Source organism: Saccopteryx bilineata, chromosome 1 (genome assembly GCF_036850765.1).
Source record: "Saccopteryx bilineata isolate mSacBil1 chromosome 1, mSacBil1_pri_phased_curated, whole genome shotgun sequence".
NCBI lineage: Eukaryota > Metazoa > Chordata > Mammalia > Chiroptera > Emballonuridae > Saccopteryx > Saccopteryx bilineata.
Genome location: NC_089490.1, coordinates 132,736,776 through 132,880,954, shown reverse-complemented (window position 1 = coordinate 132,880,954; position 144,179 = coordinate 132,736,776). Strand labels below are relative to the sequence as shown.

The window sequence follows — 144,179 nt, the reverse complement described above, 5'->3', positions numbered from 1 at the left end:
GAAGCCCAAAGTTGCTTGTGTGAGCCCAAGGTTGCTGGCTTGAGCAAGGGATCACTGGCTTGGCTTGAGCCACCCTCCACATCCTCATCAAGGCACATATGAAAAAACAATCAATGAACTAAAGTGACACAACTACGAGTTGATGCTTCTCATTTCTCTCTCTCTTCTTATCTCTGTTTCTCTCAGTCTCTCTCTGTCTCTTTCTCTCTCCCTTTTGCTAAAAAAAAAAAGAAATATTACTATATTTCTTGTTAGAGTTTGATGTCAGGGGACTGAGGGCCAATCTTGTTTAGTTTATATGCTATTGTATCTATAGCTGAATTCCTATCCAGTGCATCAATAGCTACTTCCTAAGGTGTTCAGAATAAAATGACATATTATGTACCATCTCTGGATTAGCTCTCTCCCCTGTGTTCTGGAATCACATAGCCAACGCCAATTAGATGCCCCACAGGCACTTCCAGTTCACCATGTCCAGAATGAACCCAGCATTTCCCCCAGGCTAACTCCTCATTGTTTTTCATCTAAATGAATAGCCCCACCAGTCTCCCAAGGGCCCCAGGCAGTAACTGGGGTGAGATTTCTAACTTCCCCTCCCAACATCTAACACTCATCCAAATCTCAGCAGTGTCTACTCCTCTTTGTCTACTACAACCTTAGTTCAGGGCACTATAAGTCTCTCCCATAAATGTAGTCTCCTAACCAACCTCTCTCTTTTCAGCCTTGCCCTACCCCAACCAACCTCCATATTGATTCCAGAGAAAATGTTTCAAAGAACAAATCTAATAGTGGCATTTTTCTGCTTAAACTTGAATGACATCCTATTGCCTTTCAGACTTTTTAAAACAACTTTATTAGATATAATTTACATAAGATACCAAATACTCACTTAAAGTGTGTGGTTCTGTAGCATTAGCATGTACAACCATCACCAGAATCAGTTGTAAAACATCTTTATACCCAAAAAGAAATCCATACTCAGCAGTCGCTTCCCATTTCTCCTCAATCCCCTTCAGCTGCTGGCAATTGATAATCTACTCCAGGGGTCGGGAACCTATGACTCATGAGCCAGATGTGGCTCTTTTGATGGCTGCATCTGGCTCACAGACAAATCTTTAATAAAAAAATAATAATGTTAAAAATATAAAACATTCTCATGTATTACAATCTATTCATTTCCTACCGCTCATTTTCATGGTTGTGGGTGGCTGGAGCCAATCACAGCTATCCTCTGGGACAACACCAAATTTTTATTGGATAATGCTCAACGTACATGAGTCGTTGTGAGGTCACAAAGTAAACTTCCCTCCTTTTAATCAAGTAGTTAGTTAGCTAATTGCAGAAACCCTTTTGATGAAGATGGCTAAAAGAAAAAAAGAGGAGTATCGTACTTTTCAGCAGAAATGGACAGAGGAATTCGCCTTTGTGGAGAGAGCAGTTTCTGCAGTGTGTCTAATATGTAATGATAAAACTGCATCGATAAAACGGCCAAATATAAAGCAGCACTTCGACACACATACTACATTTGCATCGAAACATCCAGCAGGGGACAGCAGGGAAAAAGCATGTCAAGAGCTACTGTGCAGAGTGCAAGCTAGTCAGCAGCAACTTCGTGTTTGGACTCAACAAGGTGACTGGAATTCGGCTAGCTTTGCTGGTGCTTTAGCAACTGTGAGAAACGGAAACCAATTCACAGATGGGGAGTATGCCAAAACATTCATGCTTGATATTGCCAATGAACTTTTTGACGACTTTTCAGATAAAGACAAGATAATCAAATGAATTAAAGACATGCCTCTGTCAGCAAGAACTGTTCACAATCATACCATCATGATGGCAAATCAAATTGAGGCAACACAAGTGAAGGACATAAATGCAGCACCATTCTTTTCTCTCGCTTTGGATGAGTCAACAGATGTAAGCCAATTATCCCAGTTCAGCGTGATTACAAGATATGCTGTTGGTGACACACTACGTGAGGAAAGTCTTGCTGTTTTGCCTATGAAAGAGACAACAAGAGGGGAGGATTTATTCAAGTCTTTTGCTGACTTCGCTAAAGAAAAAAATCTACCCATGGATAAACTTATTTCAGTGTGTACTGATGGTGCTCTGTGCACTGTGGGAAAAACAGAGAATTCATAGCGCTTTTCATGAACATGAAAAGAGACCCATCCTAAGTTTTCACTGTATCCTACATCAGGAGGCACTTTGTGCTCAGATGTGTGGCAAGCAGCTTGGTGAGGTGATGTCGCTGGTCATTCAGGTGGTCAACTTTATTGTTGCTCAAGCTTTAAATGATTGCCAGTTTAAAACACTGCTGAATGAAGTTGGGAATAATTATCCTGGTCTGCTTCTGCACAGCAATGTGCATTGGTTGTCAAGAGGGAAGGTGCTCAGCTATTTCGCAGCTTGTCTGAGCAAAATCCAGACTTTTCTTGAAATAATAAACGTCGAGCATCCTGAGTTAGCTAACACTCAATGGCTCCTGAAGTTCTACTGTCTCATGGACATGACTGAACATCTGAACCAGCTCAATGTGAAAATGCAAGGCATTGGAAATATAGTCTTATCCCTTCAACAAGCAGTGTTTGAATTTGAAAACAAGCTAGAACTCTTCATCGCCGACATTAAAACAGGTCGTTTACCACACTTTGAAAAACTGGGAGAGGTTAAAGATGCATGCCCAGCCTGACGTGTGGTGGTGCAGTGGATAAAGCATCAACCTGGAACACTGAGGTCACTGGTTCAAAATCCCGGGCTTGCCTGGTCAAGGCACATATGGGAGTTGATGCTTCCTGCTCCTCCCTCCTTCTCTCTCTCCTCTCTCTCTAAAAATCAATAAATTAAAAAAAAAATAAAAATAAAAAAATGGTTAAGATGGTAACTTTTATATGTATTTCACCACAATTTTTTTAAGTAAACTAATTAAAAAAAAAACATGCATGCACAGCATGTGATCCTGCTCAACATCTTGATCTCCAGCAGCTAGTGGGCTTCACATCTAATCTCCTGCAGTCATTCAAAGCATGCTTTGGAGAATTTCGTGAGCGCACTTGTCTTTTTAAGTTCATCACCCATCCACACAAGTGTGCAGTGGACAGCGCCGACCTGAGTTACATCCCCGGTGTCTCCGTCAGAGATTTTGAGCTACAAGCTGCTGACCTGAAGGACTCAGACATGTGGGTGAATAAGTTCAAGTCACTGAATGAACAGTTGGAAAGACTTGCACAACAGCAAGCAGAGTTGGCGAGCAAACACAAGTGGGGAAAAATGAAAAAACTTCAACCCGTGGACCAGCTGATTGTCAAAACTTGGAATGCTCTTCCTGTCACATTACCACACACTGCAGTGTGTGAATATTGCTGTACTGACAATGTTTGGCTCTACGTATGCATGTGAGCAGTCTTTCTCACATCTAAAGAACATTAAGACCAACCTACGATCACGTTTAACAGATGGAAGTCTCAACGCCTGCATGAAGCTTAATCGCACCACGTATCAACCAGACTACAAAGCCATCAGCAAAACCATACAGCACCAGAAGTTGCATTAATGGTAAGAAATACTTTATTCATCATTGGTTAGCAACAGCATAACAACGTTATTAAAAAGAATTCAGAGACTTATTGTACTTTAAAAGTGTTGGTCTTGGCCCTGGCCGGTTGGCTCAGCGGTAGAGCGTCAGCCTGGTGTGCGGGAGACCCAGGTTCGATTCTCGGCCAGGGCACACAGGAGAAGCGCCCATTTGCTTCTCCACCTCCACCCCCTCCTTCCTCTCTGTCTCTCTCTTCCCCTCCCGCAGCCAAGGCTCCATTGGAGCAAAGATGGCCCGGGCGCTGGGGATGGCTCCTTGGCCTCTGCCCCAGGCGCTAGAGTGGCTCTGGTCTCGGCAGAGAGACCCCCAGGAGGGGCAGAGCATCACCCCCTGGTGGGCAGAGCATCGCCCCTGGTGGGCATGCCGGGTGGATCCCGGTCGGGCGCATGCGGGAGTCTGTCTGACTGTCTCTCCCCGTTTCCAGCTTCAGAAAAATACAAAAAAAAAAAAAAGTGTTGGTCTTACATAAAATGCACACATTTACTTGTATTTAGTGTTAAACATATTGTATGGCTCTCACAGAATTACATTTTCTTTTTTTTTCTTTCTCTCTCTTTTTTTTTTTTTTCAGGGACAGAGACAGAGTCAGAGAGAGGAATAGACAGGAACAGAGAGAGATGAGAAGCATCAATCATCGGTTTTTTGTTGCAACACCTCAGTTGTTCATCGATTGCTTTCTCATATGTGCCTTGACCGTGCAGCTACAGCAGACCGAGTAACCCCCTGCTTAAGCAAGTGACCTTGGGTTTAAGCTGGTGAGTTTTGCCCAAACCAGATGAGCCTGCACTCAAGCTGGCGACCTTGGGGTCTCGAACCTGGGCCCTCCGCATCCCAGTCCAATGCTGTATCCACTATGCCACCACCTGGTCAGGCCAAGTAATTATATTTTAAAATATATGGCGTTCAGCCCTGGCCGGTTGGCTCAGTGGTAGAGCATCGGCCTGGCGTGCAGGAGTCCCGGGTTTGATTTCCGGCTGGGCACACAGGAAAAGCGCCCATCTGCTTCTCCATCCTTCCCCCCTCCTTCCTCTCTGTCTCTCTCTTCCCCTCCTGCAGCCAAGGCTCCATTGGAACATAGTTGGCCTGGGCGCTGAGGATGGCTCCATGGCCCCTGCCTCAGTCGCTAGAATAGCTCTGGTTGCAGCAGAGCAATGCCCCAGATGGGCAGAGCATTGCCCCCTGGTGGGCATGCTGGGTGGATCCCGGTCGGGCGCATGCAGGAGTCTGTCTGACTGCCTCCCCGTTTCCAGCTTTGGAAAAATACAAAAAAATAAAATAATAAAATAAAAATGAAATATGTTGCATTCATGCCTGACCTGTGGTGGTGCAGTGGATAAAGCGTCGACTTGGAAATGCTGAGGTCGCCTGTTCGAAACCCTGGGCTTGCCTGCTCAAGGCACATATGGGAGTTGATGCTTCCAGCTCCTCCCCCCTTGTCTCTCTGTCTCTCCCTCTCCTCTCTAAAATGAATAAATAAAAAATTTAAAAAAAAGGAATATGTGGCGTTCATAGCTCTTTCAGCCAAAAAGGTACCTGATCCCTGATCTACTACTCTCTGTCTCTGCGAATTTGCCTATTCTGACATTTTATGTAAATGGAGAAATACAATATATGGTCATTTTTAAAAATTGTTTTTAATTTATTGTTTGATTTTAGAGAGAGAGGACGGGTAAGAGAGAGAGAGACAGAAACATCGATCTGTTCTTGTATGTGCCCTGGCTGGAGATTGAACCAGCAACCTCTGCATATCTGGATGATGCTCCAATACCGAACTATCCGGCCAGGGCAACATGGAGTCTCTTATGAATGATTTCTTCCACTGAGCATAATGTTTTCAAGATTCATCAATTCTGCAACATGTCTCAGCACTTCATTCCTTTTTTTATTATTATTATTGAGAGCAGGGAGAGGGGGACAGAGAGACAGATTCTTGTATGTGCCCTGACCAGGATCCACCCAGAAAGCTCCCTATGGGGTGATGCTCTCCCCATCTGGGACACTCCTCCATTGCTCAGCAACCGAGCTATTTGAAGTATCTGAGGCAAAGGCTCCACACAGCCACCCTCAGCACCCAAGTCCGACCGTTCCAACCAATTAAGCCATGGCTACGGGAAAAGAAAAGAGAGAGAGTGAAAAGGGGGAGGGGAGGGGGAAAAAAGCAGATGATTTCTTCTTTTGTGTGCCCTGATTGGGAATCGAATCCAGGACATCCACATGCTGGGCCGACACTCTACCACTGAACCAACTAGCCAGGGCTCGTATACTTTAATTACGCCCAACTTAGTCCAAAAAAAATTCTCTCATTTGTGCTTTTGTAAACACCGTTTCCCATGCTTAAACTGTTCTTCTCCAGGCTCACTGGTCCTCAGGCCTCAGCTCCTCTGAAATTTGTCCCCAGGACCCTCAACAAGAGTAGTATTGCTCAACTGCTCCTTTGTATGTACCCTGAATTAACTGCTCTAACAATACTTGTCACATATTGTCATTGCCTGTTTGCTGGTCTTGATCCTTTGCTAAACTACAAGCCCCCTAAGGGTAAGGATTATACATTTTTCCATGACTCAGAACAGTCCCTGATACCTTGGAGGTTCCCAGTAAATGTTTGCTAAATGTAGTAAGCTCCTGGCATATAGTGGGTGGTCATACCTCTTCCCTGTTAGATTAAAGCTATGGTACAATGGTCCAGAGCTCCTTTTCCCCAAAAAACAGCACTCACAAACCATCTTGGAAGTGCACAACCCGATTTTAAAAATAAAACATTTGTAGTTCCTTCCTAATTCTGTTTTGCTCAGGCTAATAATAACTGAGTTGGCATTTCTTGGGTATATATCAACTGACAGTAGAGGGAGCCAAGCCAAAACTGTGTTAGGTGGCAGATAGGAATCTGTATGTCATTAAAAATAAGCCATGTGTAATAATGAATTGAAAATTGCTCAAATGTCCAACAATTAAGAAATAGTTAAATACATCTTTGTATTAGATAGATAGACAGCAAGATAGAGGAATAATAAGGCTGTTTAAATTATAAATATAGAAAAGTCTGTTCAAAATAATTCTAAAATTAAATTAGAGTACCAACTAGAATATACACGTTGATTACAAGTATGTAACCCTGTAGATGTACAATGACAATGATTGGAAAAGGTCATGTCATAACACCATATTAATATTGGGTACTTCATGGTGAAATTTTAAATTTTGCTTTTTTAATATTTTCTAACTTTTGTTGTAAAAACCTCCAACAAATAATTGCCATGTACTGTTTGCAAAGTTTGAATTTTTGTGTGATTGAAACTACTGAGCTTTTTGTAAGTTACCTAAAGGCACTGTTTATAATTGGTTGGATATACAAATACTGATCAACTTACGACCTATGCAACTTACGACCATTTGACTTTACGACCACAATTACTAGCCACGACTGCTCCGCGTCTGGCAGTGCAAGCGTTGCCCAGCTGGGCATAGGACAGTGCGGACCAGCTTCCGGCAGCACTACCATCTCCGCGTGCACCATTTCAACTGTTATCCCAAACTCGGTACAGCAATTTGTGTTTTGTGTCTTGGATATTTTTCATCAAACCTTTCCCAAGATGTCTACCAAGAGGAAATTGTCTTTGCAAATACTAAACGAGTTGTACTGGTAATGTAGTGTTTTACTTAAACCTGATGAATGTAAAAATAAAAAACAAAATGGTGTAGAGATGACAAAAATGGCATAAAATGAACAAAGAAAATTATGATATATAACAATAATGAAAGAAAATTATGATAAAATATGACTTAAAGATTTTTATAACATCATTTCACAGTACTGTACATATAGCCTACTCAACTTACGACCAAATCGTGTTATAACCAGTCTGTCAGAACCAATCGTGGTCATAAGTCAAGCACTAGCTGTATATGTTGTATTACATTATTTAACTTAAATATATATGGAACTTGAGTCTTGTTTGGAGGTTCTAGCAGGGGAGCGCAGCTACTCATATACCCTTGACCGAAGAACGGTCCTCTCCTCTAGCGGGGAAGGTCGTCCTCTTCAACCGAGCGTGCAGCTTTGGGAGGGACGCACATGGAGCGGTGAGGGAGGAAGGGGACACCCATCTAGCCAGCCAGATCAGCCGAATCAAACCTGGCGATCAATGGGGTGACAAATGTTGCAGCCAGATCACCCTCACATCCAAATATATATGTACGTACACATATATGTGTGTATATACATGGTTGTATATATTTATATGTCTTTTATAGCACTTAGAGAAGGCAAACTGTTTCACATTGCTATTCTACCTTTCCAATAGTACTTGACATACAAGCACTATAGCATTATCCCTTCCTTATAAATTTAACTTTATACACAAGCTGAAAATGAGATTTATGAAGTGACTTGCTTAAGGTTATGTAGCTAGCAAGATTCAAAACCAAGATTAGCTTTTATTTATTGATTTTAGAGATGGGGGAGAGAGAGAGAGAGTAAAGGGTAAGGAGCAAGAAGCATCATTTCGTAGTAGTTGCTTCTCCTATGTGCCTTGACACATAGGAAGCCCAGGGTATCTAACTGTTGACCTCAGCCTTCCAGATCGACGCTTTATCCACTGCATCACCACAGATCAGACCAGAACCAAGATTAGAACCCAGGTTTCTTGACACAAACACGCTCATTAACTCTGCCCAGAAACTCGAGGCAGAACGAGAGAGCAAGGGCTCCCTTCGAGCATTCAGGATCTGCCAAGTGCTTTGCCAAAGCACCTTACACAGCATCGTGCACCAGAAGATGCTCAAGTCATATTTGTTCAAAGATTCGATTGATGGGTGGGACGTTAACAGGTCAACAATGATCAGCAAAACTTTGGGACACTCTATGGTGCTAGTCTTCACCAGGCCTTCGCTGCTACTTTAAATTTTTCCTCTACAAATATTTCATCCATTCGTCTATTCATTCAGCCATTAATGATTAGGCAACCACTGTGTGTACTGTGCTTTGTTAGTAGCTGAAGGAGTTATAGAAATAAAATATTATTCTTGCCTTTAATAAACATATCTGCTAGGAGAATGAGCTTTATATTAAAAAATCACAATAATTTCTGGCAGAATAAGAGATTAAGAGAAGATAAACATTTTCACAGAATTCAGAGGAGAGATAAATAATGTTTAGTTGAAAAAAACGGGGGCAGCTTTCATGGAAATGTGGCATTTCAGGGGGCCTTGAGTGACAGGTGTAATTTCACAAGAAGAGGTGTGGGAGGGTATTTCAGGAGAAACGAAGACTTTTCACAGAGGCATGAGGTGAACATTTGCTCAGAAATGGTGATCTAAGAAACACTCAGTTTCCTCAGAGAAACACATTTCTGCTAAAATGTGTTATCTTTTTCCACAGGCACTTTTTCCCATCTCTGTCTAAGTGAGACAGATGATGTTTCAGTGGTCTCACCTGACTCAGCCAGTGGTAGGACACCAGCCCAGCTATACAGGAATATACCATAAGAACTGGTCTGTTCATTTCATCTCTCTTATGAATGAAAATGTTACTAGCCCTGAATACAGCCAACTGTGAAACAAAGGTACAGAGAGACTGGAACATTCTCAAGGTCACAGGATGAGTCAGCTGGAAAAAAACCCTGGAACAATGAATGGTTGCACCTCTCCGAAGATGGCTGCATAGGCCTGTCTGCATGCGGGGACAGTGTGTTCCCACCTCTTCTGCATTCATGCAGTGCTTTTTTCCTGGGAGCTAGGCATGCCCTGAGACAGTATTTAATTAGTTCTCTCAGCACCGCTGCGGCCAAGGCAGGGTTAGGAAGTGTTTATGTTCTTTCCTCAAATAGACAAACTCAAGTCCACAGAGTATCCTAACCTAAGCAGTTCATCAGAGAGCAAGTGCATGTGTTACAGTTAAGCTGACTATTGATCGCAGAATAATGTTCTCTTTGGCTCTTGTGTTGGGACTGAAGGTTCGTGGGAGAGATAGTGGGTGAAACCTGGACAGCATATTGGGACACAAATTCTGATTCCAGCTCTATTCCTCACCTACAATTTAATCTTGGGCAATAGTTTAACCTCTCTGAACCTCAGTTTCCTCATCCATAAAACGGAAATAACACTATATATTTGTATCTGTCTTCAACACATGTTTTTCCATGGGAAGAAAAATATCTTGGGAATACCCACAAATCCATTAAACATGGTTACTTTTGGGGGAGAAGAATGGAAGTGATCAGCTTCTATGTCTATTCAATGTACTTCTGTTTCCTTTGGAACTGGTTTCAGTGACCTTGGCAAACAAAGAAAAGATAAAAATAATAGCAATATCAGGAAACCATGTAAAAAGTGCCTAGCACAGTGATTGCCAAATCCCACCTTTTCCATAAAAGGTAGTTTTATGTTTAAAAATGAAACATGAACCTGACCAGGAGTGGCGCAGTGGATAGAGCATCGGACTAGAATGCAGAGGACCCAGGTTTGAAACCCTGAGGTCACTGGTTTGAGCCCAAAGGTCACTAACTTGAAGCCTAAGGTCATTGGCTTGAGCAAGAGGTCACTGGCTCTACTGTAGCCCCTCTGGTGAAGGCACATATAAGAAAGCAATCAGTGAACAACTAAGAAGCTGCAACAAAGAGCCAGAACAAAGAATTGATGCTTCTCATCTTTCCCTTCCTGTTTGTCCTTATCTGTCCCTCTCTCTGTCTCTTTCTGTCTCTGTCACACACAAAAAAAATGAAACATGATGCCCTGTGGTGAAAAAAGAGGTGAACTGTAAAGCAGACCATCAAAGAATAATGAGAGAATAACACAAAATTTCTAATCAAGAGCTAAATTCCTTGGGAGATGATGAGTGGGAAAAAAAAAGAGTGTGGCGCTGGCTTTGAAAAGCAGCCCTTGGCTCTGGATGGTTGGCTCAGTGGTAGAGTGTTGGCCTGTTGTGTGGTTGTTCTGGGTTCAATTCCCAGTCAAGGCACACAGGAAAAGCGCCCATCTGCTTCTCCACCCCTCTCACCCTTCTCTTTCTCTCTCTTTCTCTCTCTCCCCCTCCCATAGCCATGGTTCGAATGGTTAGAGCAAGTTGGCCCCAGGCACTGAGGATGGCTCCATGGCCTGGCCTCAGGCACTGAAATAGCTCCATTGCTATTTCAGTAGCCCCAGATGGGCAGAGCATCGCCCCCTAGTGGGCTCGCTGGGTTGATCTTGGTTGGGATGCATGCGGAGTCTGTCTCTGCCTCCCCTCTTCTCACTGAATTTAAAAAAAAGAGAGAGAGAAAAGAAAAGCAGCCTTTGTTTTGAATCCTATTGCTGCCAAAGAAATATTCTGTGACACTGAAGAAGTCATAGCCTCTCTGCGCTTCACTTTATTCACCTGTAAATGGAGGTAAAACCTCCCACCTGCCAGGTATACCATAAGGATTATGTGAGACAAACGTGCAAAGTGCTCCAGAAGGCACTGACTCTTACACAGTGAGAGCCATAGAAATCAAACACTGTGCAGGCCTATGAAAGTCCTCTTTGCCTGTTTCTGGCAAAAGATTGTTCTAGAGGGTGTCTATGGGGCCATGTCAGTGGCACCTCCTAAACTGCTTAAGCCATAAATTGTTCTTTTAAAAATATTTTGTATTGCATACTTGAAACTTGCTATAAGTGTAGAGCTTTAATGTTCTCACCATAACAACAAAATGGTAATTATATCCAGTAAAGGATGTGTTACAGTTTACCTTATTGTGGTAAACATTTTGCAGTATGTTTGTACACTATGCTGTCACATAGTACACCTGAAACTTACACAGTGTTATATGTCAATTATATCTCAATAAAGCTGGGGAAATATATACACTTTACATATATACTTTTTTTTTGCAAGCGAGAGAGAGACAGGAAGAAAGAGAGATGAGAAGCATCAACTCATAGCTGCGTCACTTTAGTTGTTCATTAACCCATTAACCAGGAGCTCAAGCCAAGCCAGTGACCCTTTGCTCAAGCCAGTGATCTTGAGTTCAACCCAGTGACCTCTGGGCTCAAGCCAGTGACCATAGGATCATGTTAACGATCCCATGCTCAAGCTGATGACCTGCGCTCAAGCCAGATGATCCCATGCTCAAGCTGGTGACTTCAGGGTTTTGAACCTGGGACCTCAAAGTCCCAGGTTGACACTCTCTCTACTGCATTACCACCAGTCAGGCAAAGCTGGAAAAAAATATTTTAACAAAAATAAAGCCAAGAAAGCACATTGAAAACCAGCCAAAGTGTGTCAACTTTTCAATCTTTCTGATCAAGACAGGCTTTTCATGCCCACAGGTCCAGTGCTGGCTTCAGTGATCTGATGCTGCGTAGATAGACTATGTTTATTCTGCTGAAGCCTTTGATAGCAGATGTGTTTAAAGAGAAATGAACTTAGCAATGACAGATGGGAACATGCTTACTTTTCTCTGGCTTTCATTGTTCTGAAGCAAAGAAATTTTCCTGTACAGGAATTAAGCCTGTGTGCCCTGTTTGGTAACTATGGGACATTTCTACAGGAAGCTCTAAAATGGGATGATGTTTGTCCACTTCAAGTCAGAGAATTAGCTTTCTAAGTCTGTTTCCTCATCTGTGGAAAGAAGCAACCTCTTTGTCACAATGGCCTACAATCATGGCTTCTTGATTTAGATGAGACACTGTATGTGTCCGCACTTGCAAACTAGGAATAGTAAGCCATCTGGGGAAAAAAAAACACTCAAGAGGGGACCCGAGGTCCCAGACTCTAGAACTGCAGGATCGATTCTTTTGTCTAAGAAAAGACTCAATAAAAACTTTCCCAAACTCAAATGGAAAAGAGTATTCCGTTTTTGAACTTCATAGATCCCTTCATGTCTCCCACTCTTTGTGCCCTTAAATTCAACTTAATGCTTTCTATTTTGGCTCAGTGCCTCAGCCTGTGTTCCTGAGTTTTAATCATGTCCCCCACTTCTCCTCGTCTTCTCTTGGCCAAAGTGGGCATCTCCAGGCCACAGGTGAGCATTTCGCTTCTGCCCTGTGAGGGACAAGGGCTGTATTTCTCAGAGGAGGCAACGGAGGAAGCTAAGTGGCTGGTCGGTCCAGCTTCTCTTGCTAATTCTGTTTTTTAATGATGCCACAGAGGACACCACAATTTTCTAAGAGGTCTGGTCTTCCCTCATGTATTGAGTGTGCCAGAGTGCAAGACTCCATAAGGCAGAACTTAGGAGTTCTGCCTTCACTCTTGCTTGCAATCTTTACAACAGTCTATAAGAAAAGACTTTTTGCCTATTTCACAGATCATAAAACTAAAAGTCTAAGTAAGAACTTATGTGATTTGTTCAAAGTCACACAGCTAATTAATGACAGAGGTGGGATTCAAATTCAGGTGCATCTGACATCAAAACCTTTATGCCACTGGACTACTCGGCCTCTTCTCCTGTTTAAACTTTTTTTTTTAAGAGAAACATGAAGGGGGGGGGAGAGAGAGAGGAGACACATCAACTAGTAGTTGCTTCACTTTAGTTGTTTTTTTTATTGATTGCCTCTCATCATGCCTTAACCAGGGGGCTCAAGCCACTTCAGTGACCCCTTGCTCAAGCCAGAAACCTTCAGCTCAAGCCAGCAACCTTGGGCTTCAAACTAGTGACCTTAGGCGTTTAGCCAGCAACCTCTGGGCTGAAGCCAGCAAACTTGGGATAATGTCGATTGTCCCACAGTCATGCCTGTGACCCCGCGCTCAAGCTAGCAAGCCTGCAATCAAGCTGATGAGCCCTCAGTGTCCCAGGATGATGTTCACTCCATTGCACTGGTCAGGCTCCTGCTAAAACTTGCATATATTCTGGAGCAAATCAGACCCCTGCCACCCACCCCAGCTTCCCACTGTATGGAGAGCTGTCATCCATCTGCCTAAAACAGCCTTTTCTTTCATTTTTCTTTCTTTCTTTCTTTTCTTTTCTTTTTTTTTTTTTTTTTTGAGAGAGAGAGAGAGAGAGAGAGAGAGAGGGACAGACAGGAAGGGAGAGAGATGAGAAGCATCAGTTCTTTGTGGCAGCACCTTAGTTGTTCATATATTGTCATATATGCCTTGACTGGGGAGAGGGGCTACAGCTGAGCCAGTAACTCCTTGCTCAACCAGTGACCATGGGGGTCATGTCTATTATCCCACGCTCTAGCCAGTGACCTCATGCTCAAGCTTATGAGCCTGCACTCAAGCTGGCAACCTCGCAGTTTTAAACATGGGTCCTCTGTATCTCAGGCCAACACTCTATCCATTGTGCCACCGCCTTGTCAGGTTAAAACACCCTTTCCTATCTCAAAAAAAACCACCAAAACATATCCTTCAAGACTCAGTTCAGGAGATGTCTTTGTTGCAAAAGCCTCGTTGACATCCCCAGGCAACTTCAAGGCCCCTCTAAGTTCCCACAGCCCTGGCACTATATGTTTCTATAGTTCAATAGTTGGTGTAATTCTGAGTCTCTCTCACCACGTGGTGAGCAGCCTGAGGGCGGCAGCTAAGCTTTTTCGTGCATTCCCAGTGCTTAACCAGTGCCTTGCTCTGGAACACAGTTGATCCTCAGTATTTGTCTGTTGAATGAATAAACTATTTAATTTAATGAACACATGAACAGCAACAAAAGCTACAACAGAACCAACAACCCAACTCTGCTTCTTTCTTCTTGTACCATTATCCATATCAATGCTACCAATCAACTAGCGTTAAATCAATTCAGCAAAGATTTATTGCACTGTGAGTTGGGGTGGTAGAGCGTTGGCACTTTGCATCAGAATATTTGAGAAGTGAGCACACTGGGCACTGATTTCTTGTCTGTAAAAGTGGTATGATAATCATACCTTTATCACAAGATTGCATATCAAATCGCAGAATGGATATAAAAGAACTTTGGAGACTGCAAAGTGATATGCAAATGATGTTGGTCATTATTTTATTGTTATTATGACATACAAGTCTCCATGTCAGGCCCCCAAAAGAGACTTAATCATGAGTACGCTACTGCACACAGGACACCACAACCGAAAGAGGCGCTCTGAAAACTGTGAAGGCAGAAAATAATAAAGGTCTAACAGGGCTCAAAAGAGGGAGAAATCAGGAAAGGGGTTCAGACAGCCCATTCGCCTGAGGGAGGTTTAATGACAAGGTCTCCATCCCAAGCTGTTTATACAGTGTCATAAAATGTGTGGTGTTTGAACTCAATGTCATGAAATATGTGGTGTTCGAACATAGAGAGCTTTTCCAGTGTGTGGTCACTGAAGGCATAGGAGACCAGGGCTGGAGCTTAAAGGGTGGGCTGGATACAGGGTGGGGGAAAGGAGGATGCAAACAAAGGCATAATTGAGCTTCAATGGGAGAGTGTGGAGGAGAGCAGAGAGGGCCCTGTGTGCTCCCTCATCCTTATTTCATGACCCCGGGCAAGGCTTCAAAACCTAATAAAGCACCATGCTAGGCTGGATCAATAGCCCATTCAGTACTCTATAGCGGACAGCAACATCGGGATATTTTGGGAGAGCTCTGGTTGTAGTCTTTAGATGACTTTTTATAGCAATTAAGAAGATGAATTGTAATAATAGCTCATTATGGAACAATCATTTATGAATTTTTAACCCTGTCTGCATCTATAGGCAAAATCCCAAGAAAAGACTATTTTTAAAGGAATGTTCTATAATTGTTTCCATAGGCTCTTAGATGGCTGATAGGAAAAAAAATTTTTTTTTATATAAAAAGCAACCCTACAAAACTCCAAGCCTATAGAGACAGAAAGTAGATGGTTGCCTAGAGCTGGGAGTAGGAACGGGGAATGACTATAAATCAGCACACGGGAGACTTTTAGGGGATGAAAGGGTCGGAATTCACCTTTAAATGGGTGGCTTTTATAGTATACATATTACATCTCACTCAAAACCATTTAAACCTATATAAATGCTTCCTCCTGTCCTAACCCGTAAAATAGTATTCTTTATAAAGAAAGGTAGTACAAGAACAGAAATGAGAATGGGGACACCAAAAACTCATGTCACATGAGAAATGTTTCAAGGACCTGAGGATGTTCACCTGAAAAGGTGAGGGGAAAAGCAGAGAGAACCTGAGGATGGGGTGGGGGGTGCTGGCCATCTATGGGAAAGGGTGTAGAGGTGTTCTGTGCAACTTCCAGGAGGCTGAACTAACTAAACTGGATGAAGACTACAGTTTACTCTGAGAAGTAAGGAGCCAACCAACACTAGAGGGGTTCAAGCTTAGGCCAGGTTCCCATTATTAAATGTTGCAGGCTTTTAAACAATGGATGATGGCATAGCATGTAAGGAATCGAAGGCCCTTTCTCATCCTATGTGCTATGGTTATATGAACTTGCTACAATGTGGGTTTGCCCCATGCATTATGACAACTGAGGTAACACATCAGACTTTTGCCCCTTTCTTTCCCAAAGAGCCTGACTACAAAATTGTGCAAAAAGATCCAGCAACTAGGAGGGGAGCTGGATGTCATTAGTTAATGCCACCACCTTCCTTTCCCCAGTGTTTAATTTCTTTTTTTTCTTTTTTTACAGAGACAGAAAGAGAATTAGAGGGAGGGGTAGATAGAAACAGACAGGAATGGAGAGAGCTGAGAAGCACCAATCATTAGTTTTTCGTTGCGACACCTTAGTTGTTCTTTGATTGCTTTCTCATATGTGCCTTGACCATGGGGCTACAGCAGACTGAGTAACCCCTTGCTCGATCCAGTGACCTTGGGTCCAAGCTGATGAGCTTTGCTCAAACCAGATAAGCCCATGCTCAAGCTGGCAACCTCGGGGTCTTGAACCTGGCTCCTCCATGTCCCAGTCCGATGCTCTATCCACTGTGCCACCACCTGGTCAGGCCCCCAGTGTTTAATTTCTTAACAGTACCCAGAGATTGAGGCTCAGTTCTGTTGTATCTTTGAGTCTTAACGTCATGTGTCGTATCCTTAACCTGGCACTCAGAAGCACCGTCAGTAGAACTCTGAGCTTCCTTTCCGGCGTTACCTCAGTGTTCTCCATTGCAAACCATCTGTCCCAGACAAACCAGCCAACATGCAGCCCCCCAAACACCTTTCATGTTTTCCACTCTGCATCTGTCTTTCAATCATTACTTCTACGTGAATGCCCTGCTCTGATTCCCACATTGGCCTAAGTCCCAAGCTGCACACAGGCCTAGGTCCAGCTGCTTCCTGCTATTACTCCACTGTAAGATGGTTGTGGAGGTGTGTCCTCTGGGAGTGCCTCCCTGGGGGTGTCTACCAGCAAAGGCCAAAGTAGGTCATCAAGAGGCTGAGGCTGCAGCAGGCACCAGGGCAAACACAGAAGTGGAGACTGGGGATCCCAAACTGGTTAAGGCCAGGGATGCTGCCTTTGACACAGGGTTACAGAACGCAAACAGAACACTGATCCAGTTAGCTTTTTCTTCTTTCAAAGTTTTAATTTAGACCCTGGCCAGTTAGCTCAGTGGATAGAGTGTCAATCTGGTGAATGGACATCTTGGGTTCGATTCCCGGTCAGGGCACACAAGAGAAGCAAGCATCTGTTTCTCTTCCCATCCCTCTCCCCCTTGTCTCCCTCTTCCCCTCTGGCAGCCAGTAGCTTAATTAGTTCCAGCTTAGCCCCAGATGTTAAGGATAGTTTGGTTGGTCCTAGTGCCTCAGGAGCTAAAAATAGCTTGGTTGATTTGATCATTGGCCCCAAGATGGGGGTTGCTGAGTGGATTTCCAGCAAGGCGCATGTGGGAGTCTGTCTTACTATCTCCCTTCCTCTCACTTGAAAATAAAGTTTTAGTTTATATATACTTTATATATAATATTAAGAAAGTCCTGACCTGTGGTGGCGCAGTGTATAAAGCGTCGACCTGGAAATGCTGAGGTCGCCGGTTCGAAACCCTGGGCTTGCCTGATCAAGGCACATATGGGAGTTGATGCTTCCTGCTCCTCCCCCCTTCTCTCTCCCTGTCTCTCTCTCCTTCTCTCTCTCCCTCTCTCTCTCCTCTCTAAAATAAATAAAGAAAAAAAATAAATTAAAAAATTATTACGCCTGACCTGTGGTGGCACAGTGGATAAAGCGTTGACCTGGAAATGCTGAGGTCCCCGGTTCAAAACCCTGGGCTTGCCTGGTCAAGGCACATGTGGGAGTTGATGCTTCCAGCTCCTCCCCCCTGTCTCTCTCTCTCTCTCTCTCTCTCTCTCTCTTCTCTCTAAAATGAATAAATAAAATAAAAACTAAAAAAAAATTTTTTTAAATAAAATAAAAAAAAAGAAAGTCAATACTGAAACAATAAAAGTATATTATTACTGTTTAAGTAGTTTACTTAAATAATTGTTATTTTCTTTAAGTTCTAAGGTGTATTCAATTTTTACTCCTTATTAAAATGATGACCTTTTTGAAAAATGTAATGGTTATCAAAATGTCATTTTTTAATTTTGGCAAGCCAGAGCAGGAGCAGGGGTAATTATAATTTCTTAATCCAAGGATTTTAAGAACCAAATTATTAAGCATTCTGCAAAAGGTGTCCTCTTGGCCTTGGAAGGTTTCTCTTTTTAAAGTTAGCAGTATACATTGAAAATGAAGAGATTGATCCTAGAGGTTTTCAAAATTAAGAAATAGTATTAAAAATTCAGATTATATTTGTCATGATCATTAATCTATGATCTATATGTAAACTTTGCCTTCTTATTTTAAGATACCACTATAAAAAGGCATGGACACAAAGCCCACAAGCCATAGACATATAATAAGCTGAAGTAAGTTGATGAGTGCCATTTCTAACAGCCAAACTCATTGCTGCTTTCCAGCCTTTGGTGACATGATTGGATAACTTGTCATATTTAAGTTGATTACATTCTTAAAAGATAACAGTTGTATCCTTTAAAGTAGAAGACTGCATTCATTTCAGGAAATGTCTCTGTGAACAGAATGGAATAACAAGGTCCAGGAATTGTCTTCCCTCCTCTCACCTCCAATATTGTTTATCCTCAAAGAGGTAGGTTTTGTAGATGAGTAAATTAAGAACGGCATCAGCCTAACCAGGCGGTGGCTCAATAGATAAAGCATTAGACTGGGACACAGAGGACCCAGGTTCAAAACCCCGAGGTTACAACTTGAGTATAGGCTCATCCGGTTTGAGCAAGGCTCACCAGCTTGAGCACAGAGTTTCTGGCTTGAGTACAGAGGTCACTGGCTTGAAGCCCATGGTCTCTGGCTTGAGCCCAAAGGTCGCTGGCTTGAGCAAGGGGTCACTCGCTCTGCTGTAGGCTCCAGTCAAGGCACGTATGAGAAAGCAATCAATGAACAACTAAGGTGCCACAATGAAGAATTGATGCTTCTCATCTCTCTCCCTTCTTGCCTGACTGTTCCTATCTGTCCCTCTGTGTTTCTGTCTCTCTCGCTAAAATAACAAAACAAAAAAAACAACACAAAAAAAAACAAAACAGCATCAGCAATCTGTTCACAGAGTCAGTCCCAGGCAATGTGTGCTCTTGGGATAGTTTGGCTGTGGTTTTAAATCGCTGATTAAACAGTACTTGTCATCTTTAAAAAGAAAAAAAATGGACTCCTGGCTCCAATTATATAAATGGCTCGATAAGAAGCTCCCACTAGAACAACCCATCTTCAAATGACAAGATTTTCCTCCAATTGTAGTGACTGCATCAACAACTCAAATTGTAGCCATAAGTGGCTTGTCCCAGTGTAAGGATGTGACATAGGTTGGTGCTTTTATGAATCTCCCCAGAAATACTGAATGTCACCAACAAGGAGGCAACATTTGTAGGGGTCAAAATAACTGCCAAGGGGGAACTATAGAGGGTTTTTTTTTGGAATGGCCAAGCTCATGAACAGGAACAAGAAACAACTCTACGTCTTTGATCTGTTTAAACCAGATTTCAGCCTCATCAAAACACCTGTGTCTTCCAATACCAGCCAAAGGTCCATAAACATTAGCAATGGTTCCACCTCTGCCATCAAAAGGATCGGAGTCCCTGTGAACAACTTGTGTGACATGTATCATGTCAGCCACACCAGAATGAATGTGTCTGAGTCTGGAGGGGGGAAGGGGTGACATGACTCCACACACCCCATGTCAGGAGTGTTATTCTGAATTCTTGTGGTGACATGTTTTGTTCTGGCCTCCCAGCATTGTGCTGACCTGGTGAACATAAGGCACTCCACACCCAGGTATGCACATCATTGCCAGAAGACATGCAGCCCCTTGCCCCATCACATTTAGCCCCGAGAACTGCACATTTTCTGGGTGTTTCCCACCACAGAATCACTAATGACTCATTTTGAGCTCCAAAGTAAGTATTTCCATCTGGAGGCCATCATACCTTTGTGCCAATGTTAAGCCTAATCCAGAGGGACTCGCAACATTGAAGACACCAACAAAATCCGTCGATTCCACACCAAAGCTTTATTGTCTAGTTTGGCCAAGCGGCAGCAACTCCAACAGAAATCTGAGGGAGAGCGCACCGGCCCTTTGTTCTACTTAGTTTTTATAGTTTTGCAAGCAGGGGAAGTATAGAAGCAAAAATTGCAATTAGATGCCCTTTACCATTATTGGTTATAGTCATATGCCCTTTAACATGATAGGACCGTGTTCAATTTGCAAGCCATACATCATTTTGGAGAAAACAAAATTTACAAGTCAACACAATGATAGAAAGATGTCTCTTTACATATTAAGAGACATTCCTATATTTTCTAATGTTTATCCGCCATCTTTTTGTCCAGAGTCACACACATTAACTATATGCATTCATATGGGAGAGGTAGTTTCCGTGGGGACAAATGCCCACAAATGGCTCATTTCTATAAGAAAAGGTAAATAAACCTTCCCCACAGATGTGGTGGAATGTCAGGGAATCCATGTTTTCCTTCCCTTTGCATTTACAATACAATGCCAAGGGCCATTCTGGTTTTATGCCAATCACACAGTACAGAGATTATTCACAAAATTTCTCTGCACACCTTAACCCAAATTAATAAAATGTTCTTTAAGCCTCTTAAAATATTAATATTGATTCTGGCCTGACCTGTGGTGGTGCAGTGGATAAAGCATCGACCTGGAAATGCTAAGGTTGCTGGTTCGAAACCCTGGGCTTGCCTGGTCAAGGCACATATGGGAGTTGATGCTTCCAGCCCCATTCCCCTTCTCTCTCCCTCTCTCTCTCCTCTCTAAAAATGAATAAATAAAATAAAATATTGATTCTGTAGCTTTTGGTTCTTTACAACATCTGCGGGTGAGGTGGTGTATTGGCTCCTCAGGGCTCCTCACCAACACCACATCAGTTTCTTCCGGACTTGCACTAATAGGCAGAGGAACAGCTCCAGATGCAGCAGATTGAAGGACCAAAATTAAAAAAAGAAACTTCATTCTAAACTTCTCTTGAATAGTTCAACCCAATTTACTTTGTACCTTTTCAGTCTCCAGCTAGCTTTCTTCCTGCCTTATATATGCAGGTATTTCCACCCCCAGCATTCCTGCAAGTCTCTGACACCAGCTCTCAAGGAGTACGCCCACCTCTAAATTTCTTAATACCTGTATTTCCTATTTAATGATACTTTCTTTCGTTACTTAACTTTTCAGAAAAAATGAACTGACTTAACCAACTGTATTATTGCAAGACCCTTGTGAGCACACAGACCAACCTGAGTTTCTAGGTTTATTGTCATTATTGTTGTTTATTTGCTTTCTTTTTTTTTATAAGCTGACATCTCCCTTTTACCATCCACTCTCTCCTTTGATTCTGAATCTTTGAGACCAAAAAAATTTAAATAGGTGCATTCAGATGAAAATGAGGTGAGGAACATAGAGCTACCATTATTCAGCCAAAAGAGAAGGAAGACTCAGCATTTGGGATCAATGTCCACAAATGATAGCATCTCAGATAAGTATCTCAGATCAAAACTGACTTTTAAAATTTGCAAATTGTGTACCTACAAATGCATATCTAGAACTTTTAGGCTTTTCTGAGCTTTTGTTTTTGTGGTTAAAGCAAACAAATGAACTTGGCAGGGTCCAGCTTATGTATAAAAGGTTCCTTCATAACGAAAGCACTTACTTTAAAACACTTTACTGGAAGTCATTCCACACTCTTCAAGTACTGTAGCTGTTATTTGTCTTGCCCACTAAATGGGCAGCAGCCCAACTTTTCTCACACCCCTTTTATTAGTAGGAGGACCATAGACAAGTTAATAAGTAACCCCAGTACAAGTAGAAGTGGTTAATACCATCTAATATATATGCACCTGCTATAGAAATATTAAGGAGGAAAGACTGTTTTATGTTTCATTCGTTTTTTAAAATTTTTATTTATTGATTTTAGAGAAAGACGAAGGCAGAGAGAAAGAGGGAGAAACAACAGTATATTTCTATATGTGCCCTGACCAGGGATTGAACCGGTAACCTCTGAGTGTGGGGAGGATGCTTTAACCAGCTGAGCTATCCATCAAGGACTATCTTTTGTTTTTGTTTTGGGCATAGTACTGTGTTAAAAATGGTGTTAGAAGTTATTTAGCTCAAACTCCCAACAAATTTTGGGATTCTGTTTTATATGTGGACCCTGTCTACCACTCCCAGTATTGGTAGATCACTGCTCTGAGGCAGTCCCGCCCATGGCTGCACAGCTCTGGTGGTCAGACAACTTCCCATGGATCTTCTCAACATTTGTCAAAAAGTTTGTCCCCCCTTCCATCTGCTTATTTCATTGAGTGCAATGTCTTAAATCACTAAGACAGGTCCAACACAACAGGCACAAGACATATGTTGGGGTTTCACCATTGACTGTCAAAACTCAGTGAAGATCATGTTGGAATTCTCACTGTAGTATATCCTCTTTTTCATTTCTTTCTTCTATTATTTCAGATAAATTTATCTTAGAGAGTTACATAATTGTTAGACTGATAGAGGACTTCAACATTAATCTCGACCATTGTCAGGCAGAAAAGATATGTTTTGCTCACTTTGTTAAAGATGGCTCTGCCCATGTGGCTAGCCATTGCCTAGGTGATAACATTAATTACCTTCATGCTTGGGAAGGGGCTTGGTTGTGCTGATGTTTGTTGGGGGAGGGCTTTCACACCAAAAGGTTTTAAAAGGAGGAGCTAGGAGGCCATCTGGGGAAGAGTGATCATGTTCTTGTAGAGAGGATCAGCCCATGGTGTAGCAGGGCAGGAAAGCCACGTGGACGAGGCAGCCAAAATGGCGGAATGGGGGAAGGAGAAGCCAGGTTGTGGAGGAGAAAGAGAGGGGGAACAGAGGTGAATAAGACTGGTGAGGTGGAAGTCTTTGATTCTAGGAGAACTTGGATGAGTTAGTGGCTTTGGGAGCCATGAATGGAAAGGATAGTGTTTCCTGCGGTGTGTATTTCTCGCCCGCCCGGTATGAGCTAGGATTAAAGGAAAACGGACCACCAGTTTTTTGCTCTGTTGATTCCTTACCATCTGTCCGAATCAAATGTGAACCAGCCAGGCAGCTGTGATGGTGGCCGTGGCTACTGGCCGTATAACCATGAATTCTCCTCTTCTTTTTTTTTTAAAGTTTTTACTTTTCCTTTTCTCTTTAAGATTTTATTTATTGATATTTTTAGAGAGAGGAGAGAGGGGAGAAAAAGAGAGAGAGAGAAAGGGGAGAGAAGCAGGAAGCAACTCCCTTCTTGTATGTGCCTTGACCAAGCAAGCCCAAAGATGCAAACCAGTGACCTCAGCATTCCAGGTTGATGCTTTATCCACTGCGTCACCACAAGCCAGGCATGAATTCTCAATATAGGCAAAAATTAACTTACTTTTTAAATGTAAAATCACATTCAGTACATAAATCACAGACAGTATATTTGGTGGTATTAAAATTTTGTGGGAGAAAATATTAAAAATATTCTTTAAAATGGCTACATAGGAGATAAATAAAGAAAAAACAGTTGAAAAACTGATAATCTGGTGCAAAGGTCAGCAAACTGCATCTCGTGAGCCACATGCGGCTCTTTGGCCCCTTGAGTGTGGCTCCTCCACAAAATACCATGTGCGGGCACTACCTTAATAAGGAATGAACCTACTTATATAGTTTAATTTTTAAAAATTTGGCTCTCAAAAAAAATTTCAATCGCTGTACTGTTGATATTTGCCTCTGTTGACTAATGAGTTTGCCAACCACTGCTCTAGTGTCTTCAGATCAATTGAATTAAAAATCTATGAGGAGTAGGACCCAAGAAACATTTTTTATAAATAAATTTTTATTTTAATGGGGTGACATCAGTAAATCAGGGTACATATATTCAAAGAAAACATGTCCAGCTTATCTTGTCATTCAATTCTGTTGCATACCCATCACCCAGTCAGATTGTCCTCCATCACCTTCTATCTAGTTTTCTTTGTGCCCATCCCCCACCCCTCCCCCTCTCTCTCCTTCCCTCCCCCCGCCCCCCGTAACCGCCACACTCTTGTCCATGTCTCTTAGTCTCATTTTTATGTCCCACCAATGTATGGAATCCTGCAGTTCTTGTTTTTTTCTGATTTACTTATTTCACTCCGTATGTTATCAAGATCCCACCATTTTGTTGTAAGTGATCCGATGTCATCATTTCTTATGGCTGAATAGTATATACCATGTTATATATGTGCCACATCTTCTTTATCTAGTCTATTTTTTTTTACAGTGATTAAAGCCTTTAAGCAAACTCTTGGCCACTACAGCAAGAATCCATAAAAGAGTAGTGTCCTTAACATGTTCACCAAGACCAAGTTGGCTCCAATACCATGCCCCAAGAAACATTTTTTAAAAATTCCCTACCATATAGCCAGGATTGAGACCCACTGTCTCACACCAACCCATTACTCCACGGGGCAGATGAAGACCAAAAAGGAGCAATATCTGTGAAGGTGAGCAAACTAGACAGAAATAGAGGCCTTCATGACTGTTCTTTCAATACTGTGCTCACTGTGTCCTTTTCAACTTTTGTTCTATTCAGTTTTATTATGCTTTATTGTGCAATTCAGTCCATGTTTTTAAACCAATCTTCATCGTGATGGCTTGAGTAATTGTAGGGCCAGAGACCGCTGCCATGGTGGCCATTCATATGCAGGTTCTCACTGAATTCGGACAGATGATAAAGAAACAATGGAGCCAAAAAATGGCAGGCCATTCCTTTATTAAATTCTCGCACCAGCCCACAAGCAAACAGGCAAGGAAAACACTTCCCTTTCACTCAGGGTTCCCATAGCCCTGACACATTCTCTGGTTCCACAACCAGGAGAATCTTCTCCGGTTTCTCCTAGAATCAAAGGCCCCCACAAGCCTCAGTAGGGCTCCCAATGCCCCTCAGCTCTGGTTCCCCATCTGCATACCTTCTCTTTCCCTGCCAACATGGCTTCTTCTTCAGCACTCTGCATTCTCTCTGCTCTCACTCTGCAAACATGGCTTCTTTCTGCCTCTTCTCTTTTCCAAACTACCTGGGCCCATCAAAGACCCCTCCTCCACCAAATGTTAGCAAAACAATGGTCCTTCCCAAGCAGGAAGGGAATTTGCAATTTCACAGACCACATATACCTGGCACTGCCCAGTCCCCAATGCAAACTATAAGTAAGCAAACATAAAAATCATATTTTACAAACTTATTTGACCAACAGTAATGATTAATAGTTCTGTAAGGTATTTTTCCCTGCCGAGAAGGAAGAAAGGGGCCAGAGCCATGAAGTGTGGAATAGTAAAAGGCTTTATTGAGTACGGAGTGCACATCCCCCCTCCCTGCCCCCCCCCCCCCCGCCCGCGAGGTTCCTTGGCCCCGAGGAAAGATGGAGGCCAAGGAAGTTGCAAGGATTAAACCGTGTGGGAGATATTTAAAGGGTCCCTCTAAGGAAGTAGAGCTAATATGATGTAGTGAAATCTCACTGGCTGGCAGACGGTCGCTTTTTTCCAAAGGGTTCCTGTGAAGCCTCTTTTGGTGCACTTGGTTGTGGGCAGTCCTAGCCAAAGTTCGCAGGACTGGGTTCCCCACGTGACCATCCCCCATTATCCACCGACCTTACAAGTTATTTTTTTAAAAAAGTTAAATATGTATAACTTATTTGACCAACAATAATGATTAATAGCTCTTTGTAAAAAAAAAGTTAAAAAGTATAATCTATCACATGGTTTTGCAGAATTCAATATAAGAAGTATTATGAAAACTGTTTCTATTTCTTAACCCTGACTCCAATCTCCCAGTCACCAGCCCTCTTCCCAAGACACAGGCTCCATTCCAAATGCCTTGAATATCCATCCAGCAAAATTTTGTGCCTCTTTCTATGGCTTTTAAATAGTGAAGATGTTTGATAGTTAAGAGGATAGTACTCACATCGGGGTGCCTAAGTGTCTTTACTTCTAGCTCCACTGTATTTTCTTAGGGTTGATAACAAGTACACGCCCTTCTCCAGGAGTGAAAACAGCAACACTATGATTATACTTTCATTGTATACCCAACATGCTTCTACCTGAAATGCCCCAGCTATAAAATGGACCACAGCTGGCTGTTTCATTGCTTTGCTCTAAGGCAGCAATAGTGGTAAGTTACCTAGCACTTCCCAGAACAACCTGCTTATCAGGGAAGGAACACTTTGCTTATCACAGTTTCTCTTTGAAAAATTTTTCTTTATAAGCAAATTGTTTTAAGCACATATTGGACCTGTGGTGGCGCAGTGGATAAAGCGTCGACCTGGAACGCTGAGGTCGCCGATTCAAAACCCTGGGCTTGCCTGGTCAAGGCACATATGGGAGTTGATGCTTCCTGCTCCTCCCTCTCCCTTCTCTCTCTCTCTCTCTCTCTCTCTCTCTCTCTCTCTCATTCTCTCTCCTTTCTAAAAATTAATAAAAGAAAAATTAAAGCAAAAGAATTAAAAAAAAATCTTTAAAAAAAAAAAAGCACATATTGATCAAAAGCCTTTATAAATGATACATTCCATAAGCTATAAAAGGTGTGGTGGTCTTTTAAATGCACATACTATCCTTGTTAAATAATCTGGATATTTTGATTATTGATTCTTCTCTTTTGTAATGAGATTTTAAAATAGAAGAACCTTTCTGCCTTCCTTACCAAGATATCCCTGATATCCCAAAGGGACTCGAGGCAGGGACAGACAATCATTTATAGACTCTTATTCTTATTCTTAGCTGATGACTAATCTCCAAAGTTCTGCTCCTCTTCCCTGCCCAGCACCCCCTCCCACTCTGAAGGGTTGCCCCAAGGAGAAAAACAATTTTATTTCTTTGGGAAGATAAAGTTTTAAAGCTGTTCTCTTGGTATTTATTCCTACCCAGAACATGCTGAGATAGAAGTGATAACAGTTAAATTTAGAAACTTTTTTTTTCAAATTAAGGAATACTCCAGCTGAGAGGAGAAACAGAGCTCTGGCCTGTTATTCCATTTTCCAGAGAAGGATATTGAAGACTAGAGAGGCTAACTGGTTTGCCCAAGGTCACTTGGGAAAAGGCATTTGTTCTTAATCAGTAGGTGCTAGGTGTCTACTGTATGTCCAGCATGTGTCAAGCCTAGGGTATAGCAGTGAATGGGTTCTCATCAGGAACATGAGTGGCAGTGTCAGGGCTAGAACTCAAGTTCGACCCTCTCTCACAACCCTCTATCACAGTCCCCTTGGGGGGGACTGCTGACCTTGCCTCAGAGAATCAGCATTCAAAGAGATAAATATAAGACAATTTCCAGGAAGATGAAACTTCATTTTTTTTTTCAGTTCCTTCCGACAGGAATCGAAGGACATTTGGGAGAAAGCCAGGGACATGAATGTGTTCTTATTCATAGCAATGATACTACTGGCCCACCGCCCACAGGACATGGGCCTCACATGATTCTATAGATAGCCCTCCTATGGTCATGCATCCCCTTGTGAATGAAGAAAGGGGGACTAAAAATGAACATATTGCACATAGAACACACATGAGAAAGCCAAGCCACTCAGGATCATAACTGTGACTTTATCTGCCCTAGGGCAGCGTGGGAGCCAATTCAGCCACAAATCCAAAAGCCCAGCAATCTACCTTCAACCAACGACTAACTTGCTCCTGAAATGTCTATTTATTTTAGCTTCATGACTTAACAGGAATAGTATGAGGTAAAATTATGTGAAACACTTAAAGCTTTTCAGATGGTAAGTTTGACAGGAAAAAGACAAAAAACCATGTAGACAGGCACAAGGCATGAACACACACACATGTGTACACACACAGGCATACATGCACACACACACGCCAAAGCTGAAATAATCTGACAATGGCTCCATGGCCTCTGCCTCAGGCACTAGAATGGCTCCAGCAGCAATGGAGCCACAGATGGGCAGAGCATCACCCCCAGGTGGGCATGCCGGGTGGTTGATCCTGGTGGGGCGCATGCGGGAGTCTGACCACCTCCCTGCTTCTAACTTGGGGGGGGCAATCAATCAATCAATTAATTAATTTTTTAAAATCTTCCTATGAAATTTTGAAATTTCATCTCCATAGACTTCTTATGATAACAGTGATTGCTTCTGGAACAGAGGTCTGAGGGAGGGAAACTGTCACACCGTTGTGTCCTATATCCCTTTGTACAGCTTGAATTTTTTCTTGTAATGTGCCTAGTTGATCTTTACCACAGTAATGTAATCATGAACCTTTTCTAACTACCATGTCTCAACAGAATATTATAATTCACAAAGTACTTTCATTTACATAATTTCACAAATAGTTCAACCATCCTTACCAAGAAGTTATACATTCAGATATCCTTATATTACAGAAAATGTTGAAGTACAGAAATAAAGATTAAAAGCAAACATTGAAGATTAGAACCAAAAATAGGATTCAAGTGTTTAAAATATTTTTATTATGAAGAACTTCAAACATTTACAAAGTAAACACAATATTAGAAGGGACCCTCATGTACCCATCACTTCCCACCCCTTATTCCATTGTTTGATATATGTATGTATATATATTTCAAGATAAAATTTACATGCAATAAATGGACAAATCTTATCAGGATCCTTTTCCCCCCCTTAATTCCTTCTGATTTGGCAAGTCTGGGTTTCTTTCTCCCAAATGTAAATGTTATTGATGGATTTCCTTTTGTTTCTTACACCGAGTTGAATCATCCTTCCTTTGATTTAGGTTTGGCTAGAAGAGGAATGCCTTTGTTCTCAGTCAGAAAGCATCTGAAATATCAAATCTAGTTGTTGCATTGTGACCCACTCACAAGTGAAATCCAGGTATGCCCCCTTCAAACTGTCCTTCGGCCAAGAGTCAAGAGTCTCCTTCCAAAATAGAAATGCAGAGCCCTGGGGGTGCGCTGTCTCTAGCCAGACTTGCACCCCATCTGAACACTCACCTCTCTGTGTCAGCTATTGGGGCCATCATAAATACAGTGTTCATTGACTTAGTCCTACCTGGTGCCAAGCATTGCCTGTTCTTGATTTCACCCTAAAGGGATCCAAACTCCTCATGTTCCCATTTCCCTTTAAAAACTGGAAAAGAAAATCTAAACGTGTCTCTCATCTCATTGCAGGAGATGAGTCAGCAGAACAGGAAATTCTCCCTGCACAAGCCCTTCTAATGGCGTGGGCTGGGTGTGTGTGGTATCGAGCAAGGGCTGGGCAGGGAACCAGCTTCTCTCTTGGAACCACTCTGAAAGGTGAATGATGCAAGTTGGCCGGTGAGTTTAGAAGTGTTGACACACATTTTGCCAATTAGCATTGTCCCAGCATGTTTTGGGGAAAGCTCAGCTGCTTCCAAATAAGGAGCAGAGCAAATAAGGAAACCCATTGTTGCCAAAATCTGGGTGGCTTCAGAATGCAAGAGGTTATAAGAGTTACTTATTGCCTGTGAAACTCAAGATGCACCTGAATGACAAGCCCAACTTTTAGGGCTGTGTGAGAAAAGAAGTAATTTAAAGTGGGGTTCAAGGAAGGCCCTTCAATGCCACTATATCCCTAGTGGTGTAATTATGCACGTGGAGTGAATTGTAGAACAAAGAACTGTGAGCTTTGGATTCGTCTGTGTGAGGAAGCCACCTTCCACCCAATCTCTGAAACACTGCAAAGTCTACTGAGGGGATGCAAGCTCTTACCTGAGTTCTGCTCCTAAGCAGCTGGGAGACTTGTTATAAGTCTCTGTGGGTCCCAATTTCTCATCTGCAGAAAGATTTCTAAATACGGTAGCCCCATTCCAAACTCAAATTGGTTTAGCACATATCCCATTTTTTCTTTTTCTTCCATCGCTTTTCCAGTGAGACAATGAGGGGGAAACAGCTGAGTATGGTTGTGAGCAAAACCAGGACTCTGTAAAAAAAAAACAAACCTATTCTGTGGGAATCAGGCTCTGGGTGTGTGTGTGTATGTGTGTGCACATTTCTGTTGGGTGGGGCTATGTAGAGGGGGAGAAGCACTCAGCCAGCTCTTCGAGTCCCAACTTTGTCGAAAAATAGACGCAGCAAAGATTAAGGAGTAAAATTTTGCATATGAGAAAGGAGGTGGGGGAGGAGTGAATGTGCTGAGATCCCAGCACTGAATTAAAATAAGGATGAGGATGCAGTTAGAAGGGTAGCGTTGAGAATAAGCCAAGAAGTAAAAATACTACTGGGGCTTTTAAATAGGGCGTAGCCAGAGCCGGTTCAATCCCACTCGTCCACTCCGACTGGCTTCTCCCTCGCCCCGCCCGGACCCATTCTGAATTCTTTCAAGGCGCAGATCCCTTCCCCTCCTCCCACGCGGAGAAATGATATAGGAGCCGAGAGGAAGTTACACATTTTCCTGCCCAAATGGAGCAGGCCCCTACAGCAGCCTCTCGGCATTCAACAGCAGCCTTATCTCCGGCTGCCATCGCAGGGGTCTGGCTCCTCAAACAATGCTTTCCTCTGACTGAACCCTGGGTGATGACTTGAGTGCCCAGGAAAGCTCCACGAGCAGAAGTTCAGGGCAGCCATGCATTGTTCAAGTTCCTTTCGAATGCAGCCTCCAGTCCATTAAAAATAATACAGAGGTAGCGCGCAGGGCTTTGTTAGACCAGAAAAGAGGGCTGAGCCCAGCCTCTGCCTGGGAGGTGAAGGAGAAGAATCTCGAGATTGGCAGTCCTTGAGACCTAAATTTGCAGACCAGCTCTCTCACGCACTCGCTGTGCGAGCTTTGCAAGTTACCCAGCCTCTGAGAACCTCCTTATCTTCCTCAATAAAAAAGGAAAAGGGATTGTTAATAATAAAAGCCTTGATGGTCCCAATATGGATTTGATAAGGTAGTAGGTGTGAAGTGCCTGGGGTGCAGTAGATATGTAAAGAAGTCCCTCCCCATCTTGGATGACCCCCACCCCTAACCAGTCCAATTATTATTTGCCTATCCCTTGTTGGCACCTTTTATCAGCCCCTCACCAGCTTAAGCACCCAATTTTATGCAGTTGCATTGTAGTTTAACCCTATAGGCTTCATTCCCTTACACCGAAGATGTACATCAGCAGTACAGTCTAACACAGAGGTAGTCAACCTTTTTAAACCTACCACCCACTTTTGTATCTCTGTTAGTAGTAAAATTTTCTAACCGCCCCCCGTTCCACAGTAATGGTGATTTATAAAGTAGGGAAGTAACTTTACTTTATAAAATTTATAAAGCAGAGTTACAGCAAGTTAAAGCATATAATAATAATTACTTACCAAGTACTTTATGTCGGATTTTTGCTAGGTTTGGCAGAATAAATCTTTATAAAACAACTTACTATAGTTAAATCTATCTTTTTATTTATGCTTTGGTTGCTCCGCTACCACCCACCATGAAAGCTGGAATGCCCACTAGTGGGCGGTAAGAACCAGGTTGACTACCACTGGTCTAACATCTAGTTCTCAAGTAACTAAGTAACTAGCTACGAGCTGTACTAGCTATTATAAAAGTACCTATTAAAAGAATCATTGGTCAAGATGGCCTCTAGTCCTTTCTGTTACCATGACTATTTTCGTCCTGCCTGTGTATACTTCTACTATATAAGATTTATCTTATAGTATTGTAATTACCTTGTTTCCATACGATCTCTCACTCGACTAGAAGCTCTTCGAAGGCAGGGACAATGCCTCTTCTATTTTTATATTTCTAGAACTTAATACACAGCTAGTACATAATAGTTGTTTAATGAATTGCTTTGAACAAGCCATTGAGCCATTAGATTTTGGCCTATTCTGTTTGCTGACGTAGACTTTGCACATGGAATAGTGACTGGAATGGAGTAGGCACTCAGTGGACGTGTGTTCAATGAATACTTCCCGGCTGGCACATTCCTCATCTGTATGACATTGGTTCACTGGGATCAGTGGACTGAATTAATGGTTTTCAATCCCAGTTGTCCAGTGGTTCACAGCAGAATTGTGCTAGGATTTTAAAAGATACAAATTTCTGGACTCTGTTCCTGACTGATTTGGTAGGTCTGAACTAGTACCTATAAATGTGTACTTAAGAAAAAAAAGAGAAAACATTCCAGATGATTCTAGTATGAGACACAAGGTAAACCTCAGGGTAACAGGTGTTTCTAATAGTACTCAAGTGGCATGATTTGATATATCATTTTGACTGTTTTCTTAAAATGACAGGTCATCAGAATGGTTTACTAGGCTGATATAATGTGAATATATAAAATGTGATTTAAACAAACAGTGTCTCAGGCAGACTAGTAATCATGTACCCTTTAAACCAATGTATTTTTTTAAACCATGTATTTAGTGGTTTAGAGAGAAACAGTTTTTAAAGATATAAATACATATTGTGTACCTCTTTAAATTCAAGTAAGAGATTTATGACGTTTGTTTTTTTCTGAATTTCTTAAGTTGTAATCTTTTAATTCCATACAACTTCTTAAGAGGTAGATAGCATAGTTTCAAATTTAAATAAAAATAAATGGTACTGGTAAACAACATGGTGTCATCCATTATTCAAGTAACTGTGCACTAACTGCTTTAAGGTCGGGACAGGACCTGAGTAAAGTTGCACTTGGTTGGTCTTACATGAATGTGCCACAAAATGCTAAAGGTACCAGGAGTGTAAACAACAGGAAGGGTTTTGTATTTCTTCAAGGGCACTCCCTACTTTGACAGTAGCAAGACTGATTCATGTTCAACAGTTAGGTAATAAACCTGTATTAAGTGGCTGGGAACATTCAACTTCACTCCAATGGAGAATGAATACGACACTTTTCATATTGATGTCCCAGATAGCCAGTTGGCTAGTTGGCCCTTTAGTCCTCTTTGCATTTGAGGCACACTAATCAGATGACTAAATATCACTTCCAACACCCCACAAATATTTTTTCTCTCTTCCCAGATGATCATGGTAGAGGACAAGACACAGACCTCATTAAGGCCAGTGTTCTGTACTTCACCAGTTATATACCTGAATGAGGAGGTCGGAGGAGAGGAGGGAAGTGAGTCTCTTTTGAACTGGATTAAATGCCTTCCCACTGAGTAGTCAGAGTATCTATTAAGAGGCCAAGTAACTGAGGTAGGAGCCCAAGGGAGACCCTCAAGAGATTTGGCATCTCTTAGGAGGAAGGTCAAGAGGGAGAGTCAGAAACATGTGCATGAAGAACGACATAGCCTATGACAGGTACATAAACCAACACAGCAGTGACAGTCAAGTGGAGATGGGACCATGAGGGTGCCATGATCCTCCTTTGAGTTATGCGAGTGTGTATAGTTAGTCTTTGATTTCATTTTTATTTTGATGAAAATGTTATTGTTTTCAGACTGTTACTGAAAAACAAAAAAAGCCTGCACAACATAGAGGCCACATGCAGGTCAATTTTTGACAGTTCTATCATGTGTCTGACACCAAAACATTCAACTTCTCAGTGGTGAGGGTGTCCCTTTCCATTCCCCCTCCCCCAGCTTAGTTTATGTCATTATGTGACTTTTGGTGCCAACACAGGCAGGCAAGATCAGTAATATGATTACATAGTCCCCTAAGATGTTCTGTTTAGTGACAGAGGAGAGCATATCCTTCTACACTGCTGCCTACAGAGGCTCTAGAGAGAGGTCTCCTGGTGAGTTGCTGGCAAAGCAGGTGCATGACATTGAATGGCAGAAGGAAGTGCAGGGTTTAATGGTGATATTCTAAACTGCAAGCTTTAGCTAACCAAACAAAATGAAAGAGGCATGCACACATATGACAGCATCTTCCATCCATTTTTATAATGGAGGTCATAGATATTTTGGATTTGGCCATAGAGTCAATTTCTCTGGAAGGACCAAAAGCTCACCATGAAAGACATCCAAGTTCTTCTTCCTCTGAGTCCAAAACTGCAGAGCACATCTCTAAGCACGAGCTGGAGAGGATTGCTCCTATTGTAACCAGTAGGACTTGTATTTAGTGTGGAATCATTCATGGAGTATCAGCTGATGGGAGTGGTATAAAATGGCATGTGCTTCATGCCTGCATGTTTAGACTTTCTGCAGAGGGATTCCATCCAATGACAGAGAAGAGTAAGATGACTCTTCCATGTAAAATTAGCCTGTTTGCCATCTTCAAAGTGTAGAATAATAATCATTCTGCCTTTCTTCAAAAACTTGTTTCCCAGGAACACTTAGAAAAGAGGTCACAGTCTCAGCAGCAACTTGTGAGTAGAAACTGATAAATAACTAGAAATAGGATAGATTTCATTGCATCCTAGTCAACTTCTCATAACTGTAGTGTTATCACCTGAATACATCCAAATGTATTTTCATCACCCTAAATTTCTAGCCCAGGACTAACAATAAGGAGGATGAAAAGGAGTGCTTATTTTGCAGCAGTGAACGGTTTTCCAAACATTTATTACTAGTTGTCCAGGCAGTCTGCTCATTTCTGTGACACTTAAGAAAAGATGGACCCTAGAGTCCGACTATCTGGGTTTGAATCTCAATTCTGCCACTTACTAACTATGAGACTTGTCCAGTTATTTACATTCTCTGTGCTTTCATTTTCTTGCATGCAAAATGAAGATGATAGTACCTCCCTCCTAAGGTTGTTGTGAGGCACAAATGAGTTCATATATGTCAGGGGCTTAGGTCAGGGTTTGGAGCTGTTGGTAAGTTCAAAGTAAATATTTTGCTCCTTCTGATTGCTACTGTTGTTCCCTTCTGAAAGCACCCAGGTCACTTAGTACCAAGGGCAAATACTGGCCATACAGTACATATCATCTGTTGGATAGAACAGGTAGTATTAATTCCATTTCATCAGGACTAGGGCCTAAGAAAATTTCGATACTCCATTGTGAGTGTTGGTTTTTTAACCAGGAGCACTGATTCCCAGAACTGACCTTAAAGGGCCAGCATTCTACCAACATAAGAATATTTGTTATCCCAAATAAATCATCTCGTATGATCTTTTTCTTTCCAACAAATTAGTGGTTCTTAATATGTTGGGTCATGAACTCCTTTAAAAATCTGATGGAGCCTGACCAGGTGGTGGCGCAGTGGATAGAGCATTGGACTGGGATGCAGAAGGACCCAGGTTTGAGACCCCGAGGTCGCCAGCTTGAGCGCGGGCTCATCTGGCTTGAGCAAAGAGCTCACCAGCTTGGAACCAAGGTCGCTGGCTCCAGCAGGGGGTTACTTGGTCTGCTGAAGGCCCACGGTCAAGGCACATGTGAGAAAGCAATCAATGAACAACTAAGAAGTCGCAACGCGCAATGAGAAACTGATGATTGATGCTTCTCATCTTTCTCCGTTCCTCGTTCCTGTCTGTCTGTCCCTGTCTATCTCTGCCTCTGTAAAAAAACAAACAAACAAACAAAAAAAAAAACCTGATGGAAACTGAGCACCCTCTGCTAAGAACAGTGCACACTCACATATGCACAGAATAATCTGTCTGCAGTGTCAGGGGCTTCACTGAGGCTCCCCTGCTATGAACATGGGAGAACTAGAAAAAGAAAATTCTGAAACGAATCTTCTTTCCAAAATTCTCTGAATATTCCATGGCTCAATTTTCAAAATATTCCATGGCTACCAGTTTAAATGCCGAGTTCCAGGGCCACACCTTCACAAGACGAACCTCAGCAATCTAATTATTTTTGTCATTTTATTTTAACTCCTCCTCTTGCAATGGTTGTTAGCTTTGGCGTATGTTAGAATCATATGTGGGACCTTTACAAATTTAAATGTGTGCTCAAGCCATAACCCAGACCAATCAAATCCACATGTCTACAGGTGAGAGCCAGGCAGTGGTAGTGGTTCAAGCTCCTGGGTGATGTGGATGGTTAACGAAGTCTGAGGAACACGGCGGTACTGGCTCTCCATAAATAAGAACTAACTCAGGTAGTCTGGCCACTCCAGCCCCTTACAAAGCCTGTCTTTTCCTTTCTGTGTCTTTTCTGTGTGGGGAATAACATTTTCCTCTTTAAGTTAGTAATTGGTTTGTACCTCATGTCATTTAGTATGTCATGTCCACCAAAAAATGATTGTTCAACTACCACATAAGAATTCATTTTAATCAGGTGTTCTGATGGGGAGGAAAAGTAGCAGAAGTAAAAATAAAAGCTGCTCTGGTTTATTCAACGCCATCCACTCTCCCTAGTACACTGTCGCAACAGAACAGAAGACAAAGAGGAGGCGGCGGCCAAAAATTTTTTAAGGCTGATTTTAAAGAGGTAGATGACTCAGTTAAATCTGCATGCATGAAGGGGCCCAGAGATGAGACAGAGACAGGTCATGTTCCTTTTATTGTAAAAGATGAACGCTGAGTAGGTGGGATTAAGTAGGCAAAAAAAAAAGGGGGGGGGAGTTCCTATATAGTCATACTTTTAGAGCTAAAAGAGATCACTGAGAAACTCAAGTGCTTTTCTTTCATTTTATTTTTTTATTTATTTATTCATTTTTTTTAGAGAGGAGAGAGAGAGGGAGAGAGAGAGACAGAGAGGAAGAGAGAGGAGAGAGAAACAGAGAGAGAGAAGGAGGGAGGAGCTGGAAGCATCAACTCCCATATGTGCCTTGACCAGGCAAGCCCAGGGTTTCGAACCGGCGACCTCAGCATTTCCAGGTCGACGTTTTCTTTCATTTTATACATGAGAAAGCAACCCGGGTTTGTGATGGCCCAGACTGAGGTCTCAGCTGGTAGTGGAAAGGTCAGGCTGGGGCCTGGTCTCCTGGATTCAGAGTGTCCTCGCATTCTCCGTGATACCAGGCTGACAGGAGCTCCCATTACCAACGAGACCAGGTGAACAGAGGAAGCTAACATAACATATTAATAAGGTGGCCATATGCTTTATCATGTAAACTTAGACCTTTTGAAAGTAAAAGGGGACAATAGGCAAACATATTCAATAGACTTATTTCTCTTAAAAACCCATTTGACATCTTTCTTGTGTCACTTTGATAATTCTACTATCAATAATACTTCTGTGTAGACAGTGACTTTTATAAGTTTTTCAATGACCTTCAATTCATCTGCCAGCCCTTCCAGTTGAAAATGCCAAGTTATCAATCAGAAGAAAACTTGTGTGGTTCTAACTCCTGTTAGTTTTCTCCTTCTTGTCTGTCATCTGGATCCTGGCATTCCTGCAGGCTAGCATGGGGACTCTTTAGAGAATAGTTTCACAGACACACTTGTGGTGGTAGTAAGGTCTCAGATGTACATCTTATACCTTGCTATCCTTTCTTGTGTAGTTTCTTTGTATGAAACCTGCACTCTGAGTTAACTTCTCTCTCTCCCAGAGACACAGTGTTGCCTCCCAGATGAGCACACTATTTCTCCTTCCTTCATTAGCTTTCCTTTTTGAGAAGGCAATGCTTTGATTTCTGTAACTTTTTTGCTTGTTAAAAGACAGATCTGCCCTTTTTCCAGAATAGGGTGTGTTTAGTTAGGGCTGGATTTATTAGCCACTAAATTTTGTTTAGCAGCAATGGTGCCTCTAGTCATTTTTCCATAAGAAATACTCTGATCTTCCCGTGTTAGAGAGTTATTCTTTTGGGGCCCACCAAGAACAAAGTGCCACTTCTTTACAGGAGAGAAATGCTGTCTCCAAATGGGCAAATTATATCTCTCTCCTGCACCACCAGGATTTTTTTTCCCCAAGAGGTCAAAACCAGTTACCATATTCAAAGATATTTGGTAAGTCCATTTATTACCTCTCTGTACTGTTATGCAGTGAATACCTATTAAAAACTCTTGATATTGGTTTTTGGGACTCCTTTCTAATCAAGATTGGGATCAGTCAGGAGCAGGATTCAGCCAAGGTTCTAACTACATCCCTATAAAATCTATAGATTTCAGTTATCAATACTTGAACGTTCACCCAACTGTTGCTGCCTCATCTTCAGATTTCCTAACACAGCAGCTGGTTAATTAAATTATCTTATTTTAACAGATTCTTTTTTTTTTTTATTCATTTTTAGAGAGGAGAGAGAGAGGGAATGAGAGAGAGAAGGGGGGAGGAGCAGGCAGCATCAACTCCCATATGTGCCTTGACCAGGCAAGCCCAGGGTTTCGAACCGGCGACCTCAGCATTTCCAGGTCAACACTCTATCCACTGCGCCACCACAGGTCAGGCCAAATTATCTTAATTGAATAGCTTTCCAACCATTGACTCTTCAACTAGTTTGCTGTTACTGTAGACTTTTGCTATCTGGAAAAAACTGAAGACCATTTACTTTTGGACGTGTCAGGACTTTAGAGGCGGCACTGTCTCCCAACTTTGCTGGAGCTATTTCTACCTTATCATATCATATTATCTTGATTTGGATTAGTCTCCCTTTCTAGCACAAAGCAGTGTTTTCTCCTGGATGAGTTGCTTGGGGTTATGAAGCCCATAGTAATTAAAGTGGTTAAATTGTGGAAGTGGGTACCTATGCTGGATGGAAATCCTTAGATTGGAAAAGACTCTGACAGGGAACATAGGTGGGACATTAAATAGCATTTTCATGTGACCTTCAAATGAATCAAAGATTTTCCTTCTGCCACTTGGTGGGAATTGTGAACTTTGCTGAGGTGGAGGAGGTTATATTATGGAGGTGGGTGCTTCAAATAGCATTTGCAGAGTGATGTCTCATCTAATTTCCTTTGCTGAAAGCAATTTTGAAGTTCAACTTCTGTTGTAGCTCTATTGCCTTCCAAATTACGAAGTTATTAAACTTAAATTTTTATTGCAAAGCTACCAACATACCATGTCAGAGAGGTTTTTGCAGATTTATTAAGTGTATGCCGTATTTAATTCATTGAGTTTCCAATTTTCTCTAAAGCCATCTTTAAGAGTTTGTGGAAACATTCATAACTTTATTTGGGGAGGGCAGTAGTCTGTTCTAACGATGAGGGGTACAGTCATACAGGCCATATTTTGAGGCCTGATAGGAGATTTTACATGATTTACCCCCCAGGGAAATTTTGTGTTGTTATAGTTTGACTGTTTTTGAAACGTTTGTGTCAAAGGACATATCTCTGAAAGTGCTCTGAATAGTAGTACAGTACCAAGATAAACAGTAGAGAAATAATCAGCTTGGTGAGATGATGACCTTGCTGGGTGACCTCAAAATCTACCAGCATTTAATAACAAATGTCTTCACCTCTTAAAACCCTAATATTTTCATTTATCTTATGATATACATGATAAACAAAGCTAGTATATTGTCTCAGTGCAAAATATCTTTGTTGATTTTGTTGTCATGGATAATAATACATACTTTGCAATTTGAAATTTGAAACCTGAAATATGGTAAAAACTGAAGTGGGCAGGGCTTTGGCTCAGAAATTTGGAGGGTGAGCACAGGAAAACCTTCCTTGGCACCCTTTTTCCCATACATGTCAGGGTCTTTCAGTGCTTAAGGCAGACTGAGTATTGGACCAGGATTCAAGTTCAGAAGTACTATTGTTGAGATAGGACATTGTGAGGTGTGTGCCAGTACCAAAGGCTATCTATGTTTTGTATGGTTAAGTGACAAACTGTTGCTTTGAGGGGCTTAGAAGCAACATGGGTTGGACTTGGTTATAATAGGCTAGGATTCAAAAACTAGCCTATTAATGGACTCCTAGATTCTTTAATGTATCAGACCCAACAGTTTACCCAAATAGTGTGAAATTGATGAATAGGAGGACTGGTAGAGGCACATCAAAGGATCTAGGATTTAGGGTTGAAGGTTCCATGGCTTTAATGTGTGTAAGGAAGGAAATGTGCAAGTATTTTTTCATAAGAATTGTTAATGAATGCAGTGAGATAACCAGTGCAGAATCTCCAGCTACCATACGAGGCTTGAAAGAACCATTAGTGCTAAAGAGTTTCCCATGACTTGCTACAGAATGCCCTGAGCTAGATACAAATAGGAACAGGATAATGGCAAGATACAATAAGTCTAATGGAGTAGATGCCCCCCAAAAAGGTCAAAGCACACAAACAATGCTTAAGTAAGTCCTAAAATGCATTATCAAACATTGGGGCAGAGTTGTGGACTGACTTCTGGTGGGAGAAATATGGGAGCTATACAACTGGCAGTGTAGTTAGAAAGGAATGAGTGACAGCTTTTAGCATGTCCATCAATCCTTGTTGCGACTCAAAAATAACCTTTATCTGTAAGCATGGGTTTCTTTTGTGGTTGGTTGGTCGGTCTTCATTCATTCTAACATCACTATTTCGTGCCTCTCCCCAGAAGAAAAAGTTCATGTCCAAGGTATGGGCATATTTTAGTAAACATCCTAAAATTGAAATTTTAAAATGAAAAGCTCAGACTCATCATGAAGATGAGGGTCATCATTACTGGACCATATCAAAGGGGAAAATGCTTTGGGGTAAAAAAAATTAGCTGATTAGGAAGGAAAGCAGAGTATAGCCCTAAGGCAGATATTTACTTTTGTGGAAGTCAATATGTTCGCAACTGTTTAATAACCAGCTTTCTTGAAGGGGGGACCCTAATTTCCAGCATTTGCTGATTTCTGAGGTATAAGTATTCCCATCATGACCATTTTCTACCACATAGACACAATACATGTGAAGAACATAAAAAATAGTAAAATGTAGTGAAAACAGACAGTGTTGAGATTTGAGTAATTATTACCTTTTTATAATATAAATAATTTCATTTTAATTTTTAATAATGGCTCTTTTTTTAACAACCAGCTCACAAAATTTCTAAAAATTTAACACCATCTCTTGAGAGCCGTATGAACTGGCTCAGCACACCATTGCTGTGAGTGAAAGCAGCATCTTCAGGGAAAGATGAAAGGAGAAGGAATAGCAGTGAACTATGTTCTAGTTTTTGAAGAACAAATGGAGAAATGTGGGTTTCTACTCTTCAATCAAGTAAATACTTCAATACAGGTGGAATGGAAGTTTTACATCAAGGGCTGTGTGAACACTGCAAGGCATGTCGAATAGGGCAGGGGTCCCCAAACTACGGCCCGCGGGCCACATGTGGCCCCCTGAGGCCATTTATCCGGCCCCTGCCTTCTGGAAGGGGCACCTCTTTCATTGGTGGTCAGTGAGAGGAGCATAGGAGCATAGTTCTCATTGAAGTACTGGTCAGTTTGTTGATTGAAATTTACTTGTTTTTTATTTTAAATATTGTATTTGTTCCCTTTTTTTTTTTTTTTTTTTTTTTTTTTACTTTAAAATAAGATATGTGCAGTGTGCATAGGGATTTGTTCATAGGTTTTTTTTTATAGTCCGGCCCTCCAACAGTCTGAGGGACAGTGAACTGGCCCCTTGTGTAAAAAGTTTGGGGACCCCTGGAATAGGGAGTTTAAGTGTCCATTGTGAGAACAGGGCTCATTAGTGCAAATGCCAGCTAACATATCTACAGCATGAAAGTAGACTTATCCTTCAAACAAATAGGTTATGTGGATAATAGTTTATCTAAATTACAGACCATTTATGGTCACTTAGTAAGAACACTGAAAATAGGTTTCAGAGAGAATGTTTAATTTTATTAAGTTTGCATTTTATACCAAAGACATATTCAAGTTATATATTTATAGACTCTACCTCTCACGAAAGCATCAAACAATATTTTGGGTTGCAATTTATAAACAGAAGATAATGGCATGAATTTACTAATCTTACCTTCCTCTTTAAAAATGCACACTTTTAAAAGACTGAAACAAAATGTTTCCCTGTTTTATGGTCAAACCAAGGATTAAATCACATCTGTATATATAATTATAATGGACAACAGCTTTTATGTTAATGTGAAAAATCTATAACATAGAATTTATCATCATGCTCTAATACCAGCATTATAATTGACTTTAAAAATTAAGTGTATTCTGGCCCTGGCTGGTTGGCTCAGCAGTAGAGTGTCGGCCCAGTGTGTGGAACTCCCAGGCTCGATTCCCAGCCAGGGCACACAGGAGAAGCGCCCATCTGCTTCTCCACCCCTCCCCCTCTCCTTCCTCTCTATCTCTCTCTTCCCCTTCCGCAGCCATGGCTCCACTGGAGCAAAGTTGGCCCAGGCGCTGAGGATGGCTTCATGGCCTTTGCCTCAGGCGCTAGAATGGCTCCGGTTGCAACAGAGCAACGCCCTGGTCAGAGCATCGCCCCCTGGTGGGCGTGTGGGAGTCTGACTGCCTCCCCGCTTCTAATTCGGAAAAATACAAACAAAAAAAATTAAGTTTATTCTTTCCCATAATATTTGTTGATTATAGAATATTTGGAAAAAGACAAATGTCAAAGAAGAAAAAACTACCCATTGTGTCACTGCCCAGAGACATTTCTGGGAACACCTTGATACATTTCCTTCCTGTCTTTTTCAGCTCCATACACTTTGTTGTACATACTTGTGATCATATTGTATCTGCATTTTGTATTCTGCTCCTAAAGCAATTTTCTCTGCTTTTATAAAAGTCTGACCACATAATATCTCACCTGATGGATTCACTGTCATTTTTCTTAAACACCTGCCAGTATAGAATTTTTGATAATTTGATAGTGAGTTCTACGCCTTCAACATTGTGGTGTGAATTGTCATTATAGTCTAGATTTTGCACAGTTTGGGTAAACTGCCTTCCAGGCCTCATTTGTAGATATGAAGAAAGTACATTAAAACATTCTTATAATTTTCTTATAATTTTCCCCTGTAAAACTGTTGAACCTTCTCTATGTCAGAAAGCATGGCTGTGATGTGCCAGTATTTTAAACTCATCATTTTCTAATCAGGGACTTAGTCTGTGGTCATACCACCCTGAACGCATGAGATCTCATCTAATCAGGGACTCCTTTTACCCTTGAGTTCACGGTCTTTCCTAGCCCCCTGCCGCCTTGTTCTAACCGCTTACGGAAAAGAAGCATCTAAACAGTGTCATTCGTTATTCAGTGTACAGAAAGTTTTGCGTTCATCTTAACTTCAAGGAAAAAGAACAGCTTTCAAGTGTTTCTTTTCTCATATAATATACTTTAAAAAACAGTCTTGCAAAACCCACAGGTGAGTCCCGTTAGCTCTACTGTGCTAGCTAGATTGTGGATGTCCTTGGTGCTTCTCAGCTCGGATTGGAAGTAGAACACCTCCAGGACTTACAAGTTCTCTAGGACCTCACCAGGGAAACCCACAACAAGTTTTTCTCTTGGATGGCTAAGCTGAACTCAGTTCTGCAGGAAACCATTACTGTATTTCCCAATGTCTAAGATGCACCTTAATTTTGGCACCTGAAATTTGAAAAAAAAATTACATAAAGTTATTAAACTCAAGTTTTATTCATCATAAAATTCATACAACTCTTTATCACTGTTAAAACTCCTACCCATTAGCTTGTCCTCATCTGTGTCTGATGACGAACAACTGTCTTCAACAATGAACACAAAAATAAGTGTGAAAAAGTGGGAAATGCAAGTAAAAAAAAAAACTACAACCACTGTATAAGATGCACCCAGTTTTTAGATTCCAAATTTTTCAAAAAAAGGCATGTCTTATACATGGGAAAATGTATAAAATGCACAAACAATGCTTTGTGAATCCTACATGTGATCAGGTGTTAAAGTTCTGGCTAGGCGCTCACAGGAAAAAATGCTTTCATGACAGCAGGTAGATCATGTGAATGAGGGAACGGTGCCCTCTGAGATTCTATTGGATAGCATGCATTCAGGAATAAAGGACCAGTTGGAAGTAGCTGACATGAATCTATCCATAAGCACTGCCTGGCCAGTGCAGGTTCACATTAGATTTGGACCGTAATGAAACAACAGAGCCAAAAACTGGTGAGCCATCAGCTTTAATCCTAGCTTGCACCCAGCAGGCAAGTAAAAACACACACTGGGCTCCAAAACCCACTCATTCAGTGCTCACAAAGCTACTGACTTATCCGAGTTTCCTAGAATCAAAGGTTTCTAGCTCACCAGACTTATTCACCTCTGTTTCCCATCTTCTTCTCTCTGCACAAACTCTACACAAACTGGCTTCTCCTTCAGCATCCACCATCTTGGCTGCCTCTCCTCTCCTCCATGTGGCCTTTCTCTGCTCTCCTCTAATGCTAATCTCAGGAACCGAGAAAGTAAGCTCCAGGTCTGTCCCACTCTACAGTGTAGAAATCAAAACCTTTAATCCAATATACAAATAGGGAAGTCTCTAATACAAAGTCACTTATCTGAGGCATAATGGGATTCCTCATGAGAGTGCACCACCCCACATCATGTAACAGTTAAGGGTGTGGGGAAAAGCTTAGTCTTAAAACTAAGCCTCAGGCTATAATGACTTTGCCAGTTTACAGCCTGTCTCCCACACACAATGCAAACAAACTATAAGTGAGCAAACATATATATCATTTTTACAAACTTATTTGACCAACTGTTTGGCATGGTAAAATGAAAAATATTAATGTAGAAATGGAGGAATAATGTAAAAATGGAGCTGTTCCATTGTGGAGCAATTCTGAAACTTGTTTTAAATTCTCTGGAGACCAAGAATAAAGTAGAAAGTGGAAATGACGGACAGGACATGTAAATATTGTAAACTTTCCCTTGGGCTCCAAATGCTTTATTACTCATTTCAACCTTATGTCAAATTCTGGCTAATTTTTGCAGGTGTTTTACATGTGGAAAATGTGGATATTATCTCATAGGAATATCGTGGAGATTGAGATGAAAAGTGTATGGTATATTGTGACTGCATCATTAATGCATCATTCAGTGAAGTGCACATCTCTCTACTAATGACTGATTACTTATTTATTTTGTCCTTATACCTCTTAACTGTATTGAAGATGCTTTCAATACAAATCTAATCACAACCGCAGTTAACACTTACCATGTACTCAAATTAAGTCATTGAATCTTTGAAACAATCCTATAGGGTAGGATTGTAACCGTTATCTCATGTGGGTAAAGAAGCACTTGGCAGCCTGACTTCAGAGCCCAGCCCTTCGCTAATCACTGTTTCTACACTTTGAGCGGGACAGAACTGGGCCACTATCGCGGCCATATTCCGCCACTAACAACTCGGTTTTCTATTTAGAACCCATTCTTAACTGCTTTCAGTCACCAAGGGCTCTCGCCTCAGTTCCCGGGTTACCCAGATGGAATCTGCCTAGCGACGCCCTTCGCATCTCCGCTTTCACCTTGGCTATGCAGAGAGTTTGCACCACTATCTCTTGTTCACTGGCCTCAGGACTAACTCACAGGGTCACTATTTTAAGTAGCAATACGGGTATTCGCTAAAAAGACACAGGCCCGCACGAATCCCTGAGAGCGAGGAAGCGCTAGGAACTGCACAGCGGAGCCGGGCCCACAGTCTGGACCGCGGCGCGAGAGCTCAGGACACCGCTGTGCAGCAGGACGGCGTGCCGGAACAGAGGAGCGAGCGGCGGGGAGAAACTAGCAGGGACCAGACCCAGCCAGAGCGTGGCCCTACTTATCCGCGACCAGGCGGCCCGGACGCAGGGGCGGGGCGGGGCAGGAAGGGGCGGGGCCAGGGTGGGAAGGGGCGGATCCAGGAGCTCGCCGGACCCCCCGCCCCGCCCCTCCAGTCTAGCTCGGCGGCTCCGCCCTGGGTGACGTCACTAGCCAGGCCAGCCGGCGCCATTTTGAAAGTGGAGTCGCCTACCTCTGCCGGTGCAGCCGCCGCCGTGGCTGTCGTAGTTCCCGCCGCTGCTGCCGGAGGAAGCGAAAGCGTGGAAGCCCCGGAGTGAAATCCACCATCCTACTGGCTCGTCTGCCCGCCCCTTCTCCTCTGACCCCCGCCCCGAGCCCCCACAGGTGCCATCCGCCGCCATCCGCCCTCTCTGCCCCCCCCATCCCTAGGTGAGGGGGGTGAGTTCAGGAAGCGGAGACCCCGAGGAACCCAGCAGGGTCACCATTTGCAGCGCAACATGGCAGGTAAAGGAGAAATAACCCTCGGCCACTGACAAGGCACCGCTTCCTCCTTCCTTCCGTCATCACCCCCTAGCGACCGCCTGGGCCGCCTTTCGCAGAGCCACGGGGTGTCCCTGGGATTTCGGGGAATTGGTCCAGTGGGGCGGGTGGGGGTGGGGAAGGTTCCGGTGCAGCGAGTGGTCGCTGTGATGTCGACAGGGCTTTTGAGATGAGGGCTGAAACCTTGGCATGGATGGGGGTGGGGTGTGCGCCAGGAGCTGGGGGTAAGGCGTGGGTGGGGCGGGGTGGGGTGGGGGCGAGTGCAGATTTGTGCTTACTGCTTTGGAGCCTGTGTAACCTTCATCCTCCTCTCGCCGGGCTTTTTGGCGGATCTTCCTTCATTTAATTACTGTTTTTCCCCCGCTGCAAACATCCTTGGGTGTTTATACAAATATATTTTGCACTGAGAAGGAAGGGTGCTTTACAAGTTAAAATACAATATGTCGTTCACCCCCACAGACACACGTGGGCACGTACATTTTTGAGACTGTAAACCGAATTTCTTGTCTCGAATCATCTCCCTTTCGTTTCTTACCTTTCATGTCCGAATAATGCAAGGCCTTTGATAAGTTGCATGAGAAAAGTGATTTCAACTTTCCCGTTTTGCATGTTAGCTTTTGTGCAGATGTCGTTTTCCCAAAAGGGTTTCAATTGAGTTAGTTAAAATAGTTGTGGAGTTCAGTGATATAAATAGCTAAGAGAAGAGAGATTTAGGTAAAAGCACAGGGGGGAGGATGCAAAGTGAAGAGAGAAAAACAGGTTGGAATATTTAGCAAGGAATTGAAGTGAAGGTAGAGAAAGGTAATTGCTTTGTGGGTTACTTTCGTTCATTTTGGTGTGGCTGAATATCTTCATCTAGTAGAATCAATTCTAGATTCTCCGTAGATCCCCCGGACATTTCCTCCTCAGTGCTTAAAAGTGAAATATATAGAAACATTCAGGGACCAAACCAATTTTCTTGGCTTTTTACCAATATTTAGATAGATTATTAAACCTTTGAAAAGTTTACAGGTTGGATTGACTTACGGTTTGCTATAAAAAAAGAGTTGCTTTTTTGGCCTTGTTGAGTAATTATGTAAAATTTAAATTGCTTGGCACAAGATCAATGACATTAATAAAATTATTTGCAAGGTCCTTTGGAATCTTCGGGATGAGGTGAAGAGAGGCAAAACAGGCTTCCTTTGACAGTCTTTTTCACCCATATTCATTTTGGCTTTTCCTCTCTGGAGCCAGTGATTTTCTGGTAATGAAATGCAAGGAATGGGTGGTGACTGTTGTGTTTGCTGTTTGTGCGCTTTGGTGATAGGGTTCCTATGAATCATTACTCCTCACCCAGGCAGTGTGTTCCTGAATTTTTCTGCACAGGTCTTGTTTTATGGTAGTTTAACCTTGTTGACTCTTTTGCAGGCTTTTTGTAACCTTAAAGGAAAACTCTTAACTTTTGGTATTTGCTTTTTTTCTGGTAGGTCTTGTTTAAGTGTTAGGCCTTTATCCCGAGGAAAAGGGAAAATGGAAGGGAAATTTTGAACACATATACAGCATTAGTGACAGTACATGGCCTTTTAATATTTCATACCTGTAATCTCTTTCTTTCTAAAGCAAAACCAACTATTGGGGACTAAAGCTTTTTTTAAAATTCATGCTCTGGGGTGGTGGTTGGATATGTGGGCAGTACTAAGCTATGAGTATCATGCCAACCATGGATACCATCTCAGTGTTTACCAGAGTAAACATGGACAGAACTAAGTTTTAATTGGTATGTGTTCTTTTTCCAGGAGCTGGAGGAGGGAATGATATTCAGTGGTGTTTTTCTCAGGTGAAAGGAGCAGTAGATGATGATGTAGCAGAAGGTAAGAATACATTTACTTAAGGAATATTTCAAAATGACTGTGAAGCGATAAAATATCCCCTAATTTTTTAAGAACATTTTGTGTTGTCCAGGCTGTTGAACAGTTTTAAAAGTCACCTTTCTGGAAAACAGTCTTCAGTCTTTCATTTTTTTATGCTTCATTATTTTCCTGAAAGGAGCAGGAGATGATATATATTAAAAAACCAAAAGAAAAATCGAAGGTCTATATGATAACGGTTTCCTTGCTATATAAACTTCCAGGTACAAATAAAAGGTGGTGCTTTTCATGTTTGTACTTCATTTTTAGATAATTAAGTTGAAATAGGTGCCATCAGCATTTATCTCAGAAGCATCTTGACAGCCTCTTTTATTTTTAAGGGAGGCTTTTTAAACTTACCTACATTGAATTGAGAGGGAGATGTTGATTGGCATATTCTGTAAAGAAATGCTTGCTCAAAAGATGTGTTTTATTGTCTTGTAAGGATTAATTGAGGTGAATAAGAAAATAACAGTGCTGTGAATACAATGGCTGTCTTCTGGGGAGCTTATTCTTGTGATGTTACAAGCTGGACTTGATCAGTTGAAGTACTTAAGTCTTAAATTTTCCTCTATTTTTTTTTTTTTTTAAAGATGGTCAGATGTTTTGGTTGTTTTTTTTTTAATTTTTTATTTATTCATTTTAGAGAGAGGAGAGAGAGAGAGAGAGAGAGAGAGAGAGAGAGAGAGAAAGGGGGGAGGAGCAGGAAGCATCAACTCCCATATGTGCCTTGACCAGACAAGTGCAGGGTTTTGAACCAGCGACCTTGGTGTACAAGGTCGACGCTTTATCCACTGCACCACCATAGGTCAGGCCCTCTATATTTTTTTTAATTAGTCTATTTCAAAAGTTTAATGTTTTGAAACTTTAGAATTTTGCACTTGTTGGAGATGGTCTTAGGTTGAGGAGGCATTATTTCCCCAAAAGTAGTTGCATTATTTCATCATTCAGCAGTTTTAAAGTTTGAATTTTAATAGTATTCTGTGTCTTGAATTACAGTAGGAATTTTCCAACATAACTCAGATAAATGAAAACATGTACTTTTAATTTTAAAATGTTGTCTAGTGAAAGTTTATTAGTCATCTTTCTCAGATTATATTTTTCTAACATAGTAAGACCCTATTTCTGACTTAGTTTATAGAGTACTGTTGTTTTGCAGATTTTTCCAGTGATTGTAGGACGATGGCTTTGTGCTGAGCCGGTAGAAGGCTTGGGTTTGTTTATGTCATTGTCATTTTTAGTGAAGTGTCTGAGCAGAGTTTGGTGAGTCCTGTGGGGGGCCAACTGGCATACATTGTACCTGAGATACTTTAGAGGGCATGCTTACATTTCTTTTGAATCCTCATCTGTTTATCATGAAAAACCAGAGCCTTATAGAATTTAAGAGACTTATTGATGGTCACACAGATAGGGCAAATCAAGGTTTTCTGGTGAAACCTTTTGGTGTTGGACTTGTTTAGAGAAATAAATTCTAAGTTCAAGGGAGGAATCATATGTAACTTATTTTGTAACTCCTTTACCTGTTGAAGAGTAGGCACTCAGATTTGGATCACTAGCTCTGAGCTGTTGTGTAATACTCACCAAGATATGAGAGTGCTGTATACTAGAAAAATATTTTTTGGTTAATTTCCATTGATTCCTTTTATGAGAGATCTGTTGGGGGCCTCCTGAAATCTGAGCATTGGGGCTATGAGGTATCTAGAACAGTGGTTGGCAAACTCATTAGCCAACAGAGCCAAATATCAACAGTACAACGATTGAAATTTCTTTTGAGAGCCAAATTTTTAAAATTTAAACTATAAAGGTAAGTACATTGTTATTAACTTAATTAGGGTACTCCTAAGCTGGCCTTTGCTAAAAACATACTCAATCTGATTAAGATGCATGTGGCTCGCAAGCCGCGGTTTGCTGACCTCTGGTCTAGAACATAAACCCTGCCCTGAAGAAGCTCATAGTTTACTTGTTAAATGGTAGGTGGAAAGACCACGTGGATGTTTTTTGTTTGTTCATTTTTTTTTAATAGGGGAAAATGTCTGATATTTATTACAGAAGTACATGAGGGTGCCATAAGAAAATGAGACCCAAAGTCTCATTCCCTTAGCTTTGGGAAGCTAAGGTTTATATGTCACTGTGCACAAAGGAGAATGGATGTTTGGGGGTGTAGGATTTTACGGGGAAAGCAGGCAATTTATAGGTAGATAAGTGAGTGAACATGTACCCAAATTCTTGCTGGGCCACTTAAAAACAGAGTGAAGTTCAACAAACAGGCTTTGCTAGATTTCTCTGTCTGCTACATTTAGTTTATATTATGATGCTAAGGTCATGCTCCCTTCCTTTAAGTGGGTAGAGGGAGAGTCACAAGTTCTTTCTGAAAAAAAAATTTTTTTCTAACAACCAGCCCAAAATCAATATCCCTTATATTTGGGTGGCAAAACTTTGGTCCTCTTCAGCCCTGCCATTGAAACTTTGAATAAAAAGTTTCATGTTCCAGAAACTAATTTGGTAGGTTGTTCCTTTGTCATTGAACTAACCATTCTGTCCTGAGAATAAGTCAGTTCAGGTAAACCCTTATGTCTCATTTCAGAAAGCAGTGTTGCAGATGGGCTCCCAAATTAGGTACAAGGGTTTTATTTAATCTGAAGAAATTGATGATTCCAGACTTACCTAACTGAGCCAAAGGATTGTGATATAGATAGATAATGGATCAGTTCCCTTCTGCTGATGATACTTAGTAGCTTCATCTTGCTCTTAAATCATTAAATAATTTTCTTCTGAGGTTGTTAAATACCTGTATTGCTTGAACATACAGTGCATTCCTAGCATCTTAACATGCTGGGGCTTGGTTATAGATGGTAAATAAAAATATAAATTATTCTAATACCTATGTCTATAAAAATGTACAGAGTATAAAAAACACCCAATTTTCAAATTAAACTGCTTTAATTTGGGGTTTTTTGCATACTTTGCATATCATAGTCTATCATGTTTATTTTACTGAGGGAAGATTTGCTTTTCTGAATTAAAATCAGGTTAATACATTGCCTTCCCTTGGTTTATACTAATCTCTAAACAAGTTACATCTACCTCAACAGTTAGCTTAGTTTGTGTATTTTCGGTTAATGATACATCCCAGTTCTTTTCCCATCAGAGTCTCCTAATTGTCTGTCGTTCCCTTCCTACTTAGGATGGTTGTCTTGGCAAACCATTTTTACCTCAGTTCAGGGTCTCAGTATCTCATCAGGATTGCAATAACTTCTGGAATGATTCCCTGCTTCTTGTGCCGTGTTTTCTTGAGTTAACCTTCAACAGAGTCCCACTGTTTTTTTCCTTAGAAATCTTCAGCGGTCACGGTGTCCACAGAATTATGAATTACTTTCAGCTGTTTCAGCCTAGAGTATGAGACTCTTCACCACAGTGGCCTCTACTTTTCTAAGTTTATTTCCTGGTGTGGTTTATAGCAGTGGTCCCCAACCCCCAGGCCGCGGACCGGTACCGGTCCATGGGCCATTTGGTACCGGTCCGCAGAGAAAGAATAAATAAATAACTTACATTGTTTCCGTTTTATGTATATTTAAGTCTGAATGATGTTTTATTTTTTAAAAATGACCAGATTCCCTCTGTTACATCTGTCTAAGACTCACTCTTCACATTTGTCTCGGTCACGTGATACATTTATCCCTAAAGGCTGGTCCATGAAAATATTTTCTGACATTAAACTGGTCTGTGGCCCGAAAAAGGTTGGGGACCACTGGTTTATAGTACAGCTAAATGGATGTTGTTCAAACAAGCCTGTACACCTACTTTGGGTGTTTGTGTTCTGCTGGTCTCCCCTTAGAATGCCTGATACCCCTCCCACAGTTCTCTTATTAGAATCCTGTCCTTCAAGCCTAGAATCCTTGATCTCCCTTTTTATCTTCCTTAATAACATTTTGTATCTATAATATTTAGTACTCAAACCTCTGAGGTGACGCTGTAAGCTTAGAGCAGGACTAATGTATCTTTGTGCTCCATAGCAGACAGCCTGTACAAAAAAGAACTGCTGGGTTTCGAACAATGCCTACCACACAGTAGGTGTTCAGTATTTGTTGAGTGAAGGAATATAAATGGTATTATTATGAGGTTATGAAGGGGGAAGAAAGGAGGTGAAAGTTAAGCTGATCCTTCTGGCCGTCATGGATTTATTTACATGATAGGCTTTATAACTGGATTAGTGAGATACAGCTGTATAATAGAAAGACTGTTAGCCTAGTGACAGACTAGGATATATTTATATATCACTGTAGATAATCACTCCTCTGGCTTCCAGTATGTTTTACTTTAAGATGACAGGACTGGATCAGGTGATTTCAGTTGTTCTTTTTACTCAAATCTTGTTAATTCTCAAAGATGTGCTGGAAAGAAACAGCTCAACATCATTACTATTGGTAAGTTAAGTTGTTTGAGATGTTGGACTCCCACACCTTAATTAAAAAATAAGTCTTCACTAGACTTAAGTCACTCAAGGCTTAGAATTTTTGTTAATTTAATATAATATTCTTAAATATTAATATTTATGATTTTCATTATTTTAATGGGAGTGTAATTCTCCTTATCTTCATATTTGATTAACTTTTTTTAGAATATGATTTTATTACATGAAGCCTGTTTTTATGAACCTTGGATCCAAATGCATTGCATCTTTTCAGCACTTTGCTGCCTGTTTATTTTTGGTAGGATTTAGATGCTTATGGATGGTTGTGGGGAAAACACTGTCAGTGGTAGAGTGGAGGTACTCCCCAAATAAGGACATGCATAAATTTTTGGGAAACAAATCATCTTTGGGGTTTCACATAATATTGCATGTATAATGTTGCATGTTTCTTAGAGTAGTATGCATGTTAGATTTAGGTACTAGGCTTGATGAGTAGAAAAAATGGTAGAACCCTGTTGTTTACAGATTTCGAATATCATTAGCTGTATTCCAAAGCCTAATGACCTATAGCCATGGTCTTGTTCAGCATTTTATCTTGTGTCCTGTTTGGTGGTGCTCTGTTCTTTTCACATGGGCATCACTGCTGATGGAAGTCTATCATTTACCAGCAGTTCAGTCATTTGAAGTTGTGTAAATTTGCCCATCACATAGCATGAATGATCATATTTATCTAGTATTGGGCAGTATCCTTGCTTTTTTTTAAGATACTAATTTGTTTCATAGTCCTTTATTGATTAAAAAAAAGAGTTAATGGCTTTGGAAGAATATTAACTGGCATTTTGTCTTAGGTTACTAAAATAAGAAAAAAACCACAAATTAAATTTAGTTATTTCTTTATTCTCTCTTCTAGCGAACTAAATTTTAAAATCCTTGAAAATTGTGGAATAAGCAGAATGATGAAAGGTTGTTTGAAGCAAAGAATTTATTAGTAAAAAGTTTTCTATATATTGTGTACAGTATTTGTACACATAAATTGCCTGGTTTAGTTGAGTTGTAGGAAGAAAGATAAAGTATATTTTAAGTTTCTTATGCTGTTAAATAGGACAGTTGGAGGGTTGGAGATAGATGGTTTAGCTACTTTCGCAATAATCTGGTCCTTCTAGGTGTTAATGGAAATTAAAATTGAGTAATTATGTTTTGCAGTAAAGGCCTTGTAATATATGTACTATATGTTTTATAGATAATTGAATTTAATTATTCCCACTGTATAGTTAGTATAAGGAAGAGATAGCATGGCCATTGTAAGTAATTTCAGCAGCCAGCATTTATTGAGTGCCTAACTATGTGCCACATGCCAGATATTGTTTTAGATGTCTTATATGTAATCATTAATCTCTGCAGAAAAACTATTAAATATGTAAACCCTGTTGTTTTTCCATCGCAGATGAGAAACTAGGCTAGGAAGGTTAATTTATTGAGTGTCCTTGAGCAGGTAGTGGACTATGATTCTTATCTTAAAATTTTATTTTCTCTAATGAAATTTTATATATTTAAACATTGAGCTACTTTTTTAGTTCAAGTGAAGGTGTGTGAGGTGGTTTGAATGTGTCTTGCTTATAACAGTTTATAATGCCTAGTAGATGATTGTTGTTTTGAAGTAGTTGAATCCAATTTGGAGACCTCCTGAATTTTCTGCTAATGGAATTCTTAAGCTAGATAGAACGTGCTATATAAATGGGCTCCAAGGGTTTTGTGAACCTTCTGAAGTTGTACATAAGATTGTGTTATGTGTGCTTGTACATACGAGCATTGTTCTGGTCAGGAAGGGTCCATAACTGTTAAAACAACTATCATTTATTGTATTTCAAACCGTAGTCTGGAAGACCCTTCTATTCTTTTAAAAGGTTTACGTCAAAACTACATATTTTCATAATAACACAAAGATGAATTTGCACCAGTGGTACAATTTGCAATGCGGATAGATCTGCTAGCACCTTAACATTAATCAAGGCTGGCAACAAACAAGACTGGTAAGGAATCCTGGTCATCTTCCATCACCATGTACCAGCAGTTAAAAAATGCCAATTTTCTTTAAGAATGTCCTTGATGAAATAGTAAAACTTCATAATTTTATTAAGTCTTGACTCTCTGTTTTTGTTTTTGTTTTTTAGGGAGAGAGAGAGAGACAGGAAGGGAGAGAGATGAGAAGCATCAACTAACTCGTAGTTGCGGCACTTTAGTTATTCGTTGATTGCTTTTCTTATGTGCCTTGACTGGGGGTCTCCAGCTGAGCCAGGGACCTTGGGGTTTTGAACCTGGGACCTCAGTGTACCGGATTGATGCTCTATTCACTGCGCCATCACCAGTCAGGCATGTACATGTCTTTTTGTGTGCCAAAATGAGAAGCACACAGAAAGCACTTGTGCTGCAGACCAGAGTGCAGTGGTTCTCTGAAGGAAGGTATTGGTGTAAGTAATTACTGAGCTTCAAGCTGAACAAGCTTTTCTTTTCATTGAACATTATTTTTGCTAGTAGGCACTACTGACAAACTATGGTTATTAAGACTGTGATGTTTGGCAGACATCTTAAATGAGAAGGGAATCTGTTACCTCAGTGGACAGTATTTGTTTCCCGTTGTAAATTTTGAACTTTCAAGGAAAAAATAGAATTTTAGAAATCGGTATCTGCCACCCTGAGCTTGTTAAGTTACCAATACCTAAAGATTTTTCAGATGAGATTAGTAGTAATATTATTGACTGATTTTTGATATTATGTAATGAAATGTGTTAGCATTTGGAAGATCTGCATTAATTGAATCGTTATTTTACGAATGACCAATGCCTGTGATGTTAAAAAAAAATCATGCATAATATAAATATATTATCATGCACAATATAAATGCAAGATAGAACATTGGATTTTAATATAACAGACAACTAACAGGGTTTCAGATTCCACAAACCTTTAAGAAACTATGACATGTTGCGTTTTGGTGTAATATCTAAGAGATGTCCATAACTACCTGCAAAGCCTATTAAAATACTCCCTTTCCAACTATTTACCTGAGTGAGGCTGGGTTTTCTTCATATATTTAACCAACACAGCAAGGGTCATATGTTGAATACAGAAGCAGTTAAGAGAATCTAGGCATCTTCTTTTAAATTATACTAGACATTACAGAGACTTTTAAAATTTAAAGGTCTTTGGGGCCCTCGGATTTTAATAAGTTTAAAAGAAATCTGCCATGCAGAAATATCTGACGACTGTTGGTTTAGTTTCCTAATAGTTTTTATTGTACCCAGTGCATTAGAAGACTTGTGAACCACAGGATCAGTGAGTGATCACAATAGTGTGCTACTTTTGTGCATGAATGTCTTAAAGCAGGGGTCCCCAAACTTTTTACACAGGGGGCCAGTTCACTGTCCCTCAGACTGTTGGAGGGCTGGACTATAAAAAAAACTATGAACAAATCCCTATGCACACTGCACATATCTTATTTTAAAGTAAAAAAACAAAACGGGAACAAATACAATATTTAAAATAAAAAACAAGTAAATTTAAATCAACAAACTGACCAGTATTTCAATGGGAACTATGGGCCTGCTTTTGGCTAATGAGATGGTCAATGTGCTCCTTTCACTGACCACCAATGAAAGAGGTGCCCCTTCCGGAAGTGCAACGGGGGCCGGATGAATGGCCTCAGGGGACCGCAGTTTGGGGACCCCTTTCTTAAAGCTTTCCTGTGACTGGAAACTGTTCCAGCCTACTTTCTTGCTGTTCTTTAGATACTCTGTTAGCTCTGCCTTAAACTCTTTCATCTGGGGATCTTGGTAAAGAAAGAATACTCTCAGGACTTTAAATTTTGTTTTGAATTTTAACTGTTCCTTAGATTAAATACTGATATATATTTGCCAAAATAATTTAGCTGTCAAAGTACTGTAGAGCATTTTCCACTCTCTGCACAGGTCCACCTGTCATTAATAGTTAATGTAGGATTACTGAAATCAACCTAGTCTAGTGACATTTCTGGATTGGCTGCTTGGTCATTAGAAAAATGTTGGTGCCTTGACATTGTGTTTTGAGCCCAACATGTTGTAGTTTGATGTGTTGTTGTTGTTTTTTCTTGAAAAAAAAAATCATAACTTTCTATTTCCCAACTATTTTAACTATATACTAAGGGGAGGGAAAGGTGAAGGAACAGTATTTTTCTTTAAATTCTACTATAAAGTACAACAGTATTCTATTTTAAAATACACTGCTCACAAAAATTAGGGGATATTTCAAAATGAATGTGAAGCTGTAAAATATCCCCGAATTTTTGTGAGCAGTATAGTTGCTGAATTTTCCATTCTATGAATGCAGTATCAACTATATTTCTTAGTATTTTTTTTTTACTATTTTCTTCCCTTAAGAATGTTTTGTCATAGTATGTAGGACTTTTAAAATTTGCTGTACTAATTTTCTTTCCATATCCAAACATTGGGTTTATTAAAAAAGAAAGCTAATTTTTCATTAATATGAATTATTTTTACTTACTATTAGCAGTTGATTTAAATGTAATCTAGATCTTTGCGGCATATGTGGAATCCTTGGCAAATCATTGAATGCTTCTGTATACCACTATACCAAGGAAATTGTAGTTTCTATTGGTTGACTTTCTTGAATGTTTAAATGTCAACTGGATTTTTCTCTTCTGAAGTTTGAATGATCTTCTTTACCCAGTTCAGGGTCTTTGTGGACCAACCAAAGACTGTTTAAGAACCTCTGCTTTAACCTGAAATTTTGCCTATGGTTATATGCCTACTGAAATTTGGTGGAATCAAGGATATTTTTACATGGTGGTTATTTAGCTTATAAAGAAGGTGTTATTGCCAGACCAGGTGGTGGTGCAGTGAATAGAGTGTTGGACTGTGCCTCTGAGGACCCAGGTTCGAAACCCCAAGGTCGCTGGCTTGAGCGTGGGCTCATCCAGCTTGAGCATGAGCTCACCGGCTTGAGCGCAGGGTTGCTGGCTTCAGCATGGGATCATAGACATGACCCAGTGGTCCTTGGCTTGGAGCCCCCTGGTCAAGGCACATAGGAGAAAGCAATCAGTGAACAACTAAGGTGCCACAACGAAGAACTGATGCTTCTCATCTCTCTCCCTTCCCGTCTGTCTGTCTCTCTGTCTCTGTCACATACACATAAAATAAAGTCTTGTTTATTAGGAATCCTTTTGGTACTTCTTTTTTCTGATGTAATATCAGAGGGATGAATCTTCTCTAAGGTATTAAACTTGACAGTTTTAGTGTATTCCCCTTTGTAATTTTTTTAAATTAAAAGCTACTGTCACTTTAACCATAGGCAGAAATATTAGAGGAGTATATTGGATTTGAACCTATTGCTTGTTTTCTATTTCATTTAGAAGGAATCTACACTACTGAAGAATTTAGATTCCTTCTAAATGAAATAGAAAACAAGCAATAGGTTCAAAATCCAAAGTAGGTAATGGATTGGTGGGAAATATTTAAAATTTTTCTGAAGATGTGAAAGTTGCATTTGTCAAGTCTCAGGTCTACTCCACGTGAAGGTGGAAATAGAACCTTTTACTGTTACTCTTGTGCCTCTGTTTTTCCCAGCTTCCAACAGGTAACAGTTTTGTGGGCCTGGAGTTGCTGAGATAGTGTGAGAAGAATTTTAAATATTTTTTATTGGCTAATAGATTAGGAAGGCTCTATTTCAAGACATACAGGCTGTTGTAGGCAATAAATAAGTTCTTGTCAAATTTCTTACTTTGGGATGCAACATGCATAATGGTTATTATAGAAATTGGTAGTAGAGAGATGAGATTGAGCCTAGGATTTTATCCCCCTAGACATAAAAAGAGAATTACTTATTTTTCTAGCAACAGAACCATTTCTTCAAGTGAAATATTTTTTAGTTCTCTAATATTTTAACGCAGTATTTATTGTAAAAAACACTTGACGTAAAGTTTAATATCTTAACCATATTAAGTTACAGTTCAGTAGTGTTAACTATATTCACACTGTTGTAAAACAGATCCAGAACTTTCTCATCTTCTAAAACTGAAACTGGACCCATTAAACATTGCTCCATTCTGTCCTCCCCTGAACCCTTGGTATTCTTCATTCTGCTTTCTGTTTCTATGTATTTGATTGACTAAGTTAGATACTGCCTGCAAGTGATACTTTATATTATTTGTCTTTCTGTGATTGGATTTCATGTCCTCGAGTTTCATCTATATTATAGCATATGACAGTGTTTTGTTTAGCTGTTCATCTGTTGAGGGACAGTTAGTTTGCTTCCACCTCTTAGCTGTTATGCTGTCTTGTCTGTGAGAAGGAACAGCTCAAGCACTTCCTGTAAGTGATTGGAATTGGACAGAAAGAGTCCTAGGCAGAACATGAAAATATATTAGAGGATATTACACAGATTGGTGCTGCTGTGAGACAGATCTTTTATCCTAGATTAACTTTAAAAATTAGAACCGTGTTACTTTATTTTGTTAACCATTTCAGGATAAGATTAGGCAAAATCCAAAATTTTCCCAAGTTTCATCTCACTTGTTTTGCAGTTTCTGGTTTAAAAAGTAGAAATTTCCATAGATTTTTTTTTGGGGGGGGGGATAAAAATTCCAATTTTATTTATGTTGTCCCCCAAATCTTTTTAAAATTATTATTAATTTTAATGGGGTGACATTGATAAATCAGGGTACATATGTTCAGAGAAAACAGTTCCAGGTTATTTTTGTTTGTTTGTTTTTTTCTGAAGCTAGTAACGGGGAGAGACAGACTCCCCTATGCGCCCGACCGGGATCCACCCTCCACCCGGCACGCCCACCAGGGGGCGACACGCTCTGCCCACCAGGGGGCGATGCTCTACTTCTCCGAGGCGTCGCTCTGCCGGACCAGAGTCACTCCAGCGCCTGGGGCAGAGGCCAAGGAGCCATCCCCAGTGCCCGGGCCTCTTTGCTCCAATGGAGCCTCGGCTGTGGGAGGGGAAGAGAGAGACAGAGAGGAAGGAGAGGGGGAGGGGTGGAGAAGCAGATGGGCGCTTCTCCTGTGTGCCCTGGCCGGGAATCGAACCGGGGACTTCTGCACGCCAGGCTGACGCTCTACCACTGAGCAAACCGGCCAGGGCCAGTTCCAGGTTATTTTGACATTTGATTATGTTGCATTCCCATCACCCAAAGTCAAAATTGTCTTCCATCACCTCTATCTAGTTTTCTTTATGCCCCTCGCCTCCCCCCTACTCCATAGATTTTATAAGTCACTTTTCCTTACTGTAAAACTCTTTATGTTAACAGTAAAGACAGCCAGTATGTTGTTTCATGTGTGTTTGAATTAAGCAAAGTCACTTATTTGTAATGAAATTGTCAATAAGGAATGATCACGGTTGCATTTCTTCAGTAGCCTTTGAGGTTATTTAAGGAACATGACATTATTGTCATGTTGTAAATGAGGACACTAAAGCTCAAAGAAGTTGAGCAATGTTAACCTATGATTATAAGTTATTAGAACTATTCTGTCTGCTCTTCAGGCTCTCGAATTGCTTATATATGGTTCAAAATTTAAAAATACTATTTCATTAAACTTAAATCTCTGGTTTGCATAAGGAGGGGATGGAGCTAAGGCAAGGCCTAAGTTATTCATCCACAAGTGTATGTTGATAGTTCAGCACTATGGAGAATGTGAAGGAAATAGAAGACATAGTTCCTTCACTTTAGTTATATTAAGAAGGTCAATTTTATTAAAATAAGCATTTTTCCATAACACTTTGTGGCTTCTGGTATTAATCTGTTCATGTTACTAGGAGATCCTTGGCTAATCACATGCAAAAATTTCACAGGTGCTACTAGAATGTGAGTAGTAATGTTTTCTTTTTTTCCAAGTTGATGTTGAGATTGTGCTGTAGGGGGTTAAATGAAAGAATCACATATACCTCAAGTCTTGATAAAATTACAAAAGAGTTCTCCAGGTAAATGTTAGTGGTAGTTTACAAGCCCTTTTCTCTTTCTCTGTATGTTATGTTTCAAAACGTTTATTATAACACTATGGCAATTCCTTAAAAAGTTACACAGAAATTTACCATATAACCCATCAATTCTATTCATGAATATATAAGAGAATTGAAAACATGTATCCACAAAAACTTGTACGCAAAAGTTTATAGCAACATTATTCGTTAAAGGCCAAAAAGTGGAAACAAATCAAATGTCTGACAGCTAATGATGTATGTAAGAAAAGGTGGTGTATCCATATAACGGACTGTTACGCAGTCACAGAAAGGGGTGAGGTACTGATCCACGCTTCAGCATGGGTGGACTTTGAAAATATTGTGCAAACTGAAGAAGCCTGCCACAAAAGACCACGCATTACATGATTCCATTTATATGAAATGTCCAGAATAGACAAACCTATTCAGATAGAAAGTAGATTAGTGGTTGCTAGGCCTAGTGGGAAGCCAGGAGTAAAGGGAAGATCCAGTGGATAGCATTTCTCGTAAAAGTGTTTTTAGGTAGTGATAGTGGTCACACAATTCTGGGACCATAAGTAAAAACCTTTGAAGTATACACTGAATTTTTAAAAAAGATAATAGTAAGTAAACTAAAAGATAAAATAAACTAAAAAATAGACAAGGTAGGATTCTGTTAAGTTTCTAGAGCCAATAAAAAACTTGGCACTTACCAGAGAAAAGGCTTTTGTGCACTCTCATTTCATACAGAGACCATGTCTCCCTCTGACTTTCTCCTTGGTGATAACCAAAATCGAGTCTGCACATCCTTTTTACAAACCAAGTATAAGGCAGTTATTTTATATTTTACTACTGGGATTATATACACACAGAGACACAGTGGTAAATGGGAACAATACAAGAGGTATACAGTAAAAGTAATGTCTCCTAACCTGGATTCCCAGAGGTACTGTCACAAATTTCTTATTCCAGAAAGGTTTCATACTTGCATGTTTTACTTAACCAGAACATGTTCATCGTTTCAGATAGGCAGGATCTATAGGCTCTGTCACAGGAGGGTCTGGTGAATTGCTCAAATATAGTAGCTACCATTTTCTTTTAACTGACCTGTGATTTTTACAGCTTCAGACTAATTGCTGAGAAGGTTGTACATGTTGGGGATGCACATCTAGATATGCGATTAGTGGAGTCTACAGTGAGGTAAAATGTATAATAATTGATATTTAAGATATTTAAGTCTTTAAAAATAACAGTTTGGGTTCATTGATGCTTAGAGCTTGTATCTTTCCCCTTATTAAATTAGACCTAGAACTTGCTCCAGGAGACTCTAATTGTTTCTGATGGTGTCAGAAATGACCAGGGTTTTTTGGTAATTATTTAATTAGGGCTGTACTAGCCATTCTAGAGTAGCTAGATCTTAAAGACCTAGTATGTCTTTTTTATTTCTAATGTATCTCTTTTGACTGTTCAGTAAACATAGATTATTTTGTTCACATGTTCACTATCTTTAATTCTCAACTGAATATCAGGGAATTTGGTTAACATTGTTGAAAAGCCAAAATGTCACAATATGTACACTCAAGTTGATGAGACTACAGCTTCATTAACTTCTCGCTTGCAGTGATTTATTAGTCCTTTGAGTAGTGAGTTCTTTTCATGCTGCTGACCCCTGGGAGTGAGTTCGGTTGTTTTCCCAAAAAATGAAATTAGTTCCAGTTACTGTTTTATTAATTTAAAATCATGTTTGTTTGATAACCAATTTATGGAAACACGAAGAACATACATTTGCCTTTTTTTAATGTTGGCTTACACATTTTTAAAATAAATCAATCAAACTCTAGATGGTCAGGAGGCACAAGGACATACATGAACATTTGTACTACTCAAAGGGTTAATATGAAGAATTTTTATTCCTTAAGAAAAAATAACTTTCTGAATACTGTATAAACATCATAAAATGTCTGATATACTCGAAAATTAAGTGCTCAAGAAAGTGCTTTAAATGCATTATCTCATTTAATCTTTCAAACCAGCCTCTGAGGATAGGTATTGCTATTTTCATTTTATAGACAAGGAAATCAAGGATTAGATGAAGTAACTTGACCAAAGTCACATAGTTCATAAGTGGGGGGAGCCAGAGGTTGAACTTTGGTTCTTCTGACTTAAAAACCACTGCAAGTAAATGAAAATTTTTTTTAATTATTTTTTTATTAATTTTTACAGAGACAGAGAGAGTCAGAGAGAGGGGTAGACAGGGACAGACAGGAACGGAGGGGTAGACAGAGACAGACAGGAACGGAGAGATGAGAAGCATCAATCATTAGTTTTTCGTTGCGACACCTTAGTTGTTCATTGATTGCTTTCTCATATGTTCCTTGACTGCGGGCCTTCAGCAGACCGAGTAACCCCTTGCTCAAGCCAGCGACCTTGGGTCCAATCTGGTGAGCTTTTTGCTTAAGCCAGGTGAGCCTGCACTCAAGCTGGTGACCTCGGGGTTTCGAACCTGGGTCCTCCGCATCCCAGTTCAAGGCTCTATCCACTGCACCACTGCCTGATCAGGCAGTAAATGAAAATTTTAAAATCGCATATAATTTTACCACTTTTAGATAACATCTGTAGAAATTTTGGCATAGATCTTTCCAGTTTAAAGCCCCTTTTCTTCTGTGAATATGTATTTTCAAAACTGGCCTTACATATATAGTTTTGTATTAGGCTTTCCCTCCAGTACATTTAAGGTAAATAGTATGATTTAATGGATGTCTAGTGTATTTAATTTTGACATGTAGGTGGTTTTGGTTTTTGCTGTTACAAATTTATGATGCAAATCCTCATGAGGATCTTATTACTTTAGAGTATATTTCTAGAAGTGGAATTGCTGGTCAATAGTGTGCTTTTTTTTTTTTTTTTTAATGGCTTATTTTGTATATTACCAAGTTGCCTTAGAAAGTTGGTGTTAGCTCTCACTTCTTCCAGCAGTGAATGGGACTGCCTGTTTTCTGACCTGTTGACAATGTCTGGCACTATTTACCATTTAGAAAAACCTTTTCCACCTATTTATTTGAGTGTGTTAAAGTGTATAGATTCTGTTCATGTTCTTTGTTAATCTTTGGGGATGTTTGTCTGTCTTATTCATTGTAATAGCAAAACCCTTCTCTCTCACCTACCCAACCCCTTGAGTCATATTACAGCTGAGAAAAGTTGTATGGAAGCTCAGAGAAGAAATAATTTGGAAGCTAATGTAGATGGGAAAAGTTTCTAAAGTGATTTTTATTTGTGTAGGCCAGTGGTTCTCAAAATGTGCACCAGGGTGCACCGGTGCACCCTAGAAGATCTCCAGGTGTGCCCTATGGTATTCCAGAGAAATATGTGCCTGTTGGGGACCAAAAAACCAACAGGGTTTGTCTACGGCCATACCACCCTGAACGCGCCTGATCTCGTCTGATCTCGGAAGCTAAGCACGGTCGGGCCTGGTTAGTACTTGGACGGGAAAACCAACAGGGTTTTTGCAATTTAGCTTTTTGGGGGCAGAGGTGTGGGGAATTGGCTGTAAGCTGACAGTCTGCCCAACCCCCACCTCACTTGCCTGATTAGGTTACAAAAGGCTGTTAAGCTGTGGTGCTGGATTGTTTACACTACCCCCCATGTTCCCCAGAAAGACTGGAGGCAAGTTTCTTCTATCCTTTGGTGTGAAGTTAAGATGATATATGTATGGTGGGGGTTTTCTGCACTCAACACAATTAAGAGTAAAAAGAGAGGAATTCTTCAATGTATTGATGAGAAAAATGATTGTTTGCCTTTCAAATATATGTCCAAACATTGAAGAAATTGCTAGGACACATCAGGTTCATGTTTCTCATAAACACAAGAATGAAAAAACACATTCATGCCGGGACCTGGCGAATTTACTAAGTCTTACTAAGAATGTATATATATAAAAAGATAACTTGTCTTCTTTTTTATTTTTTTAACCCCTTTTTACAAATTCTAAAAAGCATAACAAAAAATGTAACATAAAAATGTTTTTTAATGTCAATAAATTTAATTTTGTATTTATTTTCTTTAATTACCATAAAAGCACACTTGGTTTAATAAAAAAAAAAACCTAATTTATTGATGTCACCCCATTAAAATTAATAATAAAAAAACACGTTTGGACTTGATATTTTTTCTTTAATATTTGACTTTATTATATTTCTCAGAAATTTGTATATAGTGTGCCTACAATTTGTAGGATTTTAAATGCGCCCCAACTTCAAAAAGTTTGAGAACCACTGGTGTAGGCTGAGGAAGGCAGAGGGTAATGAAGCACTTGAGAACTATGTTTTCTTACCTGTAAATGAGGATAATTATTAATAGTACTTGCCTGTTACTTAGAGGATTAAATGTGCATGAGTGCTTAGTTTTATCATATACTAATTACTCAAAATTTTGTTGATGCAGTTATTTAGTTATTTAATTCATGATTAACAGAAATAACAGATTAGGTGCTGGCCAGTTGGCTCAGTGGATGGAATATCGGCCTGGCGTTTGGATGTCCTGGGTTCGACCCCTATCAGGACACGCATGAGAAATGACCATCTGCTTCTCTTCCCTTCCCTCTCCCCCTTCTGTCTCTCTTCCCCTCCTGCAGTCAGTAGCTTGATTGGTCTAAGTGTAGGCCCCAGATGGGGTCGCCAGGTGAATCCTGGTTGGTGCACATGTGGGAGTCTGCATCTGGATCTCCCTTCCTTTCACTTAAGGGGCGGGGGGGGGGGGGGGGGAGAGAAGAAAGGAAGAAAGGAGGGAAGGAAGGAAGGAAAGAGAGAGAAAAAAAGAAAGAACAGATAATTAACAGAAGATTAAAAGCCTTTTCCAGTCCACCAATCAAGATCAACTGTTGTTGAGATTTGGAGAAGTTTTTAGGCCGGTGATGGCGAACCTTTTCATAAAAACCGCCCTCTTTTGCAGTGCTGGTCAACCTGGTCCCTCCCGCCCACCAGTGGGCATTCCAGCTTTCATGGTGGGCCAGTCGCAGCGCTGTTTGGTTGCTCCGCTACCGCCCACCATGAAAACTGGAACGCCCACTAGTGGGCGGGAGGGACCAGGTTGACCAGCACTGCAAAAGTGGGCGGTTTTTATAAAAAGGTTCGCCATCACGGTTATAAGCACTTGCTTGCTATATGTTGTATTAATCAAGACAGCTTAGGCTTGGTTGGGTTAGGAGTTTGGGAAATCTGAAGAGAAGTATTTAGATTAGTTTCATCAAAATTGGGGTCTTGCATTTTTTTTTTTTATTTTTTCATTTTTCTGAAGCTGGAAACAGGGAGAGACAGTCAGACTCCCGCTTGCGCCCGACCGGGATCCACCCGGCATGCCCACCAGGGGGCGACGCTCTGCCCATCCTGGGCATCGCCATGTTGCTACCAGAGCCACTCTAGCGCCTGAGGCAGAGGCCACAGAGCCATCCCCAGCGCCCGGGCCATCTTTGCTCCAATGGAGCCTTGGCTGCGGGAGGGGAAGAGAGAGACAAAGAGGAAAGCGTGGCGGAGGGGTGGAGAAGCAAATGGGCGCTTCTCCTGTGTGCCCTGGCCGGGAATCGAATTGGGGTCTTGCATTTTTAAGTTAAAGATTTTGTTTATTGATTTTATGAAGAGGAATGAGAAAGGGGGTTAAGTGGAAAATATCAATGCACAGTTGCTTCACTTTAGTTGTTCATTGGTTGCTTGTTGTATGGGCCTTGACCAGGCAAGCGCAGGGTTTCCAACCAGTGACCTCAGCATTCCAGGTTGACGCTTTATCCACTGCACTTCCAGGGGCCAGGTGGGGGTCTTGCATTTTAACTATTACCTTTGAATAATTTAAAATTAAAGTTCAAGCTTGTTTCTTGTTTTGTTCTGTTTTATTTTCCCATTTTTCTTAAGTTCCTCCAGTGATTATTTCTTTACTGTGATTGTCTATGTACTTTGCATCTGCTCTCAAGAATCATATAATTGGGGGGGTAGGGACTTTGAATGTGCAATAGTTCTCAAACATCCTCTGCTATCAAGTTGTATTTTCCCTTAAAGGGTAGCAGTAGAGTTTGGGGGCATCTGAAGGTGTAGTCTGAGGAAAATTCGGATAGAAGTATTGACAGATAACTGCTGAGACTTAAAAAGCCTTGCCTCCTTTTTTGTTGCCTAAGACAATATTGTAAGTGCGTATTCTTTTACATTATAAATATTTTGTTCTTACTCTTTCCTCTACTTTTCAGCTATTTCTGGGATGATCAGAATTTTTTTTTTCCCAAGTGAGAGAAGGGAGGATAGACTCCCGCATGCACCCTGACTGGGATCCTTTACCCATCTTGGGCCATGGTTGCAACCGAGCTATTTTTAGTGCATAAGCCAGAGGTTCCAGGAAGTCATCCTTGGAGCCATCCTCAGGCCCTGGGGGTCTGATTCTTTGGAACCAATTGAGCTATGGTTGTGGAAGGGAAGAGAAGGAGAGAGAGATAGAAGGGAGGAGGACAGGTGGAGAAGCAGATGGTCACTTCTTCTGTGTGCCCTGACCAGGAATCAACCTGGACATCCACATACAAGGCCGATGCTCTACCACTGAGCCAAACGGCCAGGGCCCTGATTTCTTTACTGGTCCTTGAGTAGGCAGAGGAATATATATAGAACCTGTAAAAAAAAAAACTCTACAGAAGTCCAAAGAGAAAGCGAAAAAGTGTGCAGTGTCTTTGTTTTATACAGCATTTGTATTAGCTCCATCCCAGTACTCAAGCCTATGAATTTCCTGGGAGTTTTATTAAAATGCAGATTATGATTTTGCATGTAGGTATGGGGTAGGTAGAGCCTGTGATTCTAACCAGCTCCAGTGGTATCCATGTTTGTTGTTGCTGCTGTTCTGATGGTCTGCAGTCTCTCAACACTTGGAATGACAAGACAGCTTTATAGCCTTTTTGAGGGGAAGGGGAGTAGGTAGGGCAGTGTCTTAATTCCTTTACTCAGCATTTCTAGCAGACACTGGATAAATCTATTGTGCTATTCTCGCATCAGTTAACATTTGTTCAACAAATGAATAAACACCTCCTGGGGAGCTTTGTACTAGCTGTTAAAAGAGTAGCTTGCATCATAGTACTACATGTTAGCCATCCCTGCTGTTAGATTAAATTTGTGTTTGAATTTCAAGTTTAGCTCAGATATTACCAAAAGGTTTCCTTTTGCTAGTAATTTGCCTTTTTAAGTAGATTGACCCCCAGTGCTGTAAAAACAGTGAATTTAGGAAATGAAACTTTTAACTCCTTAATTGGTTGTTTCATAACTTCTAACACAGGTATTTAATAAGTCTAATAATTCACCTCCTAATTTTTATGTTTGTGATTTTGTTTGCTTCATTACCCTTGAGGTACCTATTCAGTCTCCCAATCAGAATTTTTCTCCTTCTCCATCTACCTAATCATAGTTTTGTTTTAGGTTGATTTTGATTTTATCCGTGTGGCTCATGCACATAGTTTAACAAGTCAATAGTTTGAAAATGCTTATAAGTAAGGTGACCAATCGTCCTCCTTCAGAGGACAGTCCTTTTGTAAGTTCCATCATCCCTCGAAAAGTGTTGCCCTACATGTCCTTTTTAATATTGGAAGACTAATCTGTAAATGTCCATAATCGGTCGATCCATTGCATGTGATGTGACATATTTGTATCTAAACGAGTACTTTTTCTTACAGTTATTATTAAAAATTAATAGGCATGTAAGCATAATTACAATATAAAATGTTACAAATGTTTTTTATGCATTTATCATATTATAGTGTATTATTGTTGCAATGAAGAAAATGTTTCTTTCATTTATGATATTTTCTTCAGTTTATTTTTGTCCTTTTCATTGTAAAAAAGTTGGTCACCTTATTAGGAAAGTTAAATTTTCTGTCTCTCTTACCTGTCCTCAACTTGAGTCCCCGTCTTCAAACTGTTTATAGCTCTTTCTTCTGGTATTTGTTTTCCTATTTCCAAACTTTGCATTCATTCAAGTGTTTGTTTCTTCATCAGTTTACATCCTCAGATGTAAATGGTAGCTAAGAATTCAACTCTGTTTTGATCCTCCTGTTTTCTCAAATCTTTTTATACCAGTAATAACATTTATACCAATGTTTCAAGGTGTAGCAGGCTGAAGAAAATCACCCTCCCCCTAAAGACAACTACATCCAATCCTGAGAACTAGTGAATATTACCTAAGATGGCAAAGGGATTTGAGGTATTAAATTCAGGATTTTGAGATGGAATTGTTTTGGATTATCCTCTTAGGCCCTAAATGTAGTCACAGGGGTCCTTATAAAGGAAAAGAGGGAGATAAGAAGATCTGTTAGTGGGAAGTAGTAGATTTGACACAGAAGCGAGAGCTTGGAGTGATGCAAGGACTAGGTCACACAGCCAGGATGTGCAGGTGGCTTCAGAAGCTGAAACAGACCAGGCCAGGAAACGTATTCTCCTTTAGATCTTCTAGAAGGGGCTAGCCTAGCTGATACTTGTAATCCAGTTAAACTGATTTTGGACTTCTGGCTTCCAGAACTGTAAGAGAATAAATTTGTGTTGTGTTAAACCACCACAAATTTGTGGTACTTTGTTACAGTAGCCATAGGAAACTAAGAGTAGGCATTAGTATATCTATATAAGTACTGTTCATTGCCTTAATAATTGTTTTCTCTAGGCCGTACTTTTCAGCCTTTTACACTTGGGACCAGTGAAAATAGGAAAGTTATTTTGGGGGCCGCTTAAAGCGGAAATCCCCCGAGCATAAGCGAATTTGACTAAGATCATTAGGACTATAATTTTCATACATCATGAGGCAGTTAACTCTTTTGCAGACTGGTATGGAATTTCTAGTGGCTGGTCCAGGGACTGGCGGTTGAAAAACACTGCTCTAGAGTTAATAATTACCTTGTTTTTCCATTTTATGTGTTTTTTGTTTTGTTCACTTTACCATCACTGTTTATTTCTGCACCTTTCAATGTAATTTTCTACATGGTGGAAAGAATCAGATAATCTTGTCAGTTTATCATCTTTCTTTACCCCTACCCAAGTTCTCCATTGTGTCGTTTCAGTCTGGAATAGTTTCATTTTCTGTGACTCCACTAAATCCTCCTCAAATTTCCTGCAGTATATTGAAGCGCAGCAAGTGTTGTATCAGTTTTACTTTTGCCTTGAGCGCTCTCCCTCTCATACTCCTGTCTAGCCTGTGTGTTTTCTAGTATTATTGTATAACTGTTGTCCTTGGATTTTCCTTTGTTTAGCATTTTCATATACCATGGGAATTCCTTTTGCCTCTTTGTTGGCTGTCCTTGTTCTGAGATCTCATGTACTTTTCTTGGTTCTCTACCTACCTTATTTACTGGTACATAGCAGCTGCTTTTTTGTGAGAAAGAAGGCATGAGTTAGTAACAGTATTTGAGACCTTGCCTGTCTGGAAAAAGATGTCTCCATTCTATTTTCATACTTTCAGGTTTGGCTAGTTATTGGAAATAATTTTTTCTCGGAATTCGGAAGGATTCTTTATGACTACAGGTGTCCATTGTTGCATTTGAGAAGCCTGAAGCCATTATGTTCACTTTCGTTGTTTTGTTTTTTTTTCCTTTCTGAGTGATGGGCCTTGATGGCCTTGGTGTGGGTCTTCATTCATTGGGCTTTTTCAGCTTGTAGATTTATTTCCCTAGGTTTTTTCTTTTCTGCTTTATTTGTTCTTTCTGTAATTCCTGTTATGTATGGATCTTGGGCTTTCTGCATCCCCTAGGGTGTTTTTCCTTCTATTTTCCATCATCTTTACATTTTGTCCTACTTTGGGGGAGAGTTTCTCCATTTTGTTCCCAACTAGGTCACTGATTTTTACTTCCATTTATGATATTTTAAAAACCCCACTCTCTTTGGAATATTCATTTTTCAGCAACCTGTTTTGTAATTCTAAGATTAATTTTATAAAAATTTTCTAATTTTGGCATTCCATTTCTTTTTTTTTTTTTTTTTTTTAATTTATTGATTCTAGAGTCGAGAGAGAAAGAGAGAGAGAAAGGTGTGGTAGGAGCGGGAAGCATTAACTCATAGCAGTTGCTTCTCATACATGCCTTGACTGGGCAAGCCCAGGGCTTCAAAATGGCGACCGTAGCATTCCAAGTCAACTCTCTATCCACTGCAACACCACAGGCCAGGCTCTATTTCTTGTGAATTCTTCTTTTCTTGTGTTAGTAGACTGCAGTATCTGGTGATTCCTCGTTGTTTATTAGCATTTAAGAATGAGGTGATTAAAAAATAGATTGGGCCTGACCAGACGATGGCGCAGTGGATAGAGCATCAGACTGGGACGCGGAGGACCCAGGTTCGAAACCTCGAGGTCACTGGCTTGAGCAAGGGGTCACTCATTCTGCTGTAGCCCCCCAGTCAAGGCACATATGAGAAAGCAATCAGTGAACAACTAAGGTGCTGCAATGAAGAATTGATGCGTCTTGTCTCTTTCCCTTCCTCTCTGTTCTATCTGTCCCTCTTTCTCTGACTCTCCAAAAATAAGAAAAGATAAAAAAAGATAGATTGGGAATGCTCTATTCACTGGCAGAAATTATGTGGCGGCTTCACCAGTGAGAGCCAGGACTCTTCTTGTGTCAGTGTAAGAAGGAACATCCAGTGTTCTGGAGTCTTAGAGTGACGTGTGTGGGGGGGAGATGTCATACTCAAGCCTGTGTGCTGACGCTCTGTGAGTCAGGAAGATAGCTGAACAGCTAGCTCTCTGTTTAGAATGAATCTTTCCACTTCATACTGCTTTCATTTTGGTCCTTCATGGATGTCTTCTCTGGTTCAGTTTCTTCAGAAAATAAAGTACTTTTCTTCCTCAGAATGGGGCTTATTTGCATCTTAGGTAAATGTTTTAACTAGTAGCCCTGTTTTAAGCCTGGTGATCCTTTTCTTGACCCTCTGCAGGGTTTGCAGGGTCTGCAGGCTGAGTCTGCTTGCCTCTCCTTGGCAGCTTCTTCGACATGCTCTTGGGTTTCAGTTTCCTTTATTCTGCTAAGTTATTTATCTGCTTTCCATTTTCCAGCACATTTATCCTTGGGTTCCTTTTGCTGCTTCCCTGCATATTCCTTTCGTTCTTACCGTTTTAAACTTTTTTATTCAATTAATGTTATTTTAGTGGGATCTAGAGGAGAGAGATAAATGAATGTTTTAATCTCCATGTTTAACATCAATAAAGTGATATTTTCATTTCCTTTATGTCTTAGAATACTTGGTAGTCACTTTATCTGCCATGGAAAGGAAGACTTCACAGAACATATATTTGTAATATTTTTTATATGGAAGTAGAGGTTTTCTTACGTCTAAGTTACAATGTATTGTTTTTAATACACTAAGTCTTGTTAAATTGTGGAATTTTCCCGTTTAATTACAGCAAAAAATAAGAAAAATCAAAATAAAGGCACTATGTTGTGTTTTCTTTTTTTAAAATGTTTTAAAAGATTTTATTTATTGATTTTACAGAGATAGGAGGCGAGAGAACAAGAAGTATCAAGTCATAGTTGCTTCACTTTAGATGTTCATTGATTGCTTGTTGTATGTGCCTTGACTGGGTAAGCCCAGGGTTTTGAACTGGCGAACTCAACATTCCAGTCAATGGTTTGTCCACTGTGCCACCACAGGTCAGGCAACTATGTTGCATTTTCACACGTAAATTTCTGGCATTAATGAGTCAGCCAAAAGCAGTGAGGTTTTAAAAAAATTATTGTTACCATTCTTGAACTTTGAAATGTATTTTGATTTATTAAACTATAAGAAATGGTTATTTACTGCTATACCTTCAATACCTGCAGTAGTATCTGCTATACATAGTAGGAGCTCATAAAATATTTGACTGAATGCATATGTGAAATTTGTTCTCACTAAAATGTCAGAGAAAGCTTTATTAGAAATAAATGAGTTTTTTCTGCTCTTAAAAACCACTTTTAATTAAAATGCTTGTGTATAAAGACGTATACAGCGTGTCCGTAAAGTCATGGTGCACTTTTGACCGGTTACGGGAAAGCAACAAAAGACGATAGAAATGTGAAATCTGCACCAAATAAAAGGAAAACTCTCCCAATTTCATATCTGTTCAGTGCAGTTCGATGTGGGCTCATGCACAGATTTTTTAGGGCTCCTTAGGCAGCTATCCCGTATAGCCTCTACAGACTCGTCACTGACTGATGGCCTACCAGAACGGGTTTCTCCACCAAACTGCTGGTTTCCTTCAACTGCTTATCCCACCGAGTAATGTTATTTCTTTGTGGTGGCGCTTTGTTATAAACGCACTGATATTCACGTTGCACTTTGGTCATGGATTCGAATTGAAAGAGCCACAGAACACACTGAACTTTCCTCTGTACCGTCCACATCTCGACTGGCATGGCCGTGGGCTGTTCCGCTGTATACACGGTATTACGTCGTCATCTGCACATGTGCACATGCTGCCACATCATCCTACAGAAGTTGGGAGGGTTTTTCTTTTATTTGGTGCAAATTTCACATTTCTATCATTTTTTGTTGCTTTCCTGTGACGGTGGTCAAAAGTGCACCATGACTTTACGGACACACTGTAGTTAGTTACTGATTTCAGGGCAGCTAAGATTATAATTTCTATTGGGAATATCATTTGTTCCTGAAACCAAGACACAGACTGGGGAGAGTAATAGATTTTCTTTGTTTTTCATCAGGAGCACTCACCCTGTTGTTAATAATGAAACATTTGTATGCTGGATACCAGGCTGCCTCTTCCATCTCCCAGATGTTTTCATCCTCTTACTCATGTAGCTCAAGCCACAGAGGCTTTCTTGGTGGTCCAGGAGCATATACTGCCTTGTTCTTGCTGAAGACCCTGAACTTGCCCTTTTTAACCTGAAATATACTTGACCCAGGGTTTTGCATGGTCTTGACTACCCTGTGTAAATTAACGGATATTCCAAAGTATGCTCAGTGTGTCTTGTATTTGTTTTTCCTTTTTCGGTACTCTTATTATTTGAGATGATCTTGTTTATTACTTGCTTTTATTTATTTATTTATTTATTTATTTATTTATTTATTTAGGCTCCCTCTCAAATTCTCACCATGATGCATGAAGGAATGAACTATTTCTTCCGTTCTAACACTTTATTCTCAGTATCTTTAGTAGTTTTAGGTGCATAATACATAGTATTTGGTGGCCCTGGCCAGTTGGCTCAGTGGTAGAGCATTGGCCCAGTCTGTGGGCCAATTCCCAATCAGGGCACACAGGAGGAGAGACCATCTGCTTCACCCCTCCCCTTCTTGCTTCTCTCTCTTCTCCTCCCCTCCTACAGCCAGGGCTCCATTGGAGTGAATTGGCCCTGGGCACTGAGATTGACTCCATGGCCTCTGCCTCAGATGCTAAAACAAAAAAATGGCTCTGATTGCAATGGAAAAAGGGCCCCAGATGAGCAGAGCATCACCCTCTAGTGGCCTTGCCAGTTGGATCCTGGTTGGGTGTATGTGGAGTCTGTATCTGCCTTCCCTCCTCAGTAAAAAAAAAAAATATGGCTGTTGGTGGGCCTTTTGTAATTATTTGTTGAATAAGTAGATCAGTTGTACAGGTGTTTTTACATGTCATTCTATTTTAAAATATTTGAGGTGTCAATTTTTTATCTTACTGGATGTACATACTGTATCCCCCCTTGTATAAGATGCACCTTAATTTTGGGGCCTGAAATTTGAAAAAATGTATTAAAGTTACTGAACTCAAGTTTTACTCATAAAATTCATTGAACTCCTCATCACTGTCAAAACTCCCATCCATTAGCTTGTCCTCAACTGTGTATGATGACAAATCACTGTCTTCATATCATCCTCAGTTCCATCTATGACATTTTAAATGCCACACTTCTACAACCACTGTATAAGATGCACCCAGTTTTTAGACCCCAATTTTTCCAAAAGTGTGTCTTATACATGGGGAAATATGGTACTTTTTTTTCTTTAAAAAAAAAAAAAAGGATATCCAGTAAGCTAAGAAATTTAATGGCACTTAGCATTCTTCCTCATAAGATACATTCATCATAAAACGAGGCCCAGAAAAGTATCCAGAGTCACACAAGCTGTTGAAGCAGTCCAGGCCAGGCTGCTGTAAAAGACCCAATTAATTATACAATGGATCCCAAAATTAAAAGGTTAATTCTCTCCCATGTAACCAGCCAGTAGTAGTAGTAGTAGAGAGGAGTCTACAGTGAATAGCTGCTTTTGACAACGGTTATCCAGCATCCTGGGTTTCTTCTGTCTTGCTGTTCAGTTTTCCATAACATATTGCTGTAGTCTGCGTGGTCACACCCAGCTCATACCTGTGTTCAGCCTATGTGGAGGGAGGAGCGAGAGAAAGAAGGCAGTGGGTTCTTTTTAAGGATGTGACATGGAAATTTTACACTCATATCCCCTTGTTCAGATTTTGGTCAAGTGGCCTTAAGTGAGCCCAAAAAATGTAACCTCTTATTTCCTGTTAAAACTGTGTAGTTTTGCTGAGGGGAACGTGGGTGCCAGGGTGTGCCATAACTAAAAGGAGGAAGGGAGAAATGGACACTTGCAGGGACAATTAGTCTTTTTTATAGCTAGTCATTTTTAGAATTTTTAGTCAGAACTTTTGACTTACTTCCTACCTCATCTGTGCCTAACATTAGGTATTTTCTTCAAGATTTAAAAAATAAAAATGTCTTAACTTTCATTGTCAAGTAAAATGTGGGTTAACACAGAATGGGATAGGTTTTAGAGTAGTAACAGAATAGTAACAATTAAAAATTTTCAACTATGGTTTGGCTGTATCTTGTTTGAAGGGATATGGGAAAGGCCCACATCTCCCTTTGAAGAAGTGATTGCTCCACCCCCAACTATGAATGTTCTGTGTAGTCTGGTTAAAATAGAGGAGGTTATTAGGTTGAGTGATAGTTTGGAGGGGAAACATGCCATTTTAGATCTTGGCTTTCATACTGGCTAGTGAGAAAAGGCCAGCTTGGCTATATATATATATTTTTCCCCCCCATAGTTTTAGAACTAAGCTAAATAAGAAATGAGGTAAGATAATACTAGATCTGTACAATGAAATATGAAGAGCTGTGTCTGCTGGGGGCAGGAGCCAGGGGGTGGGTGGTTCTGTGAAAGGCATGGCAGCACTTTAAAAAGAAACCTGAGGAGGAGAGTCTCCTTTTATGGTATGGTGTATGAAGACTATCAGGAGTTACTATACTGCAGTGGTCCCCAACTCCCGGGCTGCGGACTGGTACCAGTCCGTGGGCCATTTGGTACCAGTCCGCAGAGAAAGAATAAATAACTTACATTATTTCTGTTTTATTTATATTTAAGTCTGACCAATGTTTTATTTTTAAAAAATGACCAGATTGCCTCTGTTAATCTAAGACTCACTCTTGACACTTGTCTTGGTCACGTGGTACATTTATCCATCCCACCCTAAAGGCCGGTCCGTGGCCCAAAAAAGGTTGGGGGGGGGAGCACCGCTATATACTGTATTTCCTCCCTCTTCCTTTCTTTTCTAACTTACTTAACTTATTTATTTATTTTGGTAGCTGAGAGGAGGGGAAATAAGAAGACTCCCACATGCACCCTGAGTGGAATCCACCTGGCAACCGTGTCTTGGGCCAGTGCTCAAGTACCAAGCTATTTTTAGTTATTGAGGCCCATGCTGGAATCAGTCCAGCCACTGGCTACAGGACAGGAAGAGGGGAGAGGAGGAGGAGGGGGTGGTGAGAAGCAGATGGTCACTTTTGCTGTGTGCCCTGACCAGGAATCGAACCCAGGAGGTCTATACACTGGGCTGATACTCTACCACGAGCAACTGGTCAGGGCTTATTTTGAAAAATTTTAAGCCCATCAAGAAGTTGAAAAATAAATATGACTGAAGCTGTTCTTTGATATTCACCTGTTGTAAATGTTTTGCCGCATTTGCTTTTTTATCTCTTCTCTTTTACTAAGGTGACTAATCGTCCTCCTTTAAGGAGGACAGTCCTTCTGTAAGTTCCGTCCTCCCTCGAAAAGTGTCCTCCTACATGTCCTCCTTTTTTATATTGGAAGACTAATCTGTAAATGTCTGTATTTGATCGATGCAAAGTGGATCCATTGTGTGTGATGTGACGTATTTGTATTTTACATGACGATTCGTCAAGGATCAGTAAATACAGTGCAGCGAGACGCGATTATGAGTCGCATGCGCTCCGCACAGGAGACCTTGAGAGAATATGCAATATACCGAGCGTGCAAATGGCTTTGTGTACTTCTTAACTGAAACACAACATGGCACATACTACGCTGTAGACTCACGATTATTTCTTTCTCAGTGAAAATTAAATCATAGGTAAGCACAATTCCTGTTTTATTAGTTCATTATCTACTTAATAATTTCCATATAATTTTATTTACAAGTATTTTCCCGAAATTCGAGTTTAAAGTAGAAATCTAACCTCAAACCATATCTATTAATAACATTTTGATTAAATAGTTGCATAAAACATGTTTTTTAACTAGAAAATGATAAATACACCTGAATATCACTCCAAATTAGTGGTTTTGTTTGATATTTGGATTTGTTAATTTAGCTTCCAGAAAATTCACCTACCATGGTGTAACGTTTTCAGTTTTTAATGTGCTTGCATCATTTGTGTAGCTCTCTCTCTCTATTTTTTTATTTACAGAGAGAGTCAGAGAGAGGGATAGATAGGGACAGACAGGAACGGAGAGATGAGAAGTATCATCAATCATTAGTTTTTCGTTGCGCATTGCGACACCTTAGTTGTTCATTGATTGCTTTCTCATATGTGCCTTGACCACGGGCCTTCAGCAGATCGAGCAACCCCTTGCTTGAGCCAGCGACCTTGGGTCCAAGCTGGTAAGGTTTTTGCTCAAACCAGATGAGCTCGCGCTCAAGCTGGCGACCTTGGGGTCTTGAACCTGGGTCCTCAGCATCCCAGTCCGACGCTCTATCCACTGCGCCACCGCCTGGTCAGGCTCTATATTTTATTTTTAATTTTAAATTTCATTTAAAGGATGGAAAAATCAAAAAAGAAAATGCCGTTTCAATGATAAGTTGAAAAAGGAATTTCCATTTCTCATATCAAAGAAAGATACCATTGTTTTCTGCAATATCTGCAGCAGAGAATTTTGTATTGCAGTTGGGGGCAAAACAGCAATAACAAAACACTTGACCACCAACAAATATAAGCAATCATTAGATGCATCAGCTTCCAGTTGTAAAGTAACAAGTTTTTTTAAAACTTCAAATTATTCTGAAGATGAAAAACAGTTGGCTGCAATGGAGGGAACATTTGCATTTCATACCATAATTCACAAAGTTTTCATAGTATGGATTGTATAACTAAATTATTAAAGTTTCACAGTGCAAAATTTTTATATGCCAGGACAAAATGTGAGGCTATTTTGAAATCAGTATTTAAAAATTACTGTGCCAAGTATTAACTACAATACTTAGAGAGGACTTGGAAACTGCAGCATTTGTAACGATTTTATCTGATGCATCAAATCATAATGAAATTAAATTGTATCTAATAATAGTAAGATATTTTAATGTTACCAAGGACATTCAAGTAAAAATTTTAAATTTATAATCTATTGAGAGTGAAACGTCTGAAATTTTGTCAAACCATCTACACAGAGTAATAAATGAAAACAATTTGAAATCCAAAGTTGTTGCAGTAATATGGCTGATAATACAAATACAAATTTTGGTGGGCGAAGACATAAAGGGGTAAATATGTGTATATAAAATTACAAGAGTTACTCCAAAAGAAAATACTAGGAATAGGTTGTAATGCATATATTTTGTCAAATGCAATCAACACAGTGTCATATGCCATGCCAATTGATGTAGAAGTAATAATAACTACAATTTATTTGCATTTTAGTTGTTTTACCATTAGTGTTGCTACTTTAAAACAATTTTGTGAAGAAGCAAATGTTGAATGCAAAAAACTTTCAGGATATTCAAAAGTTAGATGGTCTGCTCTAACACCTACTGTAGAGCGTGTTCTACAATTATTTGAGCCTCTCTGTTCTTTTTTTTTTTTTTTTTTTTGAAGCTGGAAACGGGGAGAGACAGTCAGACAGACTCCCGCATGCGCCCGACCGGGATCCACCCAGCAGGCCCACCAGGGGCGACGCTCTGCCCACCAGGGGGCGATGCTCTGCCCCTCCAGGGCGTCGCTCTGCCGCGACCAGAGCCACTCTAGTAGCGCCTGGGGTAGAGGCCAAGGAGCCATCCCCAGCGCCCAGGCCATCTTTGCTCCAATGGAGCCTTGGCTGCGGGAGGGGAAGAGAGACAGAGAGGAAGGAGGGGGTGGGGTGGAGAAGCAAATGGGCGCTTCTCCTATGTGTCCCGGCTGGGAATCGAACCCGGGTCCCCCGCACGCCAGGCCAACACTCTACTGCTGAGCCAACCGGCCAGGGCCTCTGTTCATATTTTTTAAGTTTAGAAAATGTCTTAAAATCCTGGAATCATTTTTCAATAATATTTGAGATATTAATATATTTTGTACATACACATCTATTTTTCAGAAAACTATTCAAAAGATTGAAGGTGAACACATTTCAGCTACAGAAGTTAGTCTTATTTTGAATGACTTTATCCTTTAATATAAATCTCATTTTGAAGAAAAATTTTTTTCTTTAATTATAAGAAGAAAATTGTCAGACTTAGAGGAATCAAATCCAGGCATAACAGAAAAATTTATCAAAAAAGTGCAGAATTTTTACCAGACATGTTTTCAATGTATTGAAGAATGGTTTGAAACAAACATCATGGGAAGTAACAGTTTTCAATGGTGTTTTTTTATTTCATCGCAAGTATATTGGACAGATATTGAATCTTGTCTTGAGTTTTTATCTAAAGAAATGCCAGACATCAAAATAGACAATTGTTTCTTTGAAGAAATTAGAAGACTGAATGTATATTTAAATTCCGAAAAATTAATACAGTGGGGAAATGAACACATCAAAATTGATAAAAGATGGGTGGAAATAATTGAGCCATTTCAAAAATGAACATATTCCATGTGAAAATTTATTTATTCTTCAGTTTATATTGTACTGCCCTGGAACTAATGCAGCAGTTGAAAGAGTTTTTTCAATTGCTAATGATTTTTGGACAAGTGAGAAATTGAGATTGAATATTGATACTCTAGCTGCAGCACTTGCTGTAAAATTCACTATGAAGAATATTTCTTGTTCAGATATTTCCAATATATTGTTACAAGGTGATCATTGACAAAAAAATATTCATTTAATGGAAAAGTACTCATTTAGATAATATTTAAATGAGTACTTTTTTCTTACAATTATTAAAAATTAATAGGCATGTAAGCATAATTACAATATAAAATATTACAAATGTTTTTATTATGCATTTATCATAGTGTATTGTTGCAATGAATAAAATGTTTTTTATTTATGATATTGTTTTGTTCAGTTTAATTTTGTCCTCTTCATTGTAAAAAAGTTGGTGACCTTACTTATACATTCACCTGCACTTCTGCCCCCAGATCTTTTGAAAGTAAGTTGGAAACAGCATATGGTTCTTTACCCCTAAATTACTCAGCCTTTATCTTTCTTAAGGACAGGAATATTCTCTTACACAACCACAATACCATTATAGTACCCAAGATATGTAGCGTTAACTCAGACATGTTACACAATCCATATTTGAACTTCCTCAATTGGCTCAAAAACAGTCCCTAAAATATTTTTCAGTCCAGGATCCAGTGAGAGCATTTGGCTAATTTGGAAGAGTCAAGGCTTGTTAACTTTATATAAAATAACACTTTCTGGATTTCACCAACTGTTGTATTTTTATTTTTATTTATTTAATTTTTTTTTTGAGAGAGAGGAAGTGGGTGGAGAGAAGCCTCAGCTTGTTCTACTTAGTTGTTGAGAAGCATCAACTCATAGTTGCAGCACTTCAGTTGTTCATTGATTGCTTCTCATACATGCCTTGACCTGGGATTCAAGCCTAACTTCAGGGAGTGACCCCTTGCTCAAGTCAGCGACCTTGGGCTCAAGCCAGTAATTTGGAATCATGTCTATGATTGGGCACTCAAACCAGCAACATTGTAACATTGTGCTCCAGCTGGCGACTTCAGTGTTCAAAGCTCTATCCACTGCACTACCACTGGTCAGGCCGTTCATTGCTCCTGATACATGTCCTGACTAGGGTTCAAACCAGGGACCTCGGGGCTTCAGGAAGATGCTCTATCCACTGCACCATTGGCCAGGGCTTTCACCACCTGGTTTAAATCCAGGTTATGTATTTTTGACAAGACATATTACATAAGTACATAATGTGTACTTTCTAGTGCGTCAGATCATATAAATTTCATTATTGATGATTCTTAGTTTGAGCATAAAGTGTCTGCCAGTTCTTGCAAAAAAGAACCCCCTAAGCATTTATTGTTCTTTGCCTTAGGCATTCTGTTGTGGTAGATGCAAAATGGTGATTTTCTTTTTTATTGAATTAATTTGGGCAATATTGGTTCCTAAAGTTATATAGGTTTCAAGTGTATAATTCTCTGATTCATCATCTGTAGGATAGTGCTTTTCTAATCTCCCAGTCTTTTCTCTCCTTTTTAGTATCACTGTGGACTCAGAGGTTTGTTTTGGTTTTTTATTCCATGTATTAAAGATCTATTAATGCCATTATTATTATTATTATTATTTTTTTTTTTTTGTATTTTTCTGAAGCTAGAAACGGGAAGAGACAGTCAGACAGACTCCCGCATGCGCCTGACCGGGATCCACCCGGCACGTCCACCAGGGGGTGATGCTCTGCCCCTGCTCTACCGCAACCAGAGCCACTCTAGCGCCCGGGGCAGAGGCCAAGGAGCCATCCCCAGCGCCCGGGCCATCTTTGCCCCAATGGAGCCTCCGTTGCTGGAGGGGAAGAGAGAGACAGAGAGGAAGGAGAGGGGGAGGGGTGGAAAAGCAGATGGGTGCCTCTTCTGTGTGCCCTGGCCGGGAATCGAACCCGGGACTTCTGCACGCCAGGCCGACGCTCTACCACTGAGCCAACCGGCCAGGGCCCACCATTATTTTTGATGTTCACATTTTCTTTATTTGGCCAAATGAGAGGCCCTATCAAATACCTGCTGTTTACATATCCCCATCAGTCCTTGATCATTCCCTATTTTTCTGACACAGGATGATTCAGATTGTATTTTTTTCATGTGTTGTGTTTTTTACTACTGGAATGTAACTATTTCTAGGCCCCTCCTCTTTTTTAGACAGAGCTAGTAAATTAAAAGGATTTAGGGATTTTCAAATTATGAGTTTATATAGGATGAACTACATACAGTACCTGGTTTCCTCAAAAGATAAATTGCAAGAGAAAATAGAGGAAGGAATATATAGATTTAAAAATACTTAAAACATATACCAATCAATTGTAATGCCACAGAGTTCTTCCTTCCCTTTTCCATTCTATATTTGTATTTTTCTCCTACAGTGAGAATCCTAACTCCTAACCTTATAGCTATCTTTTGTCAGACAAGGAATCTTTGTTGAAATAACCCTGGATTTAATTGCTTTACCTTGGGATTATAGGTGTTAACAGTTTTTTGTTGTGGACGATAAAATATACATAATAGAAGACTGTTTAAACTACTTTTCAGTGTGCAGTTCAGTGACATTGAGTATATAGGCCACCATCCATCTCCAGAACTTTTTCCATCTTCCCAAACTGGAACCCTCTAACCATTCAACAGTAACTCCCTGTCTCTACTTTCCCAGCCCCTGCAGCTCCCATTCTCCTTTGTGTCTCAGTGTGACTACTCTGGTACCTCATAAAAGTGGAATTACTCAGTGTTTGTCTTTTTTGTGACTGGCTTATTTCAGTTATCATAATGTGCTTGTGTTAGCCCATTTAGACTTCCATAACAAACTCCCATAGTCTGGTGGTTTAACAATGTATTTTTCTCAGTTCTGGAAAATCCAGGATGGAAGCACTGGCAGGTTCTGTCTCTGGTGGGAGCCTGTTTCTTGGGTCACAGAGGGCTCCCTTTTCATTGTGCCCTCACATAGCAGAGGGGTGAGAGAGCTTTTTGGGGTCTCTTGAAGTCTCTTTTATAAGGGCACTAATAATCATTCAGGGGGCTCTACCCTCATGACTTAATCATCTCCCAAAGGCCCCTCCTAACATCACACTGAAGATTAGGATTTCAGCATACGAATTGGGGAAGGGGTACCATTCAGTTCATAGCAGTCCTCAGAGCTCATCAATGTTGTAGCATTTGTTGAATTTTCCTTTTTAAAGCTTAACAGTCCACATACATATGTACCATTTTGTGTATCCATCCATCTGTTGATGGACACTTGGGTTGCTTCCATTTCTTGGCTGTTGTGAATAGTGCTGCTGTGAACATCAGTGTTTGAATATCTGTTCAAGTCCCTGCTTGAATTCATTTGGGTATATACTGAGAAGTGCAGTTTATTGGATCATAAAGTAATTCTATGTTTAACTTTTTGAAGAACTACCATACTGTTTTTCACAGTTGCTGTACTCTTACCTTTCCCACCAGCAATGCACTTAGGGTTCTACTTTCTCCACATTGATTGTAGCCATCCTAATAGATGTGACACGGTTTCTCATTTGGGTTTTGATTTCTATTTCCCAGATGATTAATTATGTTGAACATCTTTTCATGTGTTTTTTTGTCATTTATCTTTAGAAACTGTCTCTTCAAGTTCTTTTTTATTTTAAAATTGTTATCATAGGAATTCCTTATATATTCTGGCTGTTAATCTGGTACCAAATATATGATCTGCACATATTATTTCATGGTAGCCTTTTCACTGTTAACTGTGTGCTTTGGTGCACAAAAGTTTTTAATTTTGTTGAATTTAGATTTTTTTCTTTTGTTGCTTATTTTTTTGGTATCATATTCAAGAAGTCAGTGCTAAATACAATGTAATGTGTTTTTCCTGAAAGTTCTATAGTAGTTTTAAGTCTAATTTTAGATCTTTAATCTATTTAAAGTTAATTTTTATAAGTGGTATAAGGTAAGGATCCAACTGCATTTTTCAGCATGTGGCTATCCAGGTTTCTCAGCACCATGAGTTGAAAAGACTGTCAAAATTTTTTTTGACCATGTGTGCAAAGGTTGCATGTGACCATATGTGGAATAGAATAGAGTGTTTATTTCTGGACTCTCTCTTCTGTTGGTCCAATATGTCTGTCTTCATGTCAGTACTACACTACATCTTTTTTATTTCTTTTAGCAGTTTTGTAGTTTTCGGTGTATACTCATCTTACTAAGTTTATTCCTAATTATTTATTTGATGCCATTGTAAAAGGAATTGTTTACTAATTTCCTTTTTGGATTGTTCATTGCTAATATAATATATAAAAATGCAATTGATTTGTGTATTGATTTTGTATTCTGCAACTTTGCTGAGATAGCAAGTAATTTTATACTTATAGTGAAGTGTTAAAATATTTGAAAATCCCTTTTCTTTAAGAATGGATCAGCTAGAAATCTGATAAGACACAGGATGTAACCCTCAGGCACACTGTGCCTGTACAGGAGGGTGGCTGTGTGGTTTAGGTACTGTGCAGCAGTATGTGGTGGTCTTGTGTCTGCTTAACACATCCGTGCTAAGTCCCTTCCTATTTCTGTCCCCTCCTATTCATCAGCAGAGGACAAGAAGCCCGAATTTTGATTATTCAGTAGACTATACTGTGTACCAGCTTATCAGATTTGTTAACATCTAATTTGTGTGTGTTGACTCTTCTTTGCACTCTTTATTAGTGTTCTAAAGAAATAGAATGAATGAATTTAGTTAAGGGGAAAGAAGGTAGGGTAGAGGGTAATAAAGTATAGGGAATTTTTTTTCTTTGTTAAATCAAAAAATACATATTTTGGCATGTGAGTTAAAATACCATTGATATTCTGACTAAAGGTTTGTCTTCGATTAGGTATTATGCCATTTCTCAGTGCTAGATGTTTTTGAAACTGAGATTAGTTTATCCTTCTGAGCAGCTGTGTGTCTGATTCCTTTTAAGATTGTAGGAACATTGTTAAAGTGTTTCTATGCTTACTAAGTTTTGTAATTAGTCACATCTCAAATTGAACTAAGTTTGGAGACATTGCATTTCTTTTACACACCCGCAAAATTTACTTAAATTACTGTAGAGTTTATCCTAGGAATTGATGTGGATTAAAACACCTTTATTTTATCTAACAATAAAATTGAATTATATGGCTAGGAAAGGGAAGCACTTCCCATCAATATTTATCAAAATAGAGTCTTTTAAAGAATGTACAAAATGCTCACAGAAAAATATCTATCTTGACTTGTGGTGGAGGGTGATGATCTAAGCCCATGTGTTAAAACAAATAGACATTGAAATGACCAGAAAGCATAATGGGGAGAGTTCGGTCTCCTTGGAAACCCTGGAAGGGTGCTATAACTAAACTAACAAGAATTCTGGCTGGAAACAGTATAAATGAGAAACATAGTTAGGTGAGTCGTTCTTGGCTGACTTGGTGTGAATAAAGGGACCTCTTTGAGCAGCTAGAGTTAGAATTGAAGGGTGGTCCATAGTTTGTACTTTGAAGAAGGGATTAAAAACTGAATGACTCAATACTTTTACCAAGGAAGGCTGGATATTCAAAACTGCCTTCTCTGGCCTGCAACCCTGCTGCCTGACTCCATACTGCTGAATCTGTAAGCTGAACAAGGAAGTGTGTGGACATCCTCTGAAGTGGCCCCCAGTACTCTGCCTCCTAGTATTCCTGTTCCTGAATAGAGCTGGACCTACTGACTTGCTTCTACCAGTGTGGTAAAAGTGATGGGGTGTCACTTTTGAGGTTAGGTGACAGAAAGGCTCTGGCTTCCATGGTGGGCTGCCCTCTCTCATTTGCTCTGAGGGAAACCATCTTCCATTTTGTGAGCTGCCCTGGGAGCTCACAGAACAAGGAGCTAGTGTTTTTGGCCAGTAGCCAGGGACATCCTGGTGCCTGCCTGCAGCTGTGTGCATGAGCTAGAATTGCAAGCAGGTTCTTTCCCAATCAAGTTTTGAGATGACAGAGACCTTCGCTGATACATAGGCCTTGTGAAAGACCCTGAGTGAGCTAGATGCACCCAGCTAAGCCACATTCAAGGTCCTGATCCTCAGAAACTAAGTTAACACTTGCTTGTTTCAAGCTGCTACATTTGGGGTTGTTTGGTAGGTAACAGTTGAGAACTAATACAAGAAGCAACAATATATATATCATCCCCATCCCAAAAAAGATTTGAACTTGGTTCTTAATTTTTTTCTGATTGAACCCAGCACAATTCCCAATATTTCATAAACATAGACCTTTTTAAAGTTGAATACATGAAAAGATAGACATAGGCTCAGTAGTCTGAATGCAGGTGATCAGTGTGAACAAATAGTTTCCTGTGCAACACTTAAGAAACAAAAGATTCAGTGTGTAATAAAAGTGTAGAATGAGAGATCAGAGGAAACAGATAAAAAAGTCACCAGAACAGATCAAAAGGGCTCATAGAATATTGCTAGCATTTATTGAACACTTACTATGTGCCAAGTATTTGGCAAGTTGAAGCTCATGTAAAATTCTCTATAATTCCCATATGGTAGGGCCTGTTATTATTATTCTCTTACGGGTACCTAAAGTACATTCCAGGCAAAATAGATGAGATCCATACCTAGGAATAGCCTAGTGGAATTTTAAATGTTAGTATATAGAAATAAATAGTATAAATATCCAGGCAAGAATATATCAGGAAGGCATTGCCGTTGTCTTCTGTATTCTAGAACTGTACTGTCCATTTAGTAGTAGTCACTAGCTATGTGTGGTTATAAAATTAAGTTGATTAAAGTTAAATTAATTTCCTCAGTTTCATTGCTCATAGTTTAAGTGGTCAGTAAATAGCTATGTGTGGCTATTGGCTGCCATGTTGTATAGTGCAGAATAGAATATTTCTGTTATCAGAAAAAGTTTTGGATGGTGCTGTGATAAAAGATAGTGGAGCAGCAGCTAGAAAACTGAGGAAAAACTATTATAACATACAAATCTTCAATTGATTTGAAACTATCTTTCACATAGGCAGGGCAACAAAATAGCCTTTTGCAGGCTTGCAATGACTCAGTATATCACTCAAGTACTTTTCTTGAAAAAAATACTACTCATAGTACATTCAGCCAACTAACTGAGAAGTCAGCAGCTCAGAAGCATGATGAGTCAGCTTCACAGGCCTGTTGGTTTAACCCTCTGTTTTCCAGAACACCGAAGACCCTTCATTGATGGTAGATAGGAGCCCAACTTTATCAGACTGTCAGAACAGTGATTTTAGCTTGGACACCTCAACTCCAGGACTGCTGCTTCTCACAGCTATAAAATAGAGCCACAGAAAACCGGTTTTATTTTAAGGATACTAAGCCACTGAATCTGCTTTTCTTGAAATCACCCCCAGAATCGTCATGTTGCCAAATTCAAGTTTAATTCTCAGCCCTCACTTCCCTTGATATCTCTGTGCACTTTCGACACAGTTCGTTGTGACCTCCTTCAAAAAACACTTCTTTGCCTGGCTTCCAGAAAGTTCTTTCTACCTCACCAGTAAATGCTGCACAATCTCCTTTCTTAGCTGTTCCTCTTCAGTGCTAAATGTGGGAGAACTCAAGGCTCATTCCTTGACCAGATCTGTTTCTTCTTTTTCTCATTTAGTCTTTAAATGCCTCTGTTAGCTGATGATACTGTAATTATATCTCCTCTTCCTTCCCTAAACTGCTCTAAAATCTATCTTGCTGCTTTTATGACCTATCTATTTGCATGTCTGCCTGAAATCAACCAAAAAAAGTGTGGAAATAAAACTTTTGGCTCCTTTCTTACCTCAAATCTCTTTCCTCGTGTACCTCTCCCCAGTAAATCACACTGCCTTTCCTCCATAGGGTTTGGTTCTAAAACCTTGGAATCATTCTCTCTATCCATCAGCAAGTTCTAGCAGTACTGTCTTCAAAAGGTATTCTGATTTCATCCATTTCTCTATGGCTGCTACCTGAATTCAAACCATAATCATCTTTTGCTTACGCTCTTGCGAATAACTTATGAACAAATTTTCCATTGTTTGCGCTGTATTTACTCAACAGATTATCACTTGAAAGCATAAATTAGAAACTATCTAGTGGCTTTTCACTACTCATATAACAAGTCCACAGTTCTACTGGGACCTGCAAGGCTGTGTATGGTCTCATTTCTGCTGAATACTCCTCTACCACCTTATTCTGCATTAGTCTTACCAAGTTTAGCAAACTCATTTCTGTTTAGGTCCTTTGCTGGAATACTTTTCATTACAAATTTGGATGACTAATTCCCTGTTCATTTTGGTTTTGGCCTAAGTCACTTCAGAGAGGCTCTTCCTGGCTACTGTATCTGAAATGCACTCTCCTGTTACTTTCTGCTCTCTTTTTGGTCTTTATAGTTTTATAGTATTCAGGACTACCTGATACATTTTATATTATTCATTGTTAGAATATGCCCCCCATCACTAAAATATAAGATCTATGAAGGCATGGAGTTTCTGATCTGTCTTATTCAGTCTTGTATCCCTAGCACCTAGAAATACTAGCATGAGTTAGACTATCTAGCTAGCATGTAGTAGGTGTTTAGTAAAATATTTGTTGAAGTAGTTAGAATTAGAGAAATAAACTTGAGTTCAAATAGGTGGAGAAAGCAAAACCTTAAATGTTTAATTCTCTTTTTCAGTGAGATTCATGAAAGAAATTGCATCTTTGAAAATGGAATCATGTGAAAATAATTTCAGATCATTTGAAAAAACATGATTACAGTTGTTTAAAATGGAAGCATGAATTGAAAACAAGATCAGGAAATTGTTACCTTGAGCAAACTAACCTACCAAAACCAAGAGGAAATGGATTAAAAAAAAGGAAAAGATGAACAAAATGATTTTTTTGTAATGGTATTGATGTATTTTTTTGGTTAAGAGTTTTGGTAAAAGTATTCATGTAATCTTTGGTATAATTTAGTCAGTGGATATTAACGTTTTAAGTAACCTGAAGTTGTACTTGCCATTTAGATGCTATTAAATAAAGCTTAATGTGAAGTAAATATTTATCTATCAAAGGCATCAAATAGGTTTAGCCAGCATGCAGACCTGGGTATTATTATTGCTCTCATCTTTCGTGGTCCAATTATCACGCCTTGCTTTATATACTTTATAGATGTATTTTCAGATCTGTATACTTCTATCCCTTCTTTTGCCTTTATGCTTCACTTTCTTTTTCTGTTCAATGGATATATTATTAATACAGCCATTCTTTGGTTTCTTGTGAGGATTGCATACTGTAAGTGCATTTTAAGTGTTCGCTAATTACGATAATACTGTTACTGCACTTATACTGGATTACATCACTATTGTTGCGTGTAAGGCTTTCCAGATTCACTCTTAACTTCCATCCACCCATCTTTCAGTGCCCAGTCCTCTTCTCTTCAGCGTAAGTGATGTAAGACCACACCTCATCATATTTAAAACTCCCTAATGAGCTGTATTTTGCCATTGGGATAAAGTCAGATTTTTCTGTAACATATCTTAGAGATCTCTGGCCTCTTTCTCTTAACTATTTTGCCCCCTTTTTACTCAAAAGTGAGTGAGTAGGAGGAATCCTGTCAGAAAACCAACTTGACTTGGGTTTGACTCTACCATGACAAGTAGACAATGAAGTGCTTTATGGTTCGTATAGTATGGCCAAACAATCCTAGTTTATAAAGATTTTAGGTAGATATATTAATGAGATACCCATTCTGGTTAAAAAATATCTTAATAAGGCATACATAGAAGTGCAGAGCTTATGCAGTGCTACCAGTCTGTATCATCTCCATGAGAAACTGCATTACATTTAATTAGGCAACTTAATGAGGTGATTAGCTTTGTGGAATTAATTAAGAGCCAGTTAAAAATTGGTGAACATTCTAACGAAGATGGTAACTTCAGATTTAGAATGATTCCTTTAGAGTTCTCTTTTTAGCATTATATATAACGGGTTGGGGACCTATGGCTCGCGAGTCAGATGTGGCTCTTGATGGCTGCATCTGGCTTGCAGACAAATCTTTAATAAAAAAAAATAATGTTAAAAATATAAAACATTCTCATGTATTACAATCAATTTATTTCCTACCGCTCATGTTTATGGTTGCGGGTGGCTGGAGCCAATCACAGCTGTCCTCCAGGACAACACCAAATTTTTATTGGATAATGCATAACGTACAGGGGTCATTGTATGGCTCTCATGGAATTACATTTTAAAATATGTGGCGTTCATGGCTCTCTCGGCCAAAAAGGTTCCTGACCCCTGATATATAACAATAATACACCAAGGCTTGTTTGTTAAGGACACACCTTAGACTAAATGTATTAGCAACTGTTTATCTTTTTCTTTTTGTTGCAGGAAGGTATGGTTCCATTCCATTTTATCCAAATATGATATCAGATTATCCAGAAACAAGTTAAAAAGAAGGGAGACTGTTCCAGAACACATCTCTGGAATTACCCTATGGACCCTGACTCTCATGGCAACATCATAATGTAGGTTCAGTGTGAGCAGCTGTAGCCTTCTAGTGGGCTTTGTTGAGCTTATCACATAACATGTTCTTGTTCAGAGCCAGAGATTTAGAAAAAGGAGTCATTAGCACTTACTTCATTGTGAGAAACCACGTTGTAATTCAGGTGATATTTTGCCAAGACAATTCTGTCCTGACTAGTCTGGCTTCAACCTGAGGCCTCTATGCAAAAAAGCAGCAAAAAAGGCATCTATAACACTTGTTACTTACTGGTTTGGGCTTTAGCCTCAGGCTAAAGCTGGACCATTCAGTGAACTTGTTACCTAAACTAGAATGACTTGAATTAGCCAAGAGACAAGTGAGGTTAAATGCTTGCTTCTACTTTGCAACAAAGCCCAAACCCTAGTCTTCTACTTGCCAAATGTACCTGCCTTGTGCTTCAGACAAAGTTTATTTCTTTGTATTTTTTCATTTAGTCCTCAAAGCAACTCTACAAAGTAAGTATTTAAAGATGAGGAAACTGAGTCTTCACGGGGCTGAGTTCCTTCTTCAGAGTTGTATAGACCGGTTAGTGGGGATTTGGCACTTATCTCGTCATTTTCTGTACATCTTTCCTACAGATGTGGTACAAAGATTGTGTTACAAGTGTACTGAAATAATGGTTCCTCTGTCCTTGGTGATGGGTTTAGACCACTAAAATTCCTGGGCAGACGTGAGTAGCTTCATCCTAGTGTGCTGCCTTCTACATTGAAATTATGGGGAATCAGCAAGACGGAGCATTTGCCTCCATTGCCTAGAGCTATCCTCCCTTCAGCCTCTCAGGCTAAGTAATATGCCTAACCAATACCAGGTGAGAAAGAGAATATCTGAAGACAGTCACAGGAGTATGGAAGGGAGAGAAGAAATGATTGAGGCCTGCTCCCTCTGGAGCAGGTGAGCAGGTTAAGCCGTATTCACTTCTGAGGAGCAATAAGTTCCTAAGAGGATGGCACACATTTAACTTACTCTTCAGGGTGCCATAATAAAATGTTCTTAAATTTTGAATATACCACATTGTGGGAGGAGTGTACTGGATGTTGGGAAAAAGTAACAAGTACTTTGAGCTCCCTCTAGAGGTCAGCAATGATAAAAAGAGTATCCTAGTGATGGGAAATAACTATACTTAAAGCTAGCCTGCCTCTTTAACAAGAAACATTTTATAGATGCATTATCCAGTATTTTCTTATATTGGAGAGTAATTAGTTAACATTGGAGAAGAAATTTGGGTCAATATTCTAATGAGCTGTGTTGGGCCATTCCTGAAGTTTGCCAGTATAGGGTATATATTGAACTGATAGAAAAAAGATCATGAAAATGAGTCTTAATGGCTTGCTGCTACTTTTTTTTTTTTTTTCTTAACAGAGACGGAGAGAGTCGGAGAGGGATAGATAGGGACAGACAGGAACGGAGAGAAGAGAATCATTAATCATTAGTTTTTCATTGCAACACCTTAGTTGTTCATTGATTGATTTCTCATATGTGCCTTGACCGTGGGGCTACAGCAGATCAAGTAACCCCTTGCTCGAGCCAGCGACCTTGCGTGTCTCGAACCTGGGTCCTCCACTCTATCCCAGTTCGACACTCCATCCACTGCACCACTGCCTGGTCAGGCAATAGCTTGCTTCTTAATGGGAGCCCTGAGTTTCAGACCACACTAGATTAAAATGAGAATTAATTTTTGTACTGTGATGTGCCAGAACGTTTTGACAGGAAGCCATTGCTTTAACAGAGCTAGAGGGGATCAGTATACCTGCAGTGTTCTCACTCACACCTCCCCAACACTTGAAAGAAAAGCACAGTGAATACCAGAAGATTAATGGTATGAAATCTAGCTTGCAGGCATGTTTTAGCTCAGAAAGCTAACACAGAACAGTTTCTTAGCTTTTCATACCTCAGTTGATCAAATGGGAAATTACTCCAGGACAGAAATCTTAGTCATGGTCAGATATTTTTCAGAATTTAACTGACAGTTCAGTTTTTAAAACTTAGTAGATAAGTTTATAATGAAAGAAATCATTTAATTTGTGGTAATAAGAATATGTGAAAGTTGCATATGTTCTTAAAAGTTTCAGAAATCTCAAGCTGAAGGATGGGAGCATAGAGGGACCCAGGAACCAATCTAAAGAACTCTCAATGGACAAATCTGCAACAGTTTAGCAACACATCACATTAAATTAGATAGTGTGTGAGCCCTGGCCCGGTCACTCAGCTGGTTAGAGCATCCCAACATGCCGAAGTTGCGGGTTTGATCCCAGGTCAGGCACATAAACAGTAAACCAATGAATGCATAAATAAGTGGAACAACAAATCAATGTTTCTCTCTCTAAAAATTAATAATTAAAAAATTGCACAATACATGAAATAAATGTCCATAAGCTCATACTGATAAATGATTGACTAAATAAATGGGGAAAAGAGGTAACTTTCCCATACAGAAGAACTCCCAAGTAATTTATGTAGATACTCAGGATAGAGCTTAATGCCCCCTCATCTCTTGAATGTGGGCTGCACTTAAGGACTTTCTTCCAGAATACCTTATGTCAGCGGTTCTCAACCTGTGGGTCGTGACCCCGGTGGGGGTCTAACGACCAAAACACGGGTTGCCTAAAGCCATCGGAGAATACATATTTCCAATGGCTTTAGCTGCTGAGAAGCCGCGCTACCGTCTGCAGCAGCGCTATTCAGCTTGAACGCACGCGGTTATGGACGTGCGTTCCAAACTGAATGCCTGTGATCATGCGCAGACATGATTGCATCATCTGTCCGGGGCCTAAGGAGGGGGGGGGGGATGCTCAACAGTCCCTAATAGCAGTGCGGCTGCTTGTTCGTAGCAGCACATTACGAGTGTCTGGCGCTTGCTGACGTCATCAGTGGGCGGGTGCAGCAAGTGCTGGAGGACAGAAGCCTAGGAGGCGGAGAGCTAAGAGAGCCTGCGAGACAGCCTGCTGGTGTAAAAAAGGTTAATAATGTAAAAACAGTACACACACCATACACACAATTCTGTGTAAGTGTAAGGTGCTTTGTGTGTAATCATTACACAGTACACAAAGCAGCTTACACTTATCAAAGCACCATACATTTACACGGTGTGAACTACATCGGTCTTATACTGTAAGTGACCACTATAAGATGTAGTTCACACTGTTCCCCAATGTATAATTATCTCCCATATCTCCCACTATTTTCCCATATTCTGAATGAGGAAACTGCTGAAATCAGCGGTTTCCGGCATTGAATCCGCCTCCTATTAATTTCATTGGGAGTGCAGTGGCTTTTGTGGAAGAGAGCTCCCGAGAATCTCGGGTTACCACACAATCCACCGCAGCCTCCTTTTGATTTCAATAAGAGGCGGAGAAATGACCATTTCCGACACATTTCTTCCTCTCCTATTCAAGTCAATGGGAGGCCGCAGCAGATTCCGCTCAATATAGAGCATGTTGCTTAATTTTTTCCACGCTAGAACTTTTCACCACCCCCAATAGACTGAAAGAGGCCTTACACTGAGGAATCTCCTGTGCGGGTTCTGCAGTGTAAAAGATCTGCCTCCTATAGAAGTCTATTGGGGGTGCCGGATTCTACCTTTGGAATTTTTCTGCTCTAGGAAAAGTTCTAGCGTGGAAAAAATTAAGCAACATGCTCTATATTTGAGCGGAATCTGCTGCGGCCTCCCATTGACTTGAATAGGAGAGGAGGAAATGTGTCGGAACTGCATTTCTGCCGTACAGGGGATCCCTCTTCTGCGGAATCCACGGGTCTCCCATTGAAGTAAATGAGATGTGGATTCCACCGCAGAAACCGCTGCTTTATAGTGTGAAAGAGCCCTGAAAGATACCATGCTGTGCAGAAACTGCAGTGTATCCTATGACGTAGTTCACACTGTTCTATATAGAAAACTTGCCACTAATCTGGAAAAAAGATCCATTAGTTAAGCAGCTATTTACGGAATGGTAGCCCCAATACACTAGGTAAAGAGGTCCATTAGTAATAAATATTTCTCAATATATAATTAAATATTGTTTTTGTGATTAATCACTATGTTTAAATTATGTTTGATTTGTAGCAATGAGAATACATAATGCATATCAGGTATTTACATTCTGAATCATAACTGTAGCAAAATTACAGTTATGAAGTAGCCACCAAAATTATTTATTGGTTTGGGGTCACCGCAACATGAGGAACTGTATTGCGGGGTCACGGCATTAGAAAGGTTGAGAGCCACTGCCTTATGTGGTGGTGAGGGTTAGCAGGGGAGTGAGGGCAGGTAATGTTTTAATGGAGAAACCTGGCAGATTGTACCTTGGCCAGATAATCTAGGTTGTCATCAGTAAGTCATATTGATAGAGGATGTACCCTTAATACAATGTGATAAGAATAATATTTCACCTTGATCCGCCTGACAGTAACCCATAATTGTAGTGTGGTTGTGACAAAAACACTTGACAATTTCAAATTGAGGGGCAGTACTCTTCAAAACTTTCAAGGTCATTAAAAACAAGAAAAGTCTGATAAACTCACAGAGGAAGCTAAAGAGACATGATGACTCAATATAATGTGGGATCCTGAACCTGAAAAAGGACCCTTAGAAAAAACTAGCAACATCTGAATACAGTGTGGAGTTTAGTTAATAATAATGACTCCATTGTTGGCTTCTTAGTTGTGATAAATGTACCATAGTAATGTAAGATGTAAACAATAGAAATTTGGTGAGAGGTATACAGGAACTCACTCTAATATCTTTGCAACTCTTCTGTAAGTCAAAAATTATGCTAAAATTCATGAAAAACAAAATGATTCAGCTCAGCTCTTCTGTATGTTTTGTTCAGTGATGTTTGAAAAATGGAGAACTTTTCTGTTACATGTAGATGCATTATCACTTGCAGTAAAGTTTTCTGTTTAAAAGTGGGGAAGTTTCCATGGCTTAAATGATTAGTGAATAATGATAAGAGGACACAAGCGTCTCTGGTACCATGGTTTAAACCCAGCAGAAAACATCGTTATTCATTGTCTCTGTTTTATTCTTATCTCACAGTTGATTGGCTTGTAACTTACTGAAGGTACCTTGCATTAAATCACTGTTGTTGATGAGTTCCAGGTTTGAAAGAAATCTGGGATGCTTTTTTGTAAGGGCAAGATTCATGGACATGGGTAGAGTTACGTAGTATTTGCATTATGTTGTCATTTCAGGTCTTCAGTTTTCCATATTGGATATCTTCTAATAAAAGCGTGGTTTTGGCCCTGGCCAGTTGGCTCAGCGGTAGAGCGTTGGCCTGGCGTGCGGGGGACCCGGGTTCGATTTCCAGCCAGGGCACATAGGAGAAGCGCCCATTTGCTTCTCCACCCCATCCCCTCCTTCCTCTCTGTCTCTCTCTTCCCCTCCCGCAGCCAAGGCTCCATTGGAGCAAAGATGGCCCAGGTGCTGGGGATGGCTCCTTGGCCTCTACCCCAGGCGCTAGAGTGGCTCTGGTCGTGGCAGAGCGACGCCCCAGAGGGGCAGAGCATCGCCCCCTGGTGGGCATGCTGGGTGGATCCCAGTCGGGCGCATGCGGGAGTCTGTCTCTCCCCGTTTCCAGCTTCAGAAAAATACAAAAAAAAAAAAAAAGCGTGTTTTTCTCCAGCGTGGAATTCAAGTGCCCAGACACATGTTGTATAAGCTTTGCAAAAGAGAAATTATCTGAAGAGATCATCTATTTATGTTACTTTACAAATAAGAAATTTGAAGTTCATAAAGATTACTTATTCATGGTCAAATTATTACTTAAATAGAGCTGAGACTACATCCTCAGTTATCTTGTTATTCTTATATGATAGTTAACAGAGTCAAGGGTGGTAGAAAAAAGGGGCAAAAAGGGAAGAGGATTTTAGGAGAAACTAGAACAAAATGTGGAAGGATATCGGCAGAATAAGAACATTTGATGTTTTTCTTGTATTCTCTAACACTTTAGGTAATTTGAAGACATTAGTGAGCATCTTTATATGTTAAATGGTTTTTGGATTATTTCAGTTAGGATAATATTTGGAACTGGCAAAGTTCCAAGGAAATGAATACATTGTGGCTTTTTTATATAAATTATGAAATAATTTTCCAAAGTAATATATATATAATACAATCTACAGTGTAGGTAAATTTCAGTCTCTTCAACAATTTGGTTTTTTCCTGTAGTTTTAGAAGTACAAAAGTTTCTTATAAAATACTTTTAGTTTGATTTGACTGGATATTTCCTTTCACTTTACCAGTATTATTCTTTTGTGAATTGTATTCCTGTGTTGTATGAACTGTTTTTAGAAATAATTTTTTCTAGTCCACTTACCTTTTATTTATTGTGTAAAAATCTCATTTTTCTTTTATCACATCTACAGACATTATATTTTGATGTATTAATATTGCTCCAGATATGTTTGAGTTTAATTCCTTTTTTTCCTAATGGGCAACATACAGAAGAGCTCAAAGGAATGGGGAGAAGAGGAAAGGTGGTGTTTTAAAAAAGGTAGACAGTACGTCTAAGCTAAAGGTGGGCATAAGTATGCATGTGGAAGGTATAAAACGTTTTTTTGTTTTTGTTTTTTGTTTGTTTGTTTTAAGTGAGAGGAGGAGAGAAAGTGAGACAGAATCCCTCTAGTGTCCCAACTGGGATCCACCCGGCAACCCCGTCTATGGCCAATGCTCAAATCACTGGAGCTATTTTTAGCGTCTGAAGCTGATGCCACTGGCTGTGGGAGGAGAAGAAGGAGAGAATGGGAGAGAAGCAGACGGTAGCTTTACTTGTGTTCCCTGACTGGGAATTGGGCCCAGGATGTCCGCATACCAGGCCAATGCTCTATCGACTGAGCAGACTGGCCAGGGCCTAGAAGATGTAAACCATTTAACCTTCCTAGAGAATTTGGTGCGTGTTATGGTACTAGAAAATAAGGTAGTATACTTCAGTGCTCCTATTATGGAGAAGGTTGACCAATCACGCAAACTCGCACCATACTCTTTAGAGGACTCTGGAAAGTTTTGGAGCAGGAAAGCTTTTTAACCAGTGAGTAAAACATCAAGTTAGGATTTCGGAATGTCTGGGATGAGATTCCAGTGTCTGGATTTTGTTGTTTTCTTATGGCATGATTTAATACAGTGAAATTTATCCTTTTTAGCCTAGTTTTTCAAGTTTTGATTAAAAAACACATACATTATAATTACCACATCAAGATAAAAAGCAATTCCATCACTTCCAAAAAGTTCCATATCCCTTTATAGTCAACCTCTTCCCCACCTCTAGCCCCTAGCAACCACTGATCCTGTTTTCTGTCCCTCTAGTTGTACCTTTTCCAGAATCTCAGGTAAATGGATTCATATAGCATGTTAGCATTTTAAATCTAGCTTCTTTTGCTTTATGCATTATGCTAAGTATACCCATGTTATTGTTTGTATCAGTAGTTTATTCCTTTTTGTTGTCTGGTGTTTTGTTTTACGCATTTACCACATTTTAGTCATTCATTCCTGTTGAGGATCACTTGGGTTGTACCTATTTTTTGGCAATTTTAAACCTGCTGTGAACATTTGCATCCAGATTTTTGTGTGAACATAAGTTTTCATGTGACTTGGGTAAATATCTAGTAATGAGGTTGTTGGATCACATGGTGTTTGTTTGAACTTTATAAGAAGCTGCCAAACTTTTTTTCTTCCCTAAAGAGGGTGTGCATCGTTACACTCCTGTCAGCTCTATGTGACAATTCTATTTGCTTAATATAAGTACCAGGGATTGTCGTTTTGTTTTAACTTTTAGTCATTTGAATAGTGTGTAGTGGTATCTTGTTACTTTCTTTACTTTCCTGTAGAAATTCCTTGATTGTCAGTTTTCATGTTACTATTATGCTAGTGCATATGCTACTTGGTCTCCCTGTCTAAACTCTAATTCCATGATGCTTTGATGGTTTTACTGATGGTACTTTGTAACTTTTGTTTCCAACTCCGTGATATAAAGTAGACAAGGTTCTTTCCAATATAAAGCTGTTATTTTTGTACTGAGCATATAAAAGTACATGTGGTAAAACTCTGGAGGGACAGATATACAAAATAACCATAGTGGTTCTCTCAGAGGTGATGCAGCCTTTTTATGCTGGATTTTTTTTTTTTTTTTTTTGCATTTTTCTGAAGCTAGAAACAGGGAGAGACAGTCAGACAGACTCCCGCATGCGCCCGACCGGGATCCACCTGGCACACCCACCATGGGGCGAGGCTCTGCCCATCCTGGGCGTCGCCATGTTGCGACCAGAGCCACTATAGCGCCTGAGGCAGAGGCCAAGGAGCCATCCCCAGCGCCCAGGCCATCTTTGCTCCAATGGAGCCTTGGCTGCGGGAGGGGGAGAGAGAGACAGAGAGGAAGGAGGGGATGGGGTGGAGAAGCAAATGGGCACTTCTCCTGTGTGCCCTGGCCGGGAATCGAACCCGGGTCCTCCGCACGCTAGAACGACACTCTACCGCTGAGCCAACCGGCCAGGGCAATGATTAATTTTTTTTAACAAAGTAGTTTATTTTTAGAATGTAAAAAAAAAGTAAAACTAATTTTAATTAATACTTTAATCTGAGATTAAGTGGTTTTATAGTAACCATGTATATAAATAAATCTGATATCATTTGCAATTTACATGATTTTGCTAATAAAAGACATTATCACCTATTATGTTATCAGTGATATTTTGAGTTTTTTATTTTAATTTTTATAATTGGTTAGTTTATAATTGAATCATGTTTTACAGAAACAATACTATTTTAAGTATTTATGTAAGTTCCTATAAAGCTTTTAAAAGTGTTGTTGTTGAATGTTTTTCTTCATTTATAGTGTTTTAAGATTACCAAATTTTCTCTCTGTGTGTTTATCAGGTTTATTTTTCAAGTGTCTATCCTATCTCCACCCCAAATCCTCCTCTTCCCTGCCGTTTTCTTTCTCTTTTTCTTTCTTCTTCTTTTTTTATTTGTCAGGCATGGAGAAGGATATGTCAGTCTTATACTATAATTATGATTTTTGTCAACTCCTAATAACCCTGAAATATAAAAAGCTATTTTGGGGCAAATTTATGCATTTTATATCTTTACCTTATCTTTTATTTATTATTACATATAAAATAAACCCATTTGTCCTAGTAAATTATCTTTAACTTAATTGTGCGATGATTTACCATTTTCTGGACATGGACAATTGTGCTATTTGACAGTTGGCAGGAAAATTTTGAACAAGAAAAATTTTGTCTGCCAAATGTTTATGGTGCTTTAAAGGAAACTTCTTTGAATATTTTCTAAGCCTAATACTCAACTCTGTTTTAATAAGTTTTTTTGTTTGTTTGTTTTGTTTGGGGTTTTTTTGTTTGGTTTTTTTTTAGTAAGGGTTCACAGACTCCTATACTCCATGTTGTTGGTTGTCTGAAAACAGATCTCTTGTATATTTTGTTTGTTTTCTAGTTATTCATAGTGAGAGGATGAATCCAGATTGTCTTATGGCCAGAGCAGAAGGCAAATTACAGATTTAAAACTTTTTACTAGTGTCTTTCACTTCACCCTTTTAAAAAAAGAAGTGTTAAGTTTCTGCACATTTTTATTAGGTACTTTTTCGTATACTTTGTTTATGTATTTAGTTTTGGTGTTCTTCCTTAATCTTTGTTTTTACTGAAATGGAGTGAAAAGGACAGGATACTGGTTTACCTGGAAGAGTTTTGTGGGAAATTAAGCATTATTTGTAAAAAAAGGAGATTCAAGTGCTGACTTGATAAGTTTGTTTTCTTCCAGGTGTGAAAGTTGTGTGTTTCTAGAATACCACACTGGCAGCTACTCGTGTCACAAGTCTTTATAAACACTCGCTCTTTATTTCCTAATTATTGAATGTTTGAAATGTGTTCAGCTTTTTTATTATAAGGATAATACTATAACCATTTCTGTATTAATTTTGATTGGTTCTTATTACATTATTTATTTGGGCCATAGTCCCAAAAATGGGATTATAAAATCAATGAGTAATTTTATAAAGTTCCTCACAATGCAAGAGTTGAAATATTTAGAAAATGTCAAAGCTAGTAATAATTTGGTCACTTAATACATAGTAATTATTGTTAATGGCTACCATTTATATATACTGATAGTTAATTTTCTCTCCTGATTTTTATGCCAAATGTGTTTCATTTTTTAACCTTTAGCTCTCTGATTTGTTCTATTCTGTTTATAATATTATAGCACATAAGAATAGAGAAAGGAACAGGGAATGGCAGGATGAGCCTTATGAAGTAAAAGCAGACCAGCAACATGTAGTTCTATGGTTATTTCCATCACTGTCACCAACTACCATTCCACCTCCAAAGACAAGCAATTAATTATTTCACCTTCTTTAGATGAAACCCTGGTACTAATGGTTTAGATTAGAAAGAAGAGGTTAGAACAGGCATTGCCAACAGTTTTTGGCCCTGGGCCAGATTAGAAAGAAAACATTTTTCATGGGCTGGACAAAATATTAAAATAAAAAAAATGTTAAATACAAAAACGATTCATTTAAGTAAACAAAAATTTTATTATGTAATTTGTTTATGAATAAATGTGAGTGAAAAATTTTAATAATACAGTATTATTTTAATAAAAATATATTTTAATAAAAATATAATTAGCCTGACCGGGCGGTGGCGCAGTGGATAGAGCGTCGGACTGGGATGCGGAAGACCCAGGTTCGAGACCCCAAGGTCACCAGCTTGAGCCCAAGGTCGCTGGCTCGAGGTTGCTCGGTCTGCTGAAGGTCCCCAGTCAAGGCACGTATGAGAGAGCAATCAATGAACAATTAAGGTGTTGAAACGCACAACGAAAAACTAATGATTGATGCTTCTTATCTCTCTCCATTCCTGTCTGTCTGTCCCTGTCTATCCCTCTCAATGACTTTCTGTCTCTGTTAAAAATAATAATTATACCATATAAATATCCAAACTATCGCAATCAATCGAAACAATATTTTATTAATTAATAGAATGAGCTTGAAAGGGGTTATATCACAAATAAAACAATTATTTTGTTTTACAAACAGCCTGGACACATTTTCAGTTATCAACTGCAGTTATTGTCTATGCTACAATGCCACTTGATTCAGCTCACTTGACCACAAAAATAACAAATTTTTTGACCTTGGGTGCACACTGGTGAACTCCGCCTAAAAGAATGTGGGTTTCACATCACCGCTAAACGTCAAATTGAGTACAGACTAGTACAAAAGATGTAAATCTTTATAATGGAATTTTTAAAAAAAATAAAGTATCGCGAATCCATTCAACCAATTATCAGAAGTTAACCCTAGATTAGTCACACGTGGAATTCTTTTCCATTTGTATCACTATCTTCTTAAATATCTTGATTTCCAATAATCAAAGATGCTTCCGCTTCTGAGTAGCTGAGATTTTAAAGTAGCGAGGAATATTAAAAATTTAATCGCGGGCCGCATAAACTCATTACCTGGGCCGGATGTTGGCCATGCCTGGATTAGAAGAAGTAAAAATTCCATTTTATATAACACTATAAATTTTTTGGTTTTTATTAATAGTAAGCATTGTGTTAAGTTTTCTTACCAAAAATTTGAGTGTGTCTTTTAAATGCTGCTTTTATGTTACATACTTTGGAATCAGGATGTATGAAATTGTGTGTTGACTTACTGTAGGACAGTAACTATTGTTCTAAAAGGGAGCCTTTCCTTTTTATTATATAAAAAATGTTCTTTTATAAGATCAGCACAGCATTTTTTTTCCCTGTAAAACAACATTTTTACTCATCATAAGAAAGATTCTGTTTTTTCTCTATAAAAGAAGTTTCTTGTTCTTTCGTTTATGTTGCTATTTGTTGGTAGTGGTTTGTGAGAACATGACCCTAGCATTCTTGGATTTTCAATAAAAGTTAGTGTTTACCCTTAAATATTTTAAACCTAGGCTGTCCAGGATGGTGGCCCGTAGGCACATATGACTAAAATAAAAAACTTGGGAGCCATATGTGGCTGTTAATTATTGTAATGGACAGTTCAGATACAGGACTGACTCTTCCACTGTAACAGAAAATTTTTGTTGAACAGCCCTATTGTAGACTCTGCAATCATTACTCTAAATTTTTTAATGGTATTGGAATCAGAACATTAGAAGAATGCTTTCTAGAAATAGATTTATTGTTGTTCTTGTTTTTTAATAGAGATTAGTATCTGGCCAACCTTGTATGAGTATAGCACAGGGGTCCCCAAACTTTTTATACAGGGGTCCAGTTCACTGTCCCTCAGACTGTTAGAGGGCCGGACTATAAAAAAAAACTATAAACAAATCCCTATGCACACTGCACATATCTTATTTTAAAGTAAAAAAACAAAAGAATAAATACAATATTTAAAATAAAGAACAAGTAAATTTAAATCAACAAACTGACTAGTATTTCAATGAGAACTATGCTCCTCTCACTGACCACCAATGAAAGAGGTGCCCCTTCCAGAAGTGCGGTGGGGGCCAGATAAATGGCCTCAGGGGGCCTCATGTGTCCCACGGGCCGTAGTTTGGGGACCCCTGGAATAGCATAACATGGGAGCACTATTTCTAGAGCAGCGGTTCTCAACCTGTGTGTGGGTCACGACCCCGGCGGGGGTCGAATGACTAAAACACAGGGGTCGCCTAAAGCCATTATTTTAAAATGTATAATAACTATATTTTCCGATGGCTTTAGGCGACCCCTGTGTTTTGGTCATTCGACCCCCGCCGGGGTCGCGACCCACAGGTTGAGAACCACTGTTCTAGAGCCATGCTTCTTTACCTTTTGCACATCATGGCACACTGAGGTAAAAAGGTTGCTCTCAGCTGGAGATTACAGATTTGGGTGCTCTGCAGAATCCAGGCAAACTGATCATTTCTGGCACACTGACCGGTATGCGGTAGCACATCCAGTCCAAAGCTCAGTTTCACAGTGTTCTTTGTGATTCGTTCCTGGGTTTTTGTTTTGTTTTGTTTTGCTTTTAAGCAAGACAGGAAAGGAGATGTGAAGTATCAACTTGTATTTCCAGCACTTTAGTTGTTCATTTATTGCTTCTCATACTTGCCTTGAGGGGGGACTTCAGATGAGCCAGTGACCCCTTGCTCAAGTCAGCAACCTTGGGCTCAAGCTGGTGACGCTGGGATTTTGAACCTGGGTCTTCAGCGTCCCAGTTCGATGCTCTCTCCACTATGCCACCGCCTAGTCAGGCCTGATGTTTTTTTAAGTGCAGGGACTTGGGTATGTTTTTAATGCTTTATTCACACAGAAGTCAGTAAAGTATAGAGCACCTAGTAGATTGTCTTTTAAGTACTTTCTGATACTTGGCTTTACAGAGTAGTCCAGTACATTGTTTGACACCTGTGTGTTACATGTGCGTGCAGTGTAAACAGGAAACGGCCTTTCCACCTAATAACACTGCTGGGCTGTCTGGGTTAATGTTTTTAACCTGGAGGTGAAGTGCTGTCCAGACCCTATAAAATTATATGCCTGTTTTTGTGTGCCCTTAAATAAGTGCAGTTTCTTGGGAGAGCTTGTGTAACTGAGCAGATTATCAGAATTTCAGAAGGTAAAATGGCTAGGACCTAGACCAGTGGTTCTCAAACTCTTTGAAGTCGGGGCACATTTAAAATCCTACAAATAATTGTAGGCGCACTATATACAAATTTCTGAGAAATACGTTATAATAATTAAGTCAAATATTAAAAAAAAAGTCCAAGTGTGTTTTTATGATAATTAAGTAAAATAAATACAGCAAAGTTAAATTTATTCTGACATTAAAAACATTTTTATGTACATTTTTTTGTTATGCTTTTTAGAATTCATAAAAAGGGGGTTAAAAATAAAAAGAATGACAAAAATGTAATCTTTCTATATATCTGTAGATAACATTCTTAGTAAGATTTAATAAATTTGGCAGGGTCCCAGCGCAGATGTGTTGTTTTTTCATTCTTGTGTTTATGAGAAACATGAGCCTGATGTTTCCTAGCAATTTCTTTAACGTTTGGGCATATATTTGAAAGGCAAACTCTCATTTCCTCGTCAGTACATTGAAGAATTCATCTCTTTTTACTCTTGTGTTAAGGGTAGAAAATCCTAATTCACAGAAATAAGATGTTGAAAACTGTAGTAAAATGTGCAAAGCTATTTTAGATATTACCACATATTTCTTTTTTATAGAAATCCAAAAGGCTTCAAGAGACAATTCCTTATGTTTAATCATCAATCCAAAACCTCCACTATACATATATCATCTTAACTTGACACCAAACAAAGTATCGAAGAAACTTGCCTCCAGTCAGTCTTTCCTAGGAACAGAGTGGCTAGTTAGTGTAAACAATCCAGTACTACAGCTTAACAGCCTTTTGCAACCTAATCAGGCAAGTGAGGTGGGGAGTTGGGCAGACTGTCAGCTTACAACCAATTCCCCACACCTCTGTCCCCCAAAAATCTAAACTCCAAAAACCTGTTGGTTTTTTGTCCCCAACAGGCTCATATTTCTCTGGAATACCATAGGGCACACCTGGAAATCTTCTAGGGCGCACACTTGGAGAACCACTGACCTAAACAATGGAGGAAGCAAAACTTTCCAAAATCAAGCTGGACTTGGAAAAATCTCTAAAAAGAAAGTTATAAAGTTCAATGCTGGACAGATTAGGGTCAGTTTATTATAGACCAGGAAAAAAACCTCCTTGAAGAAGTTAACTTATTATTTAAAATGCATATGGTGGAGTCTTTCCTAATTTGGCATAGTGCTTTATAGTGAAGAACTTGGTAGTAAAAAATGATGAATTGCACAGTGTATTACTTTATCTCAATACCAAATTCTGTAACTTAAGATTTTTTCCCTTAGGAAAATGGCTCTGGTATCAGAAAGTAAGGAAAAAACCCGATCATTTTATTTGAACTTGCCTGTGAAATAATCACCAAGTTTGGGTGCAATGTGACTGATTATAGTGCCCCTGCAATATTTTGTGAGCCACAAGATGAGCTTTACACACTGAAGGTGCATAGCACAGAATATTTCTGGTATAAGTGTGTTCCATTTGCAGATTTTTGTTTGAGAGGTCATAATCTGACTGTATTAATTTATTGACTTTAAATTTCATCTGAAATTATTTTTATATTTAAACATTTTCCCCAATTTTGTTATATCTGCCTTAATTTTAGAGTCCATCTTTGGGTTTGCATAAAAGATTGTCAAAAGTATCTAAGAAAATTAGCATGATAATTATTCATGTTTAATGGTCCTATCATAGAATGTTTCACAAAGTTGCTGATTTCTTTATATTCATGATTTTAGTGAAATATTAATACAGCACTGGTATATTATTTGTTGTGTTCCTGTATGTTAAAATAATGTTATATTGTTTTATTCTGGGGTGAATATTTTGGGTGAGCCAAAGTACTCATGAAAGAGCTTTAGATTTACTTTATTCCTGAGGGCAGGTTGATATAAACTTGGATTATGTATATAAACTTGGATTATGTTAGGAAAAAGCTGTTAGGTTCTAATACTAGAGTGAGTTGGGAGAGAGAAACTAATATCCTGTTTTTGTTGTTTCAATTATACAGCAGATATAATTTCTACAGTAGAATTTAATCATTCTGGAGAATTACTAGCAACAGGAGATAAAGGTGGTAGAGTCGTCATCTTTCAACAGGAGCAGGAGGTAAGTGTTTAAAGATTTATTGTATAAATAACAGTTTGCTGTTTGTTGAACAGGAGAATCTCATCAGAGGATATTGGCAGTTTTTAAAAGACATGCCTGTTTACCAAGCAAAATATCTAAGGTAGAGATAGCTTAGCTGTATGTGTTATTTTGATTTAAAAACAATGACTTAATTGTGTAAAAAAGATTTATTGGGAGAAAAGGGTGGGGAGTAGTGGAGTAATCCAAGAAATTAACTGATTTTGAAGCTTTGGTGCTCTCTCTCTCTCTCTCTCTCCTCTCTCTCCTCTCTCTCTCTCTCTCTTTCCCCCTCTTAAAACTCTATGAAGCAGAATTGCTGTGACTTCTTACTCCTGAGTCTGTTTTTGTGTAGTTGGGGCCAGCTTAATAAAAAGTTGCTCACTTACTGTGATGTCAGTCCAAACTGATACTGTTACTTTGATTTAAATATAAAGGTTTTAAATGACATTTGCATGTATACTTTAGGAATTTATAATCTCAGTACCCTTTTAAAGAGTTTCCTTTCTCTTTGAAGAAAGGAATTCCTCATTGCAGAATCTGCTTTTAAAGTGGGTTTTGTTTTGTTTGGGGTATAAAACTTAGGCACACTTCCAGATCTGTTTGACAAGATTTCTCACTTAAATTTTATCTAAACAAAATTTGTCACAGTAGATTTTTCCTTACTCTCTCCCTCTATTTGTACATCAAAGTTAAGCCTTTAAAATTACTTTTGATACATCCTGCCCCTGTCTGTATATAATATATTTAAAAAGAGTTAAGAGTGATGTGGATAAATTACAAGGTTTTACAAGTAGATGTCTAAATTATAACACAGAGTTAGGTTTTAAAGGATTGTGAAACTCCTTAAATAAGCAAAGAATCTAGTAATAATACTACTACTTTGCACTTCTATAGCGCCTTTGACCTGAGGATCTCAAAGTGCTTTACAAACACTAATGAATTAATCCTCACAACACCCCAGTGAGGTAGGTAATTTAATTTTAAAAGAAATAATTAATAGTGTCTGATTAGAAGGTGCACATACACTAAATATGTCTTTTATTTATTATTCTTGGTTGGAAGAAAATATGAAAATAAGACTCAAGCTTTTCTTGACAGAGGATATTCTTATGGGAATGGGGGAACAAGGTCAGTTTCCTGTTCCTACTTTCAAGCAGCTAAAAATCTGACCATAAGAATATTGACATAACAAAGAGTTGAAATGCAGCCTTACATACAGATCATTCCAGTTTCCCTGTATTTACAAGTGAAAATGTTGGGATACTACACTTGATTACGTAGTGGCAGAGCTGACAACTAGAGCCCAGTTTCTGGTGTGTCTTTTCAGTGTTGACAGCCAAAGTGGGAATGTTACTTTAGCCATTCAGAAGTCAGAGCTGCCTTTCCATAGGCATTCTCTGCCCTTGATTTTTTTTTTTTTTTTTTACTGAGAATCAGTGGCTTTCTACTTTCTACATGCTTTTGTTTTAAAAGAAAGGTTTTGGAGAAAGACATTTAAAATTTTGCTTCTTCAGCAGTTCTGTCTTGAAGGATAATGCATGGACTTACATGAGGGTTTCTGAGAGTCTACATTTTTAATGAAGACTATGTTATTTTAAAATCTTAAGTTGTTAATTAAAAACTAATTTAGAAATATTTTCCTTGAGAATGAGGTCATTTCACCTTCTACAGAAGGTGGTTTGTTATTAAAGTCAAAATTAAATGTGAAAAATGACTCAGGTTTAATGGAGGAAGTTTACCTTTAGGGGTTCAATAAATGTAGTTAGAGCAGTAGCTTAGATTTTCCTAATGGCTGTCAGAGATAATATTGAATTGGAATTCAAGGTCTAACATGAAGTTACTGAAACTGCTTACACATTTTACTTTTTTGTATTTTTTGTGAAGTGAAAAGTGGGGAGACAGATAGACTCCTGCATGTGCCCAACCGGGATCCACCTGGCAAACCCACCAGGGGGCGATGCTCTGCCCATCTGGGGCATTGCTCTGTTACAACCAGAGCCATTCTAGCGCCTGAGGCGGAGGCCATGGAGCCATCCTCAGTGCCCAGGCCAACTTTGCTCCAATGGAGCCTTGGCTGTGGGAGGGGAAGAGAGAGAGAGAAAGTAGAGAAGAAAGGGTGTAAAAGCAGATGGGTGCTTTTCCTGTGTACCCTGGCTGGGAATTAAACCTAGGACTTATACACGCTGGGCTGATGCTCTACCACTGAGCCAACCAGCCAGGGCCCACATTTCACTTCTATTGGAAAATAAGGCCAACAACTTTAAATAATAATCTTTCCCTGTGGTTCTTTTCTGAAATTTCACTGAACAATCTAAAGCTCTAATATTTAAAATACATGCTTTTATAAAAAGGAATTAGTAAAGTGACTGATTTTTTGAGAAAGGCTACTGGTAGGAACAAAGGACTTTCTTTTTCATATATCTAGCATTCTTAACTGATATAAGAATTCAAGACAGGATTCATTATCTAGAAGCTCAGATTAGTAGTATATCTTTTGAGAATAACTTGGTGTAAATACCTTTATTTTTTAAGTGATCGATTAAATAACGATGGTGGTAAAAATTGAATAACCCTCTCTCCCTGGAACTTGATCTTACTGAATATTAATTTGGTGCATTTTACCTAATTTATTTTCTACATCTTTAAACCCTCTCTTATACTGCAGTTTCTAATATAGTGTCTTCAGCACACCCAATGTCTATGTCATTGAGTATAAATGTATGTACCTTACACCTCTGGGGCACCTTTATTTCAGTGCCTGACATATAGATTAGATTGTATGAATCAGAGATACGCATCTGTAAAATAGCATTGCATTTTGAGAAGAACTTGGAGATAGTCTTTCTAATTTTTAGATAAATCCCAGGAAAAGTTTATAATACAAGATTATATTTCTTAGTTTAATAGCAAAGCTCTGGAATTAGAACTTGTTTCTCTAAATTTCCGTCCAGTGTCTTCTAACAACCACAGCTGTTACAGTACATACCAGATACACTGGTACCTGTCCAGTGAGCATTTCTTAGTTTCTGGTAACAGTGCTTGTGCTGTTTGCAAAACACAGTGGCATTTGTTCTATTCTGACTTCATCCACTCACCTTCAGCTTCAAGATTGTCAGGATTCCTTGCAAAATTTCACTTACGTGGAGACCATGTTTTGCTCATTCTTTTTTTTGTCCTCAATTTAGAAGAGAAGATCAGACGGTAGGTAGCATTAGTGAACCAGGCACATCACACTTTTACATCTTCAACCTACCTTTCCATCTCAACTTCTTTTGCCCTTCAGAAATGGCAGATCCTCTTGCTGCCTATCCATTTGGCTATCTCCCAGTCAGAGATTCCCAGTAGTCATGTAGAGGCTCTTTATTCAGTTCAAATCTATGTCAGCCTGGTGATCCTGCGTCATTTAATAGCATTTTTTTTCTTTTTCTTTTACAAGTGAGAGAAAGGGAGATAAGAGAGACAGACTCCCGCATATGCCCCAACCAGGATCCACCCAACAACCCCTGTATGAAGCAGATGCTCTGCCCATTTAGGGCCATGCTCACAACTGAGCTATTTTTAGCACCTGAGGCGGAGGCTCCAGGGAGCCTTCTTCAGAGTCCAGGGTTGATACATTGGAACCAATCAAGCCACTGGCTGTGGGAGGGGAAAGAGGAAAAAGCAGATGGTCGTTTCTCCTGTGTGCCCTGACCGAAAATTGAATCCCGGACGTCCACATGCCAGGCCAATGGCTCTACCACTGAGTCAGCCTGCCTGCCAGGGCCTAATAGCATTTTTATAACTAACAAATTTGAGTAATTTTTTTTGGATGGAAGCAGGGCAGTAGGGTAGTTGGAACACAAGGGTAAAATGATTTCCTTGAGGCATCACACCACATAGTAAGAGTCCAAATGTTTTAAATTAGTTTCTTTTTCAACTACAGTTGACCTATATTTTGTTAGTTTCAGGTGTACAACATAATGATTAGGCATTTATATACCTTACACAGTGATCACCCCAATATGGGGTACAAATTTTTATATCTAGCAAATGTGAAATAGATGACTCATCCTAATAACTTGTTTTCATGTTTTTGATAACAATTTAGGTATGTGGTGGGATGTGATTTTTTTTCCCTTTTTTTAAAGGAACAATTAAGGAGAAAAGTGGGAAGAGAGGTTATTCCTTTTTTTATTTCTTCCTGGATTCTTTCTAGATTGTTATACAGCTTTTGTTTTGTTTTCTAGGACTGCTGGTGACTTTCTAGGAATTTTTTTCTCATACTTTTTTTTTTTTTTTTTTTGCATGAAAGAAAGACAGGAAAGGAAAGAGATGAGAATCATCATCTTACTGTTGCGGCACCTTAGTTGTTCATTGATTGCTTTCCCATGTGTGCCTTGACCTGGGGGAGGGGGGGGCTCCAGCCAAGCCAGCAACCTGCACTCACGCTGGTGAGCCCGCACCCAAGCTGGCAACCTCAGCATCTCAAACTTGGGTCCTCACTATCCTAGGTCGACGCTCTATTTGACGCTCTATTCACTAAAACTCCTTAACAGGATATAGACGAAATCTTAGCATGATTGTCACAAAAGACTGCTAGTACTGTTAATGTGATTGTATTCTCTTTATTTTGAAAGACTAGAATGGGACTCAAAATTAACAGGATGCAGCTTCATAGAATTCAGTGTCACTTATACAGAGGGCTTATTTAGTTTGATACGTAAGTGAAAGAACAGACCTGGTGCCAAGTGATGCATCGGCATCCCTTACCATGGTGTTAACTGTGTGCCAGTCTCAATAACAGGCTTAGATGTGGCAGTGGGGAATGGTTGAGGGGTGGAGGTTATGTAGCCAGAAGAACTGTGAAGAGTGTTGATATTTAGGGATTCATGTGTAAATAAGAGATTAGTTTGTTTATTTTTGAGATGTTTATTTTTATATATGGAACTAAATGCACAAGAGTTGGGTGCCCATCTGTCAAGAGCAAAAAATGTATATATGAGAAATTCAAGAAAATCTCAGTTTTCTTCCAAATCAAAATACAATGCTTACAAAAATTAGGGGATATATTATTATTGCTTCATATTTATTTTGAAAAATCCCCTAATTCTGCTCACAAAAATTAGAGGATACTTTATCACTTTATATTCATTTTGAAATAACCCCTAATTTTTATGAGCAGTATATCTATAAAATAAGATTTCTTTTCTAAGCTACCAGGCTTTATCTTTCCATCTTTCACTCACCCTTTGATCTGTTACACTTTTCAGAGTATAGAATGCTCGAATCACCTGGAGGATTTGAAATGCAGATTCCTAGATGTACCCTAAAACCACTAAATTAGAATTCCTGGATGCCCAAGACTCCAGCACGTTTACTTTTTTTTTTTTTTCCCTTAAGCTGGAAACAGGGAGAGACAGACAGACTCCCGCATGCGCCCGACCGGGATCCACCCGGCACGCCCACCAGGGGGCGATGCTCTGCCCCTCCAGGGCGCCGCTCCGTTGTGACCAGAGCCACTCCAGCGCCTGGGGCAGAGGCCAAGGAGCCATCCCCAGCGCCTGGGCCATCCTTGCTCCAATGGAGCCTCGCTGCGGGAGGGGAAGAGACAGACAGAGAGGAAGGAGAGGGGGGAGGGGTGGAAAAGCAGATGGGCGCCTCTCCTGTGTGCCCTGGCCGGGAATCAAACCTGGGACTTCTGCACGCCAGGCCAACGCTCTGCCACTGAGCCAACCAGCCAGGGCCAAGAATGTTTTAATTGCATGAAATACATAAGATTATGAAGAAAATTATTTTGAATATGTTCTTTAGGGTATTAAAAAACGTTATTGAATAATGTGTTTTTGTGGTAGAATGTGATTTTCAAAACACGTCATTTCTATAGTGACAAAGTCACAGGTGTTGCTAATACTATGGTTTGTTGCCTACATCCATAATTGGAAGGAATCCTGAATTTCTGCTACAGGTTAGTGAAAGAAAATAAGTACATAAATTTCAATTGCATATTTGCTCACTGTACTTAGTTCATGCTGAGAACTGTGTTATGATCATAATATGTAAACATTCCTCTCTAAGTTTCAGGAAGAATCCCTGGCAAGGGTCCAGCTCTCTGTAGTCCGCTAAGTCAGTTACCACTCATTCTTCTACTTATGTCCTCTTCCATTTGTGACAGCCACTGTCACCTCTGCTGTTAGTCTTTGTTCTTATCAATTTGTCTTTAGAAATCCTTTTACTATAATGTTGGTGGAGTTTCGAGAGAGAGTGGATGTTCATGAGCCCAGCCTGGCATCTTTAACTTTTTAGACATAACTTTATCCTAGTGTGATACATTTTTTTCTTGTTGCAAAAAAAGTCTTTCTTGCACTATTGAAACTGCTAATCACCTCCATGATTTTGTTTTTGGATCATGTTTAGACCCATGTAGTTACTCATGATTCTTTAGGATTATGTACTTTTTCTGTTTTAGGAAATATTTCCATATGTTTGTGCTTTTTTTTTACTTAACAAATAAAACATGACCCATGTAAACCCAGTTGTTTAATAGAGAATGGTGTGTGCTTAGCCTTGGCTTTTTATCTTGCTTACCTAGATCACATGGACCTTAATTTCTGCTTTTGACTGAAGGTTCACATTCATAAATTACTTGAAGACAGAGGTTCTGTGTCATTAAATCTTAAGCTCTGTGTGGGACCTAATATGCCTAGTAGTCTCTTGCTAAGTTTAAAAGACAGCATTCCTGTTGAAAACTGAATTGTTATTTATTGTAATTTTTTTGGACACTAACATAACAAAACTTGAGACTGAATCATTTTAGGTAGAAGATTTTTGCAGTTTCTTTAAAGTGGTATTAGTGCATACATATTTAATGAATTGAGTTACCTAATTTGTTATAAGAAGATGGTAATGAGTCTCTGGCCAGTGGCTCAGTGTATAGAGCAGGGGTCGCCAAACTTTTTACACAGGGGCCAGTTCACTGTCCCTCAGACCGTTGGAGGGCTGGACTATGAAAAAAACTATGAACAAATCCTTATGCACACTGCATATATCTTAAATGGGAACAAATACAATATTTATAATAAAGAACAATAAATTTAAATCAACAAACTGACCAGTATTTCAATGGGAACTATGGGCCTGCTTTTGGCTAACGAGATGGTCAGTGTCCAGTTCTATATTTGTCACTGCTAGCCGTAATAAGTGATATGACGCGCTTCCGGAGCCGTGAGGCGTGCGTCCTGCATCACAGGAAGTAGTACTGTACATGAGCAATGCTGCGCTTTGCGCCGCCACCACAGACAGTACTCCAGGAGCACAGGATACGGATGCATCTTGTGCTCCTCTCACTGACCACCAATGAAAGAGGTGCCCCTTCCAGAAGTGCGGGGGGGGGGCTGGATAAATGGCCTCAGGGGGCCTCATGTGGCCCCTGGGCTGTAGTTTGGACCCCTGGTATAGAGTGTCAGCCTGGTTTATGGACATCCAGATTCAGTCCCCGGTTAGGGCACACAGAAGAAGCAACTATCTTCTCTCCCCCTGCCACACCCCTTCTCTTCTTTCCCTCCCGCCGCCAGTGGCTTCATTGGTTCTAGCGTGGCCTTGGATGCTGAGAATAATTTGGTTGGTCCAAGCATGTCGAGCTCAAGCACTAAAAATGGCTTGGTACTCGAGCATAGGCTGCAGATGGAGTTGCTAGGTAGGTCCTGGTCATGGGCATGCAGGAGTCTCCTCTCACCTAAAATATATATACAGTCTACCGGAAAGTTCTGTCCATTTTTGGAATAAAACAAAATACAAATTTTACTTACCGTCAATAAACTTTATTAAATAATATAATTGCCATTATTATTAGTGATTTCTTGCCAGCATGAGGACAATTTGTATATCCGATTTTTGAAAAAAATTTTATCTTTTGATGTGAAAAATTGAACCAGTGCTTGTTTGATATCTTCATTTTTGAATTTTTTGCCCTTCAAAAAATATTGTAAGGACAAAAACAAGTGATAGTCGGAGGGTGCTAAGTCCGGGGAATATGGTGGATGCGACAGACATGCTTCTGTAGCATTTCTTCCTTGTTGAAATTCGTAAAAATTACAGTGGCGTAAATGAACTTTATCAGTAGCCATGTGTACACTATCGCTTCACACATAAGACTAACGTGAATCAACTTTGTTTTAGTTAATTTGCTACGTCAGTATGTATACATTAAGTGATAAAAATAGGCACGCATGCGCCAAATAAACGTGCTTACGTGTCAAAATTGTTGTGATAGAAACGGACAGAACTTTCTGGTAGACCTTATATTATGAGCCTATCACAACCAATGATTTATTTCTTTTATTATCAGTGAGTGCGAATATAGTTTAAGCCAGGGGTCGGGAACCTATGGCTCGTGAGCCAGATGTGGCTCTTTTGATGGCTGCATCTGGCGTGCAGACAAATCTTTAATAAAAAATAACATTAAAAATATAGAACATTCTCATGTATTACAATCCATTCATTTCCTACCGCTCATGTTCCTGGTTGCGGGGGGGGGGGGGGCTGGAGCCAATCACAGTTGTCCTCCTGGACAACACCAAATTTTTATTGGCTAATGCTTAATGTACACGGCTGGTTGTACGGCTCTCATGGAATTACATTTTAAAATATGTGGTGTTCGTGGCTCTCTCAGCCAAAAAGGTTCTCGACCCCTGGTTTAAGCTATTGGATTGAGAATAGTTGTGCACTTCTTCAGCTAACACTAATATGTACCTTAGGCAAAAGTGAGAATTCTAAGCATGTTCAGAATTTAACCTTTTAACCTATCATCACACGATTAAAAATCTTCCCATCTAAAATACACAAAGACTAGTTTCAAAGAACCTATGGAAAAACAGTTGAAAGGAAAGATACTGATAGTTGATTATTTAAAATTATCAAATAGTTTAACATTACTTGATAAGAATAGTCAATTAGTTGTTCTCCATATAAAAAGAAAAACTTACTGAATCATCATTTTGGAAGCATACATTCTGGGGTTTTTTTTTCCAGTAGTTTAATTATCTGGATTGATCATTCATGGTTACAATTATATTTGTACCCTCTGAGAGCTGTATCAATTGTTACTGAGTGGGTTTGCCAATATTATGAATGCAGACCTACTACATAACATAATCTACAATGGGTATATGAAAGGGGCAAAAAAATAAAAAAAGAACATTCAATTCATATTTCTTTATATATATATAGAGTATATATAAGAAGTCTAATTTCAGGACGACAAGCAGTTGTTGATGCCGCTATAGGGAGAAGTTTGCTGGGTAATGCTGAGTGTGGGCTTAATGAGCAACAGCTATAACTATAATCTTTGGGCTGGGGGGTTGTCAGCTAGTACCATTACATCTATGAGAACTCAGAGTTTCCAGCAGGCGGGAGAAAGGGAAAAGAGGACAATATATCTTACTAGTTAACTGACTGAGACTTGACCCTGAAGTGGGCGGAGAAAGGTGTGCTCTACCTAGCTATTTCTGACAAGTGATTCTCATTTAATCTTTACATTTTAGATGAACACCTTTATTAAGGATGCTCAGGGTTTGTGGTTGTTCTTTTAATCAGCATGAGCCTATACTGTTTAAAATATAATGGTAAATTAGTAATCAAATTAATATTTGTGTCGCTTTTCCCATTAAATTGGGCTTAATCACTGGGCTTTATATAGCTTTTTTTTTTCTTTTAAGCTTTCTTGTTTATTGCTTGAAAGCCTTTAAGTAATTAAAATATCTATTTATATATAATGTGATATAAATATAAAAAATATAAATAATATAGAATGTGTATAATTATATATAGGATTTAGGTAATGCTTTAACCAGAACCTGTGTGAGCGCTGTTACAACTGCTAAAATTTTACTATTTTGAAATGTTTCTCAACAATGGTCCAAATATTTTTTTCATTTTAGAACAAAATCCAGTCTCATAGCAGAGGAGAATATAATGTTTACAGCACCTTTCAGAGCCATGAACCAGAGTTTGACTACTTGAAAAGTTTAGAAATAGAAGAAAAGATCAACAAAATTAGGTGGTTACCCCAGAAAAATGCTGCTCAGTTTTTATTGTCTACCAATGGTAAGTGTGATTCTTTTTCCCTGTGCTCTCTTTGTACACATACTCTGTAGGATACGTTTTCCTTTTCAAAGAGGAATAGTTAAGAGATCTCTGCAAATAGACAGACATTTGGAAATCCTTCCTCCCCAAATAGAATATAAACTTTTTTTTCTTCCCTTTATTATTCTTGTTTAAATTCTGTGCAAGAGGTTTTTAGGTGTCAGTTTTATTTTAGCACACATGCAGTTTGTAGTGAAGAAAATGAGCTGTTACCATTGGATTTAGGTCTGATTCTGTTTTGTCACCTCTTGACTTGGGTTTGGGCAGATCACTGAGTCAGATTTTCCTTACCTACAAAGTGGAAATGGTAGTCTCTATATTGTATTGTTGTGAGTAGTAAATGTGGTAGCTCCTATTGTACATGATTCATGCTCAGTAAATGTTAATTTTCTCTCTTCCTCCTTTTTAAGTGTACCAAAATGCTTTTCCAAAGAGTATTTGAAAGTACCCTGTCAAAGGATGGTCTACATTCAAAGATACATTCTAAGAAAGCACTCTTCTTACTTGATCTTTGTCCAGTGAGGATACAAACTAGAATTGACCTACTATCTTCTTTCCAACAAGCCTTGTGACTGGATTTCTTAAACTGTTTTGCTTTCTCAGGAAAAGCTTTTAAGTGAGGGTTAGAATTGTGTGATGACCCTACCAGAAATCGAACTTCTTTATGGCAAATTAAAGATTGTTGTTTGTTTTTTAAAGAGGAGAGAGGAATGGGGAGGATAATTGTTTCACTTACTCACGCTGTCATTGCTTGATTCTTGTATCTACCCTGACCAGGGGTCAAACCCACAACCCCACAGCCTGTAGGGATTGTGCTCTAACCAACTGAGCTACCCGGCTAATTGGGTCTTTTGTTGTTCTAATTTTTTTTTCCATGTAAGTTGTTGTGACTTGATTTATTCTTTAGGGACTAGGGTCTGAAGAGTCATTAGAGTGAATGAGAGGTACTTCCAGGTTCTGGGTAGCCATCGTCTATAAAAAAAATTGTATTAAAACTATTTTGAGGCTGGCAGAAGGGTTGGCAGAACCAGTCATGTTTTCATATCTTCACCATTTATAAAAGCAGATTTTTAGATCTTACCATTCTTTACCATTCACAGAGTGTAAACTGCTTTTGAAAAAATGATTTCACTCTGACACCATAGATGTTTGCTGCCTCTAGCCCCCCTTTTTTTAATTATCAAGGTGTTCCCTAATCAGCCCATTGGTACCTGTCCCCTCTGCTCCCTTTTTTACATGAACTGCATTCCCCTCTCGTTATTAGAAAAAAATAGATAGAAATAACAATTTAAAGCTTATAACTCAAGGCATCATAGATGGAGGTACTGTCTTTACTCATGTCATGTGTTGGTTTCTAATTTCGGTTCAGCGTTTGATTTATGTGCTAGATTGTTTCAAATAACACTTCAGATACTTTTTTCTTTGATATCAGATAATGCATAATTTTACCATTTGTATATTGTGGTTTCTATTTTTGGAAGACAATGTCCCAGGGAAATGTTTAGTTCTGTTTCTCAGCTCCTACTTCGTCCCCTCCTCCTCAATATTATTTAAAAGCAAATTCCAGTTTAAATTTTAAGTAGCTTTCAGTTTCCAGTTTATGTTTATGTGTCTTCCTAGCAGGCTTCCTTTGCTCCTCTGTGGCTTGAGATAAGCAAGGCAGCGTATAACCAGATGAGCCTTTGTAAACACTAAACTCTGCAAAGGCTCAGGACAAGGAAAGACATTGGGAATTCCAGGGGTTGGGTTGGAGGATGTGAATCTGTGTAGTACTTTTTTGCAGACAAAATCTGTGTAAATTTGAAAAATCATTGATTAATAATAAAAGTTATTTTAAAGTGCACTACACAATATATGATAGGTTTTGTGTATTTGTTATTGTTAATGAATACTAAATAAAACCAGGTATTTGAGGGCTGCATTATTTTTGTATGTGTTGAAAGTAGAGTCAAATGTGGAGGGCTAGAACAGGGATGGGAATTTTACAGATTGTTGTGTCTGGGTATGGCAGGGGTCGGGAACCTTTTTGGCTGAGAGAGTCACAAACGCCACATATTTTAAAATGTAATTCCATGAGAACCATACAACGACCCGTGTGCTTTACGCATTATCCAATAAAAATTTGGGGTTGTCCTGGAGGACAGCTGTGATTGGCTCCAGCCCCCCCCCCCCCGCAACCAGGAACATGAGCAGCAGGAAATGAATGGATTGTAATACATGAGAATGTTTTATATTATTAACATTATTTTTTTATTAAAGATTTGTCTGCACGCCAGATGCAGCCATCAAAAGAGCCACATCTGGCTTGTGAGCCATAGGTTCCCGACCCCTGGGGTATGGTGAGTGAGAAAAAGGATGGAAGGGATAGGACTTCCACTGTATCTGAGAAGGGTTAGTCTTTAAAGAGAGAAAAAGCAATTCTGGGAAAATGTCAGTATCCATTAAATGGGAGTAATATCTTTCTACTGTATTATTTTGTATAATTTTTTTCTTTGAAATAGAGAGTAATAATACATCCTTACCTCAAATGTGTAATGAGTTCTTCATACTGAAAAAGCTTAGAAATCTTGTGGAAGAATGGCAGAAAATATGACAACATTTCAGCTTTGATTCAGCAAAATTAACCTTAACTTTCATCTCTGCATTGGCTCTTCATGACCATTGTAAACTGTGTGGTGTTTCCCAAATTGCCTTTGTAACTTGAGTTCATTCAGTGTTTCTTCAAGTTCTTTTATTCTTTTTCTGTTATCTTTTGTCTTTCTCTGCAATCTCCTTGATTCTTTCACATTGCAAAAAGGCTCAACTGTAACCTGTTGGCTGTGGGTGGGTTTTGAATATATAAGTAATATAGAGTTCACTCATAAATAGGTTACCTTTTAACAGCTTTTCAGTAAGAAGCTTTTTGGCTCTTACAGAAAGCTGCACTCCCACAGAGGAAACTTGGCAGCATGGTTTTTCACCTGCTCCAACCCTCTGCTTATACCAGAGACACGTGGACTTTTGTTGGACTTCTTGAATACTTTTTTGGTTATTGGAGTTGACAATTTAGGAAAGCACTGTAAAGCAGTAGTTCTTAGTTTTTTAGAAGAAACATCTCTTTGAGACTCATTCGGTCCTCTTCACAGAAAGGTTTTGTATAAACACATAATCTTGCATGCGGTTTTATGGCATTTGATGGTGTATCTCCACCTATGGTCCAAAGACTCCAAAAAAGTCACTTTCACAGTGCATAAGGAATGAATTTTTTTTTTTCTGAAGTTGAAAACGGGGAGGCAGTCAGACAGACTCCTGCAAGTGCCCAACTGGGATCCACCCGGCATGCCCACCAGGGGGCGATGCTCTGCCCATCTGGGGCGTTGCTCTGTTGCAACCAGAGCCATTCTAGCACCTGAGGCAGAGGCCTCAGTGCCCAGGCCAACTTTGCTCCAGTGGAGCTTTGGCTATGGGAGGGGAAGAGAGAGACAGAGGGGGAGGAGAGTGGGAGGAGTGGAAAAGCAGATGGGCGCTTCTTCTGTGTGCCCTGGCCGGGAATCGAACCCGGGACTCCTGCACGCCAGGCTGACGCTCTACCACTGAGCCAACCAGCCAGGGTCTGAAAATTTTTAAAATTTTTTTTGTCATATTTGTTAAAACATTTCCAGCCTTCCTTGTCCCCAGGCACTGCACTAAAATTGTGTAGTACTTTTGTGTCCTATCCTGTGTTTTATGCTATTAAAAATGTTTTTTTACCCTCATAAGTCACTAGTTTTAGCACTTAAAATATTTTGAAGTTTAATCTGTTTTTAAAATATTTGCCTGATTTTTCATAATTTTTTAAAAGTAATTTCTTCTCAGACACTATTGGGATCCACAAACTAATTTCATCATTTGAAAGTTTGAGAAGTATATTGTGACTTATTTTTCTGGATCTTTACTACGGTTGATGAATTTGAACAGGCCATAGGACAATTACAGGGATTGGATGGCAGGCAGGGTGACTTGACATCTTCATCATCTTTAGATAAGTTTCTCCCAAAATACAGAATTCAGGCTTGGCTCGTTTATATTACAGATTTGGGCACAAAATATCCTAAAGTATATTGAAATTAAATAGTGCATGAAAACACGTGACTGAACTGCAAGATGTCTAGAAACATGATTACATAGGATTCAGATGAAACACTGGATTATGAATTCATAGAGTTGGCGGTTTTTTCTGAGTGTAGCTATCATCTTTACATAGGGCATTCCCAGGGCAGCTGCACAATCTTCTCCATCAGCAGAGAGAGGTGGCCAGGCTAGAGGAGTCCCTGTGACCTCTCGGTATGACAGTATCTTATTATACACTAGTTTTTCAATTTTATTAACCCTTTTGCTTATAAAAGACCATTAAGAATGTGATACTTTTATATGAATGCAATTTTAGAATAACACAATGTATTAAACATGCGTGAATCCATAGTGATACAAATATTGATTGAAGAAATAAGTGGGGAAGGAGGGCTACTTATAGGAGAATTACAAACAGTACGTGAGTGGATGCTGCTTCCTCCAGGGAGTGTAATTTACACTGCACACAAAAATTAGAGGATATTTTATACCTTCATATTCATTTTGAAATATCCCCTAACTTTTGTGAGCAGTATAATTCTCCTTATAAGTGTGGACCGGACTTAGTGACTCAGTTCTGAAGAATAGGGGAAATAGTAACTGTGCAGTGGAGAAATCTGGCACAGGCTGCCCAAGCAAGGGGAAGAGGTCCTGTCGATGCCACATACACCCTCACTTTCCCTCAGGTGCTCGTCCAGTCTAGTAAGGAGACAACAGCCAGCATACCCTGTTGATAAGACATCCTACAAAATACCTCCCCACTGCTTCTCAGAACTGTGAGGGTGACGAAAAGTACAAACAGACTTAACTAAAGTGCTCTGTGGACCCTCGATGGTATTCTGAAACTGAAAGGGGAAGTTAGTAGAAAACCTGGTAGAATCAGAGTGAAGCCTGGAGTTCAGGTAGTAGTCATGTACAATGTTACTTTCTTAGTTTTAACAAATGTACCAGGTTGCATAAGATGTTGACATCAGACGAAACTGGGTAAAGGATAATGGAAACACTGTGCTTTTTTTGTAACTTCACTGTAATCAACTTAATTCCAAAATAAAAGTTTTTTTTGTTTTTTGTGGGTTTTTTTGTATTTTTCTGAAGCTAGAAACGGGGAGAGACAGACAGACTCCCGCATGCACCCGACCGGGATCTACCTGGCACGCCCACCAGGGGGCGACGCTCTGCCCACCAGGGGGCGATGCTCTGCCGAGACCAGAGCCACTCTAGCGCCTAGGGCAGAGGCCAAGGAGCCATCCCCTGCGCCCGGGCCATCTTTGCTCCAATGGAGCCTTGGCTGCGGGAGGGGAAGAGAGAGACAGAGAGGAAGGAGAGGGGAAGGGGTGGAGAAGCAGATGGGCGCCTCTCCTGTGTGCCCTGGCCGGGAATTGAACCTGGGACTTCTGCACGCCAGGCCGACGCTCCACCACTGAGCCAGCCGGCCAGGGCAAAAGTTTATTTTTAAAAATAGTATTTTATATATTCTGGCACATAAGAATTTTTTCTTGAAGGACTTGGGGACATATGCTTTTAATCAGTCAAGTCTTTTTTTCAGGTCCTGTTACCTATTTATGAATCCCTAATACAGGGGTGAAAGAGAAATTTAAAACATTGGCAGCCAGGCTTGTGGACTTTGATTGGGTCTGCTGGGAAGTGGGGCACAGAGGGAGAGAGAGAGAGAGAGAGAGATTCCTTACCATTTTTATTCTAAATTGTTAGGATATCTTAACCAATTGTGTTACTTTCAAAATCAAATATTGGGGCCTGACCAGGCGGTGGCACAGTGGATAGAGCGTCGGACTGGAATGTGAAGGAGCCAGGTTCGAGACCCTGAGGTCACCAGCTTGAGTGCAGGCTCATCTGGTTTGAGCAAGGCTCACCGGCTTGAGCTCAAGGTCTCTGGCTCAAGCAAGGGGTCACTTGGTCTGCTATAGCCCCCCTGGTCAAGGCACATACAAGAAAGCAATCAATTAACAACTAAGGAACCGCAACGAAGAATTGATGTGTCTCATCTCCCTCCTTTCCTGTCTGTCCCTATCTGTTCCTCTCTCTGACTCTTACACACACACACACACACACAAAATCAAATATTGGGCATATGTGTATGATTCTATGTACATATTATAGACATGCATGTGTTTACATACACATAAAAATTTTTCCCCTCTGGTTTTAGTTTTAAAAGATAAGGACTAGGCTGTGACTTGATTTTAATATCGAGTTTTGTTAACATAAAAATGCAGTTTCCTCACTGCATTTCTGTTTGTTTTTATTTACATGGAAGTAAAGTTTTTTGTTGTTGTTGAGTCAAATAACAGATTTTATTCTTGGGATGTTTATTAGGTGAAATATAAAATGCCATATTTATACCTTAAAATGTTTTTCTCCTACAAGTATCACTTCTTTTTTTTGAGGATTTTCTCCATTGTCTCTCCAGATAAAACAATAAAATTATGGAAAATAAGTGAAAGGGACAAAAGACCAGAAGGGTATAACTTGAAAGAGGAAGATGGGAGGTACAGAGACCCTACTACAGTCACTACACTACGAGTAAGTGCATAGAAAAGTGTTCTGTATTCATACTACAGAGTCCAGACTCTGAGCAGAACTTGAATAGGAATGATTACAGACTGTCCATGCCAGCAATTCTGTATAACTAGATCAGACACTAAAAATTCCCCTTTTTAACAGTTCCTGGCCAATACAGAGGTCTCACAGCAGCAAGGGGCAGTCCAGGACTCCACACAAGACTGTTATGTACTGTGCCATGTTCTCCTTTGCTCTCATTTGAATATCAACTATTTCAAACTTGAGTTTCAAGATTTTCTTTGGAGATTGAAAAAGTATATGGACCAAATCATGTTAGCTGCTAAAAAACACCAAGAATTAGACACGCTGGGCTAATTTCCTTTTTAGCCACTTTAATTTAAACTTGAAACCATAAACATTTATTAGCTTTGCAAGTCTTTTCAAGCAAAAAACTGGAACTAGGAAAAACTGCAAATTCTAATAGTATTTCTATCTGTAAAGGAAGGGTAAATTATTTAAATTTTTCCTTTTTCTTCTCATTTCAACACTTTAGAGCAGTGGTTGGCAAACTCATTAGTCAATAGAGCCAAATACCAACAGTACAACGATTGAAATATCTGTTAAGAGCCAAATTTTTTAAACTTAAATTATAGAGGTAGGTACATTCCTGATCGAGGTAGCGCCCACACATGGTATTTTGTGGAAGAGCCATGCTCAAGGGGCCAAAGAGCCACATGTGGCTCACGAGCCACGGTTTGCCGACCAGGGCTTTAGAGGATCAGCATCAGTTACTTTTTAACTAAATCTGTAGGCCCGGCTGGGTGGCTTAGTGGGTAAAAGCATCGTCCCTGCACGCCAGAGGTCTCACATTCAGGGCACGTACCAAAAGCAGTCAGGGAATATGTGGCTAATGGAAGATGAGTAAACAATGAGTTGATGCTTCTCTCTCAAATCAATGAAAACTTTTTTAAAAATTATGTATAATATCATACTGTTTGATATTCCCTAAAAAACTGTAGAAATTAAGTGTTCTAAACCTTGAGTCCTCTTGTATTTTGTAATGACTTTTTCATGTGTCTTTGACAGGTGCCAGTCTTTAGGCCCATGGATCTAATGGTTGAAGCCAGTCCACGAAGAATATTTGCCAATGCTCATACATATCACATCAACTCAATTTCTATTAATAGTGATTATGAAACATATTTATCTGCAGATGATTTGCGGATTAATCTTTGGCATCTGGAAATTACAGACAGGAGTTTTAGTATCCATTTGGTTTCTCTTTTTTGGTGGTATAAAGTCAATAGAAATGTCTCTCCAATCCCCCATTATCAATGTTTATATAGTATCCAGAAAATTGTGCATACACAAGTATGTGATGTATAAATATTGTATACCTAGCGCACACATATACTATATTAAGTATAAAGTTCTTAAACGTTACAGCTATTACTACTACTACTGTTAATGTATTTCCAAATACATAACATTTGAAAAAATTAACTTGACTATAATGCGTACTCTAACAGTGTATAAAGAGCCAGTTGTACTATACTTTACCAGCATAGTGAGTGAAGTTTCTTGTGTTGTTTTGATTAGCATTTCTTTTCATCATGAGTAAAAATTTCATTTTTTATATTTATATATTTTAATTTCACAAGATTTGCTTATGTTTATTGTTTTGTTTTTAAAGCATCTTTTTATGGTAAGTAAATTAGCTCCATCCTTTGTGGTACAAATAGTTTTCCCTTTTTTGCTCTCTTTGAAGATACTTTGTTTTGTTTGGAATTCACACTGTTTTCATAATATTTAGGAACATAAACTTATCACTTTGCTGTTTATGGCGTCTGAGATTTGTATCACACTCAGAAAAAGACTTCTGTATTCTAGATAATTTAAAATTTGGCCATGTTTTCTTCTAAGATTTTTTTCCCCTTTATTTTCCAAGTGAGAAGAGGGAGATAGACAAACTCCCACATGAGCCCTGACCAGGATCTACCCAGCAACCCCTGTCTGGAGCCAATGCTTTACCCATCTGGGTCCATGCTAACAACTGAGCTATTTTTAGCGCCTGAGGCAGAGGCTCCATGGAGCCATCCTCAGCGCCATTCTCAGCTCCTGAAGCCAGTGCAATTGAACCAATGGAGCCATGGCTGCAGAAGGGGAAGAAAAGAGGGGCAAGGGGAAGGGTCGAAAAGCAGATGGTTGCTTTTCTTGTGTGTCCTGACCGGTAATCGAACCTGAGACATCCACACGTTGGGCTCTACCAGTGAGCCAAACAGCCATGGCCCTAAGATTTTTTTTTTTAATATTACAGGTTTTGGTCCCTCTGGGGTTATAGGACTAAAATGCAATTCAGAATACTTTTGATTCAGCCTATGAGTGAATTTCAGATTTGAAAAACGTAAAATTAATTTGCCCTTTTTTTCTAAATGGAAATTCCTTAATAAAATGCTATCCAGATATTGTGGATATCAAGCCTGCCAACATGGAAGAGCTAACAGAGGTGATTACAGCAGCAGAGTTCCACCCAAACAGCTGTAACACATTTGTATACAGCAGTAGTAAAGGGACAATTCGCTTATGTGACATGAGGGCATCTGCCCTCTGTGATAGACATTCTAAACGTAAGTTAATTGCATCTTTTTTTTTCTAACGTTTTCTATTTGCCTGAAATTAGCCTCAGACATGGTAACCACATGCACAGAACATTTACAAGTAAATTAAACCTCCTATAAGCTGTTGACTCTGCATGAGGCACCAGAGGTTATTCTACTGGAAGAACATAGAAGGCTTTCTCGGAGACGTGTCTGTTGCTGTCTCAGTGGTTTTATATATATATATATATATATATATATATATATATATTTTTTTTTTTTTTTTTTCTTCCTGAAGCTGGAAATGGGGAGAGACAATCAGACAGACTCCCGCATGCGCCCGACCGGGATCCACCTGGCACGCCCACCAGGGGGCGACGCTCTGCTGCAACCAGAGCCACTCTAGCACCGGGGGCAGAGGCCAAGGAGCCATCCCCAGCTCCCGGGCCATCTTTGCTCCAATGGAGCCTCGCTGCAGGAGGGGAAGAGAGAGACGGAGAGGAAGGAGAGGGGGAGGGGTGGAGAAGCAAATGGGCACTTCTCCTGTGTGCCCTGACGGGGATCAAACCCGGGACTTCACACCAGGCTGACACTCTACCACTGAGCTAACTGGCCAGGGCCAGTGGTTATATTTTTAATGGAATGTTACTCTGGGAATTTGGGGTGAGGTGCTCCAATCCTGTATTCAAGTACAACAGTTACTTTTCTTTCTTCCCTCCCTCCCTTCCTATTTTGATCTTCCTAGGAAGATATCTTATAAAGTTTCCTTAGCATTAAAAAAATATTGCAATTGACCAGGTGGTGGCACAGTGGATAGAGCATCAGACTGAGACATGGAGGACCCAGGTTCAAAACCCCGAGGTTGCTGGCGTGAAGCCCAGAGTCACTGGCTTGAGCAAGGGGTCACTTGGTCTGCTGTAGCTCCCCCCAGTCAAGGCACATATGATAATATTGCAGTCATTGAACAACTATGGTGCCACAGCTCTCTCCCTTCCTGTCTGTTTGTCCCTAGCTCCCTCTCTCTGACTCTCTGTCTCTGTCAAGAAAAAAAGTTTGAAAACCACTGGGTTAAAAAAAAATTAAGGGATTCTGTTTTTTGTGTTTTTTTTTTTAAGATTTTATTCATTATAGGGGGGGAGGGAGCAGGAAGCATCAACTCCCATATGTGCCTTGACCAGTCAAGCCCAAGGTTTTGAACCGGCAACCTCAGCGTCCAGGTTGACACTTTATCCTCTGCACCACCACAGGTCAGGCCTGGATTCTGTTATTTTTTTCTTCATGTTTTTAAGTATTTTTAAAACTCATGAAAATTGGTACACGCTTGTTATCAAGATAATTTTACCTGGCCATGAAAAAAATAAAATGCTGGTATGAATTAGAATGGTGAGGATGGAATGCTTCTTGTGATAGGATGGGCAAGGTCAGTGAGGTGTACGCAGAACCTGTGTACACTCAAGTCTCAAGTCCTGGGTGGGTCTGGTTCTACTAAACTAGCTGTGGGACTTGGGGGGGGGGGGGGGTAAAGTCTCTGCATCTTTGGTTTCAGTGTTTATGTCATTCATTTAAGAAACTTTCAGGAAGATTACTTTACAGCCAGAGATGTTTTTCAAGGTTTTTTTGGCTGCCATCTTTAGCTGCTTTTTAGGGAATTTTTGAGGTGTTTCAGCAAATGCTTTGTGCAAACCAGAATATTGTACCAGTTGCCTTTTTATTTAATTTTTTTGTTTGTTTTTAGTGTTTGAAGAACCTGAAGATCCCAGTAACAGGTCTTTTTTTTCTGAAATCATCTCCTCTATTTCTGATGTGAAATTCAGCCATAGTGGTCGGTATATGATGACTAGAGACTATTTGTCAGTCAAAATTTGGGACTTAAATATGGAAAACAGGCCTGTGGAAACATACCAGGTATTTGCAGTTTTTTCTTTCAATGATCATATACCTATTTACTTTCAGATGTTTACAGAGAAGGATTTTGTATTATGTGTTAATCCTAACAGTATTTGTTCACAATTAGGCCTTTTTCATTAGAGATTCCTGAGTGTTTGGCTTTTCTTTGTTAAGTTTATGTATACTTTTATAGATTGTGTGGTACTTTCGCAGTTAAAGTGTGATTTTGCTACCGATTTGGTTCAATATTGACAACTTGTTTTTCCCTCTGCTTCTGTCTACATTTAAAGTGAGGAGGGCAGAGCACTCTGAAGGGCTGGTGCTTGTGGGGGTTATTGGGGAGAGTGGCCAGTTCTAGTGGAGGTGCCCCAGTTGGAGCACGGGCAGTAGTAGTTGAACTAGAGCAGGGGTCTCAAACTCGCGGCCCGCCGAACAATTTTGTGCAGCCTGCAGACTATTCCACGAAGTTCAAAATATTTTGGATAAAATTAAGTAAGCCTAGGGGCCTACTTGTATTTTTCATTTCTCTAGCATCCTAGCTAGATATTAGCTTAGTTAACAGCAGCTGTGATGCGAACTACAGTTTCTGGTCGTTTTGTGACACTGAGTAAACTGCATGTACGATTGTGCTTGTTGTACTGATTTTTTTTTGTTTTCAACTGCAGTGAGAAAAGTGTTGCGTAACAGTTGCCTTTTGTAGACCTAGTGCGGCCTGCTGAACGGCTGTGATCTTGCTCTGCGGCCCACATGCTGAGTTGAGTTTGAGACCCCTGAACTAGAGCTTAACTTTGGCCTGCCAGGTTAAAGAGCTGCCTTCTGGCTAGTAACTGTTATCTTAAACTAAAGGAGAAGAGCTTGAAAGCCCAGCGGACAGCTTTAAAAGTTGTCTGTCTGTTGTGGGATGTCAGTTCTGGATTCTCTTCTTGTCGGTCAGCCACTACCATTGTTCCCTAGCCATCTCTCCTAGAGATGGGAATGCAGCTGCACAGCCAGGACAGGGTGGGGCAGTTGAAGCCTATGCCAGACCCTAGGTTGTCACATTGTAGACAACACTTACTGCTGCTTTAGGAATACAAATTGATCAATTGTACCTTTATGTCTTTATGTTGTATGTTCTCAGTAAAATTAGAATAGTATTTCTCAAACTTTCTAATCCTCTTTGGCAAACATTAACCACTTAATATTCTTCTTCATGGTATTTGACATTTCCAAATACATGTTTATGTTGAGGAAAGGTAAAGGGATACAGTACTGCTCTGTTTTCAAATTACATTTATATAACTGCCCAGATTCTGAAGTATTGTCTCCTAGTGGTCCTCACCACCACCATCCCATTTCCATGGAGAAGAATGGATTTGAACCTTCACTTCATACTCACAAATTGTTTGATGAGAAACCTGGCACATGAATTCTAAAACTGTTGGATTGTTATGGTTTACCTAATCTTACCTGACTGGCAGTTTTTCTGCCTATGCTGAGTTAGTGATTGAGAATAGTGTCACATTATATTAAATGCAGCACATGCAGATTGAGCTATTCTATTAGTGCTGAATATGTATAAGCATTTTGCTGAGCTATGTGTGATTGAGGGTCATTGTGATTTTATTATTTATTCTCCTTAACACGCTCACTTTTAATCCTGACCCTACATAAATTGCATAAAGTCACATAGACGTGGCCTGAATCTTTTCACTGTAATTGTTAAGGTGACTTCAGGTTGCTACATAAAGAATAGAGAATTCTAACATTTACAAGGTACCAGCTCTGTTCTTTTATCACTTCTTTTTAAGGTCCTTTATAAGTAAGAATGGATGGTGAGATAGAGACTCCTACTTTTCCTTCTGATAACAAGGAATATTTTGAAACTTTCTTTTGTAACTTAACAATATTAATGAAATGTATTAAGATGTGTTTTAAACACCAGATTTGTTATTTAGAATTTTATTTCAAAAAAAACGTATTTCCATTAGCTTTGATATTGTATAAGTAATATCAAGTGATACCAAATTTTCCAATGATGCATACCTAGAGTAGCCATATAATTTATCACCAAGCCAGGGCATGGTCATGCTATGTATGCATATGCACTTAATGATAATGTAGGTTTCCTTTACTTATGCCCAAAAAAATGGTATTTAAAAAGAAAGTAAAGCAAAGTGTTGAGCGTGTTTTTATCAGCAATTTATAGACTGAAAGCCAAGTACTAATGTATTCAGATATTACTGTAATATTCTTTAGTGTCTTATCTATGCCATTTTTAAATGTTTTCTGGTCTAAATATTTCAGTTGCACTTGTAAAGAGATTTTTAATAAGATTGAAAGGATGTGTGTGTGTTTCTACCCCTTAAAAAAAAAAAGACTACTTGTTAAATCTGTTCCCTAATTTTAACCAGTAAGTCTTAAGGTGTAAACTAAGTATATATTGATGTTTTTCCCCAGGTGCATGAATACCTCAGAAGTAAACTTTGTTCACTGTATGAAAATGACTGCATATTTGACAAATTTGAATGTTGTTGGAATGGCTCTGATAGGTAATTGATTTATATTTTTTATTTTTAAATTTTTTTATTGATTTGAGAGAGAGAGAGAGGCACGCAAGGGGGTGATGAAGGGGTAGAGAGAGAAACATCAACTCATTGTTTCACTTAGTTCCATTTAGTTGTGCATTTGGTGATTGCTTCTCGCACATGCCCTGACCAGGGGTCGAACTCGTGCCCTCAGGTGCGCTGGGTCAACACTTGAACCCAGAGTGCCACCCACCCAGTCAGGGTCTCTAGTAGGTAACTGATTTTAATTTGAACTCATTCAATTGTAATTCTACTAGAACCTTTTTTGTCTCACAGCACATGTTAAACTAATTATTAAAATTCAGCCACATCAAAGCAAATGCTTGTCAGTCTGAAAATAAAAAAGTATAATTTTGATTCATTCACACCAGCAGATAGCTATTGTTGTGTTGACTGTTGACATTTTTTTATTTGACAATCTAAGATAAAGGAGGTCAGTGCCCCTGACCAGTCAGGTGTTGCATATTTAAAATATCTTGCGGCACACAGGTTGAGCATCCCTACACTATAGGAAAGGAACGGACCATTTCATCACTCCTCCTGGTATGGTTGCCATTTTTACTAAAAATATGGCAAACTTTTAAAAAAATGTTTATTGATTATTTTGGGGGGAGAGAAAGAGAAAGATAGATAGGAGCATTGATCTGTGCCTATATCTGCTCTGACCCAGTACTGAGCCATCTGGCCAGGGTGGCAGACTTCCTTTTATATTGATGTAAATTACAAATCCTAAACTTCATTCCTCCTTCCCCTCAGGGTTTCCCTGAAATTTAGTAATCCTACAGCATTATTGGCAGATAAAAATTAAATTATGATTTAAATAACTTTAAATCTTCTATTATGAACCAGATGAGTCATAAATTTGACATGCCAACAGTTAAAATGTTATTTCATTTTGTTACTCTACTATGAAACTTTTTAAAACTATTTAGACAGTATATATTTCATTTGCAATATAACATACCAGTTTCTCCAGATAAAAGTGGTAATTGCTATATATTATTTTTAAACCATATTACTGAAACATAAGTACTCGTATTGATCAATGTCACCTGGTTAAATTTAATTTTCTATATAAAATTTTAAAAAATTACTATGAGTAATTAGGCTTTTTATAATTTACAAATTTGCCACAGTATGATTCCTTTTTACTATGTCATCAAAATATGCCATTATTTTCAAAGATAAACAAGTTTTAATCTTTCAATTCTTAGTTTTCAGTATCTGTTTACCAATTATTAGTTGTCAGTAGGACAGAAAATAGTAAAAGAAAACATCATTTTGGAATTATTTAAATTTGCCTTTAGGGTAATTTGAAGTACTTCATTGCACAATTGTCTTATCACTGAAACTCCATATGATTCCGGTTTCATGCCATTTTTTATTTATTAGAGGATAAAAAGAACTTGGATCATTCATCTTTTAAATTATTATCAGATTATAACCTGATGCCCAGTAACAGACTGACCACATTAAACCTCAAATAGGAATAAGCACTTTGAATTCCACTGCTAACTCTAAGGCATCGAGAAGGAAAAGGACAGGGAAGGAGACAGAAGAAGTGACCAAATGTGAAGAGAAGATAGTGATAAAATGGATGTTGGTGCACTGCCACAGCTAGTTTTTCCTTGCATTGTTCAAACATATTATCAGTTTATGTTCCATTGTCAGAAGTTATTTTCCTTAACATTTAAAACATTTTTTTGAAATGATCTCCAACTTTGAATTTATAAGAGTAGCACACTCTTCCTTAGCCTTTACCAGGTTCCTCCTGTTCTTTTATATGTACTCACACAACTCAGCTGCAGACATGAGGCCTCTGCTCTGACTCCTTTAATGAGAACTTCCTGAAAGACACTCCTGCATAAAAACAGTGGAAGCACTTCCAACAGGAAAGTTCCCATTGATGCACCACTCCCATCCAATCCACAGGTTCCATTCAAATTTCACCAGTTCTCAACCATGTCCTAGCAGGAAAAAAAAATGGGGGTTTGGTATCCAGTCCAATGGTGTATGTGACATTTCGTTTTCCTATCTTGTTAGTTGCCTTCAATCTGGAGTAGTTCTTTGTTCTTTCCTTAACTTTTGTGACGTTGGCATTTTTGAAAAACATAGGCCACTAATTTTACAGATAATTTCTTAATTTGAGTATTGTCTAATGTTTCCTCATGATAGATTTAGGTTATACATTTTTGACAGGACTACTATAGACATGCTAGCCTAACAGCACCTTTTAAAATTTATAGGTAGCTATAGACTAGATATCCTAATCTAAAAAAACCTCACAGATTTATATAACACGGGCATGCCATTCTAAATTACATTTCTTGAGCAGAGTAAAAACTTGCACTGATATTTAAAATATTTGTCTAAAAAAATTACTTAAAATGTATTTAGTGTTATAGGTAAAATGATTTTCTGTTAATAAAAATTGCATGTGCTGGCCCTGGCCGGTTGGTTCAGCAGTAGAGCGTTGGCTCAGCGTGTCAAAGTCCCAGGTTTGATTCCTGGCCAGGGCACACAGAAGTGCCCATCTGCTTCTCCACCCTTACCCCCTTCCTTTCTCTGTCTCTCTTCCCCTTCCATAGCCAAGGCTCCATTGGAGCAAAAGTTGGTTCAGGCACTAGAGTGGCTCTGATTGCAGCAGAGCATCACCCCCTGGTGGTCATGCCAGTTGGATCCTGATTGGGCACATGCGGTTGGGCGCATGTGGGAGCCTGTCTGCCCCCCCCCCCCCCCGGGAAAAAAATTTTTTTTGTATGTGCTCCTTTCCTAATAATCTTGATTTCCCATAAGCATCATAGATGTGATTATCCAAACTAGACTAGGGACAAATTAAATAGCTTATAATTCAAATTATAAAGCAAGCATTGGTTTCTTATGAATAATTTGCATACCATGTTTTTTATGTTGTTGGGGTTTTTTTTTTTGGTATTAGAGCCTGTGAGTCCCACAGTTAGTTGGTATTTCAAGAATTTGACTGGTCTGGTCGATCAGTCTATATTTGCATAAATACTCAACAAAAATAACTCAGTACTACTAAGAAGCTTTACTTGAGGATGCTTTCAGTTTTAGTGATAGTTTTGGTAGTCATGAATAGGAGTAATTAATGAGTAACCAAGTTAACTAGTACCATATATTTCTGGTGTGATATCAGCAGCCCTCACTCTAAAATCCAAATCTGCTTAACATAGTTGTTTGTAGTAGAATAGTAGGCTGGTTTCATCACTGAATTATTTTACTGAAAACAAGCTCTTGCTCATTTGACTGTTCTTCTTTTACAGTGTTGTCATGACCGGATCTTACAATAATTTCTTCAGAATGTTTGACAGGAACACAAAGCGAGACATCACCCTAGAAGCATCGCGGGAAAACAATAAACCTCGCACGGTTCTGAAGCCGCGCAAAGTCTGTGCAAGTGGCAAGAGAAAGAAAGATGAGATAAGTGTTGACAGCCTAGACTTCAACAAGAAAATACTTCATACAGCGTGGCACCCCAAGGAAAATATCATTGCTGTAGCTACTACAAACAATCTGTATATATTTCAAGACAAAGTGAATTAGGGTTGGCATTCTTAGCAGAAGAGCCCACTTCCTGCTTAGTTGAGATAGTTGAATCTAGCATTCGTACCTAAAAGAGAGAGGTCCATTGTGGCACCCCTTTCCAGTGTTTGACAATGTGCCATTCAACAACACATTTTTATAGCTGCATGGAGAAAGCTCTGTGGATTCATCACTGGTGTTCTCCATGCCTGCTAGCCATTTAGGTAAGGGTAGGACACTTTTAATTTAAATGACTTCTTGCACCATCTTGCCTAATGGACTAGATTGGACTGTATCAACATTGATTTACTCCACTTTTTATGCCTTCCATTGTGATGACGTCAAACGCAGTGAAAGCCTTCAGTCATGCTTATGGGATTTAATTGTGTATCCTCATTACTGTATCATTTGTGGGGTACACCCCTTCCCCTTTTTAAATTAAATACAGCTCATTCTTACTGTGGCTTGTAGCATTTCTCCTCTTCTGGCCTCTTGGACTCTTCCCCGTCATGTCTCACCCTTGCCCCCCCACCTGGTCTTGGTGGTGGTATATAAAAAAAGAAAGAACGAAAGCACACAAAATGAGTCAGTTTGGGGTCAGTGGTCAAGGGGGTACATATTGCGAACAAATGTTTTAATAACAGTTGGCTGTAATCACTCCTTGCCGCCTTGCCGTGTCTGGCACTGAAAATAAGGGGGAAAAACTACTACTGAATAAAAGTGACAAAGAATGGAGAATCTGGTTTTCTTTTTCTTTTTAATCTACCTCTTTAAGCCACATCTTGTGTCATAACTTTGGGAGAGATGGAATGAATTTCTGTTGTTTTATTGGTATATTTGTTATTTCTAACAAGTGTTCTTCAACGTGGAAAAGGAGAGGTATTGGTTCTGTATGAACATGTTTTGGATATATATTGGCATTACTAAGGATTTCACAACCTATAAATGCAACTAGAGGGGTTTTTGTTTTGTTTTTTTTTTGGCTGTAGTTATGAGAGTATTGGATACATTGTATCTACACTTAACTCATGTTAATGAAATTGTAAATGGGAACCAAATCTGTAGTGCTTCCTTTTAAAAGACTTTTTATAGTACCTAATTTCATTTTTGCCTTACTTAAATACTAAGTCAAAGACTTAAAAGCTTTTTTTTAACAAGTTAAAACGTTTTTTGTCATTCAATCATAAAACAAAACTATCTGCAAGTGATTTACGCAGATAAAACTGACGCTGCACCAAGTTTTTGGGTTTTTTTTGTATCTTACTGGTATGAAATCTGAATGAAATGTACTTTGCCATAGATGTTTTTCTCTATTTTTGGTTTTCCAAAGCTAGTAATATTAAAGACAAACTTTAAAAATAGTGTTCAAAACGTGCTTAATGTACTCCTACAGCTGCCTCAAATTAAAAAGTTAGTAATCTGTATATGACTTCATTTTCCTTATCCAAAGATGAAGAGTACCCCTATGTAATACAGGCGGAATGTACCTTTGTCCATCCTGCAGAAGCTTTAATGGATAACAGATGGACTTTATTTTTAAAAGATAAATTGAGTAGGCAATTATTTTATTAAAGAATGGTAGTATGCTTTGCTTGAGCAGTAATAAATAACCACCTTGAATTTTAGAGGACTCTTGAGTGCTTCTATATATGTCCATTACCTATTGTTCTATTCTCATCAGTGAAAAATGATTCAACAATTGGACCGTAATTCCCTTTACACCTACTATGTCTTGTAAGTAACATATTTAGCACATAGGAGAACTTTTATGTAATAAAATTACTGTATTTTTTGGACTTAACAGATTTGGATTTGTACTTAAAACACATTGATTATATGTCTCATAATTCTTAAAATAATGGCACTAATTTATTTGAGGATCTTGGGTGCATTCATAATTTGTGCTATTTATTCTTCATGCTTGGAAGTGGGCTATTCTCCTGCCACCGGTTTCAAACTGATACTGCCTCTCTGAACAGGCAATTTTCTAGATCTTTTAGGAGGTTGTTTCCTTAAAGTTCAAGTGTACAGCTTCAGACACCACCACCAAACAGCTCCTGCATATTCTTTTCTAATTCAGCAGTAGCTATAATGATTCTCATTCATGACATTAAAGGTTAGTTTTTTATGGTTAAAGGGAACATTGCTAAAATTAAAATGCCTCTATAAAGGAATGCTATTATAAATTATATAGTAACTGTTCTCAAGTATCAATTTTTAATTTCTTTGGTGTAACAAACTATAAGCCCAGCCACTCACATGGTCATGGTTAATCTTTTTATCAATAAAAATTATACTTAGAATAAACAGTCTTGTCAAGTTACTTTTATTTTCCTATTTTCTTGACATATACATATTCTATGCATTCTTAATCTTTTTTAAAAATTACAATATGAAAACTCATTCTGTTAATCTCCTTTGATGTTTAGTGGCTGGGCAATAATTATGTCTACATCAATACATATTTATATAACTACTGGATATTAAGCTTCTGTGACGCTGTTAGTCTTGGAATATAAGACACATTTTTTTTCCTTTCAGATTGTGAGGGTTTTTCTGATTAGTTCTTTCTAAAGAAAACTAGATGTTCCTGTCTCTCCCTGCCTCTCTTAAAAAAAAATTTATAAAAAGAACTAGTAGTAAAAACTGAGGTTCTTTCAGTGTGTAGCGGTATGTATACAAGTAATATCTTTATGTGTAAGAAATTATATGTGACAGCTGAAACAGTACTGGTCAAAGTATTTTTAGTAAAATATAAACCATTATCTTAGGGAACACTGCTTCAGCGTGTTTTTTCTACCACATAAATTCAAATGGCAGTGGTAATGTGCTCTTTGGAAAAGACAAAATCAAGCTTCCCAGCCACTCCCTAAAAGAAGATTATATGCTAGGTAATTCAGAATCAAGTCATTTTCCTTTAGTATTTGAGAGCATACTATTTTAGGTATCTGTTCAGATGGTTGATAATTCAATTGAGTTTTACCACTGTTAAAAAGGTGGTTTACACTCTCCCCTCACACACATACACACACACTTCAAAGCGTTGGAAACTGACTCGGCGTCATTCTTGAATTATGCATATGAGGTCAATACATAACTCAATTTGGTATTACTCAAATACTTAGTGAATTTACAAAGTCTTGGGGTGTTCTCAGTTGCTGAAAATATTTTTGTGTGATGAGTTTTTTGTACCTGACATTCATTGCGTAGTGGCATTAGAATGTTCTATGCTTCTGTTCATTAGCATTATGTGAACAAGCAACAAGTTATTTGGAGACATTCCCACTAGGGGGCAACAGTTACGTCTTCAATAGGATTTACTAGTTAATGAGAATAAACGGGTTCTTGACTGGAAGAGCTTCATAAAAATGGGAACTAAATAAAGGGAAAGTCCAAAACATATTTATGCCCAAATAAAACTGCTATTCAACATGACCCTGGCATGAGAACTTGAGGGCCCAGCAATGGAGGGAGAAGCCAGATGTCAACTATGATGTCATACTTAAATGAGAAGCAGCAGAAATGAACTTGGAAGAGAGTTGTGAGCTGCCCTTTCTCAATCACAGGTTACTGAGTCTGCAGAGCACTCTGAATGCCATGTTAGCTTTCCCCTTATAGGTAGACCAGGAATTTCATGTTGCACATTTATGCTAATTAACTGGAATGCCTGAATTCTTTTAAAACTTATGTAGTCTGAATACATTTCAGAAAGTACAAAACAAAAAAATACCCAGTGATCTTATTCAGAGAAAACTCCCATTTGCATTTGTATGTATTTTACTCTTGGGTATACATTTTTAAAATAGAAAATGGAATTGTGTGTGCAGTTTAATGTCCTGTTTCTCCACATTTGTGTCTTGAGCAGTTTCCTATTTCAAATTTTCTTTAAGCAAGGTTTTCCTGTCTTTCTATGCTCACATATATTGATGGTCTATTATTTAATCAGTCTTTTGTGAAGACTGACTTTTCTCATTTTTGCAAGTAGAAGTATTGGAATAGTGAACATCCATGCCAGTAGTGACATGTAAGATTTTTAGGGTACATTTCCAGAAATAATAGATTTCCCTTCCAAAGATGTAACTTTCATCACAAGTGCAGCAGGTCTTTGAATAATGTCCTATCATCATAAGGTTGGTAAGATTCCATAGGAACTTGACTCGTTTTATCAATTAGCCTATGGTAAAACTGGTTTTGTTATATGTTGTTTCACCAGTAACATTGTGTGGACTTAATGTATATAGTGTTACCTGTATATTCACACTTACTAATGGACATAAATAATCCCATGTTTTAGCATTGTCATGTTTGAAAAACAAAAAATGGTGACCCAATTTGTTTTTCATGTTTCTAGCCAGATATTAGTATGTACAATACAGATACAAGACCTTTACCAGACATGTGCTTTATAAAATATCGTCTAGTCTGAGACTTGTGTTGCATTCTCTTATAGAGCTTTTTGAAGAGCAGAAATTCTTAATTTTCACAAAGTCGACTTGACCAACTCTTTCTTTAATGCATTATTACACTGTGGTGTCATAATTTAAGAACTCTTCCTAGCTTTAGCCTGACCAGTGGTGGTGCAATGGATAGAGCATTGGCCTGAGACATTGAGGTCCCAGGTTCAAAACCCTGAGGTTGCCAGCTTGAGTGTGGGGTTGCTAGCTTGAGCATGGGATCATCAAAATGATCCCATAGTTGCTGACTTGAGGCCAAAGGTCACTGGCTTGAAGCCCAAGGTCTCTGGCTTGAACAAGGAAGGGGTCACTGGCTCAACCCCTGGTCAAAATGTGTATGATAAGTAATAAACAAGTGACACAACTCCAAGGTGATGCTTCTCGTATCCCTCCTGTCTCTCAAAAAAAGAAAAAGAGAAAGTGACAGAAGTTTAATAATTTTCAGTTATTACATTTAGGTCTGATCCATTTGAATAAGTTTTTATATATGGTATATATAAAAATATATACATCATTTTTCTTTCCACCTTTGTCAAAAAATCAGTTGACACTAACAGGATGTCTCTCTTTGAACTAGTCCATCAGTTTGCGTCTGTGCCTTGACTCCTTTAACTTTACGTTAGCAAGTAAGTCAACCATTTTCTTTTTTAATTGTCTTGCCTTTCCATAGATGTTTTAGAATCAGCCTGTTAAGAAAAACACACACTTGGATTTTGATGATTGTATTGATTCCATAAACCAGTTCAGGGAAAGTGGACATCTTAATATTTGTCCTACAATCCACAAGTGCAGCATATTGATACATGTCTTTGATTTATTTTATCAGCTTTTTTTGCATACAGATACTGCACGTTAGTGCCCAGATTTTGTGCGTGCAATTGTAAGTGTGCTATTTAAAATTTTCAATTTCCAGTTGTTCATTTATAACTAGAAATAGGATTCTTGAATATTGACCTTGTATCTTGACACTTTGCCAAACTCACTTATGTAGATATTTTTTAAGTTTTCTGCTTAGTCATGTTATCTGCAGATTACTATTACAATAAATGTTTTCTTCCTTTCCAGTCTTTTTAAATTATTTATTTATTCATTTTTAGAGAGGACAGAGAGAGGGAGAGAAAGAGACAGAGAGAGAGAGAAGCGGGGAGGAGCTGGAAGCATCAACTCCCATATGTGCCTTGACCAGGCAAGCCCAGGGTTTCGAACCGGCGACCTCAGCATTTCCAGGTTGACGTTTTATCCACTGCGCCACCACAGGTCAGGCTCCTTTCCAGTCTTATCAATTTCCCTTTCCAGTGCCTTTTTTCTTGTCTTGCTGTACTGGTTAGACCTTCCAATGATGATGAAAAGACTTGTGAAATCAGACACATCCTTCCCTAGTCACTAATATTGGGGGGCAACATTCAGCGTTTTATCATTGTTTTCTAGGTAGATTTTTGTAGCTAGCCTTTGTCAGGCTGAGGAAATTCTTTTATTCCTAGTTTTCTGAGAGTTCTTAATCATGTATGGATGTTGCATTTTGTCAGCTTTTTTTTTTTTTCTGCATCTGTTAAAATGATCCTGTTTTTCTTCAGAATGTCAATATAATGCTACATTGATTTTTCAATTGTGGAACCAAGCTTGCATTCCCAGGAATAGTGCCAGATTCTTTCACTAGTATTTTGTACAGTATTTTGCATCAGTGTTCATAAGTGATAACTGATTTGTAGTTTTTTTTATCTTTTCATGTCATTGTTTGGTTAGTGTAATACTGACCTCACCTCATAAAATGAGTTTCCTTCCTCTCCTATATTATGGAAGGATGTGGGTAAAATTGATATAATTTCTCCCTTAAATAGTGGGTAGAATTCACCAGTATTGCCTCTTGGGCCTCTATTGGAAGATTTTTATCTGAATGCAATGTTTTACATAGACATAGACTAACAGACTAATGCAGATTATGTTCCTGGTGAGGTTTGAGTTTGTCTTTCAAGTAAATTGTCCATTTCATCTAAATTGTCAGATTTAGGAGTATTCTTTAATAATCTTGCCTTAGTCTGGTCAAGCTCCTCTAACAAAATACCATAGACTATTACTGTCTGTCTGTTTTGTGGTCAAACCAAAGAGTTCATTTCATTTACAGATAGGAAGTCCTCCAACCTAAAATGAGAAAAAGGTATTTTATGTTTCCTTTTTACATGTAATGCTTATATTAAGAATCATTTTCTTTCTTCATTGCATCTTCATTGCTGTTAATGATTACATATGAGAGCTATTCATTTCACTGTATTTTAAATTTAGCCATTAATTAGAACTTTCTAGTTAGTATGTAGATTGATTCCTTGGTGTTTTGTGTAATTATGTTGTCTCCAAATCATTTCATTTCCAGTAATGTGGCTTTTATTTTACTTTTGTGCTTCAATTGCAAAAAGTTCCAAAATAATGCTAAATGTAATCATGTAGCACATAACAACATTTTTTTTTTTAATTTTTTGATTTAAATGAGAGAGGAGAAAGAGACAGAAACATTGATCTGTTCCTCTGTGCCCTGACTGGGAATTGAACTGGCAACCTCTGTGCTTCGGGATGATGCTTTAACCAACCGAGCTATCTGGCCAGGGCACATAATACCATTTCAGTCATTGATGGACTGTATATGACACTGGTCCCATAACATTACAATGGAGCTGAATTTCCTGTAAAACATGGAAGGATATGTGGTTCAGGAGAATTTTTCTCTTTAATGGAAGCAGTACCTGTGGGCCTTGGCAGAAGAGTCCCTGTCGCAGCACCTCAATTCTGAGTGCACAGACCCCATCCAAGTCCATGACCACTGACCTCGCTCAGCACAATCCTGTCCCCACAGCACTACATATCTAGAGGGCACTACCACCCTTCTGAGTCTAGCTTGATAATCGTCAGAGGAGACTGCTGTAAATTCTTGATAACATCCTGTGCAAGAACAGGTCCATAGGAGCTACCTCAACTATTATTAGGGGCCACTGCCACCTTATTTTTATTTTTATTTTGTATTTTTCTGAAGTGAGAAGCAGGGAGGCAGAGAGACAGTTTCCTACATGCGCCTGACCGGGATCCACCCAGCATGCCCATCACGGGGCGATGCTCTGCCCATCCAGGGCATTGCTCCGTTGCAACTGGAGCCATTCTAGCACCTAAGGCAGAGGCCATGGAGCCATCCTCAGCACCTGGGCCAACTTTGCTCCAATGGAGCCTTGGCTGCAGGAGGGGAAGAGAGAGACAGAGAGAAAGGAGAGGGGGAAAGGTAGAGAAGCAGATGGACACTTCTCCTGTGTGCCCTGCCCAGGAATTGAACCTGGGTCTTCCATATGCCAAGCCAATGCTCCACCACTGAGCCAACCAGCCAGGGTGCCACTGCCACTTTAGTAAAGCATTCTGTGGTTGTGTGGAAGCCCTGTTCTGTTCCTCTACTACAGAAATATCTTCAGGTTGTAATGATGTGAAATGTAGTTAAGTTTTATTTCTATCAATTCAATGTCAGAGTACTTTGTGCCAGATAGGGTCAGTGGGACCAAATACAAATTTCCAAAATCAAAATATTGAGGCCTCAGTTCTATAACCACTCTTAGCCACACTATTTTGTTGTGAATACCACAAAGTTTTTTAATCTGACCAACTGCTCCAGCATCCAGTAGCCAAAACACATTGCCACAACTATCTACTATGTTCCTTTATCTCTCCACCTGATTTTTTAAAAATGTTTTATTTTTATTTTTATTGATTTTAGAGAAGGGAGAGAGATACAGGAACATCAATCTGTTCCTGTATGTACCCTGACCGAACCAGGGATGGACTCAACAACCTCTGCACTGTGGGTCGATGCTCTAACCAACTGAGCTATCTGGCCAGGATAGCCACCTGATTTCTTATTCCTACTGACCCTCTGACCACCTTTCACTCCCTCCAGACAGTCACTATCATGAGTATGCCTTTCCCAGTCAGTGCCTCAGTCTTTCCAATCACCCCAGCCCACATCCAGCATTGATAGCTTTCATGTTCTATTTATGACTGTTGGAAGGAAGCATGGGAAGGGGCTGTGGATGGTGTTTATAAAGTCTACTGTTGTGTACTGTAATGTCCCAGCCCTTCACCATTACTCACCACTCACTCATCCAGAGCTGCTTCTAGTCCTGCAAGCTCCACCCATGGTAAGGGCCCTATGCAGGTATACCTTTTATAATCTTTTACATCATATTTTTACTGTATACTTTCTATGTTGATATAAATATTTCTCACTGTGTTACAACTACCTACAGGAACAAGTGGTACAGGCTTGTAGCCCAGGAGCAATAGGCTATATACCAATACAGCCTAGGTAGGTAGTAGGCTAGACCACGTAAGTTTGTGTAAATACATCCTATGATCTATGAGAATGCCAAGTTTCTGACCATCACAGGCTGTCTCCTTTAAGTCTTAGTTCAAATGTCTACTCCTCAGAGAGCTTTCACCAGACTAAAACTGGTCTTGGTCCACTCCTCCTAAGTTAGTCTTTTTTTTTTTTTACAGAGACAGAGTTAGAGGGATAGATAGGGACAGACGGACAGGGATAGATAGGGACAGACGGACAGGAAGGGAGAGAGATGAGAAGCATCAATCAGTTTTTTGTTGCGACACCTTAGTTGTTCATTGCTTTTTTTTTGTATTTTTCTGAAGTTGGAAACAGGGAGGCAGTCAGACAGACTCCTGCATGCGCCCGACTGGGATCCACCCAGCTCGCCCACCAGGGGGCGATGCTCTGCCTATCTGGGGCGTTGCTCAGTTGCAACAAGGGCCATTCTAGTGCCTGAGGCAGGGGCCATGGAGCCATCCTCAGCACCCGGGCCAACCCTGCTCCAATGAAGCCTTGGCTGTGGGAGGGGAAGAGAGAGACAGAGAGGAAGGAGAGGGGGAGGGGTGGAGAAGCAAATGGGCGCTTCTCCTGTGTGCCCTGGCCAGGAATCGAACCCGGGATTCCCGCACGCCAGGCCAACACATTGATTGCTTTCTCATATGTGCCTTGACCGTGGGGCTACAGCAAACTGAGCAACCCCATGCTCAAGCCAACGACCTTGGGTCCAAGCTGGACTCACCCTCTCTCATTTCATCAAGTCTGTCAAACTCTGCTTCAGATTCTCTTTTTAAATTTTATGTCCTGTCCTAGTGATTTTTCCAAAATATCATCAATTTAATAAATTAATATTTCTACCACTATTATACATAATGATGAAGTCATATACTGTAATTCTGCAACATTTTTAACTTAGTTGTATCCATGCTCTAACATTTTTATAAAATTTTATTTGCTTTTTCAATCAGTGATGCATTCTTTACTTGTTTATCCCATCTTTACACAATTTTTACTATTTCTTTTATATTTAGACACCTAAATATAAAGCCTTATTCATAAAGAAAATCAAGACTTCCTAGACAAGAGAAAATATGACTACATATTTAGTGGAAATTCTGGACAATGACAATAAAATCTGTAACATGTTAACGTTAGACTGTAAAGGAAGAGATATCTAGTAAGAGTCATTAGGTCAAAAGTTGCAAACCCATTCATTTCTCATTTCTAATCAATGTATCACTTTGATCTATTTATTAAAAAATAAATCACATTAGTTTGACCAGGTGGTGGCACAGTGGATAGAGGGTCAAGCTGTGGCACTGAGGACCCAGGTTCAAAGCCCAGAAGATGCCGGTTTAAATGCAGGCTCATCCAGATTGAGCATGGGATCATAGACATGACCACATGAGCACTGGCTTAAACTCCACAGTTGCTGGCTTGAGCTCAAGTTCACTGGCTTGAGCCCAAGGTCTCTGGCTTGAGCAAGGCGTCACTGTCTCAGCTGGAGACCCCCACCCCAGTCAAGGCACATATGAGAAAGCAATTAATGAACAACTAAAGTGCAACTACGAATTGATGTTTCTCATCTCTCTCCCTTCCTGTTTCTGTCTCTCTCTAAAAGATAAATAAGTCATATTAAAGCATGATGTATAATAAATTAATTTTCTATTGCTTCCAAGCAAAAGTCATGAACTTAGAGGGTTAAAACAACTTATTATCACAGTTTTGTAGATTAGAAGTCCAGGTGGTCCTGGCTAGTTTCTCTGCTACAGATCTCACAACGATGAAATCAAAATCATTGATCATTTGGGAGAGAAAGGAGGGTAGGGGCAGGAGGGAGAGATTAAGAAGTGTACAACAGCCTGACCAGGCGGTGGCGCAGTGGATAGAGTGTCGGACTGGGATGCGGAGGACCCAGGTTCAAGAACCCGAGGTCATCAGCTTGAGCGCAGGCTCATCTGGTTTGAGCAAAAGCTCACCAGCTTGAGCCCAAAGTCGCTGGCTCAAGCAAGGGGTCACTCGGTCTGCTGTAGCCCCACGGTCAAGGCACATATGAGAAAGCAATCAATGAACAACTAAGATGTCGCAACAAAAAACTAATGATTGATGCTTCTCATGTCCTTCCATTCCTGTTTGTCTGTCCCTGTCTATCCCTCACTCTGACTCTCTCTCTCTCTCTCTCTCTCTGTAAAAAAAAAGGGGGGGCACAACAGCAATGCTGGGGATGATGGATATGTTCACTATCTTGATTGTAATGGTGGTTTCACAGTGTACACACATAGTCCAAAATTGTCAAACTGTGTACTTATAACTATGTGGTTTCTTGTATATCAATCATTGTGCAAAAAAAAAAAGCATTTCAAGTAAAAAAAATCCACAGCCAACAGGCCAATCTTTTAACATACATAATTTTAAGAATGCTATTCTCAGGTAAAAAAAACTTCAGCTAGCCAGAGATAATTAAATAAATCATGGCAACAGAAACCACAACGAGCAGAGAATCTATAAATATAGAATTGAGACTAAGTCAGTGGACTTTTCAATTAGAAAGACTGAAATTAAGTACATTTCCCCATGTATAAGATGCACTCTTTGGCCCTGGCCAGGTGGCTCAGTAGTAGAGCGTCGGCCTGGTGTGC

The 144,179-nt window shown here is 39.4% G+C and overlaps 1 protein-coding gene across 1 annotated transcript; it reads left to right on the top strand.

The window, feature by feature from the left end:
* Window positions 1-45,509: 45,509 nt before the first annotated feature.
* PPP2R2A (protein phosphatase 2 regulatory subunit Balpha) lies at window positions 45,510-133,204 on the top strand. Its single transcript, XM_066267099.1, has 10 exons — window positions 45,510-45,814; window positions 47,626-47,700; window positions 105,301-105,398; window positions 115,334-115,499; window positions 122,056-122,168; window positions 123,234-123,411; window positions 124,610-124,774; window positions 126,480-126,649; window positions 129,071-129,162; window positions 132,483-133,204. Exons 1-10 carry the CDS (start codon window positions 45,808-45,810, stop codon window positions 132,760-132,762), a joined length of 1,344 nt encoding a protein of 447 aa, XP_066123196.1. The 5' UTR covers window positions 45,510-45,807; the 3' UTR covers window positions 132,763-133,204.
* The last annotated feature ends 10,975 nt before the right edge of the window (window positions 133,205-144,179 follow it).

Excerpts from the sequence above, each read along its gene's own strand:
- PPP2R2A (XM_066267099.1), top strand. Across the intron at positions 122,169-123,233 it reads CTACAGTCACTACACTACGA|GTGCCAGTCTTTAGGCCCAT; the intron begins GTAAGTGCATAG and ends TGTCTTTGACAG. Across the intron at positions 124,775-126,479 it reads CTGTGATAGACATTCTAAAC|TGTTTGAAGAACCTGAAGAT; the intron begins GTAAGTTAATTG and ends GTTTGTTTTTAG.